Here is a 120,998-nt window from a genome sequence, read left to right as displayed (position 1 = left end):
TCGGTCATTTCCTACTAGGATTGATGGTTATCATGGGATAAAAATACCCAAAAAATTAGAAGAATACAATATGATGTGGATGGATAAAAATACTCAAAAAATTAGAAGAATACAATATGATGTGGATGGATAAAAATACTCAAAAGATTAGAAGAATACAATATGATGCGGATTAACAAGAAAAGTATGTATAAAAATATTTGTCCAAAAGAAGAATCTTAGTCATGTCTAATCTGGATCTAGAAAATTTTAATTTTTAAATGAAAAATATCTTCATACTTTTTATTTTTAAGTTTCATTTTACAGTAGACTCAAAGTTTAAAAAGATATCTTGGGGCTTAAAATTTGTGGATTTTATTTCTTTTAAGCTCATGAGTTAATTTAAACCTGTTTTTTTAGGTCAAATAAATATTAAAAGATATGCTTTTTTTAAAACCCATTTCCAAACTTCTAGAGTGAGATAAAGGCTTCATAGAGATGAGAGGATATTTAAATATGTAAGTGAAGAGGGAGAGGATTGAGTTTAAAAAGTGTATATCTTTCTCACATTTGTTTAGGTTAAGAAATAGGTTTAAAGTTGCAAGGGTTAGAAGATATTTTTTGAAACTTTGAATTTATCAATAAATGAAACTTAAAAATGTGGGATATGGAGATATTTTCTATTTTAAAAAACATGAATAGTATAAAATATTGGGATTTGAGATTCTCTTGTGATAACCACCTTTAAAAAAAAGAAAAAAAAAAAAAAAATATTATCTAAAATGAGAATTGCCTGGTTCTCTTGCCTAGAACTTCGATTTCATTGCGGCCCATAGATCGCCAAGCCAACGACAAAATTGAGCTATTCCTGTTGGGTCGGACAGATTCCTTGCCCTATAAAAGAGTTGGGTTTCCCGTTGAATGCTATATGGATCAATGATGCAATTTTCAGGTAAGGACCTGGTTTCTAAGCGGCCAAATCCGTATATGTAGAAATGCGAACCTCTTAATAAATCTATTTTTGAGATGGATTTTAAGACATAATTTTTTAAGGACATGTAATCTCTAACATGGAGATCATGAATATGAAAAATTAAATAAATTTTAAAAACTAAAAATAATAATTATGAAAAATTAAATAAATTTATTTATTTAATAAAACAATGGAAACTAACGCATGTCCGATCCAACACCTATTAGAAGGCAAACTCAATACAAGTGGAACACAAAAGATAGACCTAAAAAAACATAGTTGAAAATAGTGTGAAAAGATATGGGGACTTATGATTTAGGGTATAACCTTGATAGAGCATAACAACATATCCGGATTCATGTAGCCAACTCAATTAGTTGGGAAAATGCTTTAACTGATGATGATGGTGATATTTTTGTCCTATTTTTAAAAGAATATATCTAGTATTTTAATTTTTTTTTTCCATATATTGAATTGAGCTCAAATCATGGTCATCTATACTTCCTATCATAATGTACCTGTAAAAAAAATATAAAAAAATATTTTAAATGAATAAAATGACCAAAATAGCTCTAAATTTTTGCTACGATGTTTTGGTGATTTTTTTGTTTTTTATATTTTTTTTACAAAAACACAATGGTGAAAAATATGAACACAAAATTTGAGCTCAATCCATTTTAGAGGAAAAAAATAAATAAAGAAAACAAAATCGAAATATCAAATGTGCTCTTAAAACCACAATGTACCAATAAAAGATATAATAATATTATTTTAAATAAATAAAATTACCAAAATATAAAAAATGCTCCCAAAATTTTTGCATGATGCTCTGGTAATTTTATTTTTTTTATTTTTATAGATGCAAAATACTAAATATGCTCTTAATGAAGGGGACATGAACGTAATATTTACGTATATTTCCCTTATTCTTAAGTTCTAATGCATCTCTAATTTGTCCCAATTTTGTTCTTGGGAAAAAGTAAATAGAATGGTCAACCCAAACTTGCCTCAGCCACTGTACTCAGGCCTTTGGCAGAGGTGAGTAACTCAGGCGAATCCGAGTGGACTCGCATAAGGCATGTCCAAGATAAAAAAAAGTACTTGAAGCAAATAAATTTGGAAAGTTTTTGAAAATTTAGGCTTACAAGGAAAGATTAATTAAGCTTGAAAATGAATCTAATTTCATGAAATTTGCGTTAGAAGAAAATGGAAATTCGTGCATAATACAAATCGCGCTCAAGAAAACTGTGTTCATGCATAGACCTGAGATTTTCGAGCCAGATCTATCAACTGTTTTGGCATAATCAAAGAAATCAATATAAGGAATATATATAGATTCAAAGAGCTTAAAAGCCTGATTTCAATAAATTTGGATGAGTAAACGATACCAAATCTATAACGCAGACATGGTTTAAGAAAACTTTCTTCTTCAATATAACATAGAGTTTCAAGCCAGATCAATCAAATTTTTTTTTATATAATAGAACAGACCAAGACAAGGAATACATCGAAGATTAAAAAAGCTTCATAATTAACCTAGTCTCAAGATGTTTAGACGAGTAAAGGATGAGAAATCTATAAGAAAGCGGGCATGGCTCAAAAACAGTATGGTATTCAACAGTTCATTGGCTTTCAAGCCAGATCTATCATTTTTTTTTGCTATAATCAAACAAATCAAAACAACAAACCCATAAGAGGATCCAAAGACCTTCCCAATAGACTTGATTTCTAGAGATTTGGATACGTAATTAATGAGAAATCTAGTAGAAGGCAGATGTGGCCCAAGAACATAGGGTTTGTTGCAACAAACTCTCAAAAAACAACATTTTAATCCAAATTAAAGCTTCCATTGATCAATTTGGTGGTGGGGTGAGTTTTATAAATATCAAAAGCTTTTCTATAGGGAAAAAAAAAGAAATTTATCAAAATACCTCAAAATATCAAATATTTATTTTACGCATTTATCAAAATATAATTAAAATATCAACTATTCTAAATCATAGACTGCACAGATGTTTCCTAATTTTGGAGATTGACGTTGATCGGTAGGCTGCTCCAAAGTTTATTGGGGGAAGTGTTTCTTCAAATTGGCAAGTGACATGGGGCCTTGTCTAATAAAGTTGTCCAAATAAAGTCTACACTTTCATTATTTCTCAAGTAAAAGAGTTGCTTAAGAAGATTTCTTCGATAATAAATTTTAAGATCCTAGATGAGTATTTTTTAGAAGAAACTTTTTGAATCTTGAATTTCTAAACACTTAAATCTGACAATCCAAAAATTGTAGAAGTTTTTATTCCCTTTTAGAAAGTTTTATTTTTTTACGTATGTGGTCTTATCATTTCCATTTTTTTTTGGAGGGTGGTTTCACCTGAAGTAGTGAATGATCGATATGCTCCCACATAAGCATATAATATCTTTAGCTTATTATGTGATGAACTCCATTGGTTAATGTTATTGTCCCAAAACAAATTTATCCCCTAGAAATAATTTAAGTTATCCCTGTTGAGCATCAAACAAGTGGTGAGACCATCTCTCTCTCTCCTATATTTACAGGTACAAGCAATTTGAATGCTACATTGCCGTCACTCTGAACAAAAACCATCAGGCCTTTCCAGGAATCCTGACTCTTTCTGAGCGTTCCATATGATAAATATAGGCAACAGTTATAGCATGGATAACAACATCAAAATTACCCATGAGCTATACCTTATACAATGCCATCAATGCTTGAAATTGAAATTAACTTGAAGAACATATCTCATCCTAATCTGATCCACGTTATAGACAATGTACTCATTGTATAACAGGCTTCCCTGGAAATGGAAGGAGAATGATATCACAAAATAAAATACAACTTACATAAGGAACATGCAATCAAAATATTGTTAATAATAATGACTAGCAATACCTGAGGGCCAGGCTGCTTCTTTGGTTTTCCCAGGGGCACGATGACACCATCCTCAAGCACACAGAAACCTGAAGGATCGGGGGTGGTTGCTCCGACTCCTTTGGTGCTGAAATTGCCCAAAAAATGGGTGATAAGAAAAAAGAAAAGGCCCCATCTGTTTAATCTTTCAACAAAATGCAGGGAAGTTCAGAAAGATTTTTAGTGAAGTGATTGCAAATTTAATGGACATTCAGAGAGCTTGCAAGTTCTTGACACGCTAAAACTGGCATCCTAGTTTTGCTTGGATCTTCCCTGATATTTGATTTTTATATATGTGGTGGGGTTCCATTGTATACATCTGAACCACATGTACTAAATTTCTTCTGAAGTTCCTCGTAATTATGCAACCATAGAGTTCTGTTTTAATCGACTAGATCATAACCATTGGAAAAAGAAACTGCCATATCTACTCCTCTTTGAAAGAGAATCCCAATACAAATAGGTTTATTGCTATTTGACAATCCGAATTTAGACGGCATCAAGATGGCCAATATGCTCTCTCAAAGTACGAATATCATTCCTAATAAATCTCCAGACATATATAGGATCAATGAGTTTTTTTCCAAAAAAAAAAACTTGTTCTAAAGTTGTAAAAAATAAAAACTATTACACTTTCTTAATTTTTGTTTTTTGGTTACGAATTCTTTAAAAGTTTTGCCAATTTAAAACAAGGGAAAGAGCAGCAATCTTTCTTTATAGAGTCCTAATGAATATAGTTTCACTACAAATATAATATTAAATTAAAGTTCTCTAAGTTTAATTTTGGAAAAGATTAGTATGATTTTCTTTTTCAAATTATGAATTCTTCTACTCTCTGGTTTTGAAATATTTTCTAGAAAAATTACCAATGTAAAATATAGGATATGAAAAGTAACAGGAGTTTATCCTTCAATAGTAGAGTCCTAATAAATAAAGTTAATAAATTCTCAATTTTTCTCAATTTGCAATTGAAAATTTTTATTATTTGAATTATTTTGTATCAGTGTAAAAGGTAAAATTATTCATAATTTGATTCGTGAGACTGCATCGTACAGGCTGTAGACCAGTCAAAATATATACATGAGAATAAGATCGTGCTGCTCAGTTATGTACCACAGAATCTGTATAGTGACCATAATATCCTCGATCTTATTACTTCAGAAGCTAGCAGCCATCCGATGTGTCATTGCAATCTGATATATTTACATGAAGCATATGAGATGCACTTCTAGCAAAAAGGTTCCTTTTGTTGTTATCTTGTGATTCTAAGTCAATAGTTACCCTGACTGCTCCATTAAAGCATATTAGGGAATTGCTAAAATAGTAAAAAGTTACATTTCTTGAGTGTATATAAAGCTAGTGTTCTGACATTTGACTCAGTAGTTCATTCCGATCATGCCTACATGAGAAAGAAACACTGATGAAATGTTCAACATGCATGAGATTAATCTGATTAGATAGTCTGTGCTAGTAAGGCATATGCACACCAAATATCTACATTCAAGCAAAGCCTTGCTTCTATATCTCACAAGAAGTGTGTCTGTGAGAGTGTGTGACAAAAAAATCCATATAGTAGAAGAAAACTATCAGATGCATATACGAACAATGAAGAACAAGAGAGACCTTAGCTTCCCTTCTGGCAATTGATCTGCATTACAATTTGCTGTTAGAAGCTCAGCCATGTCACCCAAAGCAACCTGGAAAGCAGAGTTTAAATGTGATCAAGCATGTATTTCAATGGTTATGCAACTGTAAAGGTATTCCTAGACAAAAACAAATCTAGCCAGCTAGACTAAAACAAATCTAACCCAGTTTAACTGCCATAAGAATTCCGTAAACAACCTCACATAAAAGCAGCACTCCAGCCCGAGATGAATGAGATGAGTAACAATAGTTTGCACTTTTGGAGAACATGTCAGCAAAATAAACACCTTTCCCAAACATGTAACCCGTAACAGGTGCTTCTGGAGGAGCAATTCGTAGTCCTGTTACATGGAATACCAAGCATTCAGCATTTTCAAATTCACTCATTTTAATAGAGAAGGTATGAAATAAGAGAGTTAAGACTTACCTCACTTTAATATAACCATTATTTTAGTATGTCAGATTATATAACCACTATTCTTAATCGTATTAGGAAAAAGAAAAGGGCAATGTGATAGGTTGTATGAAATGGTATAATATGTACAAAACACCTATTCGGACCAATTGAAAAGATTCGTCACAAAGTAGAGATTTAAGGAAATGAATAACCTTGAGAGAGAATTCCAGTCCAGTTTGAAAGTCTAGAACCATGCCACAAGAGCAGTTTATTTTTGGTACTAGAAAACTGGAACCAGTCAAAAAAATTGTATCAGCCATAAACTTGTAGCTTGCAACTATAAATCAAACAAAATCAACATCTGTTGAGCAAAGCAGAAAAAAATAACAAGGCAGAGGGACAAATTGGGCATGATTGTTCAGAGAAATTGAGACATAATAATAGCAACAAATCAGTCCTCACCTTTCTGAATCGTTCATTATCAGTTTCTCTGGAAACCTTAAAAACGCGTACTATATCAACAGTATAATAGGAATGTGTTTCAGCATGAGTATTCCGCATATACTGCTCAATCTGACAAAAGAAAGAACCAACATTCCATCACAGATTGTTAAATAATCTGCCATCTAAAATGATGGAATATTTATTACAAAAAGCATGTGAAAAACTACACAATTACAAAAGCATGTGAAAAACTACACAATTACAAAAGCATGTGAAAAACTACACAATTATTAGGATGGCATTCATCTAGATATTTGATAAATTTGTCTGGGTTTTTAAATAAAGAAAAAGTTTATATAAGGTTGCAAGAAGTAAGGGAGTAGTAATCTACACTACTCATTTGACATTGTCTTAAAAGACGTGCTACTTTTTGGTATAGTGTTAAAGACATGTCAAATCTACACTATCCAACTAAAATAGCATTGTACAACGTCATAACTTTACTTTTACAAGTAAGGTTGCCACCTTGTACATACCACACCCTTAAAAAAAAATGTCTGAGAAAATTACAAGAGACAATTAAGACCCCACCAAAGGCTAACATTAATATTAATCAGAACAAAAAAAGGAAACAAGAAAAAGGAGAAGAAAAATTAAAACACAGGAAACTACCAAAACACAAGAGGGTACTAATCAAACAATGTGGACGTAAAGATGTGTTAAGCTGATACTGTTTCAATGCACATCTCTCTAGCAGCACTTTAACCTACAGAACATGTTTCAATACATGCATACATGCATAGAGATATAAACAAGAGAACTTGGTATGCACATTGGTGTGCTGAAAGGAGACCATTTGCACAAAATGGAGATACATAACATAATAACCAGCAGAATTCCCATAAAATATTTGGGGGCCTGTAGCACAAAAATGGAAAAAATTCAATAGTACGAGATACTTCTTAGTATATAGAATAATACCTGGGCATCAACCCAGAAATATCAAAAGACAATCAACAATTTTCAACTGTGCAACATCAAAGTAAATCAGTGAAAAACAAAGCCCAAAGGAATGGAACTCGATTAATGGTGAACTTCACCTTCATTAAACCAGGCTCTTCTACAAGTCATTGTTAACAACCTTTACGCTAGTCAAATTTTACCAGTTCTAAATTATTAGCACAGTACGCCAAATAATTCAGTTTGAATCATTTATTAATTAGTGGGAATATAGGATCAGTGTATCACTAACTTGTGGCATGTAATTTTATGCATTGAGCATGAAATCTGCATGCCTCAAGTAGCATGTCGAAGAACATGGGACAGTACAGAGTATGAATATATAAGGTGCAGAAATCTAAAACAATGTGCCCATAGAATTGGTGTGACACCATCAGAATAAACAATAAAATATTGTTCCATAGGCTATTCATTTGCATACTATCCATTGTTAGCACTTTGAAAAGAAGCAAATCCACCAAACGACATGGAAAGGTAAAGAGAGATACAGGCATTAGATGAATGCTCCTCTTTTAGAAATCAATGGAAACAAAGAAAATCTTTGTCACATCATGGCATTTAATATATTTTAAGCTTCAGTCCAGAATGGATTACCAAGGAAAATTCTTGAGAATCAGCTTCAAGTGGTACCAGTTCACAATGAAGCCGTCCATAGTGAGAGTAAAGGGGATCTTCCTACAATAAGAAAAACATGAAGGACAAAATTAAAAAGCACAATATAGATTTGGAATTCAAATGAATAAAAAAACCAATTCTATCATCAAATATTGGAGTTCCTTACATAAACAAACCTATAATCAGCACATGACCATCTAAGAAATAAATAAGTTCTGAATGTGTAAAACAAATAAAACACATAAGCATGTTTTGAATTGATTAGTTCCCCCAAAAATCAACAGTGGCTGGATCTTTTCCTCTCTTTTTTCTTGGGTAGTTCTGTACTAGGAATGGAACTTGAGATGTAGCGTTGCTTGACATCAAGTGATAAACAATCAAGCCCAAGCCCGATTCCTACAACGGCTGCATTTGAAGAGGAGAAATGCTGCCATAGGCCGTGCTGGACTCATTGCCTCTTTTCTAGTTAAAAGCTGTGCTTGTTCAACTCAATTAGCATTAAAGGTGGGCAGAGTCACAGTAAATAGGGATTCAAGAACCTCTCTTACCATGCTGTCATTTCAGAGTCAAATAACTCATAGGGTATTCCAATCTCCAGCTTTATTTAATAAATCACCATACTTTTTAAGGAATGTTCAAGGAAGTCACAGGTAAATTCAGCTTATTCTCAACTAATCAGGCCCATATTAGTTAACGAGAAGAGAAGCTTCCTGGTTCCTCTTTGGGAATACATTCCTTGGATACTTCAGGTGAGGAAGGGGCTTGCATGCAACATGACTTTTGTCTTCTATACCCAGATGGCTAGTCCCCCTATTTTTGGTAGCTCAACTAGTTTGAACCAGGAAGGATTAAACCTGAGATTGTTGTACTATGGAAGCACTGGTGAACGATGCTGAGCTGGATTACCTCTCAGGCACCCTACCATTTCAAATAGTTGAGTAGAGGACAGACTAAGTCGAGGATAGCTGGAAATGAGAGATGTCCACAGTCATGCACTATTAGTACCATAGTATGATTAGAATCACATAAATCAAGATCAATGCTGCGAACATCCTTCAAATGTGCATAAGCTTTTCCTAGTTAACTCCTTACCTCTCTACTTCCTATTTAAGATACTATGTATGTGTGGTGTGGAAGGTGAACACAAAGGAATTAGTCACGCAACAATCTTTGGTTATGTGTTGCCATCCATGTATTGGCAAACATGTTTGCATAATTGGTATGCAGAGTCGCCAAAAATATAAAGGGACATTTGTAGAGGTCTATCTAAAGGTTTGCATGTACATGAAATTTGATAATACATGGGCATTGAAAGTCACAAATATTCAAAGAAACATCTGGATCCTGCACAGAATTGTACATAAGGGCATTTGTAGAGGTCTATCTAAAGGTTAACAATATAATTAATATAATGGAAAGTGCTACTAAACAGGCCTAGAAACAGAGAGAGAATGATTGAAAGAAAATCAGCATAGAATAATAGGAGGGTATACACAAAATGTCAGGTTATAGTAATGTGCCAGCAAACCACTATGTGTATTGTAATAAACAACACTAAATAGAAAACAAACCTGTGCTTGGAGATCATCCTCTAACAATTTTGTCGCAACCTCAATTTCAGCAAGTGCCTCAACCTTTACATAAAAGTTAAATCCTATTTAACCTCCACGTATAAAACAAAAGTTGAACATGCACAACCATAATATAACATGATACTTGGAATCTCGTTAACACTTGGTCAAAAAGAAAAAAATGATAATTGGAGCCTAGCCATTGCCCACAGGAATTTCTAACAAAGATGCAGAGAAAATCCATAACAGTAATAGTTGATGAAAGGAATTATTAGGGACAATACGCAAATGGCATCTCCAGGTCTTTTCTAACCGCTATTCCCATCATAGTTATAATTAGGCTGCTATATACGCATAACTGTAACAGCCCCAGTTGTATAAATGCATTTTAAAGTAGTAGAAAATGCGTGTAAATACACAATTTATTATATCAATTTCCATCAAATGTATAAATACTTTCATAAGTACAGAAACATGCTCTAACCAGCTTGAATATCTGTTACATGTTCCGATTGAGCTAAAACTTGGACTGAGATACCAGTGCTAACAGACAGGTGCAGTTCTTAAAATCTAAAAGCCACAAGTCCCGTCTCATTTCCCTCCAATTTTCCGAAATTGTCTCTTTATGTAAACTCTTCTAGATAGGTTTTAATTTCTTCAGATAAGCATCTATCCTGATATACCTACTGTTCCTATCTAAAATAATATAAGTTCGCCGAACCCTTTAAAACTCTGTCTCACTTATTTATTATCCAAATTTAATTTAGGGAAGAAATAGGAATAAGAGAAAGAGAAATGATCCTGTAAGACCCTCCCCCACTCATGTGTGTAGGACCCCAAAGGATCACCATTAAATTTGACACGGATCTATAGAAAAGTCAATTCTCACACCCATGTGATAACTTTTCTAGAGATCCGTGCCAACTTTAATAGTGATCCTTTGGGGTCCTACACACATGGGTGGGGGAGGGTCCTATAGGATCATTACTCTAAGAGAAATACAAAAGAAGCTTAAAATATTTAGAAAAGTATTCAATACTGTAATTTAAAAAGAACAAAATTTATATAAAAAAAAAAATAGGGCCAATAAAAGTTAACTGATATGTTTTTCTCAATAAAATACTTATCCATGTTTGAAAGAAATTAGATCATCATCCAAACCTTATCCCAATGATTTGGGGTCAATTGTTAGAAAGAAATTAGATAATGATTGAAATTTCATACACAAAAATAAATGGGAAAAATTAAAAATTAAATATGAAAAATTAGATAATTATAAAAATACCCTGAAATTAAGAAAAGTAAAATATATATATATATATATATATATATATATATATATATATATATATATATATATATATATAAACACTTCATTTAGCTTTAATATTTTACAGATTAGTTTATGTCAAATTTCTCCACTAGACATTGTGCAACACATATGCCATTAGCTAATGTTAAACGTGGACAAAATACGAAACACGAGTTTCAAAGTTTTTTTTTCACGAAAGGTCCAAAATCCCATCCCACCTATTGAATGAAAAACAAGGTGACATAAGGGTCGAATTCCAAAGAATGGACCAGGCAGAGGAGGGGAGAAGTGACACAGGATGCCAATTATAAAGGCAAACTTGCAAAATGTGGATGCTTTTGAATATAAATGGAGCTAAAACCTGGACTCATATCTCTGCTGTCTACTGATAGGTCAACAAGTTGCAAGCCCAATTTAGCATTAAAAATTGGTGACTAATTAACACATTTCCAAACATCACTTTCATGACTTTTTTCTCAAATAAATTGAATCTCTTGATTGTCAAACCAGGCTTAAGTGTGTCTGTTGGTCATGCTTCTGCACATGGATTGAGGGAACACTAGATTGTAAAGACATTACACTCTAATTCCTACACGGCAGGTATCATTCCAAGAAATGCATATGTAAACAATTAATGGGGTTTTGGCAACTATGATAAATGCTTTCCAAAAATAAATATTATATGCCATTTCTGTAGCTAACAGTTTGGAAGCTAAATTATGCTCCCTTGAAACATGGCAGTTTATACTTATATGCCATTAGACTTTAAACTCTCAAAGGTTGGATCCTAAAACTTACCGTTCAGTTCAAAAAGCAACATTAATAGAAAAAAAAAAAAAGCTTCAGAGGAAAGAATACCATTTCCAGTTTACGCTTCAATATTTGTGGGGTATCTATGACAAATTCGCCTGCCACAGTTTGGAAGCACACAAAAATTATTAGAGGCCACAATAATATTGGACCAAGCAGCGAAAATCAAAGAAAGTATGCGTTAAATGCAACTTGCTGGAACTAGTCACTAAAGTTCGTAGATAGAATTTAGAAAATTGGCATCAAAATTCAGGATGAGAAAGCAAATAAAACTACATTTACACTTTATTGAACAAGCAAAATAGTACTACTTACGCATTTTTTTAAAGCCAAAATCATGGGGAATGACAGTGTAAAATTCACTGCAATAAAATAACAGCAAACATGAGCATAATAATTTAATGTCAAATTTTTAATTAGAAAAGGCATGCTCATCCTAATATATATATATATATATATATATATATATATATATATATATATATGGGCAGTGATTTCATGCAATGGTTGTATAGTAATATGATACAACCACCTTCAAAAACTATGTTAGGGCCATTTGTTTGATCCAAATTTTAAAATATATACTCTTTTCATTCCAATGAACAATCACAAAAGAGAAAAATTTGAAAACAACCTAGAAAGTGTCTTTTTAGCCCAATTAACATAGGATGTCCATTTTGGTGAGATGCTTAGATCTACGCATTAGAGTGATCTTTTTTCTTTCCAAAATGTTTAGATGATATATATGTGTGTGTGTGTGTGTGTGTATTTAAATACCTAGAAAACAATACTTAAAATTTTAAGGTAAAATTGACAAACAAATACAGCACACACTTCTGAAATAATTCATTATGACTAGAGAACAAGAATGATGACAATTGGGTAGCAAGAGCAATCTCATAATACAAGGATCATGACATTTGATAGCAGTCTTAATTCTTTAGCATTCATTACGATGCAACCTTTGTACATTGATCAACAGTATTCAAGGCAATAATTCTTCCTCATCAATGTGATTGTCCCCTTATTATCTACGTTTGTAGGTAACCGATAGGTTGAGTTTGTCAACTAATATGCATTTCCAAAGTCTCGGTTACCTATGGAGAAAGGTCTATAGCGTTTCCCAAAAGATTCTATAATACTAGGTTACGTTACCTAGGTGCGAACTTACTTATCAAAATCGGATACGAAGATATCATATGGGATACATCAAACTGGCATGTCTAGTGACTCGTGTGGTATTTGAAACGTCTTCCCAGTTACATCGTGAATCTTTCAGATAGACCTCTTAAAGAATTAGAAGGGTTGGTATAATGCGATGTTTGATCGAAATTACAATTCTACAAGTTCAGAATGAAAAACTGCCATCCCATTCAATTCAAATGGGATGCCTCCAGCTCTGACATGTCTCTTAGGAGAAGTAACATGAAGCTCAGAATTTTGGGTCTATTCAATTCTTCCAAATGAAAGAGGAATTGATTGACTATATTATCAAAAAATTAAAAAGAGTCATAGGAGATATGTACAAGTGGATCAAATAGGAGCATAGGTTGCATGTTGTTTGAGAAACACCCAATAGCAAGTGAATGGTTTTATCACATACAATTGCAAGTGAATGGTTTTATCACATACAAATTTTGTTCAACAATCACTTTTTATTCTTGTTTGCGCAAGATCTCAGCATTAATATCATAAATCTAATGCATAGAAAGAAATAGTAAATCTAAGATCCAGGCGAAGGTATCACGACCCAAAGACTTCAGCATACACTTCTTCAGGTAAATGTTCATGCAACAAATTCCAGATTTCTGTCATGCAACTATGAATATAAGGACTAGCATTGTAATGTACTAAATACATACCCACTCAGTTGCTCGAGTTTGTGCCTATCTGGTTGTCCAATCACATCAGCAATTCTCTTCAATACATCATATCCCTGTAAAAGGGAGAAACAGACAGGACAGTACGAGTCAAACCTCATTAATTGGTACTATAACACCATTTGCACAATAAGTTTTTTTTTCTTTTCTCCCCTTTTTGCTTTCTTGACAGATACGATTTGCACAAAAGATTTAAGAAACCCAATTACACAACCATAGATCCAAAATCCAACTGGAAAGGTTACCAACTTGAATACAACAAATGAAATGGCTATTCAAAGGGGTGTAATGATTTTCAGCCAAAGCCTCAACACTTTGCTGATGATGAGTTCACCAGCACAGTAGCCTCAAAGCACAATCAAAATCCTTCACAAAAATAACAACTCTCAAGGAGTATGAACCCCAAACACAAGGCTTCTTGGGTGCTTGACCGAGATCCTCTAGGGTTCAATGGCTGGACAGGCTGCAGATGTACCATGCTTTCACACAAGTTATGCAAAGACCCTGAGTGAGGATACAAAGCAACCCTATGAAAGACATCCATAAGAGTGCCACCACCAGCTTTGACAAGGTGGTGTTCTGCTTAATCTGAACAAAAGTAGTCCTCATGCATGCAGAGCAGTATCCAACGTAAGACAAGGGATCTCATAAATTAAACTAAGCAGAGGACAACAACAGTCTGTGGTTTCTAGAGAAAGACAGACTGAGGAGGATTTGCAATATGGCAAAGAGCATGGTACTACTAAGAAGCCAAGTGGCAACCTAGGTGCCACCTAGAACCAGAGTGAAAGAAATTTGCACCCACCATTGCACAGGCAGCTGCCTGACTAGAGTGCTTATGCATTAGATGGATCTGAAGGCTTATAGCCCCCAAGTCGTGCGTAATCTAGACCACTCTCTTGAGTAAAAGACAGGGTCAAAGAGCTGATTCAATTTTCTTTTCATTGAATTGGGGAAACTGTAAAGTGTCTCAAAACCAAAATTATTTGTTTTAGAAGTTTGTGGTAGCTTAGAAGCACTGTGTTGGAGATGTGCTGAGGCTCTTTTCTTTCCTGAACAAGTCGACTGGACCACCAGGTTGCTTTCCTGTACACTAGGAAAGGGTTGTACAGAGCTCATAGTTTCTCTTTACAATCCACCAAGTTCAATCCCCACAACCACAAGGACTATAATTTATGATATCTAAGGAGCATAGAAGATTCTACACAAACCTAGGATGAAGTAAAGCCAGCTAGAAATGTCTAAAAGTCACTAGAGTAGCCCCACAGTTCTCCAGTCTAGACTACTATCAACATAATTGTAAAATGAAATGAGGAGACATGAGTAGATGATCAAGCCCCCATAAATACATAAGAATCCAAACCATTCATGTGGATATCATTTGCCTACAAATTGATAGGTTTCCCTCTGCTGGATGCAACCCATAGAATCCTCAGAATTGGAAACTGTGATGGCAATGTCCGACTATTATGTGGGTGCTTGGGCTGGCGATCAATTGTCTTTACGTGAGACTCAGTGGTGACTTGCAGGAGTAGGTTGCTTTACAAGTTACATCATATATGCGACACATCAGAGGCAACAATCTCAAATACCAGTTAGCTTGATTCTTAAGTTCAGAGACTTCCTGCAGAATGTCAACGACATGATACAGGACAAGTAAAAAATGATACTAACCTAAAAGATGGCATAGTAACTGCAATCACAGCAAGCCTGAGAACCAACAACCCGGCAGATTTTATGTGAAGCAAAATATACTTGAACAACTAACTTCATGACTGACCAGTACCATAGCCATCATATTAAGATAGCCACCATTTAGATTGGACAGGAGATTTTAACTATCCGAAATGAAATGTACAACTTGCATTCATAGATAACTAGAAAGTAGGAGACTTCAAGCTGAAAGGAGAAAGGAGAAAGATCAAGTGGCAGAGGAAATATGTAAAACATGAGTCAATGGACTTACCTTTGTAATAGTAGATTTGCTTAGCTTCCCGAGGGGCAACTTTTCAGCATTATAACCTAGACAAAAGAAGGAAATATTTGAAGGGATAAGAGAGCATAAAAGGCAATTCACATTGATTAAGTCATTAACCCAAATAATTAATTGTAGACATGGAAGCATTCAATATTCTACTAGCAGGATTCTCATTAGATGACATTTTTAACAAACCTAAAGTGACTACTGTATTAGACAAGATAAACAAAGGTTTGAATTTATTTTTACAAAGAAATCAGTTACCAACCAATCTCAAGCATTTGTTGCTTCATCATGCTAACATTGCAGATAAGTGAAATAAATTCTGCAATACGCCAATCCAGTCTTGTCTTACGTGGTTGAGCAGCAACTATGCAGTTATTGTGCTTATCTAACAAAAATAGTCATAGAATAACAGAGTCAGATAGTAAGTTCCAGTCAAATTTGAAAAATATAATGCAAGCTTCCTATGTAAAATCCTCGAGTAAAATGAGATCTTACCTTGGTCTGCTTTGTTTTTGCGTGTGTCTTCACTATAGTCCATTTCCAACCAAGTGTAACTTTTTGCATAAGGAATAAAAATTTTCCTATCGGACCAGCTGTTCTTTGTCTTGGAGACGAACTTTGACTGAAATTCATTAGCCGCACAATCACGTGAAGTGTAAGGACCAAATAGCTTGTCTTGACCCCTCACACCAACCCTTCCCCATCTTGTGTAAACCATGTACTTTCCACCACTATCAGCTTCTGCATTTGGTTTTGAAAATCATGTACAATTGTCATGAGGAAATTCAGTAGCTATACATGGTATATCAACCCTTGAGCAGTCAGGAGCTTTCTACAAAATTCAGAAAGGTCTCAATTTGAATTCCAGTTATAAATAGGTTCACTACTTATTGAAAACTTAAGGCCTTAACCACACAAGCGAAAGAAAGATTTTCAAGAAATACAAAGACTGAGTAAATACACATGAAAAAAAATCATGTCAAAGTTAACAGGACAGGGACCAAAATAAAGAACGAGAAGAGATAATCCAAAGTTTCGGTTCATTAAGTACATAGCAACAAATATATGTCACGTTATAAGCATAGGTGAACCAATATAAGGAGAAAATGGAAGAAACATTATTGCCATAAAGGTTGGAGAAGAGTCCATGATTGTGTTCCATGGTGATGATTTACAAAATAAATCAATAAAGCACAAGACACCACAATATGGTATGAAATTATGTACAAAATTTGAAATAAGCAATGAGCCTCTACATAATGGCTTGATCAATGTTAGATTCTGGTCAACATATAAGACCAACCAAAAGCAAGAAGAGATATTAATGATGTGTACAGAAAATGATTCCACAAATAAGAATTAGGCAGGAAACGAATTCCCCAAAACAACAAGACCAATGGTATGAGCTTGAAGAAAAAAAATGACTGATTTATGTAATCTTTTAATGGTAAGAGAATTGTAAAGCAATTAAATGTAATACATTTGAAAGAGTGGAGAATCTACCAAGAGCTTGAATGACATAGAACTTGTTGTTGTTCTGTCCAACATTTGTTTGATTCAATACGGCATCATAGATTTCATCCCCCTGACAAGGGTAAAGAAAATATTGAGAAGTAAACCCAAATGTAAATCAACCATAGCTAAAACATCAGAAACCAACCCTACCACAAACAGAAGCATGACCTAGAAATCCAAGTATCAGATGGCAGGGTAACTTCAAAGATCATAGTCAAACAAAGGAAAAAAGAAAAGGTAATGCACAAATCAGCATTATAATATAAAAAATTTGTACAGTACAATTTGCAAGAAAGGATCCACTTACTATTTGCAATACATGGTAGCCTAACTTTATGTCATCTGAAAGCCATTGATCCAAGATTGCACCACCCTTCTTAGTTGCTTTGACCAATTTCTCCTCCTTACATTCATCAACATCGTGAACTGTGATCATTTAAGTCAAACATTCATAGCATGGATTATTAAGGTTTTGTTAGATAATAAGCAATGCAGTCATGTCAATTACAAAATGGGAGCAACAAAACTGTGAAATCAAATAATTTAAAAGAGTGCAAGAAGAATGTAGTGTATCATCAGCATACAGTGTATTGTGGATTAAAGAGTCCTTAAAGGCATGTCAATTCATAAAATGAAAGTTGAAACTCCATTTGGAGACTGGGAGAACAATGGAATAATGATTGGAATCTTTAAAGGCTTCCTCATGCCAGTTGAGCAGCTAGGTGCGAAGGAAATGACATTAAAAACTATTTAATTCAATGCAAATATTCACAAAAGTTATTGTGCTGCAAACCCAAAGTGTTCTTACTTTTTTCTTTTCTTTCTTTTTCGTTTCTTTCTTTTTTTCTTTTTCTTTTTTTTTTGGGGGGGGAAAGGGGGGGGTTCTTGAGTTTAGGCATTGATCAATTAATAATAGTACTTTTCAAAATGATAATAACAAGTAACTTATGAGGGTAACAGCCCCTAGCTATGTATAATGTATTCGCATGGCATCACCACTAGGCCTAAATCTAACAAAAGAAAGGACTCGAGTTCAATGAAATTTTATTCTACAAGAAAGTTAACTAGAGGACCTTTCCATATCAAGGTGTCATTTATGTGGCATTGATGTTTTAGGCTTTAGCACTGCAGGGCAGTTCAACATTATTTTCTTTTAGATAAACCGTCATCTGGGATCATCTAGTTCAGTTCATCCAGAAAGTGAACAACCCACATAGCATACTCAATCATGTTCCAGTAAGAAGCTAGAGTTTCAGCGCAAGCCTAGGGGATAATATTTTAATTTCAACAGTCCAAGAAGTTTGGAAAAGGCCCTGAACACAGCACTCCAGAACTCAGAGGTCACAGGGCCCACTACTATCTGTTCTTCGCATAATTCCCAAATAGGTTGAAGTGATTGCCATCATGGTCCATGTGCATAGCTAAAGGCACAAAAGTTTCAATATGGTTCCCACCCAAAATACTGAAGAAACATGTCTCAAGGTACATAGCACATTCCCTATAAGCAAAACTGTAACATGCCACCCAATAAATTCAAAAAGTTCAACAAATCTCAAGTTTTTCCGGTAATTGTGCTGTTCAAATTCAATGGCCCTGATTTGTCTATGTGACATGCATGAACATCTCTGTAGTTTACATGTAATTTAAGAACCAATTCAAATCAGCCCTTCCCACAAATAAAGTTCAAGGCCGTCGATCCAAGAAGAGGAAGAATCCCAACCTAATAAAAAATTTGGAAAAGTAAGCCGAAAAGGTATGTGGAACGTCAAAAGACAGCTGCATTCCATCTCCGTCAACGCATACTGCTGGTTCTGAGTTAATAGATCACTCCAAACAAAGTTAAAAAGGAACCCCAAGTCCAAGGACCTCAAGTCCAGAAAGAGTTAAAAGCAGGATCCTTGCCTGCGAAAATTCATCATCCGTGTTGAACTCATTGTTCTCCCATGTTTCTTTAACTAGTCATCAAGCATGTTGCATGGGTATATACTAATAGGGTGTATCAAGAGGGCTTTCTAGTCTGAATGTGAGAATTTCTCCAACTGAACATGAGGAGCACAGTAGTCTACATTTGACAATGTGCGAATATGAAGGTTTTGAAAATACTTTAACTCGATCTTGTTCCAAGAACATAGTTGTTAAAACCTACTTAAACGAGGCTAAGCAAATAGACCAAAAATCAATCCCATGACATAAAAACCAAGTATACAACAAAGGAGGATTTTGCTTACTTGTAGAATCTTCTTTGGTAAGATCTCCATCCATCTCCATACTATTTGTGAGCCTCTCTATGAGTTCCTTTTTCAAACCAGAGGTCAATAAGCCACGAACTTCCAGCTCCTTTTGTAGTTCACGAACATTCATGTTGCTAAGGGATTTAATAATTTCGGATTTTGGGGGCAAAGAGTTGCCATTTTTGCTCTCTACTTCATTTTCATCACCATGATCGGTTAACTTGTCTTCCCTTTTTCTTTTCTTTGGAAGAGAAGTTTTTTCCTCCATTATGGCATTGTCCAGCCTACGAAGCTGAGAAAAAGCATAATTGTGAATCCATTCAGATATTCAAAGTATTCAACTCTCTGTATATTAAAAAAAAAAAAGCAGATAAATGTAGAAAGTTTCTCACAATCGACATTTCAAATGAATGTCTAATCCGCTGAGCAAACAGTTTTGTTCTGCTTAATTGGTCAACAAATAATCCAGTGAAATAAAATTTAGGTTAATTTTCAGAGAAAAGTAAAAACAAAAAAAACAAAAACAGAAACAAAAAGTCGAAACAGGAAATATACAGACTCGAAGACGTAACACACTTGTGAACAAAATCAATCTGAAATGCTTAATGTGTTTATCCTTGTAATGAGGTAATGTGTCCATTTATCATGTAAAAAATAAGATATTCGCTATCCAGCAGTATATATATATATATATATATATATATATATATATATATATATATATATATATATATATATATATATATATATATATATATATATATATATATATATATTTGGGGATAACACATGAGACCAGATTTCTCACCTACGGTATAGCAATGAGAGAGAAACACTACTGAAAAAGGCTTCTGACATATATGAAGGCTAAAATAAATCAGTATCACTCATGGTTCCATCATAGAATTCATTTTAAAAAAAAAAAAGAGAAGAAAAATTGATCAATGGAATTTCACATTTGGCATTTTAGCAGGCTCCTGAAAATTCTAAGAAATGAAACTATAAGAACAAACTTTATTCCAAAAAAACTATGGAAACAAGAGAAAAGAAAGGGAATAAGAGAAGACTTACTAGGATTTGTTTGGTGCCAGAGGTATCGAGGCCTCTTCTAGACAGCTGAGCTCGAAGCTCCTCGACTTTGAGCTTACACGACATTTTTTATGACACAAGCCTTCGAAAAATATGATACCAATTTGATTTTGAAGAATTATGAAATTAACAAAAGCTCGATTGATACGGATTATGAAAAGTCTATAAATTTTTGTAGACACACCAGTCATTAGAAATGAAAAATGGAAGGAAGAAAAATTGGAAATAGAAGTCGAAAACTTTGCTCTTGGTCGATGAAAAATTGCATACTGATCAGGAAGTTTTGAAAACTACAAGTCCTTCCTTTCCAGTTTCCCTCATTAGGATTGGAAAATTTTACTTCTTCCTCGATGAACTGTAAAACCCTAATACTCCCTTTTTCTTCCCTTTTATGGGATGTTTTTGCAGCGGGCAATTTCAACCTTGATATTAGGCGGGAAGCGCTGCTCTTCTTCCCGTAGAGAGAGAACTTCCTCCAAGCTTTTCTCAAATACCCAAATAGACCCGGCGTCGTATGAAGCAAAGTTAAGCATATTTATATAAGACTTATCTTCTTGGAGAAGGAGCCCTATAAAACGTTACGAGGAGAATCTTATAGCATAAGGAAGGGCCAGTGTTTTAGAACCCTACGATTACCGATCCAGACTCGCATGGAAGAAGTCCCAGCCCATTACCTCCAAAATTCCCCCTCTTTTAATTTTTAGTTTTTTTTTGTTTTTAGGATGCTGTTTGGATAGAGCCTAGGCTCTAAACAATCAAATTAGAGCCTACCTTCAAATAGTATCGAAAAATATGATTTCAATATCGAAAATCTTTTTGATAGCCTTAAAATATGTTTTCATCTTTATTTAGGAAGTTTAAAGCTTAAAAATTAATGTAGATCAAGAGATCTATAAAAACTTGAAAATTTTGAAAATTGACGGTCCAAAAATACATTACAAAATACATTATTTCCAAAACTTGAAATCCATTTATTTCTCATATCGATGCATCTTGATGTCGAGATGATCAATTTGAGGATATTTGGGCATCAAAACAAAGTCTTCTAATGAAATTTTTTTGTAGGCTCTAATTTGATTGATTAGAACCTCGGGTTTATATAAACTTTTCCCTTTTTTTTAAAGTTTACCTAATTTTTTTAGGTTTTTTTTTAAATTAATTAGTATTTTTACCTAATAACCTCAATAGACTCCCTTTGCAACTAACCCCAATCAAACTTCTTTTTCCCACTTTTTACTCAAAAATATATTGTTTTAGCAAATACCCCCAATATAAAAAGTATTTTTTTTTATTTTTTATTTTTGAAAAAAATACCCTTTTTGTACATAAAAAATTATTTTTGGCCAAACATTCACGTGGATTTACACTCATTGCCAAATGCTACATGGGCTGCCGGACTACCATATACCAATCAACTGACCCCATTAAACTAAAGGAAAATGTCAGACTGCCTTCATTATCTGTCGGGCAGCATATAGATCTGCCGGACCGCATATATAGATATGCTGGACCACATATAGATCTGCCGAACCACATATATAGATATGTCCGACGGCATATATAAAAATGTCGGACCGCCATATAGATCTGTTGAATTGTTTGTCCAAGAATTGAAGTGTTGGACCACCATAGGGATTTGCCGGACTACATTTTTTCCACGAAAAAAGTGCCGGACTGCAATGTACATTTGTCGGATTGGATGTTTATCCATAAAGAATAGTGTCAAACCGCTATGAATATCTGCTATACCGTACTTTTGTCTATAGGAGAGAGAGGGGTGGGTAAAAGTCAAAAAAGGTAGTTTAGTCTTTTGTTTATTTGTTTTTTTAGTTGGGGGTGTTTGTTAAGAAAGTAAATGTTGGGTAAAAAGCGTGAACATAAAGTTTCGTTGGGTATAAATTGCATAAGAAGTTCATAATTGGGGGATTAATTGTAATTGTTCCTTATTTTTAATCGGAGCCATGTAACCTTTTGGCTTTATTTTTATTATTTTTTACTTTATCTATTTTTATATATGTTTTAGATCACCAGTTTCAAACTAAATCAAACTCAATATGGATTGCCGACCAATCAATCCACTAGGGATATATGGGTGAACAATTTGTCTCAGTGATTGAGGTTTTAAAACACGTTGGAAAGACTTTTTACGAATTCCAATAGGGCAACAAGATTTATATTTAAAGGGTGAGGTTTGTATAGAGCCTACCTTCAAATAGTATCGAGAAATATGGTTTCAATACCGAAAATCTTTTTGATATCCTTAAAATATATTTTATCTTTATTTATAAAGTTTAAAACTTCAAAAATAATGTAGATCGAGAGATCTATGAAAACTTGAAAATCTTGAAATTTGACGGTCCAAAAGTGCATTACAAAATACACTATTTCCAAAAAGTTGAAATCCATTTTCTATCATGTCCATGCATCTTGATATCGAGATGACGAATTTGAGGATATTTGCGCATCAAAACAATATTTTCTAGTGAAATTTTTGATGTAGGCTCGAATTTGATTGTTTAGAGCCTCGGATCTATATAAAGTTTTCCCATACTTAAATTGGAGATGGTTCTTGACATGTAGATATGCATCGAGGATGGATTGTAGACCTAGTTTTTTTTTTTAAGTATGTGTGGTTTGTATAAGGCCGAGGACCTAAATAATCAAAGTAGGCCATACCGCCAAATAGTGCCGAAATATGTTGTTTCAGTATCAAAAATATTTATGATGATCTGAAAAATTTATTTTCGTCTCTAATTATATAAAATTTGAAGTTTAAAAATAGTATAGATCGAGCAAATCTACAAATACCTGAAAATCTTGAAAATTGATGGCCTAGAAAATACATTACAAGATGCACTATTTTCAAGACTTGAAATTTATTTTTTCTCGTATCCATACATCTTGAGGTCGAGATGATCAAATCGAAGGTTTTTCAACATCAAACAACTTTTTTCTAATTAATTTTTGAGGGGTGCCTTAATTTGATTGTTTAGGACCTTGCCATTATATAACTTTTACCTTTTAGTATATATAATATCTAACGGACTAGTTTTCTATGCTTCCCCTACAACATAAAAGTTCTATCATCTTCCTTATCCAACCGTCTATTTTTTACTGGAAAGATTGCCCAATCACAATGTCACGTCTCTACACTATTTTATTTTTATTTTTTTATAAATTATTTTAACATCAAATTTTGGACTTCCATTCCTCTATTAAACTCGCATTAACGAAAAATAGAAAACATATTTTCAATAAAATAAAATAACCAAAGTACCCCTGAAAGTTTCAAGAGGTATTTTGGTCATTTTTTTATAGAAAAATTATTATTAATATTTTTTATAGGTGCGCCCCAATGAGAAGATGACACTTACCAAATTTCATATTTAGAAAATTTGTATTAAAAAAACTAAAAATAAAATACTTTGAGATGTCGGATCTAAGATCAAATGGTGAGTGGCTCTCTTGATAAAAAATGAATGGCTGGGTGGTAGGGGGATGATAGAACTTCTATTTTGTAGGGAAAACATGGAAAGCTTTCCATATCCAACATAGATATGTAAAAAATAAATAAATGAACAAATTCTAACCCCGATTCATAAAACACTTTTCATGTAAATTTCCATGAAATTATATTGGCGTACAAGGATGAAGTCCAATTTGGAGGTACGATGCTTTTCCAATTTTCTCTTATTTATAAGCTTGCTCCAGGAAAGTACTAATATTGGCTTCCCTACCCCCAACAAAAACTTTCCCTTTTATTTATATTTTTTTAACTTATTTAATTTTTTTTTTAAGTCATCCTAAAATCCATCACATAAATCCTTATTCTATTGGAAAATGGTTTGATAGGGCTGCAGCCCCATCAAAATAAGTAAAGCTTCAACTCATAAGTCATAAAAAATTGCACTTCAAGCTTTGGAAAACCTTTACATCAATTATCTTGGTTTGAACGTTAGAAGATAATTAAGACTTCAAGCTCTAAAAATAAAATATAATGCAACAAATTATCTAGACCCTCCATTTCTCCTTAAAATAAAATGTTCATTGATCCACAAGGTCTATACATTTTTTTGAGTTTTAAGGTTTTTTGTTAGTGTTGAAAATTAATTTTAGAGCAATCATGAAGATTTTGTTGCCAAAAGTACTTTTCAGGTCAAGATTTGAGGTTACGCTTTATTTTGTTTTCATAAAGCATAGGGTTTATGGAAATTTCGTCATCTATATATATATATATATATATATATATATATATATATATATATATATATATGGAAGAAACTACAAAATGGGCGAAAATGAACAATATATTCGCCCATAGTCTCGACACCGTTCGATTTTTTGGGACGGCATGGATTAAAGGCCGTCATGGACATAGCATGTCCGTGGTGGTCCGTCATGGATATAACATATCCGTTAAGGGATTTTTTTCACGCAAATTTGACACAAAAAATATACGGGTACCGCCACGGCCTCTATAGGTCAGTGGCGGTTTTTAAGTAAAACCGTCACGGGGGCAAAACACTGTAGCACTTCACCTATTGGCATTATATATATATATATATATATATATATATATATATATATATATACACATATGGAGAATAATATCATGCCACCGTGCTATTGTAATATAATGAAATTACACTTCTAAAAAATTATATTTATGGCATTTATTTGGCCTCAAATTTTGTACATTCTCTTCATCTTAATATTCAATTTCAAGAAAAATAAAATTCAATTTGAACTTTAAATGTGATAAAAATTAATTCCCTCCAACAATGAATCTATATCATACATTTGATGAATTTCAAGATCTAGGCTTTTACATATTCAAAATAATTTTTTTTTTTTTAACATTGTTAATCCAATGATAAGAAAAGTATCTAAAAATTTAGAAAGAAATAAATCATTATAAGACCTAGATCTAAGCATCTCATTAAAATAAACGGCCTACATTAATTGGACTAAAAAACACCTTCCAAGATGTGTTTTCAAATATTGTTTTGTAATTGTTTATTGGAATGAGAAGAGTATATATTTAAAAATTGAAATAAAAAAATATCCCTAACATAATTTTAAATATTGATTCACTATATTACTATAGAACTGTTGCATGCATGTGGGTTGGACCACATTTCTACAATATGCGGTCCAGAGGTATAAAGCAACCATCTTAAAGATGGATGCAAATAGGTGGTCAATCTAAAATTAAGTGTAACTAAGGTTTCAAATATTTTATTAATATAATTATTATTTTTAGTTTTCATTTGTCTTTTTCATATTCATGATCTCCATATTAAAGATTATATATTCTCTAAAATTGAGGATCAAATTATATTTAAAAAACATATTTATTGCCAAGCCCACATTTCTTAATATATTATCTAAAATTGAGGATCAAATTATATTTAAAAAACATATTTATTGCCAAGCCCGCATTTCTACAATATGTGGGCTGGCTGCAAAGAAACCATATTATATATATATATATATATATATATATATATATGAAGATACTACAAAACACCTATAGGTGAAAATGAACAGTGATTTCACCTACCCTCATCACCATCCAAACTTCATCGCAAGGTCACAATTATCCGGTAGTGTTTCATTTTTATTTACTAATTAGAATGACCTGAAATTTGGAGTATATGTACATCTTAGTGAGGCGCATTTAATAAAAATATGAAAAAAATATTTCATAAAATATAAATTGACCAAAATACCCCTATATTTTTTAGGGATATTTTGGTCAATTTATATTTCACGAATTATTTATTTCATATTTTTATTAGATGTGACTCACTAAGATATACAGACACTCTAAATTTTAAGTAATTTGGATTTGTAGAAAAAAAATAAAATAAATCACTATCAGACAACTGTGATCGTGCGATGAAGTTTGGATAGTAAAAAGGGTAGGCAAAATCACTATTCATTTTTGCCTATAGGCGTTGGGAAGATATATATATATATATATATATATATATATATATATATATATATATATATATATATATATATATATATATATATATATATATATATATATAGTAATGATCCTATGAGACCCTCCCACACCCATGTGTGTAGGACCTCAAAGGACCACCACTAAATTTGACACAGATCTTTAGAAAAGTTATCACATGAGTGTGAGACTTAAATTTGACGCATATCGCTAGAAAAGTTATCATATGTGTGTGAGACTTAAATTTGACACAGATCTCTAGAAAAGTTATCACGTGGATGTGAGACTTGAGCCTACCGCAAAAATTTGAGCCTATCCCAAAATTGATCATCTCGACATCAAGATGCATGGACATGAGAAAAAAATGGATTTCAAGTTTTGGAAATAGTGTATTTTGTCATGCATTTTTGGACAGTCAATTTTTAAGTTTTCATAGATATGTCGATCTACACTAATTGTTTAAGCTTCAAACTTTATAAATAAAGATATAAATATATTTTAAGGCTATCACAATGATTTTCAATATTAAAACCACATTTTTCGATACTATTTGAAGGTAGATTCTAATTTGATTATTTAGAGCCTAAGCTCTATACAAACTGCACCCATATATATAGGAAAATATCATGTCCGTCTATTAGCTAATGAAAAGTCTAAGCCCATTAGTCCAAATTCAATTTGAGCCAAATTGATGGTCCAATTTTTTCATCTAACTGTTTAATGACTTCTTGGCACCTCAAAGCTGTCAAAAAATTGCCGGGGCGATTTGTAACCGCTTGAGTTCGCTCAAGACAGGGGTCTAAGTCACCCTAGAAATGGGGTGGCTAAAAAGGAAGTGTTTTATTGTTCATGAAACCCATATGCGTTTTTTTCGAGTGTTTTCCCTCTTTTTCAATAAAAAATCACGAAATTAATATCAAAATGTTTTGAGCCCTCTTTGCTGTATATATAATTTTTTTCCCATTACAAACCTAGTTAGAAGATATCAATTTTTCTAGAGTTTTTTGAAATCCAAATTGAAACGATTTATCTCTCATGGCTTCACCAATTTTTGTTAAATATGTCCTGAAATGTCCCTATAACATTTATCTTTAAAAGCCCGAATAAATTTTTTCAATCAAAACAACAAAATCTCTAGGATCGAATTTTGGGTTTTTCTCTCTTATTTTTTTGAAAAAATATCAAAAAAAAAGGTTGAAACTTATGCAATATAATCAAAAGGGTCAAAAGGTTACAAATTACATGTACTTCTAAATCCTCAAATTACCCCAATTGTGTGGTGAGAAGTTAGAATAATTAAGGGTACTTTGATATTTTGGAGTCCTAGAGGCCTTTTAGGGAAACTTATCAAAGATCTATGAACTGGCTCATGTTTGACTAGCCAAGTAGATAAACGACCCTGCATCTTCTTGACTTCTCCCACATTTATATTTATATGAGTAATTTACATTTACAATACAATAAAATTTATGAAGATCGATCTACTCTTTTCTTTGTTATTCTGCACAAAAACATTATAATTCACTAATTCATGAGAAGATAGTGCACTCTTGTATTTGAAAAGTGTTTCAGAAAGTATCTATGACGTAGATGGCGATTGGTAGAGTAATTCTTGATAATTTATGGTATCAATACTGCACCCAACCCGAAACTTGTGATTGGTAGTAAAACATTGATCTTCCTTTTGGGATGCGATTCTATCCTCATAGATTTCTTGAGATACCTTCTTACGAAGTTTCATTATAGCGTCTACCCCTAATTATTATGGTTCCCGAAGAACAAGGTAATTTGAGAAATTTTAATTTTTTTTTGAGGAAGTACTTGAATGATATTGAACTCTAAAACATACTCTATTTATATATTTTTCGCTTAAGAAAACATGATTATAATCATTTTACAACCACTCTATAATCTTTATATCATAATTTTAGATCTATAACTCTTGTAAAATCAAATTGAAAACTGAACAATTGGGTTTCTTTTTACTTTTGAACTTGCTTTTCAATTTGATTAAGTGCTCCATATCTCTTTTAAGAAGACATATACAATTTGATTTTAGTTTATTATTATTTTGGCCATTCTCCATCCCTTGTGTTATCGTTCTTATTTCTTATTTCTTTTTTCTTTTGATAAGTGAGACCACCAATCTGGCTCCTGAGGACTCAATACTAGTGGACCCATTGATCCCACTTCTTAAACTATGGTACCTCCAATAGAGATTGGAATTGTATAAACTATAAAGCCATTTATCTTTACAATAAGGATGCCATAACCAATCATAGCCATTAAATATCAAATCAAATCGCTTAAGAGTATATCACAAAGTTTGAGATTTCTTTTGAACTTTGAGTAGGGTCAACAATATACTCTCAACCTTCCGATTTTATATCTAATAGTAAAAAATGATTGTGACATCTTTATACAAAAGATAAAAAGTGCGGTTTATATAGTCTTGAAACCCTAACAATCAAAATAAGACACACCTTCAAATAGTGTCGAAAGATGTTGTTTTAGTGCTAAAAATCTTTTTGATGGCATGAGATTTTATTTCCATTGCTGATTATAAAATTTAAAGCTTAAAAAAATAGTGTAAAGATTCATGAACACGTGAAAATATTGAAAATTAACAGTCTAGACAGTGCATTACAAGATGCACTATTTTTAAGATTTGAATTCCTTTTTTTTTTAACGTCTATTGTCTCAATCAAAACGTCTTCTTCTAGTGAATTTTTTAGGTGCGCCTTAATGTGATTGTTTAGAGCTTCAGCCTTATATAAACTTTTTTCATATATATATATATATATATATATATATAGAGAGAGAGAGAGAAGGGGGGGTGAAAGGGTAATGTACTGCATCATCTTTGTCTCGTGCAAGGTGGGGACAGAATGGTCTGGAAGGGTGAGGGGAGCCACACCCTGAGAACAATTAAAGATAAAAGAGCAAGTAGAGAAGTTGCCAAAAGAAAAGAGTGGTGAGTCAAGAAGTAGTCCATTTCTCGAACCGAGAGCGAGACAGAGAGCATGTGATTCAAATTATTTTTTTTGTGTTCAGCTGACTAACTGCTACTACCGAAAAGAAAGAAACCACCCCCTCCTTATCCCCACCCACTTTACCTCGCCATAAGAACGCTGTGTAAGTCACCAAACTAACAACCAAGATCCTAAAGGACCAATTCTTCAAAAAACAATTGAATCCTACCCATCCTAAAAGCAAGGTCTTTATTAGCACCACGATATACAAAAAGGTTGAGGGAGGTGATGGGTGGTCTGCCCCCTCCCCAGCCCAAAGCAGCACAGGCTTGGGGCACTAAATTTGGCCTTAGGGCCGGCCCAGGCCTCAGGTCTGGTTTTTGGGCTGGACCGGCCTGGCCCTACATGATAGAATTAATGTCTACTAGCCCTCCACTAGGGCCAGGCAAGGACACCCAATCCAAGAGTAGAGCCGGGTCTGGACCAGGGCCCTCGACAAGCCAGGCCCAGGCCCAGGCCCAGTACCCAACCAAACCAGTGACCACCCCAAGGGGCCTTTCTCCCCACTCGAACCTCTCACAAGCACAAGCCACCTTAACCTCTTAGCACCAAAATTTCTACTAATTCCAACCTAACAAGCCAAAAAGAACCCCCCAAGCTAGCTTCTCTCTCACACTAGTCATGGTTCTCACAGCGGCATTTGCGCACAGGTGTTGCGCTGGGCTAAGCAATTATCTTAGGCATGCGTGCAGAGCCACTCGGTACCCCTCACTGTGCATACGCACACTCAAACACCAGGAGATTCCAGAGGGGTTGCAATATCTGTATGTTTAGCTAAGGCAAAGGATGCCTCTTCGTGTATCTCAAGTTTGGTCCAAGGCAAGACAATGAAGAGGATCGAAGTGGCTGCTCTCTCCGATTGCAGAGAGAAGTTTGATGATGTGCTAGACTTGCTACCTTGACGAAGCTTTCAGCTGTAGACTTTGAGCGCGGCCCTCACAAATGAGGACGCGTGCTTGGATGGATTTCGAAGCGTGTCATGCCATCCACGATTTGGCCTCCACTTAGCTCTACAGTTACGAATGTGGAGCACTTGACTAGCAATGCTTCGGCACTCGGGGGCCATACCCTCAAGCTTTTACCTTCCTTTACACCTTGGGGAGAAGCTGAAACAGCAAGGGATGGATGCCTCTCTCTTGCTAAAATCCCTGTTGGACTAGGAATAGATGAATCATCCTTTTATGGTTGGGGATCTATTTGTATTACCAAGCATGAATAATAACTTAACATAAGATGAACTCTCTATTGATCAGTAGCCAATCCAATGCATGTAAGCAAATCTAAAAGGTTAGCTACCTCTTATGTTTCTCTTTCTATTACTGTGTGAGAGAGAGAGACTAAAGTAAACTCTAGATCCATAGAGAGAGAGAGAGAGAGAGAGAGAGAGGCTCAAGTAAACTCCAGATCTATTTGAACTTTGGTCCAGACTGTTAAATAACCAAACAGTTACCATCTTTTACAATGAATGTAACCCCACATCCAAAAGAATTTAACGAGCTTCTCGGGAAAAAAAACTGAGTCTCCAAATGAAAGAAAAATTCACACCAATTATGCACAGCTCGGGAATGTATACTATGAGACTAATTCATTTTTCATACAAGGAGGTCATAGCTATTAAATGTAAAATCCAATAGATGAAAATACCCCAACATTTGAGAAAATTTATTGAACTTTGTGCCCATATATCCAAAACCGCCCAATTTCAAATGTAACTGTTGATGATGATTGTGACCTTGTACTAAACACATATGGTCTCATTTGTGTATAATCCCATCCCCCACAACTCACATTATAGCTCTTCTCTTGACATAAAAATTTGGAAAATATTAGGACGAACCACACATCTTAGGTCTCAAGGCTTCCAACAAGATAGGCCAAGCCCAGGTCCATGGAGGTCCAACCTCAGGACTAAAATTTGTAGGCCAGCCCATTTTTTCTAGTCCGACCACTTAATCCATTGACAGAAGAAATAATAAAAGAAAGATGAGAATTCTTTACGAGACTCCACGACATTGTAGTGACTTTGGGGATCTTTCATGAGGCTTTGAACATTTCCGTTCCACATTCAAAACCGCACAATAGTTATGTACTCATCATGAAATAGCTCATACGAAAATCACCCAAGGTTAAACTATTATGTACTCCCATGGGAGCAAATTACACGCTTGTTCCCAACTACAAAACACCTATTTACTAATTGTTTCACCCCAGATCTTTCATCCCCATGATCAATCTAAAAAAATTCATTGCTGTGCCCTAAAAATGATCCAAATTAATGTCCCCATCAAAAAATGCATGCACACCAACCATTTTAAGGATGACATCCCGGTTTTGAGAGCCAAGAATCTTTTTATGTTCCAGTGAATCAAAGGTGTACTTTGAGAAATATTTGGATAAAAAAAATCCCCCAACTGCTCCGCCTACAGTAATAAAAATACAACTTACTTATGTAGTATCAAATACGACCAAAAGTTTAACATCAAAAACATAAATTAAAAAAAACCCATTTATCTTTAATACAAGATGATCACAATTAATCTTGATTATTGGTTGTGAAATTCGATTGCCGCATTTATTCCATTAACCAAGCTCAAAACTTTAAAATAAATTTTTTTGAACTTTGTAATACACCCAATCTATCAAATTTCACATTGAATAGTTGTAAGGAATTGTGACCTCCTTATATATGTAAAAAAGTCTCATCGTAAAGTCCCAATAAATTAAAGCTACAAAAGTATTATACAAGCTATTCACGTAGAACATGGATCAAGCATTTAAACTCAAACTTCAAGATCTACAAGGATTTACTTGGGTCAGGATCACCTCGCACCACAAGAAGTCATACCCCTATAGGAGAGTAAGACACTGTGAAGACAAATACAAATATCAATTAAATTAATGTTTTTGCAAGCCTAGCTACAGAAAGCACATTCCTAGAGAAAGCACCTAAGTTTTCGCAGTTTCCCATGAGTGCACGGATTCAGAGCCCTAAAAGAAGCATCCCTAAATCAAGAGCCCCAGCTCAAACCAATAATTTAGAAAAGGTAACCAATACCCATATCAATTGGAAAGGGTCTATATACCAGTTCAGGTATGTGCTTTGCAGCTAGATGTACAAAGAAATTGAACGGGAATGAGACCCTGAGGAACATTCATCAATAACACCCAAGCCACTGCTTTCCCAACCCCTCGTTGGGATTCCATAACTTGAGAAGTCCTCTCAAAGAAGCTGCCAATCATCCTCGTTCGAGAGACTGTTGGCCTCTCCCTCGAAAGAATCGGCCTCCAAAACCAGTTTTTGGTTGCTGACTTCATCTTCACAAACACTAGACCCGCTTGCCAATGCGCCCTTCTTCACTGGTTTCGAATTTGTAACAGTAAACAATGGTGCTCCATTTGAATTACTCGCAATCTCAGCAGCCCGAGTGCAAAAATCCTCAAAATCATCTGCTCACAAATGGAAAGCAAAAATCCCTTTACTTTCATTCTCGGAACATGTTAATACAAAAATTAAAACCGGAACAAATTAGGTCTCAACGGCTGTGAACAAAAACATCAAAAAAAAAAAAAAAAGAGCCAGAGAAATAGTGAAATACTTAGCAGGGATGCCAATGAGAACCTCTCAAATATTTTTGAAAGGGGAACCCCTTTGAAACTATGGAATTCTACCCCAGAAGGGGACACAACCCAAACAATCTGCTATTCAAAGGATTAACTTGTGCATATATCAAACCTACTCTGGTTTTACTGGTAAGGAACCTAAAAAGGAAGAGAAATAAAAAGAATGACCACATTGATAGAGAATGAGGTACAAATTGGTTCTGAAAACTCGTCAACCTGCTCAGAAAGTTATGATATTTCAACACCAATACATAGCAACGAAATATTTGACATGAAACTATTGATCAGCTTATCGGTGGTCAGAAAAAAACCATTTCACCATTTGGAAATGAAAAGGATGGATTGGCCAAATTTGCAAAATCATGGCCATCACCTTTTATTGATGTCAAGTAAGCAGCAGCAAAGCATACCTTTATCACGGCAATAGAATCCGATTGCCAATGAGGGATCAATCGTGTCAAAAGGCATCTGTCTTACAACACTGGAACCAAGCAGAAAAGGCAGAAAAATATTAGAAATACAACAACCAGTCTAATACGATAAATAAGCAAATATAATGCCCATATGCCCAATTTGACCTACTTGCAGTGATAGGAAGATGTTTCGGCCTCCAAATTGCCTGGGTCAATATTTACAACCTGTATAGGACCATAAATATGTCTAAATTATTAGTGACTAGTACAGCGGCTAACCAAACACCTTATTTCCTTCCCATAATTAATAATTTCAACAAATGAAGCAAATCATGCAGATAACAATATGTTCCAATATTCTAAATTTATTTTCTGGCCATCTGCCATGTGAAATGGGCAAATATTAGTTCCTAATCCATCCCACAATAAAAAGAAAATGCCTTGGGACAGTCTAAAATTTCTAATTAAAATCCATAATATTGCAGGCAAGGAGACAGAATACATGTGCATTTTAATGCCTTTCTTCAAAGGGTGTGGTTTGTATAAGGCTGAGGCCGTAAACAATCGAAATAAGGCCCACCTTCAAATAGTGTCGAAATATGTTGTTTCAGTATCAGAAATCTGTATGATGGCCCGGAAATTTTATTTTCATCTCTAACTATAAAATTTAAAGATTCAAAAATAGTTTAGATGGAGTAGATCTATGAAAATCTGAAAATCTTGAAAATTGGCGATCTAAATAATACATTACAACATGCACTATTTCCAAGACTTGAAATCTATTTTTTTCACTTGGCCATACGTCTTGAGGTCGAGATGGTCAAATTCAGGGTGTTTCAGCATCAAAACAACCTCTTCCAGTGAATTTTTGAGGTACGCCTTAATTTGATTGTTTAGGGTCTCGCCCTTATATAAACACTTTCCTTCTTCAAATGCTTTGGTGGCTGCTGAAAGCTTTGCTGACAGGATACACATTGATCATGACCCAAATCTCACAATTTTAGCCAATAAAACAGAAGAGACCGACTTATTTTAACAGTTGCAAGGAGGTTTGACACCCTCTCAAACAAAATTCCTCTAGATGCACAGAACTAGAAAGGTAGTTGCACTAAGAAAGGGAATGTCGCAAATCAGAATGACTAGGGCAGGAAGTAGCTACAGATTTGGAAGTGCATGTCAAAGTGACAGCGCTACCCTTAACACAAAGGTCCTGCAAAAGAGGTTCTTATTTGTAGCCCAGTACTATGAAGCATGCCAAGGCCTTAAATCTACAATTCCCTAACCTGTTATTCTTTTGTTCTCCAAGCCAATAAGTTTCAACTTTCACAAATAACTTTTTAAATTTTTACCAGAACAAGTCTCTCAAATACCTTAGTTACGGTGAACACCTAAAAGCGTCAATAAGAATAGTAGTAGGTGAGGATACAACTAACGATACCTTATTAGGAGGATCATGTAAATATGCCTATTACAATAAATGCCATGGCCAGAACTCCACCAAATTTCAATACACATAACCACAATGTAGGATGCTCACTACCTCAAACTACAAAAATTCTTAAATACATACACAATATCTTGTGTATTAACTTGCTTATTGTCTTATTCATGAACATATATATTCCATTGGATAAGATAGTGCAGCTACAGTAACTAAATATCCACCACCAAGTTATTTCAGAAGTTTAGCAAGTGTCATTGAAAAAGTCAACTTTACCAATATGTTTTATCTGTGTTGAACCTATTCTACTCACTACTAGCTGGGTCTTTCTATTCTTCTGAAAAAAGTTGTGGGTGCCCATACAAGAAGGGTAGTAAACTAAGTGAACTGAATTTAAGCACTCTTTTGTGTTACAAAAAGTAATCGCATGCATGCAGAAACATGTTTCAGTCTTACGTATATCTGATATTCTAGGTTAAGACTGCGCTAGAACATTATATCTTAAATTAAAGCTAAAACAAGTAAGTAGGAAAAAACAACACTTGGGATATGGGAAGAATTGGAAAATCAGCTAGCAACTGGACCAACAACACCTCACACCCCCAAGATTATGGATTCTTATAGTATGATAGTGTTTATGCCCAAATCTGGGGAGAACTCGGAATGAGATCTCAAATTCATGTCAAATGGTCAAAATATGTATCGATCAATAAAGATGTGGGGCATGTTGAATTACAGATAAAACTGATGCGGATCTAGGTAGATCTGACCCCTTTTGAATCTACTAGCAGCGTCGGCTAAAATCTCACACCAATTAAATCCTTAAAAGCTAAAAATCTAAACTAAGCTAGAGAATGATAAACAAATTAGGAAAAGAAGAGATCTCTTACCTAAGGAACCCAGAGTTGGGGCCCATATCAACCCTACGGGTTGATATACACTTATGATGCCTTCTCTTTCTTTCTTGAGGAATTGGCTTAAAAGGTTTTTGGACCTAGGAGATTTTTTTTTTTATGCTGTTAACTGTTTGGACCTAGGAGATCTTATTCCTAGGGTTTTGATTTTTGGAGATTTTTTTAAGGGATTTTGGCCTAGGGTTTCTAGCCTAGGTTTTTCTAGATCTAGAGTTTCCTCTAGCAAATGGGAACTTGCTAGGATTTTCTAGGAATTTTCCCTAAGTTTCTAAAATTTTTCCAAATCTTTTAGGAAGTTTGGGATTTTCTAAGAATTTTTTTGGAGGATTTTTCTATGGGCAGTAAGAGGGGCTTATATGGGCTGGGGTTCTAGGCATCTTCTAAGGAATATTCTATTGATTTCCTAGGGGTTTCACACATAAAACCTTTAAGCACAGACCTTTAGAAAGTTCTAGAAGGCTCTGATATTTTCTGAATATTTTCAGGTCTAAAAATTTGCGCAATTCTTTGTGACTCGTGCTGCCCAACATGATCTATGTCGTGCAGGGACTAATTGGAATTTCCGCAAACAAATTTGTTTGGGCTATAACTTTCAAACCCTAAGTCAGATTTGAGGGACTCTTGAACCTTTGGAAAGCTTGCGACCTCCTCAATAATTTTGAATAAAGTTCGATCCATTTTGAGTGAGTTCTAAGGGGTCCACAAGGCTATGACTTCAGGGTCTCGGTTTTCAAGTTTGTAGCTGTCGGATATGTGTTTGGGTTAGTTTTCTATGTTTATTAGTCTGATGACTAATTTGGGGTATTGGTAGGTTTAGGATCAAGGTTTTAGGTCTGAGACGCTGACACAGGGTTGCAGGGTTTGGGGAATTCTCTTGGCCTTCAAGGGGATGTCTACAGATAGCATCACTTCTAAGTTCCAACACAAAGCATCACCTAGAAGTGGCACTTCAAGGCAACGTCGCGACACTCATAGGTGTCAAATTCTTCATTGGAACTATCAGACAAGTTGCCAATTCTTTCTCAAAGGTCGACACTTTCTCAGAAAATATCAAGATGTACAATAGCTAACTCCCTGAAAGTGCCAAAGACCTCATAAACAGCATCAAGACTTATGAACTTACAAATGTATCAGACACCAAGTATCAAGTACAATATGGATGTGTTGTTTAATCAAGAGATCTTGCTAAATTTGCTTCGGAGACCTCTTTGTATTGGCTAGGGAAGAGAAGACCTTTGGCACTTCAGCCTATTAACATGGTGCTTTTCTAAAAACTATCTGTTTTTTTTCTAAAACATCTCCCATATTTTCAAAATATCAGCTATATTTTCCCGATATTTTGAAAACATCAGGATTCGCTTTGCTTTGTTAGGAGCCCCAAGCCCAAGACCTTCGACCTCCAACAATGATATCAACAAGATATGCGCAAGGTGGGCAGGGTGGCAGATGCCACAACATGAGTTCTATGGACCTGGAACTCCTTAACATTTTACAAAAGAGAGAGAAAAAATAAATAAATTTGGGGGGCCATATAGAATAGCCCCCACCATAATGCCACCATGGAGCAAGCCTTTTGAGAGAGCTTACATGTGGCCTTCACAATAATATTAGATAAACAAGCACAAAACTCCACTATTAGGACTAAAACATATATCATCCAGAATAGTAGATGCAACACTAGGTTGGCAATGTTGGAATCTAGCTCATCCAAATAATCCATTATCAGTTCATTGCTAAATTTCTTCTTTATTCTGATAATGAATTCATCTGTAACTTATAATAGAAAACTCTATTCATGATGCTTGGATGTTAAGGTTATCAGAACATACTTGATTTTTTGACCCATGTAACCAACCGCCCTTAGAATTCTAAAAGACAATGCTGATTGAACTTCATGTGATTCTACATGAAGAACAGATAAATCTCTTTTACACCAGAGAATCAATAAATAATCAAGTTTAGAATGATAAGAACAAGAGTATACCGATTGAACTTCATGAGGATCCAAATATAAAGCTTGATCATCTTGCACACCAACTATATATGTTGAAGCCCCTGGTTTTCCACCCAAGATGCCAGTGCTTTGAGGAAAGGTGAAGGTTGCCCACAATGATGGGATATACCTAGTTAACGAATTAAAACGGAAAGTACTGCATAAGCAAGAAATTTTGACATTGTATGTCAAGTGTAGTCTACTGCAGAATTGATATTTCCAATTTTAAATCAATATACATTTCAAAATGTTAAAAAAATAATAGAGAGTGCAGTCAGGGCACCAAAACAATTTTAGATGATGTGCAACAGAAATTCCAATCAAATTGCAAAGCAATTCCATCTTTCGTATCAAACCATACAAAAATTACCAAGACGTTTTTCTGAAAGGAAAATTACCAAGACGTTTTTCTGAAAGGCCAAATAGTGGATCCAACAGTCGCTGAACACCCATACTAACACTTAACAGGGATGCCATCTACTTCACCTTTACAGGGTATAGTTATTTTATATCCAAAACTCTCTCCATGCTCTTGGATTTAAGGTCTGACTGGTTAATGAATACTTTCTTACTAAATGGATGATAGTTTTCCCATTAACAACAAAGAGATTTCAGATCAAATGTGTTAAGGATGGACACAAGAGCTGCGCAGTCTTGGTTAAGTTCTAAGGCATGGGTTGGCATCAAGACTGGACAAGGAAGTTCAAGCAAGGTTCAAGGTCTGTATGAGTAATGACAAAACACTCTAGACACAGAAGAGTTAAGGATTTGAACAGCAGCTCCAGACAAAAATGTAAATACTTGCTCTGTGTGGGTCAGGGAAAGATTCAGCTGGATGCCTTCTTTATAGAGAGATTGTCCAGTAGACGAAATGGAAGAGCTGATGCGGATCTTGCAAGTAGTGTCAATAACTTGATATTCTAGAGCAGCTTGTTGGATAAGAAGGACAGACTGTCTGGAAAAATGAATCTTCCGGTATTTTCTCATTTGAGACAGATTCTCATTTGACACACAGAAAATGGTACGTATTCATGACACTTCACTCCAGCCCATTTGGGTTGGAAGAGGGAGGTTTCCCTAGTGGTCTCCTCTAGTATTACATGTGCATGCGTGTAGCTATCAATATGGTTATTGGGGATATAGAAATTACATGTCTTTGGACATATACATCTACAAGTACTAGATTCTTGAGCATTAGAACATACTAATCAGTATTATCATTGCATTCAGATCATTGTATGCAAGAACACAATGAGCTATATTTTTGTCTCGATGAAGAAGTGAAATATCCACATCCTTCTCAAGAAAGCAAGTCAACAATTAGAAATAGACACTCACAAACACAAAGATAGATTGATCACAATAATATACAACTTCATCTTAATTCAATCAATATTAACCACTTGGACCATGTGGAATATATCTAGCAAACATCTTTGTTTTTTATTTTGGGTAGGTGACTGCTATGAACTATGAATTCAAACACAGCAATCTCAACATGGAATCACAATTTTACAGAGAAACATGAATTTAGATTAATATTTAAGTTCAAGAGACTGCTATGATACATTAGAAAAGATATACTTCATAGAGTATGATCATAATTTTGACTTTTGACTTCCACATTCCATTCCAAGAAGTAGCAGAAAATTGAGAAACCTACAAAATTTTACTTATTTAGCCAGGATAAGTAGGACAAACACCAACCTGGGATTAACCTTGTCAAGTCCAAGAACCAGCGGAACCAACAAAAGAAGAGGTGCCCAACTCTCTTGACCCCCACAGAAGCTAGCGCAAATCCTTTCAGCATCCTCAATGCAGAGAACTGGAGCTCCTCCCCTTTCTCCATCTTCATCTCCAGAGACAACATACAAAGCCATGGGCAAGGATACGTTTCGATCTCCAAGATGGATCTGCTCCCTTGATATACGGGCAAGAGTTTCCCAGGTACGACACATAGCATATGGTCCTAACCAAGAACCAGCAGCCAAACCATATCCTTTCCCATATTTAAGTAGATTGTGTATGGACAGCGAAGATGCCTCAGAATCACCAAAGAGATGCAAAATCGCGACATACTCCGGATCAAATGGCTGCATAATCAACATGGCACCATCATGAGCAACCCTGCAGGGCAAAGTAAAGAGCCTTATCATCCTCTATATTGACCATAGCAGGAATTTCTTTAATTTTCTCGATAATCTGATGTTTGTTTCTATCAATGATAACCATGCATATCCTCCCCCATTCATCTCACCTTATGAGTAGGTTTGCTCCAAGATCGCCCCAAATGATGAGAAAGCAAAGCCTGCATACAGAAAGCAGTTTATCAATTATAATGAACTATGAAGAAGCAAAAATTAAATTAAAAATAAAACGTGGACAAATAATATCAACACCTGAACTACAATAAGCACAGTTTAGGTGTGAAACCATGCAAATCATACCATATGCATTTGAATAAAAGAAAATTTATTAACAAATCAAGTAATTGTGATACAACTTATGGGCGGACAAAACCATAAAAGTTGAGAATACCTGAGCAACAAGCATCTGACTGCTTCTGATCATGCAACCCCAACCGGCATCACTAGTGAGCTTTAAGTCCCCGATAGTCTCAAAACCTGCAAAGAAGGATGCATTTCAAGCATACACAATAGAAACTGAAGAAGTGGATAATTCATAACAACAACCCAAAGCTTTCAACAAAATTAACTCAAGTCGAACCTTTCCGATAAGTGATCCAAATCCGTGATGAGAGATCTTGCAAAAATGCAGCTTTACCATTAGCATGAGTTAAGTCACTAGAGGATTCCCCCGATGAAACTTTATAGCAAACCCCCAAGAGCCATATATCGCCATTTGAGTTAGAAACACCAGTCTTGCACAGCCCCAGAATACGCTCCTGGAGTAGCCTCATTGGGCTACCAGCCAACGCTCTCCTAAGAGCTGCAGACCACCTGTATGTTCTATTTCTCAAAACCTTGGTCTTAACACTGGAATTTGACTCATTATATGATTCAAACATAGAAAATGGAGATGTCACCAAGCTTGACCATAAAGAAGTTCTTAGAGACTTCGACTGACAATTTTCTCTCTCTGTGTCAAATGGTGAAAAGGGCTCTTTTTCTGTAGATCCAGCTGAACTTCCCACACAAAATTTTGAATCCACAGACTTCTCAGGCAATCCCTTCATTACCTATTCAAGAGCAGAAAAAGTTCACAGTGAGGTTCCTCATGGCACCATGTTTTTTTAACTCAGAATGATAATTATAGAGGCTAAGAAACTGTGGTGAGAAAATGATACAATATAAAACTAAAACATTTAGTAATTAAAATTAGCTTATAAATGGAAATCCTCACAGAGAACCCCACTTCTTTTGCCTTAGATTGTCATTGTCATGATATGTTGGAAAGAAACGGTAGGAAGCAGAAGCAATAAAAGATAAATAATTCCTCATCACTCAGCATCTATATCAAACCACACACAGTGAAACCATACGAACACAACAAATGGCTACACAAATACATTCATAAGTAATCTCACAGTGTCTCATTAAGTTCAGAAAAATATGCTGAGTATACCAACAGTTGATAGTTTGTGGGTCATGAGTAGGGCACGACTTCTTCAAACTACAAAAGAATGTCATCTTTCAAAAATTTTTCTTAATTACATAATTGAATTTCACCCACTAAATCTGCATAAAGTAATAGCCTAAGAACCAGCTACTGAAACAAGATATATACCAGAAATGTCAAAATCAATGCAAATATCAAACTCAACCCTGATCCCGAAGTCCAAGAAAAGGTCACAATGGATATAGAGAACTATAGGCTCTCAATTGAGTCTCCCGGATAGGAGTTCTCAATAAGGCAGAGGACCCAGATCTCTCCTGTTAGAACTACTTCATTTTGATTTCATGATTTGACCATCAAATTTCAATTATCCAGATACCTTGTAAACTACATTAACAATCATGTGAAATAGCACCTCACATTTGCGGCAGATGGCATTGCATATATCGAATCTGACTTGTAACCCGTCGGATGTGAAAGCAACTTCAGCACGTTTGAAATGGTAATATTACTTACACTACTTAGTTGTCAGTTACCTGGTTGGTTAGTTTATTAGCATAACCTATATTACATTTTTCTAAATTTTAATTGTTCATTCAACATTTATCTAATAGGTCCATACAAAGAAGACGAAAAACTTGAGCAAAAGCGGTTGAACGACCTTGTCTTCATTCAGTATAATCAAAAGCTGCAGGAGCACCATCAATAGCTGGAGCACAATCAGAGGGATGTTATTGAAGTTGATGATATGGATGATACTTCCAAGTGGCCGGTTGATAATGGGGAAGATGAGGTATTCCTAGGAGAGGGCTTGACTGGGGTCAGGTCCGTGAGGTTACTGGGACACTATTGAGCCTTGTGTGGACCACACAATCTCAATCTCAAAGCCCAAGGATAGGGAGAAGGCAAAGGAGAAGAGGAAGAGGTTGATGAGATTGAGAGAGGAGGATGAAGAGAATGAAGCAGATTCAGATGAGACAAGGGATGACGATCAATATGTTGAGGAGGGGATGACTTTAATGATGATGGCATGGCATCATCATCAAATTCTATTCAAGGTGGTGATGACAGAATTGTCATTTTAAGTTATTGAATAGTACATCACATGTCAATAATCGACATCATCCTTTAGTATTTCACTTTTGATCACTACTTTATCAATTTATGTAAATGCAATATGTACTCTGAGTTTCGTAGCAATTTGATGACATTTGAGTCTTTGTAATGCTGTATTTATTTTATTTTCAGGGGCTTTGGGGCTCTAAAAGTGCCCTAAAACTCCCTAATCACCCAAACCCCTGACATAAAAACTCCTCAGCAGCCTGGCCCGTACTCGTTCCTAGGCGCCCACCTAGAGGCCAGATCCCAAACCAACTAGGCAGGTCCATCCGATTTTTTAACATTGACACATACATGTTTTATGTAACATGATCAAGAAACAAGAACCTAAAGACAGAGTTAATTACCAGGAAACCCATGGAAATAGCACTATCATAAGAATTAAAAATAAAAAACCTAATATCACAGTACCAGCATACCAAGACTCGTTTCTAGACAGGTACTCGGCCCTGGCCCGAGGCAAGTTACCGGGGCGAATCGAAGGAACTCGCCTGAGTTGTACACATTTAAAAAAACACAAAAAAAAAGAAGGAAAAACAGAGTAAAAAAGGAAATAGAGTAGAGAAAAAACAGGCACATGGCCAAAGGCAGGTCCTTGGCCAAATGTCCATGCCCTCTACTTCCCTCTCTATCCCACCATCGCCTTTCTCGCTTCCCACACCCAATCGGTGCATCTCTCTCTCCCTCTCCTCAACCAACCACCGCCTTTCTCTCCCCACACCCAACAGGTGCATCGCTCTCCCCATCCCCATCCCCATCCCCACCCAACCTCTCCCTCTCTCTCCACCCGATCAGCCCATCTCTCTCTCATCTCCCAGGCCACACCCGACCAGCCCATCTTTCTCTCATCCTCAGCTTCCAGTCTGTGGACGTCCCCCATATCTTTCTCAAATCTCTCTCCTGATCGCTGTCTCCCAACCCCGGGCACGGGCCCTCTCTCTCTCTCTCTCTCTCTCTCTCTTTTCCACGACAAAGGGGGCAGATTTTCTAAACCCCTTTTGGAGAGAAAGAAGAAAAGGGATGGAGGGAGGGAGGGGGTGAGAGATATTACTGTCAAAAAGAGAGAGAGTGAGCGAGATAGGAGGGACAGAGAGATAGAAGCAGAGATAGAGAAAAGGAAGGATAGTGAGAGAGAGAATACCTGGTTGTAGAGAGAGGAAGAGAGAGCGAATAGAAATAAACGGGGTGATGCCCCCTTTTATTGTGTTTTTGGGCGAATATCGCTCTTTATTAAGCTTCGAGCAATTGTACAGAAAATCAACACGAAATATATCACCATGATCGACAAACAGATAAATGAACAGAAAATATCCTCCTTTTGGATTAATAAAAAAGAACACAAAATTTGAACAAAATTCATAAACCAAAACAAGTTCACAGATGAATAAATACCATAAATCAAACTCTAGCATCTAGGTAGTAAAATTGAACTGAATCAAATTCATGATCCTTACCTTGATAAGGTAACATGCAAATTAAGGTGAAACCTTTCCGATCAAATAATTTTTTTCCCTGCAAATTGAGAAAAAACTATACATGAGAATTAAATTTCAGGTAGAGGGGGAAGAAGGAGAGCAGGATTAAATGGGAAGAAACCCTAACCTCAAGCTCGATTTATTGGGAATCATGGTTGCTACATGAACATTCGTATAGAGAGAGAGGATAAATAAAACCGGGAAAAAGAGAGAATGACAGAGAAGGCGAGCACACGCAGACGCGGATATATAGTATTACTTTGTGAGGAAATATCGAGTTTATCCTGTGTAATGGTGGACGAATAAAGCCCTTCATTTCTTTAATAAAATAATTTGAAAGCACATGCTATGCTCCCGGGGGAGCATATCAATCAAAACACCTAACCAGGATGATTTTTTAAGTCTAAAAAATGGGAATCATATAAAAATTACTGGATAATTATCTTTAGAAGAAATTGGATAATTATCTTTGGAAGAAAAATTTAAAGTTTGAGTTCTAACGTTTAGATTTAGCCCTTCAAATATTATACGGTCTCTATTCAATCAAGAGGCCTTATTTTTTTAGAACTTTTTGTGCAGATATTATTATTGGTAGAGATTATATCCTCAAAATTTGAAATCTAAAGTGTATTGTATTTTATCCAAATGAGTAAATAGTATGAAATATTTTGACAAGTAATTTATTAGAACAAACAAAAAGAACCGATCTCTTCTTAGGTCGTGGTGGTAGCTCCATATGCCCTAACTGGACATGGGTGGAAAGCGATTCAACTAGTCTAACTGGTAAACCAACATGTTCAACCATTCTAACCGAGCAAGTCTCAGGCAATCAAAAAAATGTTAAAAAAATACAATAAAATCTACTAAAAGATGAAAATATATATTTAAATAATGATTAAACAAAGCACATCCAAATGAAATTCAAAATAAATAAAAATAAATAAATTTTAAATAATTGATGTGCCCAGCGGCATTTTTGAATTTTTTTAAGGATGAAAAAATATAAAAATAAATATTTATGGCCAATTTTTTTTTCAATTTTTGCTATAATGATGTAAAACATTAAAAATAAATTACAAACAAAATCCCTTTTTTTATATTTTTAATTATTATTTTTTTAAATACCTTGTCGGTCACCAAAACCGTCCGAAATTGGAACCGGCCATATCTGATTTAACCGAGTGAGTGATTTTTCCAACAATGATCCCAGCTAAGTCTAGGCTTTCATTCTCATCTAACGCCTTAAAAAACCACTAACAATTTCAAAAACGGGTAGGGGCTCCTCATCCATACTGAATTACCCAAAAAAAAAAATGAAAATTTTAAGGGAAATTTATAGAAAACTTCTACTTGATTTATAATTTAGAAGTGGTATATATATTGTATATTTTATATTTTATACTTTTTTGTGCATAATACATTTTAATGGGATTGTATGGAGATTATTTATTTTTAGTACAAGGAGGTCACAAATCACTTTTAGCCGTTAAAATGTGAAATCCACTAGATGAAAGTGTGTCACAACATTCGATAAATTTTATTTTAGATTTTTGCTCAAACAATGACACTTTCTCAACCACTCAATTCCAAATCTAATAATTGTAACTTTCTTGTATGAAAAACAAATGGTCTTGTGGTATATATTTCATATATTTAATTTTTTTATTTTATATATTGGATTAAAAGTTAGAATGTTTTTGCTTCTTACCTGTTGCATATATGTAATAACATTATAAAATTAAGGAAAAATTACGTAAATATCTATTTTAGTTTTCATTATTACCAAAATACCAAATACTTTATGTTATTATTGATATGTCCGTTTTTTAGATTTCATAACAATTTTTTTAAAAAGAGACAAAACTCCCCACTTTTGGTTTTTCAAAAACCTCAATGAGACCAATTTAGGTTTTTGAAAAACCGAAAATTTAAAATTTTTTGTTCTTGAAGAACCGAAAAATGTTTTCTTTTTCTTGTAGCTTATTCTCTCCTGGTCTCTGCAGTCATATTTATCCAATAAAATCAGAGGGGAAAAACTAGTTTGAGCCCCTAAATTTAAAAGAAATTTCAAGGATTATGAGATTAGAAGATTAGGATGAATCTCATGGTATATGTAGAATTATGAGATTAGAAGATTAAGATAAATATTATGGCGTATTCTCTCTTTACCTCGCTTGTGGAATTTTTTCCCTTGTAACTTATTATCTCTTTACCAGAAGTTATGGTTATTTGATAAAATAAAAGGAAACAATTGGTTCCCTTCATCAGAGGAGAGTGGAAAGCTGATGACCCAGGCCATGCTGCTCAAAAGCTGATGATCCAACCTATGATACCCTACCTTCAAGACGAGATCTCTCGTCAAGCTCTTTAAGTTATGGAATATCCAGACCAGGCCAAATTCTTCTCTCGATATGTTGGATAAAACCTACCCAAACGAAAGACTTTGGGTGAAGGGGAAGAGAAAGTTAAAAAAAAAAACCATTTTTACCTGATAAAAGCTCTTTAAGCTATGGGAATATCCAAACCAAACCCAATTCCTCTATCAATAAGTTGAGTGAAACTTACCCAAAAAAAGCACTTTGTATGTAAGGGGAGAGAGTGTTTAAAAAAAAACCATTTTTACTCATGTAATGTAGAGAGAGAAGTAGAGATAATATGTAGAGAGAGAAGTAGAGATAATATGCACAAGAGAGAAAAAAATTTCAGAAGATTTTAAATTTTTTGTTCTTCAACAACCGAAATTTACTTGATTTGGGTTTTTGAAAAATAAAAAATGGGTAGTTCATCTTTTTTACAAAATTGTTATCAAGTCCAAAAAAACGGACATATAAAATATTCGGTATTTTAGTAATAATGGAAACCAAAATGGATATTTACATAAATTAAAATAAAAATTAGCCAATATAACCCTACAATATTCAGGGTATTTTAGTAATTTTAATTATTTAAAATTAATTTTTATATTTTCTACTGGTGCATGACTACAAGAACTAGCATACAAAATTCAAGCTTAATCTGAATTTAAAATATAAAGTAAAATACATTATATACTGAGACTTTATTGCAAAAACTGAAATAAAAAAGAACTACTTTTAAATTTGAAAATAAAACAAAAATTTTCCGTAAATTTTCTAAAAAACAAACTATCATAAAGACCAGGATATGTAAATCAAGTACTGAAATGGGGTTTGATCTCTCATTTCAGTCACCTATTCAAACATGCTCACTTTCAAAATGATCTTAGAGATGTATTTTGAACTTATAATTTTACTAATAGATAAGCATAACTCAGATCATGAATATGAAAAAAAAAAAATGAATTTTAAACTTTGAAACTAAACCAATTAAATTTTTTTTATCATTTTAAAATATTTTTGTTTTTATCATTTAACAGCAATCAGTTTTAAGTCCTTGCATATTATCATATCTATTAAATAAATCCATATTTAAGATAGATATTCGTCAGAGATATTTACATAGGAATACCAAAGTAGTAGGAAAAATACTTTTATTGCGGAAGGGTTGTTTTATTGAGATATTTTGCCAATGTCCATAGGATACCTTATCTATGAGGAGTTTAACAATTATCACAACAATAAATAAGTTCATGAATTATAAATTACTTTCCATCAAATTTTTTTTTTTTTAATGGTAATTAAAAGTTCTATTGAGTGAATGAAGGGAAACACAGAAGACAAAAACAAAGAAGAGGATAACAGCTGCAACGTTGCTCCCTCTCCCCCTCCCCCTCCCCACCCTTTTTTGGGAAGATCTTTATTATCTGACTTTGCTTTCTCATCTTGCCCTAAAAGATATGAAGGTTCAATTATTTTCCATCACTCTCTAATTTTTTCTAGAACTACTCTCTAAAAAGAATAACTTCAAATTTTCCATAAATATCCCTATTTTTAAACATAGTCAGTTGATTTATCTCAAACTCCAGTCCAGTTATTTCCAGGATTCTATTTCAAATCCGTCTCATACCTTTCGAAAGATTTCAAGTCTCTTGAGATTAATTATTTTTTAAAACAAAATTATTTACACTTAGGGATTTTGTTATAATGAAAAATTATTTAAAAATAATGGAAACTTCAATTATTTTAAGGGAAAATCTCCCTTACCCCTCTTCGAAATTTCCATCCTTATTAATCTCTTGTTCACCAACGTCCCCTGTACCCCTCAAGTTTGAAACTTGGGACCGATAGCCTCTCCAATTTGTTTTTTTTTTTTTCTTTTTATGAATTTGATCTTTTTGTTTTACAAAATGCCATATCCATCTATCAGTTAACTCCTTTCCCTTCCTCGTCCTGTTGCCCAAAACCAATTACCTCCGTCGGGGTCGACCCACTCTACAAATTTAGACTTGAAAAGAAAATGAAATTTTCTTTAATATTATGACCTATTATACAATTGAGTCAATATTTTTTTAATTTGAAAAATGAATAATCAAGATCTTTGTTATTATTGTTAATGAATTATTATTATTTATTTATTCATTTATTAAAAAAATTTATATGAATTATTTAACAATTAATATATTGTTGTTGTTGTTGTTATTGTCATCATCATCATCAATAAAATTTATATATATGTCACCAAATAAAAAAGATGGCTAATGTATAGGTTTGGCATTTTGTAAAACAAAAATATCAAATTTGTAAAAAGAACAAAGCAAAACATAATTGGGAGGCTAATGGTTTCAAAGCTTTAAACTTGACGGGTAGAAGGGATTTTTGTGCATTATTGCTTTGAGGAGTACAAAGGATTTTGATGCATTATTGCAAATAAAAAAATCGGGTTTTCTATTTTTATTTTTATATATTTTTTATTTTAGATTTGGTGTTATTTAGATTTTTAATTTATTTAGGGTTATTTTGTACTTTTTTTGTTTTAGAGATTTTAGGGCATAAAAGATATTTATTTTTAGAATTTTAGGAGGTTTTTTAGGTAAATATTAATAATAATAACTCCACATTTTTGTTTTGGGAGCTTTATCTTCAAATATAGAAAATCATGAGATATAAAAAGGTAGTTTCGGAGAGTTTTATCTTTTAAAAGATAGAAAGTAATGGGTAGATGAGGCATTTTTTTTGTTACCTTTTATCAATAGTATCAAGAGAGAAATTTTATCTTCATGTAGGTGTTAAATGTTTATCTCTACGTGGAAATTAGAGAGATATGGAAAGATTAGAGAATGAGAATTGAGTAAATTTAATATTATGAAAATATCATTTTGGAGACTTTGAGATAAGGTACATTCTCTCAATCTTTTTTTATTTTATAATTCTATTCTTCCGATTTATTATATCTCCTTGCATCATCAACCCAAAGGATCCTAAGGACAGAAATTTTGGAGAGGGCGCAGAGGTCATTTTCCCTTCTTTTATTATATGACATAAATTCTTTTAAAAAGACAAAATCCGAACTAGGAAAGTATCATAGAGTTGGATATCGGGGGATTCCTTTCTAAAACTTCATCCTTTACTTTATAATAGGTCTGGTTTTCATAAAGGTTTGGTTTACAAAAGGTTGCAACCTTAACCATCAAATTTTATCATAAGTTATAATTTTAGTGACAAAAATTTATGGGATGTACTAAAAATCCATTTCCATCTCTAATTATAAAATTTTAGATTAAAAAAATGATTCAAATTAAGTAGATTTATAAACACATTTCATTAAAAATAGATCGAGATAATATGTTGCAAGATGGATTATTTTTAAGACTCAAAATCTTTTTTGTTTTTCATATTCATTCACCTCAAAATCGAGATGATCAATTAGAAGACTTTTCAACTTCAAAGAAGTATTTTACGATGGATTTTTTGTGTGCACCTTAATTCTACATTTTAAGATTGCAACCTTATATAAACTTTTCCTATTTTAAATTAATATCATTTGTTTAAAAAGTCAGTTCAAAATTTGAAAGTTTTACCTATATTAATAGAAAAAATTCTTATACTTCCTGCATTATACATCTTACCTACTTTATCCAGCCGTCCAATTTAAATGGGCAGCTCAAGCAACTTGTCTCAAAATGTCACAAGTAATCCACTAACTGTTTCACCTAAATTTGATGTCCCATAGTATTTTATTTTTTATTCTTTTCTACAAATCATATAAATATGAAATTTGATACTTCGGTAGCTTCATGTGAAAGATCCACTCTTAGGACACATTTGGTTCAACTGAAATAGAGACTGAACTCCGAGAAAAATCACTATCTCATAGCATAGCACTATTTTGTATAATGGGACGAGCTTATGAGATAATCTAGGCACCACTTTCCTATAAATCAAACATGAGAAATCAGGTTGGTCGACAGGGATCTCTTACAATAGAGATTTCGTATCCAAATCCATGTGGGAAATGATTGATGATCCAAAACACCACAGATTTATCATCTCGACCTCCACGACCATGGATCTGGAAAAAGACGACCATGGATCTGGAAAAAGAAAGAGGAGCACAAGAAAAACTTTGAACTAATTAAAACCAAACTTATATTCTTTTACTTTAGAACTTATCTGAGTGAGAAAATAATTCACAGGGCCATTGTTTCCACTAGCAAAGGGTTTGATGAAAATAAAGGGAGAGTCCACGCAGTGAAACCACCTGTGAATACGCTCATTTGAACTAAATTCACTACAAAAGCCCATCCGTCATGGTAAAAGAATGGATACCAGCCAGTCTTGCACTTGGAAGACCAGTTCAATAACGGTGCTGCTTGCTCAACCATGGCAAGTACTTCTTCTTAACCTTCAGTACGAATTAAAGCATAAATGTGTTCAATCAAGTTTCTTCTCTTTCTTCGAATTCTGCCTTCCATAGACTATAATTTGAGTCATTATCGTGCCATTCAGCAAAGCAGCTTTCACAGAGCCAAGAATCACTTTAACCAGGTTAAGGAGAATATCAAAGCTCAATAATGGATTGATTGATAAGGAAGAAAATTAGAAGAAACCAAAGTTTGGAAGAAAACAGACAATAAGTAATAGATCGATGCTCCTTACATTAATTCAAAACTCCAAAATCCTGATTCACTCTACTCTCATGACCCCTAACAATAAAAGTTCAACTCTGACCAAGAAGAAAAGCACAGAATACAAAATTCCACCCCTTAAAAAGCTCCTTCACAGATCAACAAATGAGTCGAGAATGGAGGGAAAATCCTTACATAAAAAATCACATTAAAAATTTTTTAGTTTTGTCTTGCTAGAATCAACAACTACCAAAATAATCACAATACCACTAATACGAGATCATTCAAATCCATTTTATATGATGACTCAATTAAACTGATTGGGGACAAGCCTGAGTTAAGTAAACTCATCAAAATAGTGGGTCAGGGTATATAGTAAGTCTAAATTTTACCAACGTGAAAAAGTCTTTAACTCTTATGTCTTATGCAAATCAGATGAGTCTGAACTTATGTATTCCATGGAAAGCAAAATCCAGAAAGCAGTTTTCAACTTTACCACAGGCACCGCAGAATGAGGCCTCAATAGCCCCAACTGCTCATCCACCTCCTTTTGTTCCAAACTCCCTCCTTCAAATAACAATTTGCTAAAACACAATAGAGAAATAACAACAAATATGAATACCCTAAATTCCCTGAGACATCATCACAAGGAAAGACATTGCAAACCTCTAGTATTCTATAAGCCCAGCAGATTAAAGAATTGCAACAAATATCCCTTGATTTAGGGGCATACATGCCACAGGCCCTTCGTCTTTCATTTTATTCTGCTTTACTGATAAGAGTCTGAAATGAGGAAGAACCTCTAAACTGTCTCTGCTCCATAGGAGCAAAAGCAAGAGGTCCTAGTAAAGAGACAACTTACGGTTGCTTAAGAATTGCCATGAGATCACTAGTTTGGAAAAGAAGAAAAAAAAAACAAAATCCAAGAGCAAGGCTCTCGCAACAAAGGAACAAATCAAGAATAATGCACCTGCCTAACTACTTAGTAGTACATCTACCTTCATCAACTGGAAAAAAAATATTTCAACCACAACTACTGACTTTCACTTCTCATTTCCAAGTCCCTTCCCCAGAACAGTCATCTTAAGAAACTCCTAATTTGTATTTTTTAAGAGAAGCAATCTTGTAAAAATAAAAAAGAGCCAATTTGATGATCTGAGGCAGTCTTGCTAAGCAAATTGTGGAACAATGTAAAGGTGGCATAACTATGTGAACAGTAAGAACCTATGATCCAATGATCCATTTCATAAAAACCCAGAGACAAGAAAGAACCTAATTCACCAGTGCAGATTGGGCAGCACACTAGGGAGAGCTAATAAATAGAATTGTCAAATTCAAATGCCCAATCCCAATTTAGGGAAGTATTCAACAACATAGAAGATGATATGTTTCATGAATCTACTTGACAATATGGAATTGATCAGGTGTCAAGAACCACAGAATTGTGATTACAAGAGCATGGTGAACCATTTACTAAGGCTTATGTTTCCTAGCAGAAACTCAACACATTGAGATGACTAGCACCATACCATGAAAAATAACAAAAAAATATATGGTAAATCAACATTATATTTAAATAATAAAAGGTTGACGATGCCTTAACAAAAGCATCTTCCATATAAATGTACATCCCTCTCTCAAACAAGTACTCAATGCAAGGCTGGATCATCAACTTAACGATGAGTGTCAATTCTAATTTTCCTAATAAACTTCATGTATCTTATATGTGAAATTTCCTTAAGCTTCCATATATCATAAATGTATCACATACAACAAGTGGCATACTGATCCTTTATTTTATTTAGAGTTTCAGCTGTAAGAGTACACGAAGCAGACAACTATTATAAAGTTTGCAGATAATCACGTGAGTTTCACAAAACTAAAAGTAATTGTGGTCGGACACCGCAGCCATCCATGCTTCTCAATTTTGTTACACAATTTCAAGTGGCACATGAAAGCTTCATTACATTTTTGCAGTATCAATGTAGGGTAAAAAATGTAGAATTTTTGAAGATTTATGTTAGAAGAACGTCCTGACACCGACAAAGGTAACAACAAGAGAGTACCAAACAGAACCCACCAATTGATGTAGCATACAATAAACAGCACAAAAGGCAACATTTTATACCAACATTGAAAGAGAAAAACTAATAAGAAGGGCATTGTTTAATCCACAATAAAATACAAGAAAAGTAGCTATTATCAATATGATAAAGGAAAACAAAACAACTAGAAATTGAATTCAGTTAGATCACTGTACAAAAAATGAGAATGCAAAAGCATGAGAATACTTTACTTAGGGCTAGTTAAATGCCATTTATTTAGACAATCTACATGAAAGGACCTTGGAAAACCAAACAAATACTGCACAGAAGAAATCAAAAGGATACTACTTGTTGGAGCTCCCTCCTGCATGCTTGTAAAGACTCTCACTGAAAATGAAAGAACCAACTAAATTTAACCAACCATTAAGGAAAGAAGTAAATAAGCATCACTATTCACCTTAACATGTAGTTTACACAACAAGCAACAGGCACCAGGTAAAACTCACCAACGGAACCCCCAAAGTTCATGAAACTTGTCAAAAAGCTGAGCTCCCCAGTGCTTTTATTCTGCTTGGTCAAATTTGTCAGAAAATCTTCAATCAGGACTTCTATATTACCTAGCAAGAATCACACTTACATTTATCGTTTTGGACATGCATAAGAATAATCTGGAAAGAGCAGAAATGCAAATTCATAATGCTTATTCCCAAACCAGAATGATTGAGATAGAAATCAAATACATAAAGTCATCAACCAGCAACTCTTGCATTGATCTCTAGGAGCAAGGGCTGGTCGAGCTTGCAGGATGAACCGGTTGATTCGGCAAGTAATTCAATCTATGGGCAAGCCCAAGTTATCGATGGCCTGTTATTCACCCAGGAAGGCGAGAACAGGATTCCAACCACTTGAACTAGGGGAACAAATAAAGGAACAAGATCTTATGCGGGCTTCACAATCATCATGATCAAAACCTTGTCCCAACTAATTGGGATCGGCTACACGAATCCTGATCCGCCATTCTGCTCTATTAAGAGTCATACCCTTAGTGAGGTCATAAGCCCCCATATCTTTTCTCACTACTTCCAACCATGTCCTTTTGGGTCTATCCCTTGCCCTTTTTGAGCCTTCCACTTGAACTAACTCACATCTTCTAATAGGTGTTGTATTGGGTTTGCACCATACATGGCCAGACCACCTAAGCAATCTTATGCAGGCTTCGCGATGTAAACCAAAAACTGAGACTAAGAGTTCCAACCTCAATGAACAACCTCCACCAATAGTTCCATATCTCTCTCGCCTTCACAGTTTTCAATGTTTGAGTTCAGGTTTCAAGTTGAAAGGGTTATAGAGCAGGTTAGTAGTTCATATTGGGAGGTTGAGTGTTAGGCTTGCTGGTTTGAACAAGCAAGACCTCTTCTCATGTTTGGAAAAGAGAGGATAAGTACAACTGGACCAATCTATCTACTTCATCCACTCATTCCTTAATCTTTCTTCTAAGGAAGGAACGAAGGGGTAGCGTCGCTCACCAAGGCTCCAGATGCCGGCCCACCTATCATCAGGTCACCAACTTCGTTGAACTTCGAGCACTGGGCAGGCATAACCCCCAGCACATTGCCTCACAACTTTGCGGAGACCTGTGTTTTCGGTAAACAATTGTCAGGGCCTAGTCATTGTAACCCCCTTCGTGAGGAGGCACCCCTTCTCCTGAAGTTACTGGACTCTTTTGTCGAGTTCCTTAGAGAGAGTTGTCTTGTGCCCCTAGGCATTCTCCACCTAGCCACCTTCCTTCCTCCATTCTGCTGCAGTCACTTGACGCCATCACTTGCAATTCCACTCCCTTGCTGGTATCTTAGGAAGAGTAGCAAGAAAGGTTTAACTGCAGATCAGAACTTTTCTGGTCTAGTGCGTCTTTAGCTCATCAATGAATTAGAATATTAAAGAAAACAGTTTCTTATGAATCCAGAAAATCAATAAGAAATGCCTTTGCTTTTCCTTTTCACAAAGAAATAAACAACTTTGTTTGGAAGGATGAACACCTTAGCAGTGACAGCCACTCTTCATCAACTTACTCAACAGTCAACCCTATGAGATCTGGTTACTACAGTTATTCAACAGTCTCCATACAAAAGGAAAGAAATAAAATACCACAACAATTAACACCTAGCAATTCAGACCCCTATTGGCAACTAAACAACAAAGTACTCAGAAATGCCAGTTTTGTCCACTGAACCCCGAAAATTAGTAGCACTAGCTTAAAATTTGAGACAATATGTCTAGAAAAAGGGGATGTTTTGTAGCTCATTTCCCTCTTACTCAAGAAACCAATACAAGAGAACAGGCAACCTCATTGCCAAGATGGAAGCCGAAAAGGATTCGGTTTTATGGCTAATAGAGAAAAGATTCCCAAATTCAGGGAAAAGAAAGCTATATAACTTTCTGATATAATATGAGGATGCCTGTATAGCAGTGAAGAATGAGTCAAAATACTGTAATTGTTCAGGTCAGGAGTGGAATATAAAACAGCTTGCTGCATTATTGTTATATTTTTTTTTTCAGCATAATGTCATGCACAAAGTATGCAAATGAAATTGTTTAAAGTATGCAAATGAAATTGTTTTTCCTAATTCTGTCAAGAACTTGTTCTTTATATTTCATGTCTCAATTTTTAGATGAATTGATCAACTCAAAACAAACTGTCATTTTAGTTCAGAACTAAGCAGGTAACACGACCAAAGTATTTTGGTTGCATGGTATTTGGTGGCCTGTCATGATTGGGACAAGCATGGACACCAACTTCTCTATAATGTCGACAGAAATGGTACTAAATAGCATTGCATGATGCAAAGATAGTCTTATGTATTCCTAGTAAGAAGAAACCTACCAAATCCTACTTCTAAAGAGCTTACAGTACTTACAGTATAGTTCTTCCATATTTGTGGAATCTTGGAAAAGAAAAATATTGCATGCTGAGAAGCCTGTACCAAATAGTATCACATTAGAGAAAACTGCTAAAACATTCTCCAGTACAAGCACACAATAAGAAACTCCTTACAAATAATTTCTGCATTGGACAAAACTGCAGTTTTATTCCAAGAATAGAACTTTTCTACAGACTAAACTCTCTCTCATAAATTCTATTGTACAGCAAATGACAGATAAATGCAACTATAGTCCTAGAAAGCAGATAATAAGATATAGAACTCACATAGAGGCCTTCGAAAAGAACTGGATTGATCTCACCAGCTAAAATGGTGGGTGCTAGAGCACAATATCTAATAAGCCATCGGTTAAGTCAAAGTATATTTCCACAAGCATAAGAATGCTTTCAAAATGATATTGAATACAAGAAATTGAGAATTGTATTCTAATTTACGATGTCAAAAATAGCTTCTTGAGAACAACTATGTAAGATACATTGCTGCCTTTATTGTAGTTGTGGGTCCCAAAGGACCAGAATAGTAATATATGAGTCCTACCAAAATAATCCCTGTCACAACCAAAACATGTGAAGTTCTGTGAGAGATCCATTCATGACTCCAACTCAAACACAAATATTTTTATGAACATTAATAAAAAAGCAAATGCCCTACTACCAAGAGGAAACAGCTGAAATTTTATTAAATATATGAATCTACCTTGCAACAGTAGAAATACAAGCTCTCCGTAAGCTGAAAAAGGAAGACCTTTGTGAAGACAATATGCTAAAGCAATAGTATAACCAATGACCTCAAGTTCATAGGATACAACGCTGAGCCCTCTAACACTCTTATTCTTCACAATTATGTATAGCTGCAAACAAAAAGTTCAAGCTTCATAATAATTTCAGAGGGATGAAATTCTCCTAATGCTATCATGTGTGAATTGATGATGAGAAGAAAAAAATTTGCAAATTTACATTTGTTTTCTATTAGAAGATTTAGGCCATTTTCGCAAAGTGGCGACTATAGTCCAATCCTGGGAAAAGTATTAGCTTAGACAGAGGATTTCTAGGAGTCACTTGTAGAATAATAATGACAGTGCCTGAATAAAAAGCAACTCAATGTCATCAATTGCCACAAATAACAGAAATAGTTCAATCAAATCTTCAGTATCTTTCTCCTTCCATAAAAAAGTATCAGAAGAGAAAAAATCTGCAAGAGGAATTTGCATGATGCCGCTTTTCTCTGATACAGCAGGTAATAAAAGAGATTTGAGTTTGATAACTGAATTACCCAATAATCTCAAGCATATTAGCCAGAGGGTAATCAGTAAATTCAAAGATTTCCCTGCAGGCTATTAGAATTATGTCCAAGCATGAGTTAGAAGAGTATCTTAGGGAGGAAATCTGCAAACTGTTAAAGGAATTGATATCACCAAGTCCTCAACATCTATACCATGTCAACAACAATAATGCTGGCCATAGTCTAAAAGTGCAAAAAATTCATCCAACACTCCAAATGAAAGAACATAAATATCTAAAGATTTCAACATTACGAGGATTCAAAGTTATTTGGGTATAGACAAAAAATGCATCGAAGTCACAGACAATTCTGAGGAACATAAAGGCCATAGTTTTCAGTTCTTTGTGGAAACTCAGACACTAGCCCGCTTTGATAGATGTGTTGTTACACAAAAAAACAGAAAGGAAAAATGGGCATTACGAGAATAGTTCTTTGGTTGCCAACTTATGGTATATGGCATTAATGACCGACTGCACACTCAGGCAACAAACATTGAGCCAGATTTTCCACAGTGGGGCTAGAGGAAAACTACAGTGGAATAATGGAGTACAAATAAAACATTATGGTAATAGGTTGGGATATTGTGACTGAATTTGGAATTTAATCTAGTTGCTTTAGAGTCATCATAGTTTCAGGCATAAGCTAGGCTCAGCTGATTATACATTTTTCTGCCTCTGATCTTATTGTCCCTTTATAAATGATCTACTTCATGTGGCCATGGGGGTGCCAAGTTATATGAGCGAGAATCAATAGGCATGCGCATAGTCATTAAGACTGGACCAGATCAATTGATTAGACTAGTCAGACCACCGACCTCTACTTGGGCTGGTCAGGTCCAATTTAAAAACTAGGTTTGGTCAGTAATTGGCCAATCCAACTGGGTAGTTTTGACCAGTTAACCCAGCCAAAAAAGTTGAACAACGTTTTTTGTAAATTATTCATAAATTTTCTTTATAATTTTAAGACCCAATCTAATTGGTTCGACTGATGATCAGACATGTTTTAATTATACCAGACCCTCACTTGCTTGGTGGTCGGTCGGATCCTGATAACACTTGGCACATGCACCATGTATGGAAGGATAGAATGTAGAGAGCTACAAATGTTTTTTTCTCGCTAGTATCTAGAGCAACAAATGTTGAAGGACAACATTGTAGAAGAGTTTCTGAAGCACGCTAAGGGAGCTCAGCCAGCGTCAATACAAATGCTGGCATTGCATATGCAGTGCTGTGCCCTAGGGATGAATGACTCCATGGTTGATTCTACTGACTTTCCTAGGCAAGATTTGGCCTATCGCTAATTAAAAACAACCGCCAACAAGGACAAAAGCAAATAACCAAGGGTAATTCCACTCCAATCCTACTCCAATCCCACGAGTTTTCTATCTAATCATATAAAAAAAAAATCAACTTTAATGATATTTGTTAGCAATCAAATTCAAAAAGTCACTCACTAACCTACATCACATCTCACCAACTGAAACTTTACCAATGTATATACAAATATATCAATCAGCAAATTAACGTTTTATCAGCACAGATGCTTGGCTTGAAATTAATTGCTCTCTTGGTTCAGGGTCATGCTTTTGTTAAGTGCCATTAATGGTTTTGAAGTTTTGAGAGAGATAGAGAGGGAGCGAGAGAATTACCTGGGGGAGTTTGACAATGGCAGATGCAGCCACGATCAAGTAGCCGAGGACTTTGGAGATGAGAGGCAGTAAGCAGTCAGTGTGCGGGAAAGTTCCGTGGGCAAGCGAGTTAAACACGCAGGTGAAATTCATACCCAGCAATTCCATCTCCATCTCCTGAGAGAGTAGAACCAGACCAATCAACATAAAAAATGCAGGGTTTGAGTTTCTTGAGCAATACTTTTATATGGAATACCAGGATGAAGCACATAATTCAAAGATCAGCACAAATAAAAATGAGCGGAAAAGATCTTCCACTTGGATCGATCAAAAGGAAGTCGAAGCCATGATCAAATTCCATGTCCAGATTAATGTCAGAGATAAATAAACAGCCAAATTAAAATGGAGAAATAAGCGATCCTTACTATGAGGTACCGTGTAAGGGAAGGCGAAACCTATCAAAGCAAATAGAACTTTTTCCTGAAAATTGAAGATCGACCACATATCAGAAATAAAGTTCCAATTACAGGGACAAACGATAGCACGAGGAAATGGAAAGAAAACCCTAACCTCAAGCTCGAATTATGCGGGACACGGCTCACATATACACAAATATGAGAGAGAGAGAGAGAGGGACTGTAACAAACTGATCAGAAAAAAAAACTGAGAGGAAGAGAGATTCCGATGAGGCCAGTTAGAGAGAGAGACAGGGACTGTAATACACGGATCACAAAAAAACACTCAGGGAGAGATTTCGAAGACGTAAGTTAGAGAGAGAAACTCCAAAGAGGCAAGTTAGTGAGAGAGATTCCTGGGAGTCAATTTTCCGTGAACAGGCAGGCGCACAAATTAAAGTAAGGAAACCCCAACTTTTAAAAAAATATCCAGGTCACCCAACCTCGTTGTGGACGAACAAAGCCCTCTGTTCTCCTACAAATAACAGGTATACCCTCAATACGTGGCGGGAAAAACCGGATTGACGATATTTTTCAGAAGTCGTTAACTTCATGTGAAGTATGAGTATGGTTGATTATTTATCCTCTATTTTTTAATTGGATTTTGTAGACTTGATACTGTCTTAAAGATGTGAAATTTTGATAATGTCTTAAAAGCTATCAAATCTACATAATCAAGTGTATACACTATGCTCCTACGGGAGCATGCACTGTATATTTACTTCCTCGGGCAGAAGATGAACTTTGGGAAGATTTATTTATCCAAAATATTAGAAAACACATAAAAATCACTAGATAATTATATTCAAAAGAATAAATTTGAATTGAGTTGTCCAATACTTTGATCTCTCCCGTTTCTAGCGATCTTAAGGCATTATCTTCTTGAAGCACATAGCGAATGGAATTTGGAATTCTTATTTTATTTTATTGAGCATAGCATATGGGCTAAAGAAGTTATTATATCCCCAAAATTTGGGTTCCTAAAAATATTCTTAGATTGATTTTGCCCAAGGGAGTAAATGGACAACATGCTTCCTCAAGAGTATAAAATCTTTTGGCCTAACTAAATAAAATAGATAGCTTAGAACAAACTTCTAAAATTACCACCTAAAACCGTAGAACATTGCAAATCTACAAAGAGATTGTCACCTTATATAAACCTCAAACATTTTAAAATGACCAATAAATACCTCAATATTTTCAAACTATGTAGCCGATACCAAATAGTTGGGATAAGCTCATCACAAATCTGACATAGATATGTTGCCAAAGGATTTAAAAGCAATCCATTAAACAGTAATTGCACAATTTTTTAACATTATTTCAGCAACACGTTCGTCTCATTTTGCACGCACTTATTCAGAAACACCTAAAAGATAGATATGGTTATGACTTATGAACAAGCTTTTCTGGAAATCATCACTACCAGCAACAGCAGGGTCCAGGTTCTTCCATCTCTTTCGATTCATTCTGTTGTTGGGGATTGACTACCGTCACTTCCCAACTTCATTCCCATCTCCAACAAGAGGTACATGAAACATGGTTCTCGCTTAAACTCGTTCATTCAAAACACTACTGGGAGGTTAATCACAAAAATGAGAGAGATCGAAAGTTTGGGGAGATCATCAGCAAGCAAGCGACACCACCATCACTTCACCTTACAGGTCTATTAGCATTGACACCTCTGGTTACAATCAAGTCTCACTCTTTCATATTCCTTTTGAAAAGGTGTCCTTCCAATGTTATTGGTAGTACTAATATGAATGCTCCTAGGGTTTTGGTCGAAACCAGGAGTAGTAGTGGGTCGTTTAGTTCCCTGTGTACCCAAACTCAGGTTTTGGGTATCATGCTTGATTATGGAAAAACCTAATTATTAGGTCTTTGGATAACTTCTTAATGGAATCCATGTCATGCAAATCCCCTGTTTGGGTTGTTTGGGTCATCTGGTTGTACATATTGGGGTTGTATATTTAATCCTTTTCCACATTAATAAAGGGAATTTATTAGAATATTTCTCATATTCTATCAATGCTAGATCCTTTGATGAAATATGAGGCCATAAGGCACATGTGATTAAGTAGCTCATAAAATTCATGATCTTGAGGGGGTCTTCTGAAAATTGGTAATTCGGCTTGATGATTGTTGTTTTGTTAGAAGTGGTGGGCAGAAATTGCATTCTAGATTGTTAATATTAAAATAAGTTAGATCAAGTTTCTTTTATCTTCCAAAAGAGGACCTTTTCTCCCAGAGATATGAAGCAAGAGAGAGAATATAGACTTTCCAATCTAAACCTATCCTCTTGTTTCTCTTTTCTTTTTCTTTTTTTCTTTTTTTTTGTGGCATTTTAATATGGAAAAAATTTATATAAGGTTGCAATCTTAAAATGTAGAATTACATATATACTTCAAAAATCCATCGGAAAAGGTTGTTTTAATTTTGAAAAACCCTTTAATTGATCATCTCGGCATCGAGATGTAGGAATATGAAAAAAAAAAAAAAAGATTTTGTGTCCTAGAAATAGTGCATCTTGCAACACATTATCTAGACCGTTCATTTTCAATATTTTCCTATGTTTATAGATTTACTTGATTTTATCCAATTTTGGAGCTTCAAAATTTATAATTAGAGATTAAAATAGATTTTAAGATAATCCTAAGAATTTTTTTACATCAAAATTACATATTATGATCAAATTTAGAGGTGCACCTTAATTGGATTGTTTACTGTTGCAACCTTATAAAAACCACACCCCTTTAATATATACAGTTTCATGCATGGGAGCCTCTTCCTCTATGCTTAGCAATCCTATATAAATAAATATTTCATAAATTCAACATAGAGAAAGAAAGAAGAGATTCTCATGGATGCAGTTGGCATACGGATGCATCCGTAGCTGTAGAGGTAAGGTGCACCTTCAAATTGTATCATGATATATAATTTTGATGTAAAATGTTCTTATGAATATCTCAAAATCTATTTTTATATCTAATTATAAAATTTTAAATTTTAAAAAATGGTTAAAATCAAGTAGATCTATAAACATATGAAAATCTTGAAAATGGACAGTGTAGATAATATGTTGTAAAATGTACTATTTATGAGACTTAAAATCTTTTTATATTTCATGGTCATACATCTCGATGTCGAAATGATCAATCAAAGGGTTTTTCAACGTTAAAACTACCTTTTTCGATGTATTTTTGAGGTACATCGATAGTTCTACATTATAAAGTTGCATCCTTATATAAACTTTTTCCTTCTTATAAATCATTTTTCGTGCGTCTCTCGAGATTTTATGTTGGTTGTCTACATTAAGCTCTTGCATAAAAAATTTCTAAAACCAACTAAGTTGGAGTTGTTTCTTTTTATAGCTCATTTTGTCTCCTCACCCTCAACAGAAGCTAGAAGTTAGATATGAATTCTCTACAGAAAGCTCTCTCTCTGTTGGAATAGTTAGAGACTCACAAGTTAAGGGTAGGCCAGTATAAGAATAAAGGCAGACCTTATTCTTAGAGTGGTTGTAGGATACATGACATTAAGTAAAGTAATTCAGGGCATTTATCTCTTTTTTTATTTCTTATCTCTCCCTTTCCTATTTTCTTTGGCTTCTACACGTAAAATATTATGAAGCTAAAAATTAGATTGGTGTGTCAACATCTCTTCCCACATTTTAGTAAGATATATTAGGGTGCACATATTCTAAAAAAAAAAATTTGGTTATAGATTATAGGAATTCTTTTTGGTTAAATAGATATTTTAGGAATTTTGTAGGAAGAGATAGGGAGTAACGGAGAGAAATAAATTTCTAATTTGGTTTCTATCAACCTAAACCCATCCTCCTTCACTTGAGGGTCACTCTGCTTCTTCTTCTTTTTTTCGTTTTTTTTTAATTGACCCTTAATATTCTAATTCACTTATTGGAGTCTTTCCCTCTATGATTTAAAAAAATATTTAGGAAGTACAACGTAGAGAAGGAAACAAGAGATGCTTATAGACGCTGCCGATTTCAAAGTTTTTTCACAAAAAAAAAAATCAAAACCATCTAAATTGGAGTTAATTCTTTTTCTAGCTCCTTGTTTGTCCACACTCTTTAGAAGCTAGAAGTTTATTTCAATTCTCTTGAAAAAGATACTCTTTCTCTATTTAAATTGTTGCCGGATCATAATTTAATATAGTATATAATAGTTTATAGTGTTTTAATTAAGTGCTAAAGTTGAATACTACGTATCTTTTGGTTTTGCTATATAATATAGTTGCAGATTACAAGCGTTATGAGATAGATATGGTAGCAATAAATTTCAATTTCATGGTGGTACGAAAGTGGTAGCCATTGTTTTAAAACGCGGATGAGTGGGGTGGATAGTACTCCTCAAAAATAATGTTAGGGATTGCTAATTTTGACTATTGTTATTACTCTCTACAACTATATGTTTTAGTTAGCAAAAATGTGATGCAAATAACAACCCTTCTGGCATATAATTTTAATTTATAAGCGTATAGGACATATGAAATTGCTTAACCTGCATTTAACTCTTTATTTGGAATCACATGCTTTCAATACGACAAGACTTTAGAATAACATACTTTTAGTGTGATAATTTTTTATTTAGAATAACATACTTCTATTGTGATAAAAAAAAATTTATTGTTTTTTATAAAAGCCTTTTGAGCATCTCTATATATAACTTCTAGTTAATTTGTGAGGCTAGATTAAAAAATTAGAAAAAAATCTGTTTAGCGAATTAGAAACCAAATATATTAAGATATTGGAGGAGACGAAATAGTGCATTTCCTAGTAACCAAGTTTGGAGTTAACCTACAAAATACTAATTTAAAAACAGTATAGCAATTATCTCGTATTTAAATTTGCTTTTGTGGAGTTAACCTACAAAATACTAATTTAGTAATCATTTAAAATACTAATGTAATAATCATTTGGTTTTAAAGGTTTTCAATTATGTAGGTTTTAAAGTTTTCCGAATAATTTAGGAACTTCTATCAGTTGTACTATTTCACAAAGAACCTAAACGATTTGAACAAACTACTTGATTTTTTTTATTGTAGACTCCAAATTTGTAAGTTTTTCATGTTTCTAGACTTTTCATTAAGATTTGAACAAATTATACGATTGTTTTGATGGTAGACTCCAAATTTATAATTTTTTCATGTATAGTTTCTGGACTTTGTGGAATACAATGGATTTAATAAGAGTTAGTATTAAGTTTATTTGAAATATACGGACAACCACAACGAATATCTAAGTTTGTTTGGAATATCCACAGAGAGCATAATGGCAAACCACAACCAAAACTCAGATATGGTAAGATGATATAGTTGGATGGAGTACAAGTGGTATAGTTGCATGTACTTCACTCAAATAAATACACTAGTATGGTTGCATGCAGTTCAGTGAGATAAGTACACTAGTATGGTTGCATGGAATTCAGATTGTATGTAAAATTTTGCAATCTAATAAAAGTAATAGTTATTATTTAAAATAAGAAATATAAATTAAAATAATTCCTTTTATTATTTTACTTCTTGTTTTTCATTTAAAATTATTATTTATTTTCTTATTTTAAATCAATGAGTGAATGGCTGATTCTTCAAACCATCTGAATTTATTAGAAAATTACAAATGAAAACAATTAGAAAATTGCACATGAAGCAAGAGCATGACTTTGAAGTATTGGGGGTTCATGGGTTTTTTTTTTTTTAATGTTGGCTCCATTGTTCTTCTCTTCTTCTTTGGTAGGCAATCTTCTAATAAACGTTTTACTACCTTTCTTACATGGGCTATGGAACCATCCAATGCCTCAACGTCTTGCTCAATCATCCACAAAGTCACAGTAACTTCCTTTGAACACCTCACACAGTAAGGAACGCACTTTGAATTTGAACAAATAAAGAAGTTTCAAGATACTTTGGTCTTGTCCTCTAATTAAACTCGTTTGGCACATTTTTTTGAGAAATTCTTAATACTATACCATACAAATACTACAGAGGATTTTGAGGGTCTCATAAGATTATTTATTTATTTATTTAACTCCCTTTTCCAATGTAAATTTCTGTGAATGAACTACTATAAAGCAACCATCTAAAAAAAGTTTATCTAAATAAAAACACTATCCATGTGTTAAAAAAAACAAAACAGAAAACTAAAATCTAGTTTAGGGCAGAAAAATGAAAACAAGAAAAAGAAAAAAAACCTCTATAAATAATTTCTGTAAATAAAATATAAATAAGTTAAAAAACTGGAATCAAGTTTAGGTCTTGCGCCTTTGTGCACTGCAAGAGAGACGGAGAAAGATGGAGAAAGAAAGGACGTGAAAGGTGCTTTCAGGTGCAAGAGTTTCTTGGAAGAGAGAGGCAGGAATCAATAGAAATCCCTATTTTTACAATGTGTATTATAATTTTACAATCAAGTTATATGAACATACATTTTATTTTTATTTTTATTTTTCTAATGCATCAGATAAAGCCTAAATTTGGAGCGTCATGCTTCCCACCATCACTAGCGGTGGCAATCACATTGGGTCGGTGGGCCATCCCGAACTGGGTCCAGGCCTAGGTTCATGTTTTGGACCTGGCAGTCAGGTCTAGGCGGGTCCAGGCTGAGTCCAAGTCCAAGTCACTTGGAACCGACTAGGGTCCAGGAAAAACCTAGCTAGGTCAGGTTGGCCGACCGACCCGGACCTAACCTGTCACCACCGCCGCAGAAGTGAAAATATGAAAAAAATTACTCAATAAGATAAAATAACAAAAATATCCCTGTAGTCGCTTTATTTCTTCTAAAATATTTTCTCAAGAGTGCATGATGGTGAGAAATATACGCACTTCTAATTTGAACTTAAACCAAAGGTAAGAAATGATAAAAATTAAAATACAATGATATGCATTTTAAAAAAGTGCAATCTGAATATAACATATTGACATAAGGAATTATTTTCAAATTTTGATAATAAAATGATGTTTTTATAAATTCCCCAAAATCCCTATAAATGTCATATGTTTTTCGTACTCCAAACCTCCAAAGCAGACCACATATAAGAGGGCCAAAACTATCCATACTTCTCCACGGATATCAACGTGCACCTAATTCTTTTCTCTACAGTAGACAGTAGAACCATTCATCCGAATTCACAACACAATAAACAGTGGTTCTTACGACAAAAGGCTGCATAGCCACAGGCAACATACCGTCCAATGGGCTGGACAATGCAGTGAGAGATGAACACGTTCAAAAAAAAAAAAAAAATTGCACTGAGAGTTGAACCGGTAAGAACATCATGACCATAATCGTAGATCTGACCACCTCTCAATCGCCATCCAATGAGTTGATTGGATCATCAGACAGTGATCATTGTCATGACCACAGATTTTATATGGTTATGAGAAGTACAATATACTTTGCTAACTCTCAACAAGAAATTCCTCCCTCTCTCTCTCTCTTGTTATGCAATTGATAAGGAATCATTAGCTACCCAAGTGTGCAAGTAAATCATCGAGCTCGTGTCCTTTTACTATGAATTGTGTTGTGTTGATTCAAAACCATTCAAACAAAACCACAAGCTCCCACAGCATCAGGTTCCTACTTTAATGATAACGGAGACACCCTTTAATTTATATACCTTCAATGCCAAAATAGAACTAGGTTTTTGACATATAGCCCATCTTCAGTCTTCACTCAAGAGCCCATCACAAGAGATGATCGAACTAATACAAAACATGTCCAAAATTACTTCACATCGAAAAGACTTGGACAAAATACAAGTACTGCATCCCTCCGGATATCAACAAAAACCAGTTCTCCCAATCATCCAATACATTCCACTGGACGCATCAATTGCCTACAAAAGGCAGAAAGTCATCATCATATTCAAAAACAAACTTTGAATAATAAACATGAAAATATGGCCTGTTTTCAAGTAAAAGATGTCAAGTGTGTATGTGTGAGAGAGAGAGAGATCAACATGGGAACCTTACCGACATCAGTTCACCTTCTCATCTGATTCCTTAGCCAGCTCCTTCACTTTGGGTTCATCACTTTCCTACAAAATGAAAAACAAAAAAAAATTATCATACTCAAGCAAATTCCAAACAAAGTAGTCAATAACCAGTTCTCCAAAAGTTACTTTAGATTAGAGAGAGAGAGAGAGATCATGAAAATCTCAGAATCAGAGTTTAGTATCTAATAATGTTTTCTCAATAAATTATATACAGAATTAGTGCAACATGCATAAAACTTTTTTTATCCATGTGATACTTTGTCCATATGAAAAGATAGAACTATCAAATGTAAATCAACATAATGAACCAGATACCTTAGCATTGTCCTCCTCCTTGGTCACGTCAGTTGCCTACAAAATGCAGAAAAGAGAATCTTCACCATATTCAGGGAACTCAAAACACAAAAAGGATTAAGTTAATAGTTCATACAAACTTTTCTGTGATGATGGACACACACCCAGACGCACGCAAGCACACACATGTACGCGCACACACACATACACACGCACAAAGAGGCAGAGCAACACCTGGGCATAACAGGAAGATTACCATTTGGAAAATTGGAAGTCTCACTTAGCTAATTTTTCCATATTTACCCATAGAGAAGAACCAACCATGGACATCAATCTTGGAAAATTAGAAATCATACTTTGCTAAATTTTTTACATTTCGTCGTATACCTAAAGTCGAACATATATGGAAATCATTAAAAGTAGTCATTAAAATACTGATTTCAACTTGAAAAAACTCACCAATTCAGCATACCTCGCCCATTTACCCTGGTTTAAAAATTAAAAAGATAAGATTCACCCAAGTTTTTCCTATATATAATATTTCTGTTTTGTTTTGTTACCTAAATCCAATTTAGCATAGTGATTGACGTGAGCTTTCACATAGCTGACAGACCAGGTTTAAATGAACACGTGACAAGTTCCTTTTTTTTTTCTCTTTTTTTCCAATCTTTTTACAAAACTGAAAAACTCCACAGTATTTTCAGAGTTCAGTGTTCAATTAAGTGAGTCAAATTGTTTTTGTCACTCACCAAGTTGATCAAGTTTTATGAGTTTTTAAACACCAATTGAACTATTTGTGGTTCAAGTAATCATTTTGCACAGAAGACAGCAGAGCTAACAAAAGGGAACCAATGTTATGCACCACATACCTTGACAGATTCCTCCACTTTGGGCAAATCACTTATCTACAAATATAGAGAAAAAATATCCTTCATCACATTCAGAGAAACCCAAAACATGAAAAGAAGCAAATTAACAATTCTTGAATTCTCTCAAACTTATATTTCTACGGTTTGTTTATGTGGGGATGTGTGGGGGTGTCTTAGGGGGGAAAGAGAGATCAGGGAAAATTGGAAATTTTAATTGGGAGTGAGGAGTTCCAATCTAATGTTTTCTAGTTTGAGTATGTACTTACTAATGCAAAATATATGGCACAGATCTCAATGAATATATTTTAGGACTTCATTTGATTATTTGGCATTGGGAAAGAACCATCAAAGACAAATCAAGATAAAGGACAAAAATCCTACCACCAAGTTCCTAAGACTAGCTGTTACGTCCTCCTGTTGTTGCTGGAGAGTGTTCCTCAATTCTTGAAATTCCTATGGTGTCGACAATGATAAGCCATGGCAACAAAGAAATAGAAATAAACAGTAAAAAAGTACATCACAGCAAGAGGCAGGAGAGTCATGCACTAACCGATCTAAGTTGCTCAACTTCAACATTAAGCGTTTTCTTCAACCCAGAGAGTTCCTGGGGGGAAGTTACATTGAAATCAGATTTCAAGAAACTTCAATAAAAGAATCAAAAGTATAAAAAATGCAATGGGAAATAACAACCAAAGGTAAGTTTACAAGACTTGCTTGCTCTAACACCCACTACATTCTTCAAGAACCTGAAATCAAATTCAGGTTTTCTAACTCAGGATTACATGTTCACAAAGAAAATAAAAAACCATTTTTGTAATCCTCGTAATTCCAACATTTTCACAATTTCCAAGTAGTTTGTCACTATTATAACCAATTTTGGACACCATAAAAGAGAACATTCAGAGGAAGCACTTGCGCTTATCCTAGGGATATTTACTATTTAGAGTACTATTAAAATAAACAAGATTACATCAAAAATCAGATATTGATAGAATATCACAGCCATCAATTTATCATTTCCTGTTCCTTAATTAACAAAGAATGGGAGAACAATCTCAAGTGATTCAGTTTCTAAAGTGGAAATGCATATTGCTGAGGGCAAGGAGCACTGGAGACCATTGTGTCGACAAGCAAATATGTGAACAGTCAGTGACAGTGTCATAACCTCCATACTTTCGAGGCCAATGCGCAGCAAGGAACATCTGCCTCAACATCAAACACTGTAAGAAACTTCTGAAAATTATTGAAACAAAGCAAAAAAATGGCTAAAGAAAAAGCTCATCTATAGAGAAACTGCCAAAGAATCCAAATACATGAGAATCCATTCTAATTTCCATAAAGCCTAAAATAAGTTTTGTAATATCTGTTCAGCTTGGGTGGTAAGATTTGTCTCTCTCTTTCACAGCACTATCCAAACGAACCCCTGATGGAGGGATTTGGGAGAGGAATCAAAACATAATATAGCTTAGGATAGGGAAGGAAGATAAACTAGCATGTTCACAGCATGCTCATTACAGAATTTCTTCAAATAGTAGAACATCTCAACCAATATTCTTTCTAACACAATTGAGCCATCACTACTAATTTACACTGGTGACAGCTCAAATCATAGGCAGTACCTGGTAAACCAAGAATCATAAGAACAATCAAAGGGCCATCTCGTTTTCCTAAATAACAGTGTCATACATTTCAATTTGTTTCCTTGTTCAAGACCTCCCTAGCACTCTCCTACTCCTTTAACAGACTCACAAGCTCTTACCTATTGGACTCTTATTTAAAAAGATAACACCTCCTCCAATCTCATGTTCAAGTTCAACATTAGCATAAGCTTCACTCCTTGTAAAACTCAACTATTAATGCACTCTTATTCTTTTTTGTTTTTTTGTCCAACACTTTATTAATTGAAGAAAACACCTAACCTAATTTGCTCCCTGAGAAACCCCAATCAATATTAAATCCTAGTCATGCATCTTTTAAAAAATTAAAGTTCCAACTCTACCCCTTAATTCTCCACAAACAAAAAAGACAAATACCCTAACATAAATACATAAAAGACTATATAACCTAAACCTAATTTTGGTATCCAGAAAAACTAGTAAAAGAGAAAAAATTAGAAACCCAATAAATCATATGGGCTATTTGAACAGGAGCTCAAAAAATAGGGATGCTGTTTTGGCATGCAGAAGCGGAGAGAAAGGAAAGATTGTCCATACCAAAATACTCATTGATCAGATAATCATATTCTCTTTCTTTGTTAACAGTTGTATGAGGTTGCTTCAAATGGATGAAGTAGTTGAATACAAAAATTAACAAGGAGCAAAGCACATGCCAGGCTTTTCCAAAGAGGAAAACAATTCAAGAAATGCAGGTTCTTCAAATGTGCAGGTTAAAGGCATGGTCTCCGCACCTCTATAAAATATAAGCACACTGAAATTTGGAGGGTGAGCTTGGATTGGATGTTTCTCACTGGAAGAATTCCTAGATTCGCACAAGTGTTACAAATTTCTCATAATCATTCAGGCAGTAGAACTCAAATAGTTATGATAGTAGAATTGGAGTAAAGCCAGAAAGCTAGCTGTGCTATCAAGCAGTGAGTGTTCCCTTTCCAAACATTCACTCAGACTTTGCCTTATCTACTGCACAACCCACCAGCAAGTAATAGATGTGAAAGAGAAACGAAACAACCCCCTTCCAGCCCACCCAAAAATAAAAAACAAAGAACACAAAAACCCCCCAAATACTACAATGCTGTTCCAACAAGCAAGTAGCTTTTTTTTTTTGGGAATGTGAACTTGGAACCTAGTGAGAATGGATCTCTAGCATCGCGTTGCACCACCCACCACCTCTGCCTTGAGCCTGTTGTCACTCCAAAAAAATGATGACAAAATAAGCATATCAAATTAGCAAAATGACAGCAGAGTGCAAGGATCCAGGTATTGAATGCCTATATGGGTAACGAGGCTAGGAATGAACTTCAAGTTTTTATAACTTCATAACATTTAGAAGAAGACATACCAAACTAGGAATTTTCCCTTTAATATTTTATGTAAATAATTGAAATATTTTGTAAGCGGGGTATGTATTCTATGACGACAAATTATGTGCATGGTTGTGTCTTTATACAGCCAAATGTTTGTGCATGTACAGAAAATTTCTGGATTGAGTTGAAAAACACCTTAATATAGTGATAATTATATACAAATTTTGAATACAATGACTACCAATTTAAAACAAGCTTTTTCCACCCACTTCAGATTGAAGTCACAGAATTCCTCTTGTGCCTAAGAACCCCTACTGTTTTTACCCTTTAGAGCGACACCAAAGAGCCCTCCTGGTGAACCTACATTACTGGGAAAGTAGGGAATCTGAGTAAGAGTAGCTGCTTAAGGCACCACATTTTCCCATTCATGAAATGTTTGGGAAGGTTGATTTGAGGCAGCACAGATATCCTATCCTTGGTCATCAAGGTTAAGGGCGATAAATTTTGAATTTATAGGGAAGAAATGAGACTGCAAAGCTCATTCCAGCTAATATTTCACAACTCTGGAGGTGGTATTCAGAAATTCAAAGTAAAATCAATTCCTTAAGTTTACTACTTGTGTTTGTAAGGTGAGCGTATGACCACAAAGTTTAGAATTACAATTTGTTCATAGATTCTCCTCTATACAAAGAAGCCCCGGTTTCAGCATTGGAAACAGGTCTCAGTCAGTCATGTTACATGGATCAAGAGTTAGAACACTATCAGGAGCGTTGTTGCCCATTTGTTGTACATTTTTTCCCGTTTGTTGTACATTTTTTAGTATTACCATTTTCTTCTACCATATAATTAGTTCTTTCTTCTATTAACATATTTTCCAAGAACATAGTGTAGGCTAGCTTCATTACATACATAACTAACATGGGACAAGAGCAAAAACTGATATAATAAAGTAGCTAATCATTACAGTATGATTGAAGTAGTTCGTGAATTTTCATAAACTTGTCTTTATTCCACTTCATCTTACCAAATTTAGTGCAATAAAATGATCTTAAAGTGCCATAATTGTATCGCTTACAACAACTTTGTCGTATAGTAATACAAAAAAAGAGTGAACTGAGAATATGCCCCAGAAACAATGGTTGCTAACAGACAAGGCACTGCGGGCAACTACAGCCTAGATTACCAGTAATTAATAATATACAGAATAAGGTTCCAAATATGATATCCATAAACTGAAGCGAGAAGCACAACCAAGTAATTGCAGTCCAAGAAGCATATCCAAAAGGGCCATTAAAACTTTTACAAAACTGGGATCTTCTTAAATTATAATCAGAAAGTGGTTACCATTGGGCACAAGTCCAACGATTCCGAATGAAGCATGCATATAGCTACTAAAGCAAACAAAACAAAAAAAAACCTTCAAGCACTGAATCATACCAATTAACTCGATGAATGTAGACACAAACATTCTACAAATGGTAAGAGCCTTTTCTCATGCATCAAATAAGTCAATGGTTCAGGTCATTCTGTGCTTTCCTATTATTTCAGTAGCTTTCTCACCAAAGTAGTTTAGAGAAACAAGGAATCTTCATACCAATAAATGAAGATAGTAATAATACCTTGGGCCGAACAAATAGGAGATAGCTTTATGAATTTGTATTTGATCATCACGAAACAAATATAGTATGATATGAGGGGGGTTTTTTTTTTTTTTTAGAAAGAAGAGAGAGAGAGAGAGAGAGAGACAGAGAGCATAAACAAATAGAGGATCATCACTCAATACAAGTTTAACAGTGACTCACATCACGGTAAGTCTTAACTTGTGAGTCCAACTTTGATCTCCACTCTTGCATATCCTGCAGTTGAAGCTAACCACGTAAAAAATTGGGTATAAAACAAAAATATACTTACTATCTAAGAAAATGATATCATGAATCACATCTATACACACAGCAAACCTGTTTCAGCCCTTGAATTCGTGTCAACAACTCTGTCTTGGACTTGTTCAGATCCTAAAAAGCAGAACATGGAAAACATTAGAATAGAATAAACGGATAATAAACATACAACTCTAAAACATAACCAAATGCAATTTATAAATCAAATTTGCCCATGCCCATAATCGCACATATAACATAAACGAATCTAAATATACATCGCAATACAGATGATAAAACCAGAAAAATTACAAATCGATCAAGTAAAAGATGAATAAATGTACCGCTATTTTTGAACTAACAGGAGCCAAATTCTCTTTCTTCTGCAAGTGTTTGCCATCAAATCCACAAAAAACATATGAACACATTACAATAGATCAGATCGCTTTAACGAATAAACAGCTAAATTTCAGAAATAAATGAATAGAATCTGGATATGGAAGGTTTCAGAGTCATCAGAAATGAGCAAACAAAGAAACACCTGAGAAAGGGGAGGGGAAGGAGACTCTGAATCCGCCATTAACGCCTGACGGAGATCTCCAAGTAGAGGGCTTGAGGCTTTGGAAAAGCTAGAAACCCTAAAAATGGAGGAATTGGGGGGAGATTCTCAGAGGCTTCACAACCCTAAATTTCAAATTGGCGAGCGCGGAAATCAAGCGAATATCACGGGAAAAATCCCACAGTCGTACGTTTAAATAAACTCCAGGAAGTGGCTTCTTGAATTTATCAAAATTACAAAAACGACCATTTTTCTTAACAAAAATCGCAAAAACAGTCTCAAAAAATGCGGCCTCTCGAGTGGTCAAAATTTCGAGATTACCCTTGTAGTTCTGGAGTATTGGCGTGAAGAAGTATTTACTATGGTTCATAAAAAAAGCTGTCTTGGTTGTGAGGGTTATCACCCTCCAATCACTTGATGGATGGCATTGGAGAAATTGGAACCTACGACTTGGGCCATTTCATGTTCTCATGGCCTAAATTTCTTTCCTATCACCGTCCATCGATTGGCTTAGACAGAGATAATATTTGGGAACCTAACCTAAGGCTAAAAAATTTATAAATCGATCATATAGAATTAGCGATTATAGAACTTAAAAAAACAAATACATCATCATTGTAAAAGTCTTTTCTCAACTAATTGGGTTCGACTGACTTTAAAAAAAAGCAAAAACAAAATTACAAAACCTAAATAAATATAGCTTACTCGTTAAGGGGTCTATAGATCTACCAAGAGTTTAAATTTTATAATTGAGGTATAACAAAATTGCAAGCTATTGAAAGGGCTCCTGAATTATGATTTTTTAAAGGTTGTGGATGTGAAGTCTAGGAATACAGTGAGATTATGGTTATAGGTGCAACATACATGCAAGGAGCATGATTGATATCTTGGGGCTTAAGGAAAACTAGTAAAAAATGTTGTTCGGTGATCAATTTTGAATTTTTCGATTTTCCAACTTTATATTTTTCAGCTTTTTGTTGCAAAACATAATGGGCATAGCTTGCTCTAACAAAATATAAGGATTTTTTCAATATGAAATCTTAATATCTACTAAAATTCACTTTGAGGTTCTTAAAAATTCCGATCTCAAGTTCTTAAATAACTAGATCTGACCATTCAAAACTTGAATAGTATGTGGTTAATCTTAAGATGGTATTTTTCTTTTGTTAGGTTGGGTGATAGTTAAAATTATTATTCTTATGTTTTTATTTAAAGATTAAGGGTGTTATGAAAAAAACAAAAGGGGTTTATTAAGAAGCAAGAAAAAAACAAAAAGGGTTTCTTAAGAAGCAAGAAAAACGCAAAAGGAGTTTCTTAACAGGGGATCAAGGAAAGCATAATGCTCATCCTTTTGAGGGTCGCTCTTTTGAGGTGTTATGGAAGCGAGTCTCCAAAATGGAGATAGGTATTCAAGAGAGAGAGAGATGGCCTCTAAGCGATAGGCGGTATTTCCATAAGATTTTGGGTTAGTAGTGTTTCATTTTATAGAGAGATAAAATTTCTCAGTTGCTCTCGAGGTCATCTTTTCGGTAGCGATATTGCATTGAAAAATAAGATAGCGATCGACGGTGTTGCTTGGTCGGAAGAGCAAGTTTAAAAGGGAAGATCAATGATAGTCTTTTTCGATGTTTAGAGATATGTATTATCTCTTATAATCCAAAATTATAATCTTCATTGAGATAGTTGATTTCTATTTACTGAGGCCGTGGATGTAGCCCTATAGGGTGAACCACGTAAATCGTGTATTATAGTGTGTTTTTTTATATTCGTTTTATTTCTTTCACTCAATTTACAGTTGTATTCATCTACTTCGTATTTAGCCAATCATGTACACAATCTTGGATAGGATTCCTAGTTCTACAAGCTAGGGGTCACCTAGAACCCTATAATTGGTATCAGAGCATAAGGTATGTTGGGGCTAAGTTTTGCATTGATAAAAAGGATGAATGATGGAGTTTGATGGATACATTGTTTGAGGTAGAAAAATATAGAGGCAAAGTGTATATGAAAATTCCACAATTGAGGCAAGTGTGAAGAAATCAATAAATCTATTAAATGAATATCGGTAAGGCAAATATGGTGATTTTACTATCAACGTAGAGATTGTTAGGTTTGGTGATAGTTAAAATCATAATCCCTATGTTTTTATTCAAAGATTAAGGGTATTATGAAAAAACAAAAGATGTTTATTGAGAAGCAAAAAAAAAAGTTTAAATGATCTCTATAAGGGGGGGATCAAGGAAAGTATAATACTCATCCTTTTACGGGTCACCCTTTTAAGGGGTTATGGGAATGGATCTCCAAGATGGAGATATGTCTCCAAGAGAGAGTGATATGGCCTCTAAGAGATAGGCGGTATTCCCATAAGATTTTGGATTGGTAATGCTTCAACTTCTAGAGAGAGAAAATATCTTAATGCTCTCGAGATTATCTTTCCAGTAGTAGTATTGAGGTTGAAAAGAAGATAAAGATCGACGGTGTTACTTGGTCAGGAGAGCGGGTTTAGAAAGAAAGATCGGTAATAGTCTTTTATCGATGTTTAGATATAGATATTATTTCTTGTAACTCAAAACTGTAATCTTCATTGAGATAGTGGATTGCTATTTGCCGAGGCCGTAGATATAGCCTTCTGGGGTGAACCATGTAAAATCGTGTATTATGATGTATTTTTTTATGTTTGCTTTATTTATTGCACTCAAATTATAATTGTATCCGTCTACTTCACAGTTAGCCAATTATGTATACGATATTGGGTGGGATCCCGGTATTTGGGATTCTTATTCCACAAGCTAGAGGTTCCTGAGAACCTTACGTCTTTTGTTTAATTTTTTTTGACAAACTTATTTTATTTTATTACTATTTACTTGTATTTTGTTTTTGTGTCTTGTTGTTGATTGAAAGGTCGAAAAGGTTACAACACAAAATTTGAGCCCTAAAACAGGTATTTTACCCAAGTAAATGGAGTGAATAGTCCTAAAAAGGAGTATAGGTTCCATTGGCTTGTAATTTTATTGGTTTATCCTCTCCCCTAAATTTGGGCTATTCTCTGTTGGTTTGCTCAGGAGTTAATGTTATGAATGGTTGATTTTTTTGTTTTTCTTTTTGTCGCCTCAAATTGTTGGATAAAACTCATATGTTAAAACCAAGGTTTAAAAAACAGATCGGCAACCCAAATCGTCGACATCCATATCCGTGTCGGATCGGTGGATTGGATCGGAGAATCGATAAATTTTGTCCCAATTTTTTAAAAAAAAATCACTATAAATCTCTAAAAATAGTATTTTATTAGTTTCTAAAAAAGTTTGGAGTGATACATTGTGTACTTTAATTACTTTGTAAAAATAGGCGAATACTGTGACATTATTTTCTTATCTGGATGTCTGTATAGTTCGTAATTATAATGTTGTATAAAACATTTATTAATTCACTTTACTCATCCAAAATTCTCACAACATAACTAACTATAATATCATATATCGAAATTGAACTTGTTTGTTTATATTTTATAATTATTTTACTATACAAATAAAAACAATTATAAAATATTTTATAATATCATCTAATATAAAGATACTTATTTACAATTTAGAAATGTAAGAAAAATAATATATTACATAATTTTTAATATAAATAAAATATAAGATTTGATTGTCAATGTATAACTATTCATTATAATAATGTAATAAACATGATTCTTATAATAAACATGATTAATAAATTATTAAAAAATATTTTATATCATATAATTAAAAACAAAACAAAAAAACCCTATAATCTTTGTAAAGAGAGGGAGATGAATACCATCTGGAGAGAGCGAGAGAGAGAAACCATTTCAAATTGACCAAAGTTATATTTCTTTTGAATTTCAAAAAAGAGAAACGGCAAGAGGGGAGCAAGAGAGGTGGACAGGAAGTAAAGTCCCACATCGGATCTTTGCAAAAGGTTTTGCGAAAGGAAATAACCCTATAAAACACTTAAGCCACCCCTGGATGCGTATCCAGTTGGTTACATGGTTATAATATGCACCTGACATATGCATCCCACTTAAAGTGGTGTTGATTTTGGAGGAAGTCGTTACAGACGTGACGCCATTCGATCGAGCTGGTCGATACTCGATCCGGTCAGGCAATTTCGGATTCGAAGATGGATTTTTCGTTCGAAGATGGATGAACATTGGTTAAAATTGGATCTAGTCGGTCTGGTTGATACCCGATCTGGATCGAACAATTTTGGAATCGAAGATAGGTTTTCGTTCGAAGATGGATGAACACTGGCTAAAATTGGATCGGCTAAGTGAATCAGCTTTTCAAATATACGATCTCGGTCAGCTAATTTTTAAACACTACATCAAAATATATAATATTATTGCATTTTTTTCCAAATTATGAGAGTTTTTTTTTTATGCATTTCAACTGCCAAAAATTAGAAAAATCCCCTCGCCACCTGTTGCAAAAGCTATTTTTGGGTGCCAGTAAGGAAAAGGAAATTTTTGGGTGCCAGTAGGGAAAAGGAAAATGTTTAAATAAGGTATAGTCCTTATAAAAAAAGTAAAGCCTCATTTCAATATTCACTGAAAATTATAGTTAAATCAATCATCTCGACTTTGATCATTATGGTAGTGAAAAAAATCAAGATTTCAAAGCTTTGAAAATATGGTATATTGTAAAACATTATTTAGAAAGTCAAATTTCAAATGTTCGTAGTTCTACAAAATTTACATTGCTTTTTTGAACTACAAATTTCACAATCAATGGTGGAAATAGATTTTAGAGTCATCCAGAAGAGTTATGATGCATGCAATGTTTTTAGTACGAGATTTTGAAGCGAGGCTTCACCTTTTTTCATAAGGTCCGGGCCTTGTAGATAATGCATTCTCTTGAAAATGTTTTAAAGTTTGTCATATAAAAACTATGCTGGCGCATTGGCTAATGGAACAATATCAAATTAATGAACCAAGTCATCAAAGCCGTAGACGATCACCCTAATAATAGTTGGCTATTTCAACCTTTTGGGTGCAGTTTGCATACGGATGTATCCGTAGGTGTAGAGGTAAGGTGCACCTTCAAATTTTTAATGGTATATAATTTTGATGTAAAATATTTTTAGGATTATCTCAAAATCTATTTTTATATCAATTATAAAATTTAAAATTTAAAAAATGGTTAAAATCAAGTAGATCTATAAACATATGAAAATCTTGAAAATGGACGGTGTAGATAATATATTGTAAAATGCACTATTTTTTAGACTTAAAGTCTTTTTATTTTTCATAGTCATACATCTTGATACCGAGATGATCAATCAAAGGGTTTTTCAACATTAAAACTACATTTTTTCGATGGATTTTTGAGGGGCATCTGTAGTTCTACATTATAAGGTATCATCCTTATATAAAACTTTTTGTTTTTGTTACAGAAAAATATAGGAAAATTTACATTATTTTTGTTATAGAAAAATATAGGAAAATTTACGTATGGACCGAAAAAAAGGTCCGTTATAATGGTTTGGCCAAAAAATGGGCCGATATTACCAAGAAGGACAAAATCTCCAAATTTTTTTATTTTTTACAACTTTGCCCCTGGTATGATGGAGAGAGGGAGTGAGAAAATTTGAGAAGATTTGGGGGTTTTTAACCCCCCAATATTACAGTAAAAAAGAAAGAATAAGACAACTTAACGGGGGTCCGCGGGGGTTTTAACAGGAAGGGGTTAAGAGAAACATCGGACCAGGGCCAAAGTTGTAAAAAATAAAATAAATGGGGATTCCGTCCTTCTTGGTAATATCGGCCTATTTTTTGGCCAAACCGCTATAACGGACATTTTTTCCTGTCCGTACGTAAATTTCTAATGAGACCATTTATCTTTGGTATAAGGTGGTCATATTTATTCTTGACCATTGGATGTGAAATTAGATGATTACATTTATTCCATTGACCAAGCGCAAACTTCAAAATATTTTTTCTCAAAATTTGTGACACACCCAAGCTATTAGATTTTACATCGGATAGTTATAAATAATTGCGACCTCCTTGTATCAAAGGTAAATAGTCTTATTGTATACAATCCCCTTGCTTATTTGTATCGTTTTTTTTTGTCCTCAGGTCTGACACATTCATGCTAAAATATGAAAAATAAAAAGCCAATAACGAGCCATTTTGTTGGCCATTAGATCCCTATATTTAATATGGGACCATTAGGTTCACAAATCATACATGCAAACATTTTATTTTTCTACATCATTTTTCCCAATCCACATTTGAAACACATAAAGATTAGAAATTAGGATGATAACAAGCAAGTGAAAAGAATGACAAGGATAAAATTGTATATTAGATATATCTGATTTGAATTGAGATATTAAATAAGTTCAGTTTTTTAGGCTAACGAGCCGGTAAGAAATCTACCTCGTTGTAGGAATGGAACTCAAGAATATCATACTCTAGCACTAACCACCATAACCACCTATCCCTTTAGTCCAAATTACCTTGGCAAAAATTTAAAGAAAATGTTTTGATACGCTTGTAGCTCTATCAAAAGAAGTAAAATATTGTTAAGATATCTTAAGTTTGAGGGGGAGAGTTAAGATATGGATATCTAGGGTTCATATTGATATACATCATTATGAATGTATGAGTATATATCTCTTGATATCGTATTTGCTAATGTTGAAATTTGTGACAGCGGAGACACCTCGAAACTTAATGGCCGCAATATCGTAGGCCTCAGCTACCTGATGTTGCGATAGAAGACGGCGGAGACACCTTGGAACTTCATGACCGCAATATCAGCTACCTGATGCTGCGATAGAAGAGAGCTCTTGCTTTACCCTCACTTTATTATCAATCCCCTGAAAGCCCTAACTGATAAAAATCTCTCTCTCTCCTGACCAATCCCAAATTGTGAAACCCTTGCAGAAGTCGTTCTGCGTCTTTCACACAGTCTTATCAAGCCACTTTCTCTCTCTATAACTCTCCTTCTTTTATCTCAAAAACTTGATCAATCCTAAATTGTGAAACCCTTGCAGAAGTTGTTCTGTGTTTTTCACACGGCTTTATCAAGCCACTTTCTCTCTCTATAACTCTCTCTCATTTATCTCGAAAACACATAATTGACTGCTCTAAAGTTTTGTTGAAGACGCTAGATATTGAGTATGTTGATGTCCAAACCCCTATTGAACAGACAATTAGGGCTATGAATTATGTGATTGACAATGGGCAGGCTTTCTATTGGGGAATGAGTGAATGGAAGCTCGAGGATGGCTGCACCTTGGCCGATTCAGAAGGAGTCGGCCCATCACCTGGTCCTTCGATTGAGGGGAGGCTGAAAAGCAGATTGGTTGCCTTGACTCGTAGATTGAGCAAGTGGGGCGACCGGTGCTCTCGCGGCAGACCAGTGCTCACACGGCAGGCACAGATGAGATGAACTAACCAGGACGGGTACAAGAGACGCACTCACATGCACAGGAGCGGCATGAGGTCAACAAGAAGAAGGCATCAGGAACTAACCAGGACGGGCGCATGAGACGCACTCACATGCACAGGAGCGGCACGAGGTCAACAAGAAGAAGGCACCAGGAACTAACCAGGACGGGTGCAAGAAACGCACTCACATGCACAGGAGCGGCACGAGGTCAACAAGAAGAAGGCACCAGGATCGATAAATTTGATCAAACAGGAGCAGAAGAAGAAGGCACGAAGTCAACAAGAAGAAGGCACCAGGATCGAGAAATTCGATCAAACAGGAGCAAAAGAAGAAGGCGAGGTCAACAAGAAGAAGGCACCAGGATCGAGAAATTCGATCAAACAGGAGCATAAGAAGAAGGCACAAGGTCAACAAGAAGAAGGCACCAAGAAACAGGAGCAGAACGCACGGTCAACAAGAAGAAAATAAGGCACAAATAGGAGGACGAAATCCTCGACTACATGGCGAGACGTTAGGAGCAAATAACATGCGAGACAACTGAAAAATGCATGAATACCGGAACTGATGTTCTTGTCCACATAAAACAATGAGACAACTGAAAAAGGCATGAATACCGGAACTGATGTTCTTGTCCACATAGCGGATGCATGAATACCGGAACTGATGTTCTTGTCAACATAAGACAACGAGACAACTAAAAAATGCATGAATACCGGAATTTGTGTTCTTGTCCACATAGCGGATACATTAGAGATGTTGACTTCCTCTCTACTCATCTCATCTCCATGTGAATGGAGAAGAAACATCCAACTTACAAAATAATTTTTTTTTGTAACCATAAAATCCCAAATCAATCTCCACCACAAACGAAAACGGATAAGCTCATGAGTCATGATACAAAGAATGAATATCTCTTCTCCCTCTCTCTTTTTATGTACTCTTCTCCCTCCCTCTCTCTCTACGTACGTCAGAGTACCACTGTCAGAGTACCACAAACAGATAAACATAGTAATCCCTCTCTTTCGCTCTCTCTCCTCCTTCTACCACAGATGGATAAGCATAAGAATCCCTCTCTTTCTCTCTCCTTCCTCTCTCTCTTCTTTCTACCACAAAAAGATAAGCATAGGAATCCCTCACTCTTTCTCTCTCCTCCCTCTCTCTCTCCCGCTTCTCTTCCTTTTTTAAGGAGATGTTGCAACATCGTCACAAAAAATTCGATGAATCGATGGTTGGGATCTCCCCCGAGACTAAATATTGAGGGGAAAGGGATGGCAATATTTTTTTTTTATTTTTGGAAAAGCGACAAATAGGATTGGTTCACTGGGGGATTTTGGGCAAGGAGGACTACCAGGTTCATTCAAAGAGGCTTTAACATTTAAGCCGTGGCTAATTTGACGTTTGGTTCCAGTTTGATATAGAGAGGAAAAACTCAGGAATTATAATCTTTCGATCAAAATGGCCTGGTCGTAGAAGTGTTGGATCTATTAAATCCCTACGGTTGGTTGCACCTAGGAATATTACACCTCCCATTGAGCTCTATCAAGAGTTGATTCAATGTAGACTCCCTCTCTTGTGTATAAGTAATTGGTGGTTTGTGTATCAGTAATTGGTGGATTCACAAAAAATCCCTTGACGCCTAGTTGTTGTATCAGTAATTGGTGGTGTGTGTATCAGTAATTGGTGGATTCACAAAAAATCCCTTGACGCCTAGTTGCCAATAAAAAATAACAGAGGGAGGGATTATTGACCTTCGCTCGTAAACAGATCACGGATACGAACAGAGGAGGTCTTATCCCCAATTTAACAAACATCTCAAGATTCTTCAAATATATCACCAACTCTTCCACAGCTTCTTCCATCATTGCCACATCAACATCATTTAAATGTGACTTCAGTTGATCCATCAACTCGAGCCTGTGGCTTGATCCATCCAAGCTCACCGCACCAAATCACCCAAAAAGTAACTTGATCGATAGGGCATCTCAATCTGAACCCAAATATAATGAAAGTAAGAGAGATGACGTGATTGAGAGAAGAGATCAACTTACCAAACGCAAGTCGAAAATGGCGGAACTCAAATATAATGAATGTAAGAGAGATGAAGCGATCGAGAGAAGAGATCGACTTACCAAACGCTGGTCGAAAATGGCAGTATATGCAAAAGCTTGGTTTTGATACCATGTTAGAATTCGAGAGAGCATACAATGAAGAAGGGAGAGAGAAGAAGAGAGAACACCTTACCAAATGAATAAGGGAGAGAGAAGAAGAGAGAACACCTTACCAAACGCTGGTCGAAAATGGCGGTGTCTGCAAAAGCTTGGTTTTGATACCATGTTAGAATTCGAGGGAGCATACAATGAAAAAGGGAGAGAGAATAAGAAAGAACACAACGTGATTCAGGGAGAGAGAAGAAGAAAAAGCAAAGAGACATGATTCAGGGAGAGAGAAGAAGAGATAACACAACGTGGTTCAGGCCGAAGCCCTACGTCCACAGATCCATGGTTCAAGGAGAGAGAAGAAGAGAGAACACAAGGTGGTTCAAGTCGAAGCCCTACGTCCATGGATCCAAAGCCCAACTGGCTATATCTTCACGAACACAAGGTGGTTCAGGCCGAAGCCCTACGTCTACGGATCCAAAGCTCAACTGACTACATCTTCACTATTTTGAATTAATGTTTACATCAATAAATACCTCTATATATAAATGACCTTTATATATAAATGACGATCGCACAATTACATGATATATATGGTATGATTCTTGGAGATAGGTAAGTATCTCTATATATAAATGACGATCACACAATTACAGGATATATATGACATGATTCATGGAGATAGGTAAATAGTAGAAGGCTTTATCACCAAACTATAATATTTATCACTAAGCTATGATATTTATTTTCTAGATACCTAATCTTATTAAGAAATATATACTCATACATCCATTATGATGTATATCAATATGAACCTTCGAGATATTCATATATTAACAAAACTCACCTTAATCCATATCTTAACAAATCTCACCTCAAACCTCACAAAAAATTGAGGTTCAAATATTGGAAAACCTTTAAGTCAATCATCTCGGTATTGACCATTCATCATCATTATAACATTTCCCAATTAATTAGGGTAGTGACCATTATGATTGTCAAAAAAAAAAAAAAGATTTCAAGTCCTAAAAAAAATGTATATTATAACATAGTATCTTGACCATCTATTTTGTCATTCTCTGCGAACTTCAAGTTTCATAGTCAATGTTGAAAATTGATTTTAGAGCCACTGTAGAGATTTATGATGCCCTAAGTTCTCTCCAAATGAGGATTTGAGGTGAGGCTTTACTTTGTTTTCATAAAGCCCAGGCTTATAGAAACTGCATCCAAAATTTAATTGTGATTTACATCGAATCTGCAAAAGGATTTGAAAAAAAAAAAAATTTGGCGGAGTTTTAGACTTGGGAAATGTTTATATATTTTCCCTCCGCATAGAAGATCTATGCTTCCCCTACCATCTAGCGGTCCAATTTTAACCAAGTGAGTCACTCATCGTTTGATCTTAGATCTGATGCTTCAAAAAAATATTTTAAATTTTTTTATACAATTTGTATGAATTTGAATTTTGCTACGTGCCATCTTCTCATTGGCGTGCACCTACAAAAAAAGTATTAAAAATCTTTTTTTGATAAAATATATTGACAAAAAACTTTTGAAACTTTCAGGGATATTTTAATTATTATTTTTTATTGAAAATATTGTTTACAAGTGCGAGTTTGACAGAAGATTGGTGCCAAAAATTTAGTGTCAAAATATTTTATAAAAAAAAATTAAAAATAAAATAGTGGACAGCAATGACATTGCGATTGGATAATCTTAGTGCTCCATTCATAATGGATGGTTGGATAATGGGAGGTATATAAATTTTAAGGAAAACATATTCAAATACCCTATTTTTAAGTTTCATTTCTCCGTAGACCCAAGGTTTTAAAACCTATATGACTGTATAAAGATTCCATCTATTATATCTTTTAACCCCTTGGACTAATTTTAACCATTTTTACATCATCTTTTTAGCCCAAATAAAATTTTAAAATATATTTTTTAAAGCTCTCTCTCTCTCTCTCTCTTCATGTGTTTCTCCTTGAGTTTTACTCCATCCCTCTCCTCGTGATTCCAAACCCCTCTCTATATTTCCCCCATCTATCTCTCTCTCTACTACAACACCACACAAAACAGTGCTCACCAAGCCCCATCACATAGCTGTGCCCAAGCAGCCAACCTATTATCTCTCCCCCAATGCTATAACACCGCAGAAAACAGTGCCACCAAGGGCCCATCACATGGTCGTGACCAGCGGCCGACCTATCCTCTTCACTTGTGACTCTGCTGATGAAACCCCATCACATGCCCATTGTCGAAGAAGATGCGACAAGGCTTGCAGAACTTTTTGGAGAGGCTGGCAGGGTCGCCGTAGGCTTCCAGATGCTTTTGAAGAAAGTGCTGGAGAAGTCTTGGGGTTGCCGAAAATTGAAGGTGGACTGGCCGGAGAATTCTTTGGACCAATGGTTTAAAAAACGGATCGGTGACCCGGATCGGGCTTCCAAAAAATCGATCCGGATCGGTGAATCGGGGATCCGGATCGGGAATCGGGTGAATCGGTCCGAATAAAGCTTAAAAAAAATCCGAAAAAATTATTAAAATTCATTATAAATATTGTTTTTTAGGAATTCAATAAGAAATGAGGGTACACCATTAAGAATTTTCATGTGTTTGAATGAATATGCGAATATTGATATGTTCTTTCCCTGCATGAACCGCTATTCAGCATTTAATTTACATCACACAAAAGGATAAACATATAATTATCATGGAATAAGTATATCAACATACATGGACTACAATAAAGCATAAAATTAGTAACATATGATCTAAAAATAAAATGATAGACGACATTATTGTTCTTCTTGGTCACGCTGGTGCCATTGATTGAATTCGTTTAACAATTCATTGATTCGATCTAAAAAAATCATCGATATTAGTAGGCGTCTGACTATTCCCAAATCCTTGAGTGTTAGTGTTTTGTTGTGTTCCCAATCTAAAATCCCCGAAGATTGTCCGTCCTTCATGCTCACCTGCACTGTCGTGCTCATCCCTATACTATTGCTGTTGGGACTCGATATGTGAATAATATGGCTAGGATAGGGTGGCCTCAGAATCATCATCTCTCTCATTTTCTCTTTGAATAATATGGATTAAAAAAAAAAAAAACAAATTTTCAAAACGATCATGGATTAAAAAAAAAAAGCACAAATTTTCAAAAAATTCTATCATGGATTACAAAAAAAAATTCGATCATGGATTAAAAAAAAAAAATCACAAATTTTCAAAAAATTCTATCATGGATTACAAAAAAAAAATCGATCATGGATTAAAAAAAAAAAATCACAAATTTTCAAAAAATTCAATCATGGATTACAAAAAATTCGATCATGGATTACATAAAATTCGATCATAAATTACAAAAAAAAACAAACAAAAAAAAACAAAAAATTCAATCGTGGATTACAAAAAAAGAAAAAAACAATTCGATCATGGATTACAAAAAATTCAATCATGGATTACAAAAAACTCTATCATGGGTTACAAAAAAAGCAAAAAACAAAAAATTCGATCATGGATTACAAAAAAAAAAAACAAACATTTCGATCATGGATTACAAAAAAAAAACAAACATTTCGATCATGTATTACAAAACATTCGATCATGGATTACAAAAAATTCTATCATGGGTTACAAAAAAAAAAAAAAAAAACAAAAAATTTGATCATGGATTACAAGAAAAAAAACAAACATTTCGATCATGGATTACAAAAAATTCGATCATGGATTACAAAAAATTCTATCATGGGTTACAAAAAAAATATATAAAAAAAAAATCGATCATGGATTACAAAAAAAAAAAACAATTCGATCATGGATTACAAAAAAATCGATCAAGTATTGCAAAAAAATATATCATGGATTACAAAAAAAAAAAAAAAATTCCGTACGGGACTCGCCGATTCCGTACAGTGAACCGGCGAGTCATTGTACAGAAACGTCCGGTTCTCTCTAAAACCGGACGATTCCTGTTTTTTGCGCTGATTCGATCCGTCTGTGGCGATTTTCGAGTCGAACCGGGCGACTCAACGTTTTTTAAAACACTGCTTTGGACTATTGAAAACTGGGGGACTGGCCGAAAAAGAGCATAAAATTATCACAGAGTGAAAGAGAATAGTAGTTATAGGGATGTTCAGGTCCATTTCACTATAAAAATGGAGTTCTAGAGATGGAAATGGATGGAATAAGGTGATAAAGTGAGGTTTTAAGGAGAAATGGCAACAAAAGTTTGCCGGATTTTGGCTCTAGAGTGAAATTTTAGAGGAACGAGGCCAAAATTAAAAAAGAGAAAGACATTTCGGGTGAAATGAGAATAAATGAATTTGAGGTAGAGTGAGATATTAGACAACATTAGAAAGATGTTCGGACGGAATTTGGGAGGAGAGGGGACTTCCGGTCAAATCACGTGAAGAGAGAGACCCAAAGGGGATTTAGAAAGTTACGTCTTTTTTAAATTTGTTTGAGATAAAAAAAGAAAAAAAAAAAGAAAAAAAAAAAGGTAAAGTTGGGTTTGAAATTTAGGTCACTAAAAAAATGAAACTTAAAAACATTGTATTGATAGATATTTTTTTAAAATTTTATGTTGTATCGGAAAAGCTTGCTCTCGAGACCTTGCGCATATGGTTTCCACTTGACATTTGTTTGTGATGTCGATGGGTACTGGGGCAATAGGGTCATTTTACATCGTATGCCTTAAGGCTATGCCAGCATAGCGTACCTTGCTTGCCAGTTCAACTAGCCCCGAAAGTGAAATGGTCGGAATTTAATGCACACAAGTACCCCGTTATCTTAGCCGAATGACAAATTGATCCAAGTAAGGCTTTTTAATTGTCAAGGGTATATAGGGATTTCCGAAGCTGATACTCTCCCATTTAAGAGGTGCTGCCGCTGCTTTACATTTTTCATCTTCGATGTTATTTTCTATGTTCCTTAATTATGTACGTGTTTTTTATAAAGAAATTTTTTATATAAGGTTGCGATCTTCTATAATAGAAGTAAGGTGTATCTCAAAAATTTAATTAAAAAGAGTGCTACACAGTTGGGAAACCTTTCGATTGATCATCTCGACCTCAAGGGGCATAGATATAAAGAAAAAAAAACTTGCTCGCCCTAAAAAATACATATTATAACAAATTATTTGGATTGTTTATTTTTTAATATTTTCAAGTGTTTATAAATTTATTTGATCTGCACCATTTTTTCAAGCTATTGTAGGGTTTCTGACATGGAAATTATATTTAGTAACAAAATTTAGTCGTACGCCTTTTTGTATAGTATAAATTGGACACCTTATACAAACTTCATCCTTATTATCATGCCACAAAATATCAATTGAAAGATAAATTTTGTACAAAGATCTATAGAACTATTATGCGAGTTGGTCTTGGATTGGGAATCAGGTGCTTATTGCGATTGACCTTGGGTCACCTAATTCTCTTTTCTTGTTTTTTTCATATTTCTTAAATATAATCCAAATTTAAGAACCACCCAAGTCGAATTGGGGGAATCGGAATCAGAGTCAGAGTGAAGTTCGGTCATCGAAACACTGATTGTGACCAATGAAAAACATTGTCACCTCCCTAGAAGAAAAATAATAGAATTCCAAATAAGGGAAAATGTCAACTTATTTTCATTTTGAAGAGGACACAAGAGGGAGAAGAAAAAAAAATACATTGCTTGAAAAATTTACAAAAGCTTTTTTGAGGACTGAAATGTCTTTAACGAAGAAAACATAACCACCTAGTTGAAAAAATTGAGACTCGCTTCTAGATAAGCACATGGACATCCTTGTACTTTCTAAAAAGACAAAGGCATGGGATTTGGAACCTCTCTATAGGGGCAAAGTCGACCTTTTTCCCAAATTCAAAAGCACATATGGTCAATTTCTTAATTGTTTAGGGCAAGCAAAAGCAGAGCCATTAAAGACGGCTTCCTGTCACTCCAATGATAGCTTGGAATTAAGGTAAATTTACCCACTAATTTTGAAAAAGGAAGGAAAATAATGTGAAAAAGAATTAAAAAATGCCAAAAAAAAAAGGAGAAAAGAAAGCTGAAAAAGATGGATCCAATCCCCATACAAAGCATAAATTACTAATAAGAGGAGTGTTCTTCTTCATTGTTACTCATCTGCTCTCTGCAACTAAAACTGGTTTTTCCTTTGTTTAAAGAGGAAGAGAATTTTAGAGTTAAGGGTTAATGGGGCAAGAGGTTTTCATATATGGGTTTGTAGCCAGAGGAACCATGGTGTTATCAGAGTACACTGAATTTACGGGAAACTTCCCTTCCATTGCCTCCCAATGTCTTCAAAGACTCCCCTCTGCAAACAACAAGTTCACTTACAACTGTGATCACCACACTTTCAACTTCTTAGTGGAAGATGGTTATGGTGAGTCTTTTAGTTTACTAGTTCGAATTCCTTTTTTTTTTCCTTATGTTTCTGTTTCCTTTAGATATATATATATTTCCCCGTATTTGTAGTGATGTATATGTGCTTTGAGGTCTACAACGTCGAATATGATTTTCTTTTTTTGGGTTTTTTTTTTTCCTTGTTTCATTGCTTTGCCTATGAGTAATGTCAGGACCAGTGCAGCTATCTAACGGGAAATACATTAAGTGCTTATGTTTTGCCTTTTGTCTAATTAACTGTTAACTGTGTGTTTATTTTCCTTTGTACATCTATGCACTGCAATCTGCGTGATCACCATTCTCATTATTTTTTCAATCATTGGTTAATTGATTCGATCTCCATACAACTGCAAGTATAATGGATTTAGAAAGCTGGTTACGTTTAACGATATTTTTTCTAATTTCATTTCCTTTCAGCTTGTTTACTATGTTTCTTTTTGTTCTTTTAATTTTTATAGATGTTTAGAAAGTGGGTTAATTTTATTTGTTTTCTGTGTGGTTCAGAATCCTGGATTGAGAGGTCAGGTGTTGGGTTTTTTTTCTGGGTCATGTGGGTTTCACTTTGTATGTTTCTATTTAAATCTTGATTGAATTTTTTTCTTTCCTCTATTTTGTTCCTTCTTAGCTTGTTTAGTTTCTGATTCTTGTTTTTATCTTCAGTTTTTCTATGGAAATTCGTATTCAATTTACATCACACTTATGAATCTTTCTTCTGCAAGTTGATTTCTTTATCTTCTTGGCTAACTAGCATTCTAGATTTTGCACGGATGGTAAGTGGGTTTTGGCGCCACAATGACATTAAATTGTTGATTTGTTTCCTGTGCTTCTGTAAAATGATATATTATTTTTGAATGTTAATGCTTCTGTAAAATGAATTCTGTTTGATTAGTTGGACTAGAGATTCAGGGCTTCAAAAGACGGGTCGTGGCTTCTCTAGGTGATTGATGGGTGTTGAAATATTGCTATTGGGTATTTGCTTGAATCAGTTATTTTTGTGTTCTTTGCGGATCATGGACTAAAACTACATCGTGGTTTAAGATGCCAAATACATTACAGCTAGTCATCAGGCCCATATAGCTTCATGTGGCTTGCTAGGCCTGTCTTTGATAGTTCTACGTCCCCCTTAGCTATTGAGGTATCAGAATTGGTCGTGGTTTGTCTTGATAAAATCATGTTTCGGTCTTGGAGCTTGCAGCCTACTGTGTCGTTGCAAAAGAATCAGTTGGAAAACAGTTGTCCATAGCTCTTCTAGAGCGCATCAAGGCAGATTTTAAGAAGAGATATGGTGGAGGGAAAGCTGATACAGCCATTGCCAAAAGTTTAAACAAGGAATTCGGGTAAAGTCTCTTGCTTTTAACAGATTGGTTTTTCCATCTATCTATCTATTATTTTTTCTCATAAAGAGTGCATCTGGAATAGGACAGGCCTTTAATCAAGGAGCACATGCAGTATGTCATCGACCATGCAGAAGAGATTGGGAAACTTGCAAAAGTGAAGGCTCAGGTCTCTGAGGTTCAAAGTGTAATGCTTGAAAATATTGAGAAGGTACTTAAAACTTCGATAAATTTAGCTCTAGTTTACCTAAATTAACTTTTTCAAAGTTCAAACACAGTAGTAAGCCTTTCACATGTGGCACATATGGCCATGAGTTGAACAAAATTGTAACTGTGGCCTTCATGTAATCATGTCCTTCAGCATGCTTAAGTTTTATGTGCAGTCATTTGCTTGCAATAGGTCCTTAGAACATCTCTATAAAAACCCTTCACTTTTCTTATCATCAGTAGATGACCTTGGGAGTTCAACTTACTGAAGAGAGAGAGAGAGAGAGAGAGAGAAGAAAACGATGATGCCAGAAATTCAACTCATACCCCATTCATTCTAGCTATGTCTTGATGGACTATGTAATGCATCTTGAGGTGTTTTAGAATTGCTTCAACTACAAACTAGAAGATGGCAAACCTTGCTGACTTTAGAATGTCACTATGCTTTCTCTCCTAGTGTGACTGATGAATAATATTGAGTTCTCCGGTTCTTTAACTTACCTAATCACCATGTAGAGAACAAGTATTTTTACTCGCGGTGCCATCATCAGTTATGCATGTGATGTACCTAATATTGATTAGAGGGACCTGGTGCAATATGCCCTACTAAATCAAAATTTTAAATCATTGAATTGTAACCGAAAAGTGCAATGGTATTCTCCTATGAATTACCCTTTGGACCTTATATAATTCCCGTGAATTATCACAAGTAACATTGAGACTCTCTCTCTCTCACCCCCCACCCCTTTCTCTCTCTTTTCTTTATCCATCCATGATGCATTTGAGACAATGGACTGCAAATGAGATGCCATAGTTGCAGTTATGGAGTGACTTTGTAGTCTACAATTATATGCCTGTATGTTATGGGCAGGCCAATGTCAGAATCTCACTCGCAAGTTCCATTCATAACTAAACCTTAGGTTCTGAAAGGTAGAAACCTCAGCAAGAGAATTGAGCTTCAAAAGGCCCTAGGACTGAGCTCATGTGGATCAGGACTGTTTACTGAAATTGTTGGAAGTGTACAACTTGACATTTTCACACAAGATCACAATATCGTGATGTCTAGAAGTTACACAGATATTGCAATGAGGGCATCAAAACTTGCTGACATTGGAGTTTCATTATTTGTTTATAGAGATCCTCCTGTTCATTACTCATTCATGTGTCTTTTTTCTGATTATCACTTCTTTCTTAGATATAAAATATGTGTGCTGTACTCAATTTTGCTGAACAAAAGCTTGAATTGCCCTTCTAAGAAGTAAAAAAGACAAAAATTTCAGAAGTTACTGTAAATCTACTGTTATGTGTTAAACCTTAGGTTTGATCTTAGGCCTAGCAGCCTATGCATTTCAATTGGAGATCTCGAGTGAACTCTCTTTATCTCCATTGACTTAGCTTACATAGATAATTTGTATCACACATTTATTCAACTGAAAACTACTCAAGTCTCTCTTTCCTTCCACCCAAGATTTGGTTTTAGACCTAGCAGCTTATGCACGAGTGAGAGCTCTCTCGCTATCCACCCTTAGCAATCTACATGGATAATTTGTGTGACTTTTTTATTCAACTGAAAACTTCTCAGTTCTTGGCTGGTGCAGTTTAATTTTGAGGCCTGTGAATTTATTTTATGATTTGTGCAGAAAAGAATACATATGCATGGATATAACTCATTTTTTCGTAAGACAAAGCCCTCCTAGCAAGAAAGAACACAGGACCTCTCCACCTTACTCAATTTGGAATGGTGGTCTTTCTACAAGTAACACAAGGAAGACAATGCGTGTTTTAAACGCATATGTGGTTGAGATCATTAAGATGTCTATAGATATGCCATGTGCAACATCTGCACACACAAGTTTCGTTTTATGATTTTGTATGCTCCAGTGGTATTGAAGAATGTTTGTGAAATTGCAAATTATATGGATGGTTTCTCAGTGGAATTTGATTTCCCAGCTTAGGAGAAAGATGTTTTTGGTTATTTCCAAGAGTGCAGAGTTCCTTCCATCTCAATTTGGATTTTGAAATAAATTTCTCTTGCTTATTAGCCGACTTTTGGCTATTCCTATTGCTTTTGATGATTTGTGTTATGACCCAACATAAAAGAGGTGATTCATGTGCATTTTTTTCTTGCATCATGGCTTTCAGACTCTAGATAGAGGGGAGAAAATGGATGTTCTTGCAGATAAAACAGAGGGTCTACGTTCTCAGGTAATCTCTCTCTCTCTCTCTGAGTTGTACTTTTTTAGTTCAGACGTTGTTCCTAATCATTGATCTTTGAAGGAAGTTCAAAGAAAAGCTTTCTTCCTAATTATTGATCTTTGAAGGAAGTTCAAAGAAACACTTTTATGTCTCCTTTCATGTCTTCAGACTCTTTACCACCCTTGGGAGATGATCATAATGAATTGGTATCTTCTGTTGTGGCTAACTTACCCATATGCCCCTATACAAAATAACAGTAATAATTGCTTAGACTTATCTTAATTACAATATGTGGAGAGCATGATCATATTGAAATAAAATTCTGGTATTCTATTCATCTCTTGTTAGTTTTGGGTTTTCTGTTTCGCCTACCTAAATAACCCGCCAATTATTAATATGTGGGTGCTGTGGTATAACAGTCATAATCAGAAGATGCAGGGACTTTTGGCCAATTATATGTCAATCACATTGCTGCTATTTGTTTATGAGGGAGTATAATATTCTCCAATGAGAGCACACTATACAGTTACACCCTTGAGCAAAAGACCTGCATAAGAGAACTTTCTCGACAGATCTACTTTAGAATCCCCATCTGAATGTTTTCCAATATATATATATATATATATATATATTGAATTCTTAATCAAGTAGATCTGACTGTCTGAACATTGGTTGGTCTTTGTTAATTTTTTTTTTCCTGGCACATATGAAGTGCATATGGTTTTTCTTGTTCTGTTGTTTTTTTTTTTTTTTTTTTTTTTTTTTTTGAAGTTGGTGTGGGGTTTGAGGAGGTTTTCTCAAAATTTGGGTCCTTCTGGATAGGGTTTTACCCTAGGGAGTGAATGTTCAATATACTCCCACAGCAGCATAAAATCTTTTGGCTTATTTGTTGGGGTTGTCTAAAATGAGCGCATTGAACTTCCTACTGTACCCTCAGATAACACCAGCCCTCATTTGTCAATGAGGGATGGCAGGGGTGTCTCGGTTCTTACACTCAAACTGTGCCCCGTGCCCCTTGTTTACATTCAATGGTTGGGGTGATGTTAAAGCATTGTAGGAAATTTCATTGCCCTCATGTTTTACTTTATTTATTTATTGAACTTTGCTGTTTGCAAGCACGAATGACATTAACTGCATTTGTTAGGATTCAATGTTTGATATGGTTCTCAATTTATCAATACCAATTAAGTATTGCGGATGGTTTCTTTCAGGCCCAGCAGTTTCAGAAACAAGGAACAAATCTACGCCGTAAATTGTGGTTTCAGAACATGAAGATAAAGTTGGTGATCCTTGGAGTGCTGTTGCTTTTGGTTCTCATAATCTGGGTTTCCGTGTGCCATGGATTCAAGTGCACCAACTAACTCTTTCGTCACACCGTGAAGCAAGGGCCAATCCCTTCTTATAATCTCGTTTTTGATAAACATTTTTGTTGTGATTTTGTTTCTTGGTAGAGGTTGAGCTAATGCTGTGAAAAGTTATATGAGTCATCATTTGTTTCAATTGTGTCCTTAACAGTGGTGTACAAATATCTCTATTTTGACAACCTGGGGAAGAGTGGAAATAAAAAGTTGCAAGGCTTTTCATATACATGCATATCGCGTTCATTTTTTAGGGTTTTTGACTTGCAAGGCTTTTCATATACATGCGTATCGCTCTCATTTTTTAGGGTTTTTGACTTGCAAGGCTTTTCATATACATGCGTATCGCTCTCATTTTTTAGGGTTTTTGACAAGCAATCAACGATTCATAATCTCTCTCTCATACACATGCACACAGATCTCTAAGAATGGCTTTCTTATGCTACTGCTGATTTTGCATGTGTTTTACACTGGTGTGTTGTCTCTTTTACCGATACCTGATGCCCTATTTTAAAAGGAAGCAAATAAAAACTGAAAGTCGAAATTGATCTTTAAATGCACCATTGCTTCTAGGAATTCTAGTCGTTGAGGAGGCTTCTTTGATGCATTTCATTTTTTTTTTCTTTTTTCTCAGGGCCGGGGTGCACGTATCTTCGTCAATAAAATACTAAAAAATATAAAATAGTCTTAAAACCTACCCAACTTCCAATACAATAACTTGTACAAAATAATCTTAAAACCTACCCAGCTTCTACTGCAAGAACTTCTTTCGAGTCCGATTGATTAAGGTGTTGACTATTGTTCGAGTTGGATTGATTAAGGTAATTTCTTTCGAGTCCGATTGATTAAGGTGCTGACTATTGTTCGAGTTGGATTGATTAAGGTGCTTGACTATTGTTCGAGTCGGATTGATTAAGGTGTTGACTATTGCAAAGCTTATCCCAAGTTGGATTAAGGCCCGGCAATGCATCGGGCCGCTCGAACCCATAGGGCTGGCATTGGGTGGAATATAGAGAAAAGTTCAAATGACTCTGTAGGGTCTAGAATCCTAACAAAGTCCATTGTAACTCATTGTGATTTCATAACCTAATTTTAAAAAATTTAAATTATTTTCCCATTATTTTCCATTTTTCAATTTATGACTATTTTTCAGGTTTTTTAATAATTTTTTTTTACCCCTCAATCTCTCATTGCATATTGCAATACATATATACCCACTAGTTGATATATGGGTATAGACACACATGACTCAATAGATCTAACTTTTAATCACATACATAAAACTATAGTAAAATATTATATATATATACATACATATAATAAAATGGGTGCAGTTTGTATAGAGCCTAGGCTCTAAACAATCAAATTAGAGCCTACCTTCAAATAGTATCGAGAAATGTGGTTTTAATACTGAAAATATTTGTGATAGCCTTAAAATATATATTTATCTTTATTTATAAAGTTAAAGCTTCAAAAATAGTGTATATCGACATATCTATGAAAGTTTGAAAATCTTGAAAATTAATAGCCCAAAAATGCTTTATAAAATACACTGTTTCAAAAACTTGAAATCTATTTTTTTCTTATATCCATGCATCTTCATGTTGTGATGATCAATTTGAGAATATTTTGATATCAAAACAACCACTTCTAGTTAAATTTTCGAGGTAGGCTCAAATTTGATTGTTTAGAGCCCCGGCTCTATCTAAACTTTTCCCTAATAAAATTTATGTTTTGTTCACATTTGCATTTGCATATTCAACTATTCATATATAATAACAATTGTAAAGCATCTCAACAAAATAAATTAAATTAATGGTCCTAATAATTTTACTTTGCGAATCGAAAATTTATTCGTCAAAACTTTCTTATAATCCGATGCAACATTGTCTCATAACAATAAGGAAAAAACTAAAAACTAAAAACTAGATATTGATTGACAATGTAACACCCTCAATTATTTCATGGCTATTGAATTTTCTGAATTATTTTTATTATTGAAAAATAATGTTTCTAAACAAATAAATACCAAATTCTAAAATTGAAACGTATCAAAAAAACACTCAATTAGTATCGTGTCTATTTCTAGAAGTGTCGAGCTGGTTAGATCTTAAGACACGTGTCTATGTTTAATAGATATTAACTGCTTAATACGTGATATCCATAACCTTGGTTTTCAAAACCTTTTATAACTGCCATGCACTTAATTCCCACTATTTAAGATCCAAATATTTACTTTCAAAAAATATTAAAACATAATATTTTAAAAAAATTACATATATATCTATTGTAGTTTTTGTTATTACGACTCTATCGGATAGTTTCTGTTATTATCATTGTGTCCGTTTTTTCATATCAAAACAAATTTTTCTAAAAAAACAACTTTACATTTTTTTCGGTTGTTGAACAATCAAATTCAAAATATTTTCGATTGTTCAACAATAAAAAATACACCAATTTTGGTTATTGAAGAACCAAAAATTTTAAATTTTCGATTGTTGAATAACCTAAATTTTAAATTTTCGATTATTCAAGAACAGAAAAATGTTTTATTTTTCTTGTAGCTTATTTTCTCTACCTCATTGAAGTCATAGTTATTCGATAAAATAAAAGATTATGAGCCTAAAAGTCTCATAATTAGAGATTATGAGACTAGAAGATTAGGAGAAATCTTGTGTGTATTCTTTCTCTACCTCTTTGAAGTCATGGTTATCCGATAAAATTAAAGGACCAACTAATTTGAGCCTTTACATTTAGGAGAAATATTAGTGATTATAAATATACTAAAAAAAAAGCTCGTTGAAGAAGAGAGAGGGAGTTAAAAAAAAGAAAAATTTATTTTTACCTATATAATGTAGAGAGAGAGGTACTGAGAGGATACCCAGAACCACGAGATAGAAAAAATTTTAGTTATTGAAGAACTAAAAATTTAAAATTTTTGGTTATTCAAAAACTGAAATGGGCCTAGTTGTTGAACAACCCAAAGTAATTTGAATTTTGGTGGTTCAACAACAAAAAAGGATAAATTCGGTTTTATTTTTATTTTTTAAATTTTCATTTTGATATAAAAAAATAACGGGGATATGAATGTAATTTTTTCTAATATTTATGTGAAATATTAAAACATGATGTTTATCTGAAGTATTGGAACACTATATTTAAAAAAAAAAGAAATATCTGTCCACACCAAAACGGATCAAATTAAGGAACGGAGAAGGCTTTCTTCTTTTCCTTTCATCCTAGAGAGAGACTGTCCCTCTTTTTTTTACAGATTCCAAATCAAGAATCAATTTCCCCACCTCTTTCTCTCATAAGTTGAGCATGGACTGCATGTCTCATGTGGTGTGGAAATACTACATATGAATCAGAAGTGAACTCGTCTCTCACTTCACAAAATCTCAATTTTGATCGTTCGGCTACCACCTACTGTGCGACCTTGATATTCCCTCCATCAAAAAATTGCAGGTATTCACCTTCAAAGTTTAAACCCCATCTCTCTATTTTCCTTCTTATTTCTTATTTAAAGTTTAAATTCCTGATCATTAGTGTTCTCTAAGTTTTTTTTTCTCTAGATTAGTTTCTTTTCATTTTCTTTAGGCTATTTGATTGCACACAAATATATTTATATTTTAGAATTTGGAGCAATTCAAACAAATTCTAATCGCAAAAGGAGAAAATGATGTTTGATAACCCACAATTGTATCCTAAAATTCTAATTCTCTCTGTCGAAGCTTGAGCACTCTCTACAAGGCCTAGGGCTGTAATCTCGTGTCCATTCCCTCCGCCTCTCTTTTTGCTGAAGCTCGAGCTCTGATCTTTAATGGAGGATGGCAACCAAAAGCCCAAATGGTAGGTTTGTTTCAAGACTCCTGGCAATGTGATAGCAGCTCGGAAGATGTCAAGCTTTAACATGACCTATTCTAAAGACCCCAATATGACACTCCGAGCTTTAACATGAATTATTTTGGATTTCATGTTCACGCTGCTATTTGGAAAAAGTGTCTACAGATGCAGAGTTATACATGACCTATTTTGGTTCATTTTATGCTTTCTTTCCTTGTGGTTTAGATGCAGTTGGAATACAGTTTGAGAAGAGGCATCGCCCGTAGTGTAGCCATCAAAATTAGGGTTCGACTCAAAGACTGTCTCTATTTGACTGGTGTTGTTGGGTTTTCTCTCTCTAGCTGGTGTTAATGCTCTCTCTAGCTGCCTCCCCTATTTGATTGGTATTCTGGGGTTCTCTTTCTACTCTCTTTAGAGATAACTCACCCTTTGTACAAAGATTTTGATGCGATCAAGCCTAAATGTGGCAAAAGAGCATTAGTTGGGTTTAATTCTTTCAAAAGGAAGCACATAGAAGCTCCATTTAAGCTCTAATAGATTTGGGGAAAAATTGACAAATTCTTATTTTTCGGTCCAAGTTCAAAATCTATGAAATTTTAATACAAGTAGTTAGTCAAACTTGCACAAGCTAACATACATCAGGATACTATATATTCCTGATACATGAATTCCAGCAATGCCTTTATTCAAATTTTTTAAAATCGGAATATTAAGGGTGTGTTTGACAATAGGAAGTTGCTTCCTGGAAGTTAGAACTTAACCATTTCATCTTCTGTGTTTGATAAAAAACGGTAAGGTAAATAAAGAACTCACCTATCATTGTTCATGTTTCCAGCTTTGTATGTAAAATAAGTTCCGACTAAAAGGTCGGAACTTGAAAAGGGAAGTTTATATCAAAACTTCCCCCCGATAAAATTGTGCCCTAGGGTTTACTCAGCTGCTCAGCCAACCCTCTCTTCGCAATTAGCTGCTCAGCAAAACAGCAGCTCCACTGCAAAAGTTTTCTCTCGCTCTCTCTTCCCAGGAAAGGCAGCCTCTCGCCCAGTACCATTCGCGGCCTTGCAACCTCAACAAGTACCTCCAATAAGTGAGTTATTTGTTGATTTTGCATTTTGTTCTTCTTTTTTCTTGCTAATTTCGGATTTCTCTATTAGCAACATTGTTCTCAGGGCCTTTTTTTTAGAGGAAACCCTATAAAAAAATTTCTCTGGTTAAATCTACGTATTTTTGTATAATTTCCTATGTTGAATGTGGTGTTAAATTGGTTTAATAGTTTTCTATGCTGTAAATCGAGTTCTAAGGCAATGCAAAAGCTTTATGTCATGATTTTTCTATGTTGTAAATCTAGATTCAGGGTTAACTGATTGTTTTGAGTGCTTGACATCAAGTTCCCTGACAATCTATCCGTATTAGAGTGCTTGTTGGTTGTCTGCATGATAAGATATTAGAGAGCTTGTTGGTTTTCTGCATGATAAGAATATGGATGCACAATCATTTGATAGTTTGGGTTCTTGTTGGAATCAGTATACTTCATTCCAGACTGCTGTAATTTTGATTAGCTTGATTCACTGTGAGATTGCTACATTAGCATCACCCTAGTTCATGCAAACCTTAAAATTTGATATACTGTTTTTATTATGGAAACAATCCCATAAAAAATTGAAAAAATTGAATTAGAGCTCCAAGAATTCTCAACCCTCAAACGCAATTTTGGACAAATGCAAAAGATTTAAGTCTTTTGGAGCTCCAAATCGAATATTATTTCGAGGAGCCACTCCAAAAATAGTTTATTTGAAAAAGAGGACTAGAAAAAAAAAAGACTTACTTGGTTCAGATTTTCAGATTAGCTTGGGTAATCCGTCAAAAAAGTAGTTTTGATTAGCTTGGGTAATTCATATTTTCTTGTATCTCTCTCCTCTACCTCTTCTCCTACTTGCTTGGTTCAAATCTCCACAAAAAACCATATTCTCTTCTACTAAACTCATTCTCCAATTCAACTGCAGGTTGTTTTGGTAATGGGGTAAGGCTGGATCTCCTTACTCTTCACCAATCTGGACCCTTTATGGACTTTGAACACCACCACTCTGATCCTTCACTACCAAACCTATTAGACTATGAGACCACCATCCCCAACTTCTTCGAGTTCTGTGATACCAAGCACAGGGACTATTGTCCATGCCATGACACCAAGAGAGAGAAGAAATTTGACACCCATATGCTATTTTTAAGAGACTATTCGCATCAAATGAGTATTATTGGTTTTAGTTTTGTAGGACTTCTGTCAAGAAACTTTAGTTTCTGGAAATGGTCATAATCAAATTTGGAAATTGGAAGGTGGTTTCGGGTTCATAATGAATGAGGATTTGGTTTCAGTGCTCTTATTGAACTAATCCCAAAACAACATTCCAATTTCCAAATTTGACTATGACCATTCCCAGAAACTAAAGTTTCTTGACAGAAGTCCTACAAAACTAAAACCAATAATACTCATTTGATACGAATAGTCTCTGAAATTGCTCAGATGTCGTTTGGATGACAATTCAATTTATCCATTAACCTTTTCAATGCCCTTTTCCGTTTAACTAATCCATTTCACATCCTTATTTGAGAAATTGCTCGGATGTCTTTTGGATGACATTTCAATTTATCCATTAACCTTTTCAATGCCCTTTAGAAAATTATTGCTGAGTTATTGAGAAGGTTTTCGTCATTATACTGTAAATTGTGGCAATACGCTATCATGAATATTAGCATCCTAACTGTTACTTACTGTAAGGATCTTCAGCTATATTGCGTTTGAAAGAAATAATAAGATTGGCTGCAATGATTATGATGGCATCACATAGTTAGCATGATTTAGTCATTAAGGGGAAGGTGAAGCTATCAGGTGAGATGTTTTCATGCAACATGTGGGTGTAGAGAGAGAGAGAGCATTAGTTGGGGATGGATTTGATGACAATATTCTGATTATGACATTTCATATGGGATAGCTCATAATGGAATGCATTGCTTTAACCGCAGATGAGACCTTGGGTCTCTTCTTATATGAGATATTTCCTTCTTCTGATACTTATCTATTTCTATGCTCTCTAGTCTATTCATTGCCCATTTAGCTCCTTACTGATTGTGTATACCTGCCATATTCTATGCACCTTTTGCTTGGGTTTTTATGAATGTGAATTTGAATTATAGACAACTTGAACTTAGAGAAACCTATGCTTGAAGAATAGGCCCTTACTAATTATCTTTCTTTTATAGGATTTGATTAGATTTCTGTTATTATGCTCTCTTTTGTTATGCTTTATTTATGGTTCAATAGTACAGGGTGGTTATGCTTCTGGTTGAACATGTACATTTCCAACATTATCTTTTTTTGCATCATTGGGAACCTTTTGTGTGCTAAATGCTAAACAGTTAAGCATGTTGAATTGTGGTCAATGCATTCTTATTCTAGTCTTTTATGTGGTTTTACTTTGTACAGTTTTGGCATATTCAACGCATTGAGTTTCCTTAAGCTCCATATGACAATTTTTTGCGTTGTTTCTCTTTAAAGTGTCTAGACGATATAGATCTTCATTCTCGTTGTTGTAGAACTTGGTTAATGGATTGTACTTTGAGCTGCCAATGATTACTAAAATTCATTGTGGTACTTTGTTCTGGCTTTCTCTGCATTTTCTCTATTTATGTTTGGGCTATAATGCCTTGTACATTTTATTATTTATTTATGCTTAATATTTAGTGCCTTCTAGTTTAAAGAAATCAACCTAACGAGGCTTTATTATAACTGCTGAAGATTACCATAACAATATGAGCCAGCGGAACCCTGTACAGGAGGCCCAAGAACTCCTTTAACTTCCTAGGAGGTTATCAAACACTGAAACCAGGAACTTCTTTAACTTCTTAGGAGGTTATCAAACACAGAAACCAGGAACTTCTTATTGTAACTTATATCTTCTCAGCAAGGAGGAACTTCCAATTTACAGTTCATGAACTTGCTTCTAGTTATCAAACAGGCCCTATGATTCAGTTTTGTCAAACACACTAATTGCTAGGTATTTTGTGGTTGAAGAAATTGAAGGTGAAAAATGAGGATGGTTGGTTTAACTGGAGGGATTGCTTCAGGGAAGAGCACAATTTCAGGTTTCTTCAAGGCCAATGGCGTACCAGTCGTTGATGCCGACATAGTTGCTCGAGTATGAGCCATGCACCCCCATTTTTTTTTCATTGTTTTAAAACTATCCACTCCTTGTTTTATTGTCTTTCTTTAATATTTTCCTAATTTTGGTTTATTTTCTCTCACATAATTCCCCATGTTGATTAACAATTATTAAGAGAGGATTGTGATTGTGCAACAATTATTAAGAGAGGATTGTGATTGTGCTTTCTCTGTTTGTATACTGGTGTCGTCTGTTCAAGCATCTGATTTTGATATATAATTGGGTTTTGGAAGAGTTATTGGCAACCGAAATTGTTAAGAAAAAGTTTATACATGGTATCAACATTACATTATAGAAATAAGGCGCACCTCAAAACTCATTGGAAAGTGTTATTCTGATGCTAGAAAGGCCTTTGAAACGATTGAAAACTGATGATCCAAATAATATCATATACAAGATGCACCATTTTTAAGATTATATATATATATATATATATATATATGGGGAAAGTATATACTGAGATCATTTACCTTTGGTACAAAGTGGTTACAGTTAATCTTGACCATTGGATGTGAAATTGGGTGGCTGTATTTATTTAATTGACCAAGCTCAAAGTTCAAAAGAAATTTTCTCGAATTTTCTAACACACCCAAGCTATCAGATTTCACATTGGATGGTTGTAAGTAATTGTGACCTTCCTGTACCAAAGGTAAATGGTCTCATTGTATACAATCCCATAGATATATAGGGAAATGCTGTAGGCTACATATGAGTCTAATGACCCAGATTCAATACGGGAGACAAGATTTTATTTCGTATTTGAATTTTAATTTTTTTTTACAAATCCAAATCACGTGAAATTTTGGGCGTCTATTCTTCTCATCAAGGCGCACCTAATAAAAATATTAATTTTTTTTTGCAAAATATAAATGGACCAAAATACCCCTAAAAAGTTTCAGAGGTATTTTGGTCAATTTATTTTTCATTAAATATTTTTTTGATATTTTTATTGGATTCTCTTATTTTTTTAGAATACGTGCCCAAAATTTCAAGTGATTTGGATATGTAGAAAATAATGAAAATTAAAATATGAAATGAGGTTGTGTTCGTTAGTTCAGCCTAGATTGAATCTGGGCCATTGGGCTCATATGTAGCTGTAGGCTAGTACCGTGTCAACATTTTCCATATATATATATATATATATATATATATATATATCATTTCAAATTTTTATAAATCAGCCAGATCTGTATCATATTTGGAGCTCTAAATTTCATAATTAGGGATGGAAATAGATTTTCACTCCATTGTAAGGATTTCCAACATCAAAATTTCATTTTCATGCATGGTTTGGAGTTGAGTCTTACTTTGATTGTTTAAGGTTTACACCTTATACAAACCACACCCCAATTGTTAAATCAATAATTTGAGGGATTTTATATATATTTTGTTTTTTGTTTCCTCATCTTGAAAGGGTTCTAGTGCTTATGGAGCTCACTCTAACGACTTTCTCAACCTTAATGTATTGTTAGGGACCCAATTTAATAAGACAATTACTGAAAACTAGAGGGCAAGTTGTGGTGTTATAGTTCGGGAATATTTTTTTACAAGCAGGGGATTGGGGAATAAAAACATAAGTAAATATTCATCCATGGTAGAGGCATATGTGGACGTACGTGGGTATGTGTTTTGAAATGGACATTCCCTAGCCCTTGCTTCTTCTTTGTGAATTTTTGTGTAGCCAAAAGTTAAAACATGAAATAAATGGTGAAGATATGATGATGATCATCATCATCATCCAAGTTCTTATCCCAATTATTTGGAGAAATGGTAAAGATAATAATGGGTAAAAAATTTGTTAGTTAACCAGTTTCAAAAAAAAAAAATGTTATAGTACACAGAAGTGTGACGAAATGGTATCGTGTTCATGCTATTGTCTTGAATGATACATGTCAGTTCCTGTCTGTACATACAATGCATTAGCGGTTTTTTGTCCCTGATGCCATTCTTGATTCAACTTGAAGACATGGTATACTTGTTATATTGTTCATGTCACAATTCATGGGCAAGGTGGAGTATCATAGGAGGAACTTCGGCGAAGGATCATCTTGTTTGTGCATGACAACCTGAATTGGTTGATAATATAAGAAACATGTGGGTGTTTCATTGTTTCAAAAGCAGCCTGCCTATCTCCTAGGCGGGCCAGGGGGGCTTGAGCCCATCACCCAAGTGTAGGCGGCCCTTCTGGGCGCTGGGTCCCTGCCCTAGGTGGGCGCCCAAGGACTGAGCCTTGGGTGTTCATCCAGGGACTGTGCCCACCCCTTTTTGTGACCTTAACCCCTTTTGTGACCTTGTAGAGAGAAAATTTTGAAAAAAAAATGCATTTCTCTTAGAAATCTTGAAAAACGTGAATAACAAACTTGGGCTGCCCAGAAATCTGGGCGATCACTTGGGCGACCAGGATCCCCCTCGGCCACCTAGGCACACTAGCATTTTTTGGAACATTGGTGTGTTTGTGTGTGCAATGTATCTATATGTATTGTACTTGTTTTTATCTTATTTCCTTTCAGCTTTTAGATCCTCAGCTTTAGTACCCCTAAGAATAGTAGTTGAAAGTAAACTTATAAGTCCATCACGGCATTGGTGCCGAACATCACTACCTTCATTAATTGCTTGCTTTTGGTTACCAATAAAAGAAAAAATATGCTTGCTTTTGGTTATCTTAAATTTTCAGGGATGAAGGATAATCAAAGTTGTTGTTGTCTTGTGTTATTCGAAATGCTCTTGGGTCCCCTCTTATTTAGTGATCTTGCATTGTTAGTGTTCTTGGAAAATTTAGTGTCTTAACTTGCTTTGTTTTCTGCTACAATTATATTGATTGCAGAATGCTCTGAGAAAAGGTACAGGAGGTTGGAAAAGGGTTGTTGCTGCATTTGGGCAGGACATATTACAAGATGATGGAGAAGTTGATAGGGCACGCTTGGGCCAAATTGTGTTTACTGATCCCTCAAAGCGTCAACTTCTTAACAGGTGGGACTTGCAAATATTTTCCTTTTCATGCCCATAATTTGTGGTTTAGCCTTTATGAATGTGAATTTTGTAGTGTGCAAATTATTTTGCCATGATACACAATTTACTGGTTCACCTCTATCAAGAGCATGCTTCTTTGTCCAACTAAGGAAAGCCCATTTTAGTGCACCATACATTTCAAGAGATAATCCATCTTGTCCATAGATTTCTACTGGTTCTAATCCTTGACGTACGATGCCATGTATTTGCCTACCAACAATACGGGGAATACTTAACTGCCATCAACGATATTGCTAGATGCGCATGTCTATCTTCAACGAGGAATATACACTTTTCCCCAATTTCGACGAGACCCCATTCAAGAAAACAAGAGAGAAATATGTTCCAAATTACTACATCTTTCATAAAAACTCTATCCATCATGTTCATGTTTTACCCACATGGAAAATTGCATCATTTGTAGCACATATGCATAGTATTATTGTCCACGAACATACCTGAGATAACTCGCTTACAAACTTTAAAATGGGTTAAAATGAATGCATTGCAGTCACGAGCTCTTTCCATTAGGACTTGGTGACTTGTTGTTGAGGCTCTCAAAGCAATAGCTCAGCGTAATCACCCCCATCTTCACCATCTTAAACCACCATTGCCACCATTATCTTCCCGGCCAATAGCATGTTCTTCATTGAAGATAGGACCTTCTTCTTTCTTTTCATCAAAGAGGTTTCAGCAACTTCATCATCATAAATTGATTTTCTACCAAACTCGAATCCTCATTAGGGTACGCATCAAAGATTGGTAGTAAGTCCCCATGATCACTATAGGTCCTCTTCGTCATTATAATCATCAACAACATGATAGCCTTCGAAAGAATGCTTGCTGTCCTCATCATAAAACCTCGGGATCTCAACCTTGAGACCAGTTTCCCACCTCCTACTATCCGTATCCTTATGATCAGCTACCTCTGTCCTTGGAGCTTGATAATGGGAGGGTTTTTTGGAGTCCTCATCTGCCTTGATCTTATATTGTTGAGATGGAGCTTCCATCTGTGCCAAATGCAGAGCTAGGGTTTCGACCAATCTCCTCAGATCTGCAATCCCTTCTCGCGAACTAGCATCAAATGCTTCTAAAGTTGTTGCTTTTCCTCCTTTTCCTCTGCGTGGAGGCATGGTTTGTGATCTAGGGCACAAAAATTGATGCTACAGTACCGTACTACAGTATCTTGCTAGAGTACTATGCTATAGTCACATGCGACAATACCATCTTTATTGATCGTTGTGCTCTGATACCAACCTGGCGCAAACCTAGTAGCTTGAGTTAGGGTTTTAGCAAAGAAGAAGATAAGGAAGATAAAAAAATAGAGAAAAATTAAAAAACCAGAGGTAAAAGGAGCACTTGCTGCTCTAAGGTTTTGAATAAATTTCCATGACATGATCATCCATTATGCTTGAGTACATCCCTTATATAAGAAAATCCTAAACAAGACTTAATCCTGGCCATCTATCCAATCTAATCATGGCCTTTATTAGAAAAGACTTTAAGTGAATAAAAAGTTATAAAAGACTTTAAAAATTACTACTTATGCCCCTAAGTGAATAAAAAGATTCAAGAAATAAATGAAAACATAAAAAGATAGACACAATGACTAATTTCCCCTTCCGTGGTTCCTCTTGTAAACTTTAAGCTTATTTCTCTTGTCTAGATACTTGAGAGCGGTATTTTGAGCTGCATCAATTTGTTTGCAGGATGCGCAGCTTGAAAATGCTATGGTCTTTACCCCTCTCTCTCTCTCTCCTTGTGAGATGGCAATTGTGCACTTACATCCCCCACCAGTGTAAGATATATAGGGATAAGGGTACTTCGATTTTATTCCTCAGAAATGTATTTTTCTTATCAAATTTCAAAACCAATGCCTTTTTCATTACGTCGTTGAGGATTTTGAATCTGAGTTAAGACAGGGCAGACAAGTCTTATGTACCTTAGTTTTCGAATAGTGACATTCTGGGCACAAGAAGATGCATTGGAAGGATTCTCTGCATAGCTTGGCCCTAATTTACTGTCAACAAAATCCTTCATAGCACAACGGTGGGGCCTTGGGGTAAACCACTGCAGCAACATTGCTCATACTGATACTGGTGAAATCCTCGAGATGCAAAAGAGTTTGAGGAAGAACCAATTTTCTCTTTGCCAGTAACACAATCCAACTGTAAATGGCTGACACTTTCGTCTCGTTCTTTATGCATTATGCATCATGTGCAGCACCGTGGCTTCCCATGAAGTTTCCTTCCCAGGGCTATTCTTCTACAACCTCACTTGTGTCCTAATTGGATTGAGTGTGCTTGTCCTTGTTTAATGCACCCTTTAAGGTGGAAGTTTATTATACTTTAGAGAGGTGCTCTTCTAGTAATAAGAAGAATACAAATGAGAATTTAACCAGTGTTTTAAAATGAGAGTCCAAGCCTCGCTTGTCATAGACTCTCTTTAAAGAGTACCAGCTTACCAATGCCTTGCTTTTGTAACTCCTTTCCCCTTCTAATGTCTTACGTCACTTTGATGTCGGAATTTTTTCATTTTCTATGTCTAGGCCTTGCTACACTATGTAGTTTTGTGGTGGTAGCATCCCCACACCCAGTTACCACATAGTGGTATCCAGTCCTACTGCTGACACCCCCAATTAACACCTTCAAAATGTGACTCCCTAATCTATTGAAAAAAAAGGGTAGGGGCCTGTCTTGCCCACTGAACCACCCAAAAAAAAAGAAAAAAAAGAGAGAAGCAGAGTGGTGGGAAGACCAATTGACAAATTAGATTTTGGGAGTTTCTATTGATAGAAAGGGAAATGGCATTGACGTTGGGTGTTTCATTTGGTGACTAGGTAAGAGCTGACCAAAGAGGTAGAAAAGGGGGTCGTGTATGTGTGTGTGTGTGTGAGAGAGAGAGAGAGAGAGAGAGAGATAGAGATAGAGAGAGAGAGAGAGAGAGAGAGATGAATTGACGTTGACTTTTTTGTTTCAGTGGGATAGAGAGAGATGGAATTGAAGTTGGGTTTTTTGTTTCAGTGGTTAGGAAGAGAGATGGTATTGAAGTCAGTTTTCTCTTGTGATGGCTGAGAGAGGGATAGTGTATTGCAGTTGCGTAGTGTGATGTGTAGGAACTAACCAGTTCTTCCCATAGTTCCACAGCGGCATCGTGGTAACATTTCTCCTATCCGATGCTGCTTCCATAAAACACATGCACACACTTGAACTTGGACTTCCCCCCTTCTGCTTGCATCTTTATTCTTCTTCCAATGTCCTTCTGAACCATTCGAATACTGTGCCTGCCTTCTAATACTGCTCTCTCTCTCTCTCTCTCTCTCTCTCTCTCTCTAATCCTCTCTCTCCCTGCTTTCTTTCAACTTTTACAGCCTTACTGCAAGAAAGCTCATGCAAATTAAGCCTTGCAAGCTATAACAGATACTGCATGAAGTGGGAAATGGAAATGGTAGATGTATTAAAAACCCTTCTAGGTCTTTCAGAGAGAGGAGTTTTGCAGGGGGGAAAACGGAAAACTATGTTGTCACTTATTCTGCAGCTATTGCTACACTACTTTGTGATTTTCAAAGTGGTAGAACATCCTGCACTTCTGGAGAGGTCTTGAGTTCGAATACAGCAGTTGGGGCTTTTATTTTGAGATATTTTTAAAATTTTGAATGACTGGTAGTATATTGGCTATGATAAACACAGCCCATAGACTAAGTACCTTGTATTCTATAATTTGGATTATATAGATTCGGGATGGGCTCAGGCCGGGCTCGGTCCATGTCCAACGTTGAAATGGGCCTCCAATGGTCGTCCGGGCCTGGCCTGTGGACCTTGAATATGGGCCCGAATCCTGTCCTAGCAGCCGACCTGACCGTAAGGCCACGAGCCGCCCTAGCCTTTTAACAGCCTCCGTTGGGAAGATGTATGGTATACTTCTCTAAACCTTTTGGGTGATCGCCCTATGGAATTGCATAATGCAGGAGGTCGAAAAAAACAGGAGCTCCCATCAAAGCAACAAAAAAACCAGAATCTAGTTTTGAGATTGGGTTCGAAAGAAACATTTGATGATAGAGTTTCCATTGAGAAAGATGATGTCATAGAAGCTAAGGAGATCCATCATGGCTATTGATTCTTCTCCTTGACTGAACGTGAGGCTTATTGTCAGGTATGTTGAGTTTTAGGTACACACTTGATGATACCTGAAATCCTAATTGTGTAATTCAATGGTTTGAGAAATGAAATTATGCTGTATTGTCATACTCTTGGTTTGGAAAGAGATACAAGTTTTGTTCGTGTTCTAGTATGCGTAATTTTCTCAAATGCTATGCGTGTCTTGGTTGTTATGTTTTTTCTCTGTTATGTTTTGGAATTGAGATTGTGGAAGCCATGGTGGTTGAAACATTAGAACATAAAATTTGATTGTTTTGATTATTATCTCTGTTGTTCAAACAAAATAAACTCCAAGTTGACTTAAGAAAAAAGGTCCCAAGTTGGAACAATGTTCAAAAATAAGAAAAAGGGAAAAATACTTAGTTGGGGTGGGGTGCACAACTATCTAAATTTCATTTGCGATTTTTCTAGATTTTGGTGGTCTTAATATGCATCCTTGTTATGCATTCGATTTATTTATCTTTTAAATTAGATCTCATTTGTATTTTAGTTTTTTATCCTTTTCTGGGAATTCAAGCCCAACAAGAAGAAAATAACATATTTAATGTATTCTATTTTGTATTCCTTTCAGGTTATTGGCTCCATTTATTGCCTTTGGCATGTACTCGGAAATAGCAAAGTTATGGATTAAAGGTTGTGATGTTATTGTGCTTGATGTCCCCTTACTATTTGAGGTGAAAATGGATGGCGTAACTAAGCCTATCATTGTTGTATGGGTGGACCCCAGCACACAACTTCAGCGGCTCATGGAAAGGGATGGAATATCTGAAGAGCAAGCATTGAATAGGATCAGTGCACAGATGCTGCTTGACTTGAAAAGGGACAAAGCTGATATAATCATTGATAATTCAGGATCCTTACAAGAAACAGAGGAGCAATTCCGCAAGGTCCTGAATCAGGTTAGAAAGCCCTTAACATGGAGAGAGTTTGGGCTTTCGAGGAGGGGAGCATTATGTGCTCTTACTTCTGTTATTGTTGGAGTGTTGGTATACAGGTACATTACTTGATTCCCCTCTAAACTAAGTTGGCTCTGTGCATTTTGTTGTCCTAATTGATATTGCTTTTGAAATAGTTATTGCTCTTTTCCTTTCATTTCCAATTATGTTTCTTTTTTCTCACTGGTTTATTATAAGCATAAATAATTGCTCGGTGCACAACTTTCATGTTGCTTATTATACCTTTGGAGCCTTGGTGGTGGAAGATTTCCTTAGTCCCTTTCCATTCTTAAACGATGTCTTTTGAGGTTGATTTTTCACTCGATGTCCTTTCTATTTGAAGTACTATAAATTCTGAAAATCTGAGGTAGTCGTTTCCAAAACTTTGATTTTTGGTTTCCCCTTAAAGTGCCATCCTCAATAAATGGCAAGAGCTGCGTTAATGCTTTTAATTCTGATCAGCACTGGTGCACGTGCACTCGTATGTTTGTCTGTGTGTTGTTTTGTTTTGGGCATTTTTGTTTTTTCTTGTGTGTGTGGGGGGTAAGGGGATAGGGGGGTTTAGTGAGGTGGCCTGCATTGTGGTTATTGTTTTATGTTGCATCTATTTTGCTTTTGCCGGACTACCGGAAAATATTTTTGTGTTTCGTTTCTTCTTATTCGTGATTAATATTCTTATGCAATGTGACTGAAATCTAAAAACAGGTTTAATGTCATGTTGATACACAAGCTGGTCGTAATTTTGAACTATTGATCTCCATCGTATGAGCTGGGAGTCATTCATTTACTTTTATTTTGGGACACCGAATTACTAGTATTCTGTGAAAAAAAAGCTATTTAGAGGAGATCCATATGAAGGGTAGCATGAATATCTTTCACGTGACGATTGTTTTTGGCTCGATCCCTTGTGCTTATTTTTCTCAAAATTAAGCTCCTTGTATTTTTAAGAACAAAATTCTATCTTTGTTTTGAAGGTATGCATGCTACCTTCTATTGATTTCCTTTGGAAGCATGAACGATGCGACTCGAGATCCTGAACTGCCTTTTGAAAATGTAGGCTGCAGTGCACAGTATTTATTTGGAAAAGTATTCCATAATCCTAAGGACTATTCAAAAGCCATAATCCATGGTGTCATCTACGACAATTGAAATGGATGGTGATGGAGAGAGCGTGACTTGCCATCCGTATCTTGTCATGCTCTCGTGGTTCCTACTCTCTTCATCGCCATACATCTCATGCGATGAAGGTGACCCTAAGGACTCTGCTTTCCGTGATTCCTTGGACTTGTGTATTTTTTACAGTGGGCAATGATCCGGTAGGATCTTGTCCTACAGGTTTCACCGTGAGCCCTAGTCACCAACCGTTGGATCCTCATCAGAGCGATGGTGATGTCACGACTCCTTTTTATAGTGGGCTTATGGGCTATGGCTAGTCCGCGAATCATCACCCCCTCTGTGGTAGGAATTGGATGGTGGTGATTTGTTTTTCTCACGAAGTCACGCGAGCTGTAACAAGAGTGTTGACTAGTGTCTAGAAAGTTGATGTTGACAGTGATGTGCACTTACCTTCGAACGAGAAAACATCAATGTGGGAAAGGGGCTGGGATCGGGTGGTAGCATCCCCTCCCCCTGTTCTCACGTTGTGGTATCCGTTGTTACCCCCGACACTTCCGATTAACAGTTTCAAAATGTAACTCCCTGATCTATTAAAAAAAAAAAAAGTAAGGGCATGTCTTCCCTACTGAATAATCCAAAAAAAAAAAAAACATCCAGTTCAGGAAAAGGGTTGGGGTCGGGGTTAGGGTTGTGGTGGTGGCACTCCCCGCACTTCAGTTGCATCCCACTGACCTTAAAAAATCACTAGCCATTTCAAAAAATAGGTAGGGCCTACCTTCAAAATGTAACTCCTTGGTCTGTTGAAAAAAGGTAAAGGGGCTGTCTACTCCACTGAATAACCCAGAAAAAGAAGACAAAAACATCAATGTCGGAAAAGGGCTTGGGGTCGGGGTTGGGGTGTGGTGGTAGCACTCCCCATATCTCAATTGCATCCCACTGAGCTTAAAACACCACTAGCCATTTCAAAAACAGGGAGGCCTATATTCCCTATTGAATTACTAAAAAAAATAAATAAAAATTGAAAAAAATGTTTCAAACGTCTGATTTGTGAAAACCATTTCAAAAACAGGTAGGGCCTAGTTTTCCCACTAAATTACTAAAAAACAAAAGAAAAAAAATAGAAAAAATTGTTTCAAACATCTGATTTGTCAAATTTGGGCTTCGATTAGAGGAAAAATCATCAATGTTTCGAACATCTGATTTGTCAGATCCGAGAAAAAACTATACCATAGATCTTCCATAGCAGTGAAAACCATGGTGATGATTCTGTGAGATAGAATTGAATTTATCTAAGAGGAGGGAGAAGATGGAGGATCGGGGTGAAAAAGGAGAGAAAAAAACGAAGTGAAAAGGTTGTCTCAGTGATTGAAATAGGCATATCGCCTATCTTGAAAAATTGGGTGATTCCTGATGTCCGAAAAATTGCTCTAGTCGGGTCATCACTGGACCGCCTATTGATAGATTCTGATTCAGATTGCTAGTGCTTAGAGCACTATAGAGATGAACCAACAATTGTATTGTTGGGATGCGTAGGCATGGGGAGAGACGTAATATGAAGTTTATCTAGAGTTTATTTAAGAAAACAAGTTACTTTTTTCAGATATCTAGAGCTATTTATTTTCAGAGTAATTATTTTTGATATCTTTCTCCAATCATAAATTTATTTTTTGTGAGTTTTTTGTTTTTTATAAAGTTTATTGGACAGAGAGGACGAGTGCAGATAATTAAAGCGATAAGATAAAAACTTTGAACAAATTCATATCGGCTTGCAGATTAGCTTGCCACTTGGCGACCGGATTAGGGTTGGCAACAGGCCGGGCCTAGGCTGGGCAGGCCCTAATCCCCATACCACCGGCCTATGTTCGGCTTGGCCTTGACATGGCCAAAGAGGATTTGGCCCAAGCCTGGCCTGGAGTTAATAGGGCAGGGTTGGGCTAGGACCTGGGCAGATGGGCCAAATAAAAAAAAATAAAAGAAATATATAAAGAGTGAAATGGCTGAATCGCGTTGGGTCTGTCTTGGCTTTGGCCCAAGCCCAGCCTCAGGCCATGGTGGCTTGGCCACATTTTGTGGCCCAAGCCCTAATTGAGGCGAAAATCAGCTCACATTGTTCGTGGCCAGGCCCTCGTACCACATTTTATCGAATGTACCTATTTACTAGTCATTCCACCAGACTATTCCAGTGTGTTTACTAATTTTTCCTTTGCATTTTACGCCTTTTACTGTACATCTCTTATTGGACGAATATACTCTATAATAATGATATTGGTTAAAAGAAAAGAAAAAAAAAAAAAAACTTATGAGGTTTAGGCAATGTCATGGCTTTACAAAAAATTCGGGAAAATTTTGTATAGAACCCTAATTCTTCATATTATTTCATGATATACTTTCTTTTTGTTTTTTTTTTCAAACGGCATAAGGAAATCCCTAAAGATTTCATCGTGCCCCCTCATCTATTATTTCCATTTTTTATTTGACTTTTTACCATAAAAATAGCCCCAACAAATATTTTTATATCAATTTATCCCAAATTTTTTTTAAGCCTCTTTTTGCCTCTTTGGGTTGAAATGATATAAAAAGATTTGTTGAGGCTAATTTTTATGATCAAAAGTCAATAAAAGAAAGAGATAAGTGATGAGTGGTGAAATCTTTAATGGTTTTCTTATACCGCTTGACAGAAAAATAGAAGAAGGTCTACCATAAAATCATACGAGAAATTGAAGTTCTATACAAAATTTTCCCTACAAATTTTGGTAATGCTGCACTGTACATCACCGGTGGAAACGCCATATCCAAAAACCTCAAACAATATGCCAATTCATTTCCGCCCCTTATTGTGAAATATAGTGTTTTATAAGATCTGGTGGATTTATAAAGACTTAAAAAAGACGACCCAAAAAAAGCATTATAAGATGGATTATTCTTGGCGTTTAAAATCTAACTTTTTCAGACCTGGTTACAGCAAGAATATTTATGTGTGAAATTTCCTCGGCTCTAAAATAGATATATTGATAAATTCGATAGAGATTCGTGTGGGCGGTTGGAATTACAATACACAAACGAGTTAATCCTGAGAGACCAATTCCTCTTTGGATTGTTGGTAAAGCCGGCCGATATTTTGAGCCAAAGCAAATATTTTTAACATATAATTTGAAGAAAATAAATGCGGAAGAAAAGATTTTTTACAAGAGCTAAGCCTTTTGGCCTAGGATATCTAGAATCTGGATTTGGGGGACTCGTATTAGACTAAAGGTTGATTTACATCTTTTGCCTTCTCATGCTTGAAGGACATTGTTGAGATTGTTATTGGTTTGAAATTGATCTAAAGTGAATTTCATTTCTAGGGCTCAGCTACATAGGCCTAGAGTTTGAACTTGTTCAAGGTTTTCTAGGGTTTTCATGGCTACGAAGGATGAAGCTGCAGAGTTTAGTTTCGGCTTAGGTTAGGGTCTCTCTCTGGTCTCTTTGGGAATCTTTAAACCCTTTAGGATTTGTGAACTCTCTTGAACTACTATGAATTATTTTGAATTACTCTGAAATTAACTTCTAGGCCCGAAAAGGGTTCTTTTATAGGTTGATTTACGCGGTTTCATAATTTTTATTTTTGTTTTTTTATTTATCATTCCACATTCCTATAGTTATTAAAATTTGATTTGGACCGTTGGATCAATACACAAATCATATTTTTACGGTCGCTAATGCATCTCTCCTGGATTTTTGTGCCACGTTGATCTTATCTAGATTTCGATCCATTGTGGACAAATACCTAATGCGAATTGGATTTGAGACAATTTTAATTTTATTTTCGTTCTGATTGTTCCTATTTTGAGTTGACTCTGGATAATCCTAATGTACTCAGGATTCCTAATAGGTATCTTTTTAAGGTTTTTCTAGAAACTATTGACTTAGGTTTTAGGGACTACAGGTGAGGGTACACTAAGGTTTATTATGTAGTAAATCTCCAATGGCTTATTAGGCTGTTCTCGGCCATTTTTCCTGGGGTTTAGGAAATAATTTGGCTTAGGTTTTAAAATTTAAAGCTTTAGATTTCAGGTTTCATGCCAAGGAACGTAGAAATATAACCAATTTCAAAAGGTGTGCCTACAATACCCATGATCGTTGAGGTGGAGATGTTCGACTTGTAAATTTTTTGACCCCAAAACTGAATTCCAGCAGGGATTCGTCGCATTGTTGTATAAAAAATGTTTTTATTGAAAACATTTTCCTATAAAATGTTGGGGGAAAAGTATCGATGCAAGTATTGCCCACCAACAAACTAGTACAAGGTTGATTTATGGCCCAAACTGGGCCAGTTAGGCCCATGGGCTTGCTAACTGAGCCCAGTTTGGGGTTGGGTCTTGGCCACTGCTAAGACCCATAGGTTGGACCAAACTGGGCCCGGTAGACCGAAATATTTTTAGATAGGGCTTGGCTAGCACTAGCTAGGGGTGAGAATATTTTGGATTGGGTCCGGATCCACCAAGATCATTTAAGGCCCAAACTGGGCCAGTTAGGCCCATGGGCTTGCTAACAGAGGCCAGTTTGGGGTTGGGTCTTGGCCACTGCTAAGACCCATAGGTTGGACCAAATTGGGCTTGGTAGACCGAAATATTTTTAGATAGGGCTTGGCTAGCACTAGCTAGGGGTGAGAATATTTTGGATTGGGTCCGGATCCACCAAGATCTAGACTAGGCTGCAAAAAGTATACTTGGGATCCAAATTTGGTTATGGATCATAACGGGTCTAGAATGTTCGTATCCGGATCCAAAAACTAAACATGGTATCCAAATTAGGTCTTCTAAAAGTTTAAAAAATTATGTAGGGATAATTATGTAAGTATAAGTTTTAGTTTCCGTTATTACCAAAATACTGAATACTTTCCGATTTTATTGATATATCTATTTTTTGGATTTCATAACAATTTTTTTAAAAGGAAGAAACTACCAAATTTCGGTTATTCAAGAATCGAAAATTATTTCTTTCTTGTGGGTCATTTGTGTATTTTTTCTCTATATTACATGGGTAAAAATAGTTTTTTTTTGGAACTCCCTCTCTCCCTTTCACCCAGCCTCTTTTTTTTTGGGTAAGTTTCACCCAGCGTCATGAGAGAGGACTTCAGCCTGGTATGGATATTCCCATTGCTTAAAGAGCTTGAACTGACGAGAGAGCTCTTTTTGAAGGTAGGGCATCATAGGCTCCGTCATCAGCTTTCCATTATCCTCTGAACCCAAAACTGAGTCATAGTGAGAGGAAATATTGAAACCAATCGAAGGTGAGAGTATAGAAGATCTATAATGGCATTTTGCAGCTGCAAATTATCCTTTGAACCAGGCCAAGAGAGCATCGTTGGGAGCAAAAGTGTTGGAAAATTGAGTTGGGGCAGGATTGGGTGGTTGCAAAAGTGTTGGGATATTGAGTTGGGGCAGGACTGAGTGGGTGAGGAAGGGCACTAGTTCGATGGTTGGTGCCATTAATGGAGGAGAGAGATAGAGAGGATGGGGGGGTGAGAGAGAGGAAGGGAAACCATTAGAGGTTTGGGTTGAGACCTCGTTTGCCCATCAGAGAGGCAGAGAGAGAGAGAGGTTGTCGGTTAAATTTATGAGAGAGAGGAAAATGAGAGAAAAAATTGAAAATCCAGTTTTTGAACTTGGTTAGTTGATAGAGAGAAAGAGACGTAGAGAGAGAATAAGCCACAAGAGAGAGAAAATATTTTTCGGTTAATGAAGTACCAAAAATTTTTAATTTTCGATTATTCAAAAACTGAAATTGGTTTGATTTCGGTTTTTGAAAAACTGAAAATAAGTAGTTTTTTTTAAAAAAAAAAAAAAAAATATTATGAAGTCCAAAAAACGGACATATCAGTAATAACAAAAAGTATTCGGTATTTTGGTCATAACATAAACTAAAACGGATATTTATGTAAATTTTCCAATTATATGTGACTGATCTGGATTGGATCTACTTGTACCTAGATCAGATTGAATTACTATTAGAATCTAAATTTTAGATAAAGATCATAATTTTGGATCCATACCCAAATCCGAAATTTGGATTTGGATCCAAATTGAGTAAATTCTACAGTAGCCCATGCCAAAAATATTTTAATTACACATATCGAAAATTCCCATATTTATACAAGACCGGCTTAGTTTAGGCTGGGCTGGGTCCTGCATGGGTCTCTTTATTATGAATTCAGGCAAGGCAACGCCTTGCCCCAAACCCCAAAACAAAACAGCGTAACCAAAGTCCCACAAACTTTTACCTCTTTTTAAGTCAAGGCTTCGATAAGTCTTACCATCCAACTTGGGCTCCGGCCAAAATCCCAATTCATTGGTTTAAAAACACGGTAAGTGATCTAGATTAGATTTGGATTTTTTATTTGGTTTGGTGATTCAAATTCTCAAACCTGATATTAAAAAAAATTAGAAAAACCTAAAAGAATTTTGAGGCGGTTTGCATTGGGGCAACCACCACGTTCCCATTCTGGACCAAACACACTATTTGGTCCTCGCTAACCGCCCATGTTTTACTCTTTTGGAGAAAAGTTTTTCTTTGTGTACGGACAAGAGAAACAGTTTTCTCAATGTACGGACAAAAGAAACAAAGAAAGAAAAACACCAAATAGACCAATTTTAAAAATACCAAATAGACCAATTTTAAGTGAAAATCACATGTTAGTCAACCGGCTTTTTGTTTCTATAATTGCCTTTTGATTCGAAAGTACCACCCTCCGATTACTTTTTTCTTTTTCTTTGTTTAATTTTTTAAAATTTTTTAATTAGTAGGGCTTAGTTCAATAGCAATCCAAAAATGAAGACCTCAAACCGCTCTAGATCTGAGCCTTGAATAAATTCTAAAATGGTCCAAAGTCATCACCATCTTCAGATCGCTCTTTGCTTCTTTTATGTGGAAAAAAAGAGCGGTACGAGGATAGGGGTTTTAGACTGAGCCAGGTGCGGGCGCCCTATTAATGAAAGAAACTAAAAAACGATATGAAGATGCAATGCCAATTTTAAAAAAATAAAATAAAATAAATGCAGGTTATCTTCTCGATGACCATGCTTTTTCTTTCAATGCGTCCGTACTTTTTCTGTTAACAAATGCTCTCCGGACGCATGAAATTCGGACAAGATTTTGTTGAGATTGGGTGGCATGCAAGCCTCGGACGTTGCTACTGAAATTTCAAATCCAAGCAAAAAAGCTCTTCTAACGTTTGTACTCCAAATTCACCAAAACCTAACTTCTGCAAGACGAAAGGGGATTCTAGCAATGATGTGAACTTACGAGATTGATTTGTAGAGAGACAATCTGTATGAGAGAGATTGATTTGTAGAGAGAGAATCTGTATGAGAGAGAGAGAGAGAGATTGATTGATTTGTAGAGAGAGAATCTGTATGAGAGAGAGATTGATTTGTAGAAAGAGAATCTGTATGAGAGAGAGAGTGATTTGTAGAGAGAGAGTGATTTGTAGAGAGAGAATCTGTATGAGAGAGAGAATGATTTGTAGAGAGAGAATCTGTATGAGAGAGAGAATGATTTGTAGAGAGAGAATCTGTATGAGAGAGAGAGAGTGATTTGTAGAGAGAGAATCTGTATGAGAGAGAGAGTGATTTGTAGAGAGAGAATCTGTATGAGAGAGAGTGATTTGTAGAGAGAGAATCTGTATGTGAGAGAGAGTGATTTGTAGAGAGAGAATCTATATAGAGAGTGTATTTTTTTTTGGACAAAAATAGGCAAATAAAATTGTGATAAATTTATTTTTGAAATGGATTTTAAGACTTAATTTTTAAAGATATGTAATTTCTAACATGGAAATCATGAATGTAAAAAAATAAATAAAATTTAAAGACTAAAAATAATAATTCTAATAAGCAAACATTTGGACAGTTAGTTTTTATTGTTTTTAGATAGAAGACCTACTTGCATCACTGGACCGCATATGTAGAAATGGAATCCAGCCCGCATTAAACAATTTTCCATTTGTAAATGACTGTATGTGACAGTTCCATCCATGTTAGTGTCGGCCTTTCCTCGTGAAATTTCAAATCCGAATATAAAGGTTTGATACAGAGGGTGTATCGGAAAAAAGTAAGTAAAAGTAATATACGTAGGGAGGACATTAAAAAGGTTTGGTTCTTCTTCAACAATTATCAGAGACAATTAAAATAAAAAAAATAAGCCAATTCAAACTCTCAAAATTTGGACAAAATAAAGGTAAGACAGACTATTGATGGTTAAAGTTTTTTTTAAAAAAAAAACAAAAATAAAGGTAAATAAGACTCTTGTACATTTCTGAAAACTTATTTTTTCCTCTTAAAGAAAATATGGGAAATTTTATGAAAGAAGAATTCTTATAAAGCATGTGCTGGTTTGGCAAAAAGAACTAATAATTAAGACCCTGTTTGGACATCTTTATAATCGTTATCAGCCTTTGCGGTAGGGTACCAGCCACTACGGCGGACTCTTAAAATAGGCTTCCAACACCTTTTGTAATATCCTTATTTTATGGGGATACGAGCATAATAGGTTTCTTTTCTTTTCTTTTATTTAGTTGTTATTGGCAAAATCACTGGGTTTTGCTGATGGGCGAGGTTTCACTTCAGGATTCGCACCCGTGGCTCGGCTGGCCAAGATAACACACTAAGGGCAATTTTAAGGGATTTTTATGCCTATCCGAAAAATTGGGGAGTCCATATGGGGGTTTAATTGTCACATGCAATATAAACTTGCGTTGTCAAATTCGCTTCGGCCGAAGCCTTCGGATTTTAGGCCTATA

At 35.1% G+C, this 120,998-nt stretch overlaps 6 protein-coding genes across 31 annotated transcripts; 2 read left to right on the top strand and 4 right to left on the bottom strand.

Annotated features, from left to right (window-relative positions):
- Nucleotides 1–3,560: 3,560 nt before the first annotated feature.
- PARP2 (poly(ADP-ribose) polymerase) lies at nt 3,561–20,904 on the bottom strand. 4 transcript variants are annotated; one of them, XM_006855488.4, is made up of 18 exons: nt 20,373–20,904; nt 19,299–19,593; nt 17,378–17,496; nt 17,059–17,140; nt 16,051–16,296; nt 15,818–15,940; nt 15,538–15,593; nt 13,554–13,627; nt 12,007–12,053; nt 11,740–11,789; nt 9,570–9,632; nt 7,978–8,058; nt 6,382–6,492; nt 6,132–6,207; nt 5,721–5,863; nt 5,502–5,575; nt 3,861–3,966; nt 3,561–3,765 (listed from the first exon to the last, which is right to left on the bottom strand). In XM_006855488.4, exons 1-18 carry the CDS (start codon nt 20,454–20,456, stop codon nt 3,673–3,675), a joined length of 1,923 nt encoding a protein of 640 aa, XP_006855550.1. In that variant the 5' UTR covers nt 20,457–20,904; the 3' UTR covers nt 3,561–3,672. The 4 variants fall into 4 exon arrangements, 1 of the variants encoding a protein (XP_006855550.1); XR_016050103.1 differs by lacking the exon at nt 6,132–6,207; XR_016050104.1 differs by lacking the exon at nt 12,007–12,053.
- An 11,194-nt stretch (nt 20,905–32,098) lies between these two features.
- On the bottom strand, nt 32,099–44,166 carry LOC18445348 (cysteine protease ATG4). 4 transcript variants are annotated; one of them, XM_088859425.1, is made up of 11 exons: nt 44,076–44,166; nt 43,928–43,985; nt 40,866–40,977; nt 40,506–40,738; nt 40,317–40,402; nt 40,036–40,086; nt 39,486–39,905; nt 37,770–37,908; nt 33,600–33,655; nt 33,428–33,498; nt 32,099–32,843 (listed from the first exon to the last, which is right to left on the bottom strand). In XM_088859425.1, exons 7-11 carry the CDS (start codon nt 39,884–39,886, stop codon nt 32,617–32,619), a joined length of 894 nt encoding a protein of 297 aa, XP_088715551.1. In that variant the 5' UTR covers nt 39,887–39,905; nt 40,036–40,086; nt 40,317–40,402; nt 40,506–40,738; nt 40,866–40,977; nt 43,928–43,985; nt 44,076–44,166; the 3' UTR covers nt 32,099–32,616. The 4 variants fall into 4 exon arrangements, 3 of the variants coding, with proteins under 3 accessions (XP_088715551.1, XP_088715550.1, XP_006855548.1); XM_088859424.1 differs by having other exon boundaries at nt 39,486–39,871; XM_006855486.4 differs by having other exon boundaries at nt 39,486–39,871; nt 40,506–40,977.
- Nucleotides 44,167–50,427: 6,261 nt separating this feature from the next.
- On the bottom strand, nt 50,428–59,642 carry LOC18445347 (Mannose-P-dolichol utilization defect 1 protein). The gene is made up of 10 exons (XM_006855485.4): nt 59,393–59,642; nt 59,248–59,302; nt 58,844–58,999; nt 56,611–56,764; nt 56,390–56,462; nt 56,181–56,247; nt 55,891–55,950; nt 53,482–53,542; nt 53,321–53,362; nt 50,428–50,840 (listed from the first exon to the last, which is right to left on the bottom strand). Exons 3-10 carry the CDS (start codon nt 58,994–58,996, stop codon nt 50,737–50,739), a joined length of 714 nt encoding a protein of 237 aa, XP_006855547.2. The 5' UTR covers nt 58,997–58,999; nt 59,248–59,302; nt 59,393–59,642; the 3' UTR covers nt 50,428–50,736.
- A 7,230-nt stretch (nt 59,643–66,872) lies between these two features.
- Nucleotides 66,873–74,033, bottom strand: LOC18445346 (uveal autoantigen with coiled-coil/ankyrin). Its single transcript, XM_011629154.3, has 10 exons — nt 73,848–74,033; nt 73,651–73,689; nt 73,388–73,441; nt 73,232–73,285; nt 69,000–69,053; nt 68,831–68,902; nt 68,450–68,485; nt 67,602–67,637; nt 67,264–67,328; nt 66,873–67,127 (listed from the first exon to the last, which is right to left on the bottom strand). Exons 1-9 carry the CDS (start codon nt 73,884–73,886, stop codon nt 67,269–67,271), a joined length of 444 nt encoding a protein of 147 aa, XP_011627456.1. The 5' UTR covers nt 73,887–74,033; the 3' UTR covers nt 66,873–67,127; nt 67,264–67,268.
- A 15,356-nt stretch (nt 74,034–89,389) lies between these two features.
- On the top strand, nt 89,390–95,174 carry LOC18445344 (vesicle-associated membrane protein 724). Of its 2 annotated transcripts, none has more exons than XM_006855482.4 (5): nt 89,390–89,830; nt 91,046–91,187; nt 91,275–91,395; nt 93,534–93,596; nt 94,799–95,174. In XM_006855482.4, exons 1-5 carry the CDS (start codon nt 89,641–89,643, stop codon nt 94,946–94,948), a joined length of 666 nt encoding a protein of 221 aa, XP_006855544.1. In that variant the 5' UTR covers nt 89,390–89,640; the 3' UTR covers nt 94,949–95,174. The 2 variants fall into 2 exon arrangements, with proteins under 2 accessions (XP_006855544.1, XP_020529882.1); XM_020674223.2 differs by having other exon boundaries at nt 89,513–89,830; nt 91,039–91,187.
- A 3,101-nt stretch (nt 95,175–98,275) lies between these two features.
- On the top strand, nt 98,276–111,328 carry ATCOAE (dephospho-CoA kinase family). Of its 19 annotated transcripts, none has more exons than XR_016050098.1 (7): nt 98,276–98,410; nt 98,677–98,794; nt 99,624–99,875; nt 102,858–102,981; nt 105,830–105,975; nt 109,982–110,166; nt 110,743–111,328. XR_016050098.1 is itself a non-coding variant. In XM_088859419.1 (7 exons), exons 4-7 carry the CDS (start codon nt 102,874–102,876, stop codon nt 110,952–110,954), a joined length of 372 nt encoding a protein of 123 aa, XP_088715545.1. In that variant the 5' UTR covers nt 98,276–98,410; nt 98,677–98,794; nt 99,624–99,875; nt 102,858–102,873; the 3' UTR covers nt 110,955–111,328. The 19 variants fall into 19 exon arrangements, 15 of the variants coding, with proteins under 15 accessions (XP_088715545.1, XP_088715538.1, XP_088715544.1 ...); XM_088859419.1 differs by lacking the exon at nt 109,982–110,166 and having other exon boundaries at nt 110,743–110,804; nt 110,899–111,328; XM_088859412.1 differs by lacking the exon at nt 109,982–110,166 and adding an exon at nt 99,014–99,073.
- Nucleotides 111,329–120,998: the final 9,670 nt, after the last annotated feature.

This window comes from Amborella trichopoda, chromosome 2 (assembly GCF_054954075.1).
Source record: "Amborella trichopoda isolate Santa Cruz 75 chromosome 2, AtrichopodaSantaCruz75HAP2 v2.0, whole genome shotgun sequence".
Taxonomy (NCBI): Eukaryota; Viridiplantae; Streptophyta; class Magnoliopsida; order Amborellales; family Amborellaceae; genus Amborella; species Amborella trichopoda.
This window is presented reverse-complemented; position numbering and strand designations above follow the sequence as displayed.

Bases quoted from the DNA above. Each gene is read 5' to 3' on its own strand.
- PARP2 (XM_006855488.4), bottom strand. From the start codon at position 20,456: ATGTCGTGTAAGCTCAAAGTCGAGGAGCTTCGAGCTCAGCTGTCTAGA. The intron at 17,141-17,377 runs GTAAGTGGATCC...TACCCTTGTCAG, and splicing joins GCTACCATGTATTGCAAATA to GGGGATGAAATCTATGATGC. The intron at 3,766-3,860 runs GTATTGCTAGTC...TTCCATTTCCAG, and splicing joins AGAAGCAGCCTGGCCCTCAG to GGAAGCCTGTTATACAATGA.
- LOC18445348 (XM_006855486.4), bottom strand. From the start codon at position 40,974: ATGAAGGGATTGCCTGAGAAGTCTGTGGATTCAAAATTTTGTGTGGGA. The intron at 39,872-40,035 runs GTGAGATGAATG...TTGATTATGCAG, and splicing joins GGAGCAAACCTACTCATAAG to CCATTTGATCCGGAGTATGT. The intron at 33,656-37,769 runs GTATACTCTTGT...GGTCCTATACAG, and splicing joins ATCCTCATGAAGTTCAATCG to GTTGTAAATATTGACCCAGG.
- LOC18445347 (XM_006855485.4), bottom strand. From the start codon at position 58,996: ATGGAGATGGAATTGCTGGGTATGAATTTCACCTGCGTGTTTAACTCG. The intron at 56,765-58,843 runs GTAATTCTCTCG...TTTTGTTTGCAG, and splicing joins CCATTGTCAAACTCCCCCAG to CTATACATAATTGTGAAGAA. The intron at 56,463-56,610 runs GTAGATTCATAT...TGGTTGTGACAG, and splicing joins TGTATTTCTACTGTTGCAAG to GGATTATTTTGGTAGGACTC.
- LOC18445346 (XM_011629154.3), bottom strand. From the start codon at position 73,886: ATGGCGGATTCAGAGTCTCCTTCCCCTCCCCTTTCTCAG. The intron at 73,690-73,847 runs GTGTTTCTTTGT...AAACACTTGCAG, and splicing joins CTTCCCCTCCCCTTTCTCAG to AAGAAAGAGAATTTGGCTCC. The intron at 67,638-68,449 runs GTATGTGGTGCA...TGCATTTTGTAG, and splicing joins AAGTGGAGGAATCTGTCAAG to GCAACTGACGTGACCAAGGA.
- LOC18445344 (XM_006855482.4), top strand. From the start codon at position 89,641: ATGGGGCAAGAGGTTTTCATATATGGGTTTGTAGCCAGAGGAACCATG. The intron at 91,188-91,274 runs GTAAAGTCTCTT...GGAATAGGACAG, and splicing joins AGTTTAAACAAGGAATTCGG to GCCTTTAATCAAGGAGCACA. The intron at 93,597-94,798 runs GTAATCTCTCTC...GGTTTCTTTCAG, and splicing joins CAGAGGGTCTACGTTCTCAG to GCCCAGCAGTTTCAGAAACA.
- ATCOAE (XM_006855481.4), top strand. From the start codon at position 102,874: ATGAGGATGGTTGGTTTAACTGGAGGGATTGCTTCAGGGAAGAGCACA. The intron at 102,982-105,829 runs GTATGAGCCATG...TATTGATTGCAG, and splicing joins ATGCCGACATAGTTGCTCGA to AATGCTCTGAGAAAAGGTAC. The intron at 105,976-110,742 runs GTGGGACTTGCA...TATTCCTTTCAG, and splicing joins AAGCGTCAACTTCTTAACAG to GTTATTGGCTCCATTTATTG.